The sequence below is a fragment of the Octopus bimaculoides genome, chromosome 8 (genome assembly GCF_046866305.1).
Source record: "Octopus bimaculoides isolate indiv1 chromosome 8, ASM4686630v1, whole genome shotgun sequence".
NCBI classification, from domain to species: Eukaryota; Metazoa; Mollusca; class Cephalopoda; order Octopoda; family Octopodidae; genus Octopus; species Octopus bimaculoides.
In genome coordinates, this window is record NC_142935.1 from 14,153,212 (window position 1) to 14,297,390 (window position 144,179).

The 144,179-nt window shown below is 33.7% G+C and overlaps 2 protein-coding genes across 8 annotated transcripts in view; both read right to left on the reverse strand.

Annotated features, from left to right (window-relative positions):
- Positions 1 to 17,134: 17,134 nt before the first annotated feature.
- Positions 17,135 to 107,831, reverse strand: LOC106874988 (WW domain-containing adapter protein with coiled-coil). Of its 3 annotated transcripts, none has more exons than XM_014922940.3 (13): positions 107,632 to 107,831; positions 107,399 to 107,432; positions 75,608 to 75,767; positions 60,075 to 60,226; positions 47,243 to 47,370; positions 44,396 to 44,472; positions 39,023 to 39,361; positions 24,452 to 24,487; positions 20,891 to 20,959; positions 19,688 to 19,862; positions 19,363 to 19,540; positions 18,690 to 18,817; positions 17,135 to 17,739 (listed from the first exon to the last, which is right to left on the reverse strand). In XM_014922940.3, exons 1-13 carry the CDS (start codon positions 107,670 to 107,672, stop codon positions 17,661 to 17,663), a joined length of 1,596 nt encoding a protein of 531 aa, XP_014778426.1. In that variant the 5' UTR covers positions 107,673 to 107,831; the 3' UTR covers positions 17,135 to 17,660. The 3 variants fall into 3 exon arrangements, with proteins under 3 accessions (XP_014778426.1, XP_014778412.1, XP_014778442.1); XM_014922926.3 differs by having other exon boundaries at positions 19,688 to 19,865; positions 107,632 to 107,815; XM_014922956.3 differs by lacking the exon at positions 24,452 to 24,487 and having other exon boundaries at positions 107,632 to 107,815.
- A 24,473-nt stretch (positions 107,832 to 132,304) lies between these two features.
- LOC106874979 (inositol monophosphatase 3) overlaps positions 132,305 to 144,179 on the reverse strand; it is a 26,538-nt gene continuing 14,663 nt past the window's right edge. For 3 of the 5 annotated variants that reach the window (XM_089356089.1, XM_089356088.1, XM_089356090.1), the window contains exons 4-6: positions 143,122 to 143,217; positions 142,831 to 143,007; positions 140,272 to 142,045 (exon numbers count right to left, since the gene is read on the reverse strand). In XM_089356089.1, the coding sequence (XP_089212215.1) occupies positions 141,783 to 142,045; positions 142,831 to 143,007; positions 143,122 to 143,217 (536 nt within the window). In that variant the 3' untranslated portion in view covers positions 140,272 to 141,782. Of the gene's footprint in view, positions 134,450 to 140,271; positions 142,046 to 142,830; positions 143,008 to 143,121; positions 143,218 to 144,179 lie in introns of those variants that run through there. The other 2 variants (XM_014922914.3, XM_089356091.1) reach the window with 2 other exon arrangements.

Consider the following 144,179-nt stretch of genomic DNA (forward strand, 5'->3'; position numbering starts at 1 on the left):
TGTTGAAGCAGAATTCTATGGCTGGATACCCTTCCTGTACCCAGCCTTCTTTCCAAGCAAGATAATATTTCTAGGGGAAATATTTCCCATGGCCAGACGTACATATTCTGTCTACATTTTATGTATGCTTATAAATAGTTACTGACATGGGGGGGAGGGTCAACATATGCCTATCTCTATACCCATACATATACAAAATTATCTAAATCTATGTATGTCTGTGAGTGGCTTTTATCCTTCAGACTTTATACCATATTTATTACAATTCTTTTTTGTTTTCTGAAATACAAATGCTTTCTCAATTAAAATTGCACTTTATTTTTGGAGCTCTTGGAAAAGGATGCATGGCATTCGATCAAAAACTACCTCAACAAATTCCATCCGAGTCATGCAAGTGGACATAAAAACGATGATCATGATGCACAATAACACCAGCAGACCACGCTTGCTTTATTGCTTTCTAACTTAAGCATTCAATGCCTGTATTTTGCTATCATGCAATGCAGCACTTCATACATAAGCATCACCAAATCAGTCCTTTGTTCACAGAGAGAGAGAGAGGAAGTCTTCATTTGCTGCCAGCAGAATTAATAGATTCCTGGACTTTTTTTCGATCCTTGTGATTATTCTGGCAACTACACTTTTGAAATATTCAAAACTACTGTTCATTCTTTTATTTCTTTCAGTCATTTGACTGTGGCCATGTTGGAGCACCGCCTTTAGTCGAGCAAATCGACCCCAGGACTTATTTTTTTGTAAGCCTAGTACTTATTCTATCGGTCTCTTTTGCTGAACCGCTAAGTGCCGCAGACGTAAACACACCAGCATCAGTTGTCAAGCAATGTTGAAGGGACAAACACAGACACAAACACAAACACAAACACACACATATATATACATATATACATATATATATATATATATACACGACAAGCTTACTTCAGTTTCCGTCTACCAAATCCACTCACAAGGCTTTGGTCGGCCCGAGGCTATGGTAGAAGACACTTGCCCAAGGTACCAGGCAGTGGGACTGAACCCAGAACCATGTGGTTGGTAAGCAAGCTACTTACCACACAGCCACTCCTGTGCCTATTGGTAAAAGAAACTATCAACTACTTCTAATATATAAATTTGTGTTGTGTCTATCTGGTCTCATTGGAAGTTAACTGAAAAGGTCTATAATGTGCAACTGCTGAGATGAGAGAGAAGTTAAAGAGAAAGATAAAGAAAGTGTGTGCTTTATTGGAAGAGGAAGTTAGAGAGTGGCAGAGAATATGTACGAGTGACAGAGAGTATGCATGAGGGGAAAAACGAGTGGGAAGTCAAGAGATTACATTTAACACACAAACACATTGATATTCACACTGATATCAATAGATTAGCTACAACACAAACTCTTATATATACACACACACACACACACACAGACTGGACCGGGCGACGCGTTGTGCTCTTGAGCAAAACACTTCATTTCACGTTGCTCCAGTCCACTCAGTTGGCAAAAATGAGTAACACTGTGATGGACTGGCGTCCCGTCCAGCTGGGGAACACATACACCATTGAAACTGGCAAACCGGGCCCATGAGCCTGGCTAGGCTTTAAAAGGGTGCATTTATTTTTTTATATATATATATATATATATACAAACATATATATGTACATTAGATAAGTCGTTAATGCTGAAACAATGCAAAATGAAACACAAAACTCAAAACAGAACAACAGTGGAAGTTTTACCTGTATTTCTTTGATATTTTGGGTGAGGACCTCTTCATCTGGACACATGGAGAAATTAATGATGGAATAAAGCTATTAACATTACCCAGATATGTGGGATAAGGTAGTGACATTCATAGACTGCAGCTGTTATAGTAGTCAGTCTGCTTCAAGTACTTCTTTTCTGTTGTTTATTTACTGGTTTTAGCTTCTTGATTAGGATAACCTCCTTGATTTGAAGGTTGACTTCCTTGCATTCTGTGGCTCTAATGGATACAGTAAAGTCCTGAATCTGACACTTCAGCAAGTATTTAAGGACTGAAGTGTTATACATATATAAATATATACACAATGAAAAAGTCCTAAGAATAACAGTTAAGACCAAGGGAGCTTTATCTATAGCTGATTTATTTTGTTTTATCTTAAATACTAGAAACTTTTCTCCTCTTTATTACTAATAAAGAGGTCATATGTCACACACTTTTCTGTCCTTATCTGCTCTTCCTCCTTTATCTAAGAGAATGAGATAGGGTAATAAAGAAACAGAAAGTGAGAAAAAAAAAAAGACAGTGTGTGAGAATAAAGAAAAGAGAAGGCAAGGATGAGAAAAGTGGGGTACTTTTTTACTTTCTCACGAGGTTTTCAATTTGTATGATGTTATAGACATAAATACAATATTTTGCTTGATTTGTAATGATACACACACATATATATATATTTACATTATATATATTTGCATATGTGTAAAAATGCACATGCATATGTACATACGCACAATAAAACCTATATAGATTTCAAAATATAAATCATTGAAATTTCAATAACGCAACGTAAGTCATCCGAATATCAGCTGAAACATAAAATGAGAATTTCTGTTCATATTTTTCTTCATCTACTGATCAGGTAGTAAGTGAATGTACACACATATATATATATACATGGGTATACATATATATGCATGCATATATATATATATATATATATATATATATATATATATATAGAGCCATTTAGTTACATCATCTTACATACATTTCCTTAACAAAATAATTAGTTTCACAATGTAAATTACTATCAAAATGTATAGACAAATCTTCAGAGATGTGTAACCTTTATATGCTACATTGCTGAATTGTCAAATTGTTGATAGAAATAACCACCATATGCATAGCATCCATTTGTTCCCATCCCTATGAGGGTTAATTCAGTCAACAATTCAACAATCTAGTAATGTTACACATCTCTGAAGATTTTATAATGTAAATTATCTAATCAAAAATGTATTATGTAACCATTTTTTGTTACTGAAATGTATGTAAGGTGATGTAATTAATCACAGATATTTTGTTCTTATATATTAAAATAAAGTACATCTATTATCTTATGTCATCAAATAGATTACTTACAATATATATATATATATATATATATATATATATATATATATATATATATATACACGAACTTGTGATACACTTCAATTTCTAAACATAAACATATTCTAATCTAAAGTTTGCTTATACCTACACACTACTGTAATTATATATATATATGAGAACTTGCGATATATTCAACTTCTAAACACAAACGTATTCTAACTTAAAGTTTCTTATACCTAAACACTGCTGTAATTTATTATTTTATATTATATAAGTAAATAATAAAGACATCATTGCATGGTTAAGAAGTTCAGTTTGCAGTTCAAACACACTACCTTGGACAAGGGTCTTCTACCATAGACGCAGATTGATTTTCATCAATAACTTGGGAGTGGCATGTGGAAAACAGAAACTGTAAAAGGATGTAAACATCAGGAACAAAACAAAATGAAAAAAAAACTGTTCTTCAAACAAAGACCTTTGCACCAAATTATGTTACCTGTCACTGTCGGAAATGCAGTGATTGGTCTGTTTACTAAACTGTAAACTAACACTATTGTTCAGTTATATTATAAAATCAATTCAAATTGAAAGTTTAAGACCTTTCATATTTACATCAAACACTCCTTAACCATTTAAAAAGACCAATAATTTTTTTTTTTCCCTGCATACAGGTAATTTGGGACATTAAAGGACTGAAATAAGTTACAGGTTATGTCATGTTGAAGATATGAAATAGTGCTATACAAGATTACCATCGACAAAAAATATTAAGAATTTCACAGCAGACAAAATAAAATATGGGAACTATGCATCTTCATCCTCAGTTTTAAACTTTAATGCCATTTCATATTGAGGGAACGGTTATCTCCCTTGTATTAATGGCCTTGTCAGGGAGAACCAGTCAATTGGCAGAACCAAATACATCATAATTGTCAAGTTCATTACAAAACATTACATAATTCAGGCTCCTGTGAACTGGCATAGAGCTTTAAAAAACCTGCCGATATTCATTGCTAAAAAAATTTTTAAATCATTTGAAAGTCAATTTATGTCCGTGGCTACCATGCTGCATCACAAAAGCCTTGATCTTCAACACAGCAAAAAAATATTTCAATTCCTAACTTATTGATTTTTGGCTATTACCCAAATTACAACAATAAAGTCGTACGCCTCTTTTTAATTTACCACGAGAAAGCCAAAGATTTCATTGACACATTTAAATTTCTAGTGGTAAATACAGTCTTTATCTGCATTAAAACTTTCCACTAGTCTTTCATCATATGGATTCTGCTCAGGCAACCTTACTGGTTTCACTCCACTAGTTCATCTACCTCTTCTTGCTAACCTACACCTAGTTTCTCTTCTCACAATCTGCAACATTCATTACGTACAGACCTTCATTTTATCGATAGAGCTCTTCTACTTAGTTGCTACATCCGATAATAGCTGCCAAATTCCAAACCATATTAACAAATAAAAGAGCTTATTGGACAAAGTACTTCCTCTATGTATGGTATTGTTTGTTTTTGGTAGAATCAGTAAAATGTACTCAATCTGGTGAGAGGTTAAGTATCATTTAATGAATACAGGAGTTAAACATGAACTACTTCAGTTCTTATGCTAAGATAGCACAGAAAATGGACAGAGTACTGTGCACAATCTGGTGATTGTCCATGTTCAGTATTTAACCCTTTTGATACCAACCCACCTGAAATTGCTACTGGCTCTTGTAGTACAAATGTTTTGTTTCCAAAAGTTCTGAATTAAAATCTTCCACCAAATTTTAGTTACAATTGATGTTCCTAGCTCAATGATAAATAATTTATTTTACTAAATTCTAAGAAACAGAGTATCTCAACAGAAATATGGTACCAAAAGGGTTAAGTAACCAACAAGATTTTGTAAATTACAAATTTCAGATTATTAGATTTGAATTTTAATATTATCTTGAATCTAGGGGCAGTGAGCTGGCAGGATCGTTACTACACCAGCTTGAATGCTTAGCAGCATTTCTTCAGACTTAATGTTGCAAGTTCAAATTCCATCAGGGTCAACTTCGCCTTTTATCCTTTCAGGCATCAATAGAATAAGCATCAGTTGAGCACTGGGAGTGATGTAATTGACTTCCTTCTCCCACAAAATTGCTGGCCTTGTGCCAAAATCTGAAACGTGGAGTAGTGGCAACATGTAATATTGAATGCATTACGTTATTTCGTTCTGTTCACATCCTTGTTGCTAACAGACCTTCACTCAAAAACTGATGAAATAAGTACTGGTCATGAATTGGAGCTGAAATTAATTATCCATCTTCTGTAAAAAAAAAAATTGCAGTCTTGAACTAATCTAAGAAAAATCAATATTGATTATCTTTCCATAACAGCAGTGACAATTACAAAATAGTCTTTTACTTACTTTGTTTGTTGACAGCTAAAGCGAAAAGAGAAAACCTTCTGAAGAGAGAAGAGGTTGGGAAATAATCAGGAAGAGAAAACTTAATAAGTGTCAAGGAAAGAGATCCAAGCTGCAACACCTCCTGACTTAGCAGTTTACAGGTTCCTTCTGTACAAATTAACTCAATGACAAACATAAATTGTAACAGTTTAAATCTTTAAGCACAGACAAGATATCCTACGTACTAAACAAATTTTAGCACTTAAAACAGTTCAACATTAAACTGAACTTGATACTTTTTGCAAAGTATATATTTATTTTACTTGTACAAAAAGAGAGTTGATAGTGACTGAAGTTTCAGCTAGTTTTCATCATACTGTGGTGAAGTCCAACAAAATTTAGCAGACCAAAAGTTTGAAGACACTGTCACCAGGTTTCTTGTAAAAGTACTATATATCACATACATGCATGTTGATAAGGTTTCAACTGGTTTTATTAGAAAGACTTGTCTTTAGGGTTGACAACACTATTGTTTCAATTGACATACTGTGAATTCATTAAAATACTTCCAGTGATGAGTAAACAAGCAATTTAACATTTGCTTTGTGTGTTTTAACTATGTAGATACATAAGATTGTATAATTGGATTAAATTAAATTAATTTTCTTTGCATGTTCCGACTATCCAAAAATCCATTTTATATGTATCAGGGAGAAAACATCGGTTAAAAAAAAAAACACATTTTAATTACAAAAGCTTTCTTTCAAGTTAAAACAATATTAAAAGAATTCAATGTGAAAGAAAAATAAATTCATAAACACACAAAATAAAAGAAAACAAGGATTTCATTTACGGGTTTATTGGAAACCAGTCTCTAAGATATACAAAGAAAAAAACAGGCTAACTACATACACTCCTTACATAAGGGAGACAACTGAGAGCACTTGTAAACTGGTGGTCAGTTACTTTGCTGGCTTTCTTTCTCAGCAGAGATACACAGAACCAAGTCCAGGTTGGCTGCCACTCAAGAGACAGCTGTCACTTTTTTTTCTTTTTCCTTCTGTGGATAATTTGCCCGGCACCAACGGTCAAATTGCAAGGTTTTATTACTTTTTTTCTTCAAATTTTCTCATAATTGTTTTTTTTTCTTGTTAAAAATGGTGGCGTGTGCCTCTTGTTAAGTGAATAGACATTTAGAATTACACAGCAAAGCAGCTTACAAATGGCCAACTATCAATTTTATATCAAGTTTTTGGGTTTTTTTCTTTTTAAAAATTTATTTACATAAATGTCTTGCATTATATATATATGTGTGTATGTGTGTGTGTATATATCTATACACACATTTATACATACAAATGTATATATACACATATATACATTTATATACACATACACATGCACACGCAGTCATTACTGACCATGTATGTGTGTATATATATATATATACATACACACACATTATTTCCACCAGCTGTTTTTTTTTTTTTGCTCCCACCAATTTTTTTTTTAAATTTTTTTTTTGCGCGCTAAATGTTATTCCTTGTGAAAGCGACCACGTGTCGCAAAGCCAGCAAAACACAGTTTACTCTTCTTCCCTAGGACTGTCAACTTATTTCAATATATATATTTATATTTACAATATTATTGTGAACACCAATCAGTCAAACCATTTGGTCAAGTACTTCTGTTTCATTACTCCACTTAGCTTTTCCCTTTCTTTCTCCAAGTGTTTATTATTATTATTTATTATTATTATTATTAACATCTGATTAGAACATGGCAAAAATTATGAGAAAGACACGCAACATACATACATACATACACATAAGTTTCTAAGCAGTTCTTGCTCCCCCATTTCATATTTATTTTTTCATTTTGTTTTTGTTTTTTGTTTCTTTTTTTGGCTTTTTATTAATGAAATAGACCCCAAAATAGTGTCTGCTAACTCAGCAATAGAAAATAAAATAAAATTAAAGGTTTAAAAAAAAAACAAACAATAAAACAATAGAGAGATAAAGAAGAGAGTGGGCAATTTAAAGCTTTTTTTTTTCAATATGTAAGTCGGTAAAAGGAGACATTTAATGGATAACAAAGAGAGCTACAGCAAATGAGACTGCCTTGTAAATTGTAGTAATGTAACTGACTAAAACTGGTTAGAAATGGGGTTTTTTTTTTTTTTTTACTGGGTGGGTAGGGTGATAGGGAGTAGAAGGGTGGAGAAATAACAGATCTGATAAGTCAGGGGAAGTAACCCAGGAGTAAAAAAAAATAAAGACAAAAGAATTTTTCATCATGCATATTAATTGAGGCATCATCATCATTTTATAGAGACAGAAATGAGATGAGCAAAGTAGTTTACATAGGGAACCAAGGATGATGCAAGCCAACTAGAATAGAATATTAATTTTTTCAATAGAAAGAGAAAGTTTTTTTTTTTTCCATTTCGCCTTTTTTTTAAAAGCATTTTCAAATGAACTTTAGCTTTTTTTTTTAACCATGTAACAAAGATTATTTAAGACATTGATATAATATTGAATATTTTTTTTGAAAAAAAAAAAAAATGGTTTTAACTGCATACAAAATGTATTCAATGAGTAGCAGTCGACTATTTTCTCCAATTTTTAGGGTATATTTATTTTTGCCGTTTTGTATACACCTCCAAATGCCAATGAAGATATTAATTATAAAGTCATACCATTACTTTTATCACAGGAATTTTGTTTATTTTATGTAATTCTTTGTATGTTATTTTGTTTAAAAAGAAAAAAAAAAGAAAAAAAAAGGAAAAAATCCATTTCCCTATCAATCCAATGATTTCATTTCATATTTTCCAAATATTCTCCTTTCTCTTTAAAAATAAACTTTCTGAGATAAAGGGTAAGAATAGGGAATGGAACAAATTTAAAAAGGCCGGAGAGGGGAAATTTTAAGTGGACTGGAAACTGACAGTGATGAAGATATTGGCTACCTCCCACCCCCACTCTTTGTAGGCAATGCATTAGTCCTCTGCAAGGCATCTCCCAGTAAGTTTAAATAGGAGAGGTCAACATTCAACCAGCTAGACAATGTTTTAAGAGCACCAAATCTTCAAAAATGTTCATGTGGCAGGTAGTTCCTCTATTTGATACTTTTATTATTTCTTCAAGGAGAAAAAAAAATATACAAAGAGAAAAAGAAAAAAATATAATGAAACTTTAAAGATAAGAGCTTATCAAGGTATTTGATAGAAGACTAAAATATACCTACACACATCAAATGATTAATTTAAACATTTACATCCTAAGAATGTTTAAGAGTTTCAGAAATAGATTCAATAAAAAGTATCTATAAAACAATAAATTCTACCTGTAATCTTTGGTTAAGTTGGACATCAGCAGTTATTATAGGCAATTTTTCTGTAGATATATTTTTCTTCTCTTTTTTTTAAAGTTTTTTTTTTCCTTGTTTTTTTATAAAATACTAAGCAAAGGTAGCAATATTAATAAAGGAACAATTCCAGTTTGTACTGTTTTAAAATATTTAACACCCTGCTTCCAAACACCGTCTACTTTTACAACTAAAGTGCATCATGCTATCCTTTCACACCAACACAGAAATTGGGTGAGGCCTTGAATTAGAAATCTGATTTTCATCAAATAGATTGGTTTTGATATAAAAAGGGACTAACCATGTAGAAAATGAATTTAAAGTTACCAGTCACAAAGTTTTTTTATGACTACTGAGACATGTAGATATAGACCTAGCATAAAAATAGAAAGATTAAGAGGAGATTTATAAATGAGTAGTAAGCCTTATTACCAAACACAGATTTGGGTAATCAGGTTTGAAGGTATTGGTAATTAATCAAATATTTTTTTACTTTTTGTTGCACAAAATAGAATTTAACTACCTTTTTACTCATATGGGAGATGAATGAAATATAAAGGATATAAATCAATCAATTCATTTAAGAACCAGGTGAAGATGTGTGAGCTTCAAACATTGACTTAGAGAGAGAAAATAAAAGATAAAGCAAAATGAAATTAAAAAACAAAACACTTATTTGTTTCTTAGAATATCAAAAAAAAAAAAAAAACCCTGCTGATAGAAACAGAATTAGCACAAAACATTGCCTATGATAGATTAAATAAAGGAATTAATTTAAAGAAATAATAGTATAAGAAAGAGTAATAAAATTATTGCTTAGTTTGAGAAAATGGTTTTTACGTAGAAGTTATGACGTGAAAATATTAAAAATATGAGGGGTGGGTGGTGGAAAGAAAGAAATGTTGGCAAAGGGACAAAAGATTAAAATAAAAAGTAAATCATTTCAGAAAGGTTATATAAAATTTCTGAATGAATAGTTATTCAAAATTGCAACATACAAAGTAGGTAGATGTGAAAGGGATGGGGGAAGAAACCCAAAAGATGGGTATTAAATAAATAAGCTTAAAGAAACACTAACGTTTAATAGATTTGAATAATAGAGAGATGGGGATAAATGCCAAATATCTAAATTTATATTAGTTGAAACTTCTAAAAACTGTTTCTGGATGTTAATGTAAGCATACACAGATATACAATTCACATAGATGCAAGTGCATGTACACTCATACACACAGACACAAAATTAATTTTGTAGGTTGTTGCTTCTGAAGCATTATTGCCAACTTGAGAAAAGAAATATTTAGGTAATCCCTTTTATTCTAATAATTCTAATTTATAGAACCAGACAAAAATTTTTTATTCTTGAAAACAAACTGAATTTACTAACCTACATTTAAAATCCTAAACCAAATAAATTTCTTTTGAGTAGATGCAACAATTTCTGTTATTGTCAACACACTGGTTTCAAACTGAAAATAATGTGGCATGAAACAATACTATTAAGCATGAATTTTAGTTTTTTTTATTATATATCTTTATATCTACCATCTAGTAATAATAACTGTTTCATACACACACAGACAAGAAACCTGAGGGCTTCAAGAAATTGTAATATTCATGCTTTTCCAAGGATATTAGTTATATAAAGAGATGATCCTGACCAGTGTTCAAGACAAGACTGAGAAATATGGTACTGCTGTAATACCATTCAAGACTGGATTGACACACTGTGATATTGATACTATTATAAGATTAACAATAAGAACTTTTGGCAGCAGCAACAAAGCTGACCCCAAAAAGGATGAAAAATAAATTGGATTTAATTAAGAATTTAAATACATATAAGTAAATTTTATCCCATGCTCTACCATTTCTGCTATTCCCCATCCTCAATACTAGCTTCAAATTTTGACACAAGGCCAGCAATTTTGGAGTGAGAGTAAGTTGATTACATCAATCCCAATGCTCAACTGGTACTTATTCTGTAGAACCCCAAAAATTGGAAGGCAAAATCAACCTCAACAGAATGCAAACTGAGAATGTGAAGATGAACAAAATGCCACTAAGCACTATTCCCAGCGTGCTAACAATTCTGCCAGCTGGCTGTCTTAATCCTCAGTATTAATACAGATTTTCAGCATAGGCTCAAATTTGGGAGAGAGAAAGGCACTGTTGCCTCCAGTGGGATTTGAATTCAGAATGTAAGCAGTCAGAATAAAACACCACAAGGCACTGTGTTTAACACAATACCAATTCTCCTATCTACCCTTGATAATAGCAAGAAAGCAGACAGAAGCAGTAAAATGCTATGCTAGTTCAACATCTCAGAAGTTTCTTAGCAACAATTTTCCTAATTTGAAGATCAAATTCATAACATGTACAAGATATGACTGAACTGCATTGATTATCAACTGACTGGTTTGAGTCTCTTATTGCTTACAGAGTTCAAATCTTGCTCCCTGTTAAGGTACTGTCTTTATACCAGATCCATTACAGTTTTTGCTTCAGTCAACAAAACTACAAAATCAATTTTACCAATCTCACTTGACAGACATCTAATGTTACACACATCCAACTTGTCCGACAATAAAAGATCGACATTCCCACCTCAAGACCTTTTAAAATTTGCAAATTCTTGACCTGTCATAAAATCCAATAAGATTTTATGATGTTTCTATTTTTTTATACTATTCTACTGTTGGCATACAGGAAACACTTTGAGAGCAAAGATTTTTTAATTAATCAGTAATAATTTGTCCTGATGACTGGTTAATAAAAACTTCTATTAGACAGGCTGTGATTGGTTCTATGCTTGAAGGACTGAGGAAGCCTACAGCAGCATTTTGTTCATGTAAATCATATCATTTAACATGTTAATATTTACATAACTGTAGAAATGCACTTTAATCTCATAGCTATCAGGATACATACACTCATCCAGTTTTAACATATTGTGTAAACCACCCCCATCTTTTCAAGTAAAAAAAAAATCTCTGTGTTTGGTAATGAGTATACCAGCTGTTTAATCAACTGAAATGCTTACTCATCAACATTTAGTAGAAGTGGCTGGGTATACCATAGGCACTTGTACTCTTCAAGAAGTTCTCAGGCAGAATCAGCATGACTTTGTTTGACAAGGCTGGATCTTTGAAGTAGGTACAGTCCATTCAACAGGCTTCTGCACAGCTTCTGTCTACCCAATTTCAGTTACAAAGCTTGTGAACGAAAATGGGTAGACATAATAAAAGACACTTACCCATGATGCAATACCTCTTGAATGTGAAACAAACTTCATAACCACTCAGTGATGCATGCATCCACACACACACACACTTTCATGTGTACATCTAGAGAGAATGAGAGAGAGAGAGGTTTACACCATGCATAGAAGTGAAGATTTCGTTTAATCAGAGCAATCAGAACCAGACAGAAATAAAATTGAGGAGTGTGGAATTTTATTTCTTTAAATAAATATTTGGTTTTCTATGGAAAACCTAAATGTATAAATGGAGAAGACAGATGACATAACTAACTGTTAATGCACTCTGAAATGTTTTCCATGTAAATTACAACTTCTTTTTATCCTATTTTCTATCACTGTGCTAACTGAGCATCATTTTAATAATTTAGTATAAGTGGTGTTCCTTAATATATCATGTCTGATTGAGTACGAGGTAACGATCCTAATACTGGCTAATATCTTACATGCCTTATATGGCAGTAACTTGTTTTGTAACCCTGGTGATGTCAATCCATTTCAGTTGGAATATAGTTCTGAGATTCAGAAATTTCCAAATTGTTTCTACTATAATATTCCACAAACTTGAACTCATTATCAAATTGCATTTAAAAAGTGTCACAAAGAAGGAAATCTTTCATGGAGAAAGATTACTTCTATTATTATTATTTTTATTCCAGTGTTTCCTATTAAATAGTGATATTAAACTAAAACTAGTGATGGATTTGTTATGAAGAACAAGATGGGTTTTTGTATTAAAAACCCTGATGAGTAGATCTTTACACGCAAACAAATTTTAGACAAAGCCGACTCATTTATATTGAACTAAACTGACTTCAGAGTGCATTCACTGCTAATCATACTCAAATATATTAACTTTCGAGTTTCAATTTATTTTGAAAATAATCGAGAGTCTGAAATAGTTTAATAAAATAATTTTGGTTTTATTAATCTTGTATCTGAAGAACTTAAAAAATCCTTACATAAATCTATTATGAGAGGTTTTGATATAAATATGAACGCTTAAAATAAGAGATTTTGCATTATAGAACCAGAAGCAGTCTCAGGTGGATTAATATCAAAAAGAGTTGAGCTATCTTATGACAAGAAACGCTGTTCTACTACTAAGAGTGATAAGAGATTCACTAAAGTTTTGAAAATTGCATTTGATATTTCTCAAGTGTATGTAATATATTTTTAACGGACTTATCACTGACTAAACTGATTACATTGACTTAGATTTCCTTAATATTAGCTGAAATAGGCATAAATGCAGAAATTAGAAATTATGCAAGATTATCAAAATGTATTTACAGATATAACTAATTTGTCAAAACTATCATCCATTTATTTAAGCAGTAAGCTTGCAGACAACAGTGACTTAAATATTAACATTCAAGGAAAACTTTACTGCAAGCAACAGAAAATGTAGAAATCCAACTTCAGGATTTAAATTTAATAATTACTACCCACAGGTCTTCATCATCATGTTTATCTGAAAACAGATGTTAAAGGATGATGATGAAGACCTGTGAGTAGTACCATGTGAATAAAAGTAAAAAAAAAAAAAAGTAAACAGCAACTAAAACCTTCTTCCATCTTGGGTGCTAAAGAGAATTAATGATTTTGATCTTAACGACACTGAAGTTTTGTGTAGAAGTTAAATTGGTAACCTGCAGCCTAAAATCATTATTGCATGATTTGAAAGTCAAAAGCAAAAATAAATGTATACATGAAATACTGGGTGATCAGCTTAATCTGGATAAAATGAGTTACAATAATTAACTCCTTTTATCAACCATTAGGGTCTGTACCTAAACATCATCCATAAAACCACAGATGTACTGATGGCAGTTGATATGAAGGGGTTGCTGTATGTGACATTTGTTCTTGAATGAAAACCCAGTGGAGTTAATATAACTCATTTTAAGTATTTAGGAGTAGGGCATTCACAATCTGTTGTAATTAGTGGGGTTGGACATAGATTTTACTGCCTTTGATACAATCAACACAAGACAGCAACAATTCATGCTGTTTGTAGTAGGGCTTTAGAACAAAACTGCTGATAGATTTGAAAAGTAAATTACAATAGTACAATTTACAGTTTAATTTGACATACATAATTCTGAAAAAAGAAAATCAGTATATTTCCCATTTAAAATAACTTAAAAATAGCTCAACTGAATTAGCAAGGGAAGTAATCACAACATTTCAACATGAACAGCTGCTTCCATAGCAAAAACACTGAGACAAAAGAATTAACTTCTGATTATTCACTTTCAGTAGTAATATTAGTCAATATTTATATATTGGGAAATAGCAAGCTGGTGCATAACATTTTAAACCATTAACATTGAAATGGTACAGAATCAAATTTTAGATTAACAACCAAATCATTGAGTAAGATTTTATGATGGCGTTTTTTGGGGGGAAATACATGTCAATTTATATATTTGAACTCATATTCCACTTGGAAGAAGAAATGATAACAAAAGAAAAATCTAGAACAACAACACAATTCTTGTGCTTCATTTTAAAGTTTTATTGATGTCATAGAAAGAAACGAGAAGAGAGTTAAGAGAGATTTGAGCATACAATAGTTTTTGAATAGAAAATGAAAGAGAAAGGCAGAATTGCATTAGAAAACTTAAACTATCTCTGAACAGGACCAAATAACCATGAACAGAATAACACAATTCCTGTACTTCATTTCTTGAAGTTTCATAGAGGTCATAGAGAGAAGAAGATAGTCTAGAGGGGTTTGGAGCATACAATAGTTTGCAATGGAGAATGGAAGAGGATGGCAGAACTGAATTAGAAAACTGAAACTAACCCTGAACAGGACCAAATAACCATGAACAGAGGAACGTCTTTAGTAATTTAAACAAAATGACTCTTGAAGAATATATATATATATATATATATATATATTAGAGAAAGAGAGAGAGATTAACCTACATTGTTGCATACTCTTTCCTAATTTTTTTTTAATTTTGAAAATGTAATCAATACAGCCTTATTTAGCTTTGATTAAATCTGCTAAATTTAGGCTTTAGTTTCGAAGAGGTTTAAGGTAATCAAGAGAAAAAGCATACTCAAAATAAATCAATTTCTCTTTAAGATACTTAAAATAGATCACCACATCTTACAACCTCAAACAAATTCGATAGGAAAAGTTACAAAGGATACCTACTAAATTCTTAAAATAGTTGTAAACTAAATAAAAATAATTTTTGAAAGATTTCAGCATTTTAAGTATATATGTGTGTTCTTTATTAAAATCCATTCATAAAATAACTAATTTGTTGACCACAACCTGTATATTAATTAGCAACTGGAATTTTCCTGGCCATTTATTATTTTTTTAAATTCATTTTTGAAGACTTGGTAAGAAGGCCACTTATGCCATGCATTATCAACTAAACATAAAAGAATGTCAACAAAATAGTTTTACTGAAATGGCAGCTTTTGATGTAGATTTAAGTAAAATTGTGAAGAGTCAACATAAATATCTCAAATCTTAACTGACTGATAACAGAAAACACAAAGCTTTACTCATTAATAATTTAGTGTTTGTTTAATGTAACATACTTTTTAAAGAAATATATAAATACGTAACTGAGAATTTGGCCACAAGCAACACCATGAAAAACAAGTTTAATTATAGCGTTAAAAGAAACCATTTACTCTAACTCACTGTGTATTGCATCAACAAAATAGAACATTTTGATGTAGTTTAAAGAAATCTGATGCCAAATTCTATAAAGTACTTAGATGAAGATGGTGATGGAAGAGGGTGGTGGTGGTGGTGATAATAATCCTTTCTACTATTGGCACAAGGCCTGAAATTTGGGAGGAGGGGAATAGTTGAATACATCAACCCCCAGTATTTCACTGGTACTTAATTTATCAACCCCGAAAGGATGAAAGGCAAAGTTGATCTCAGAACGTAGCGACAGACGAAATACCACGAAGCATTTCACCCAGCACGCTAACAATTCTGCCAGCTCACCGCCCTTGGCGATAATAATAATAATAGATTGTAGCAGCTGAACAGAAGTTTCTCAAGCTTCACAATCTGACATCTTTCAAGGACAAGAGCAACATAAGTATCTTTCTTAGTAAATTAATCAAACCAAAATTAACAAATGAACCAATCTTGCCAAACAGAAGTAGCTTTAACCTTTAATTCTAGAATAAGAGGCATTACCACTAACTACAACTTAAAAAATTATTTAGTCAAAAGTTCTCTAAAGATTACTAGTATATATATGTATACAATTCAAATGATATACAAGTGATACTAGCATAAAAAAGACAAACTTTAACAAAAACAGATCAAAAGGAGAAAAACGCAAGAATTACAAGAACAAGTATTTCAATGAAAGATATTCTGAGTAATCTTCAGCAATAAAAGATAGGAAATGAATATGGAATTACACACAGTTTACCTAAAAAAAAATAATCCTAAAATAAAATTCTTAAAATAAATAAAATTCTCAAATGAATTTCTATAAAGTACTTAAATAAAGATCATCTACCAAATTAAAACAATATGGTTGTAAGCAAGAACCTCCAGAAACCTAACAGAACACATTAACAGCAGTTTCTGTCATCTGTCTATCTGAGTCCTGTACTTGAGACCACCAAAGACAGTGGTGCAGTCTCCATTCATTATTATGTAATAAAATAATTTATAGCAGATAGGTGTCAGCCTAAAGGAAAAGAAGGGCAATTAGAAATAAACACAGACAAGAACTTCTTTCACCTTCTCTATTATTTCCCAACAGTTGACTTACTACATTGTTATCCTGCCAGCTGACATTTTAAGCCTTCACATTATAGTAATACATGCACATACACTCATTATCATCATGCACATAAAACTGTAATAATGGTATTGCTTACTCTATGTATATATATATATATATATATATATATATATATACATACATATACACACACAAACATATATATATATATACATACATACATGTATGTATATATGGTTTTAAATGCAAAGAAACATACAAGCTAGTTTGTTTTTTTTTTTCTTTACGTTTACCTTACTGCAACACTTCTATAAGAAGGTTACAGAAATATTTTAAAAGCAAGTAAATTGGTTTGTGGGGGAGAGAGAAAGATTTAGCTACTACTGAGAGGGAAATGGGAGGAATAGTTGGGTAAAAATAGGAGGTGGTGGTGGTGGTGGTGGTGGTGGTAGGGAGGAGGTTGGTTGAGAAATAGAAATTATTCAAGATAAATGGACATTTGGAAGGTAGGAAAATGATTCCAGTTTCACTAACAGTGGCTTAAGGGCCACTGGTTACAATGATGATAATAATGAAGATGATGACGATGATGATGGTGATGATGATGATGAAGTGTACAAAGTAAGCTTACAGCCAGAATGCATCTTGCAAGAGTCTCACTTCCAATAACTGACAGATTTCAGAAGACAAAGTCAAACTCGTGTAGTTTTTGATTTGATGAGAAATTGAATGCTCATGAAATACAGGCACACAATGAAAGACAAGTACAACCAAAAGCCTGTTCCCACTTGGCTAATCTGAGGACAAATAGGAGGGAGGCTGACTTTTTAAGTTCTCTAATTCTTTTATCTGTTGTGCTAAAAACAAAATCCTGAAATGAAAGAAAACAAAAATGATAAATAACACATGTCAAATTCCAAGGAACATATAAAGCTTATATTGAAATTTAAAAATTCAGCTATTAAGACATCAAGGCTATCGACCTAGAATCCGAGAGAAATTTTACCACCAGCATTATGTTCTGTTTACCAAGACTATTTTAATGGACATGTTGGACAACACCATAATGGTTATTCTAGAGTTATACACATAATATGACCAGTAAGTTTGGAAGTATATTTTTACCACCATGGGGAAAGATGGCATACATGCACTTATTATAATTGGACTTTTACAACATTTCTTGATGCTTATACAAAACGATGAAATGTATTCTAATTCTCAAAAGAAAATTACTTGAAAATAAAATTCAATAAAACAAATTTCTCATTTGTATTATTTGCAATTCTACTCCATTGAGTATCTTGGATAGGCTTTCATGCTTTTTATTTTCTTATGGTTGCTAAGAAAACTAGGTTTAGTTAAATGAATGGATTGCGAGAGCTGTACATCCCATGTACAGAGATACTCTTGGCAAGGAAATAGCTGACAAGTTTAGCGAGGAATTTAGTATGGAAGTAGATAACCAACTTACGAATCATTAAAATTTCAAGGTTATTTTGCAAGTTTTAGTGTTGCAAAGAATATAGCTTGCAAAGGATGTAAATAGGTAAAGTGTTAACTAAATGTACAAGCACAAACTTCCTTTCCATAAAATACCAGGACAGGTAATCATTAATATATAAGAGTTCATTTTACAAACAACCAAATATATAAGATCCACCCAACAATTCATGCTCTTAAAATACATTTAAAGAAAAGCAAATTTTTTTTTTTTAAAGATACAATTTAGAAACACTGAGAAGTATTTCTAAATATTTCCCATATATCCAGGTTAGTTGTGCAGCAAAAAAGATATTAGATAAATTATAAACAATTTACCTTTGTTCATGTAGAGTGGACTGTATTTCAGCTATCCTAACTAATGATCTAGCTCGTTTTAATTCAACTGACACTTGGCTACATTCCAGGCTGCCAACCGTTAGACCTTCTTCCCAATAGCGTTTGGCCTGCAACAAAATATGATTACTCCATTATTAAATGGTCTACTTGTTCATGCACATACACAGCAAATGTAAAAAAAACTATCTATACAATATATTAGCAACTTTACTTAAATTGAAACCATGTCTTTCTTTGTGAGTCAAAAGCACTAGACCACTTTGTTACTCTAAATTATTGATAGACATTTTACAGCAATTATTACAATTTCAATTTATTCTAGTCACTACAACAATGGATAAAAGCTATGTACAGTTGAAGCATCAGAAAAAGAAAAAAAAATCAATGTAGATTTAACCTTTTAGCATTTAAACTGGCCATATCCAGCCTCTCACACCCACCCTACCATGCCGTTCTAAAAGTAAGCAAGCCCATCATTAAAATCTCAAAGCTATGAAATAATGCATCATTAATTTAAAACAATGATTAAATAAGCATTATGTTTGACAGGGAAATCTGAATGCTAAAAGGTTAACTAACATAATGACATTTAAGCAGCAATCAGTATTTGAATAATATAAAATGTTAAGCAGAATTGCTCTAGATAACATACCTGTCTCTCTGCATGTTCTGTCTGCCAGCCTTGTACATGACCAATTAATTTGTCATTACAGTAATTGCTAAGTGAAGGTGGGAGTTCTACTGACAAGTCTTTCTTTTCAGAAACAGCTGAGAGTGCACTTGGTCCTACAGGTAGCTCTTTTGAACTGCTGGTACTTGGAGTAGGACTTCTGTTAAAATAAATGCAATAAAAGTAAGAACTTCCAGGCATAGTTCTTCATTAAAGTCTTAAAAGTACTATATTTACACATTATAAGTTTCACACTTATTAAGAAAATTACAAAATTCTTGGATGATAAAAATGGTGGAATACTGACTCAGTTTTCTCACTTCTTTCTGACCGTGGACTTTCCTTCCCCGATTCTTCTTCATGTGGTGGTGGATTCACATTCACTGGAGGGAGATGTGAGCTATCTGTACTCAGTGTTGGTGATTTCAGAGACTGTTGAGGTGAGGTATCAGCATGAGGAATTACTATTTTGGGAGATAAAACTGCTGAAGAAAATTGGAAAAATACATATCAATAACACTGCTTCAGTTATATTATCGAAAAAATATATTATTTTCAGGAACTTTTTTACAACAAAGACTATCTAAGCCAATAACCTGCTTCATACGATATCCACAATATCGTTGTCCAGAGCAAAACTCGTCTGTCTTTACATTCTGAGTTCAAACTCTACTGAGATCGACCTTACCTTTCATCCTTTCGGGGTCAATAAAATACATACTAGCACACACACACACCTTTCAATTTCTGTGTACCAAATTTATTGACCTAGGGTTATAATAGATGACACATGCTCAAGGTGCCACACAGTGGGACAGAACTTAAAACCATGTGATTGGGAAGCAAAATCCTAACCATACATCTACACCTCTGCCTATTCATTAGCATATTATCATTTTTGGTTCACCTTTCTTTCAGTACAAAAGGATTATGCCTTTCATCTCTCCAGAGTTGATTTCTTTAGTTTACCTTCTGGCAACAATGCCAGTGACAACATTGGCACCAAGTTCTATCTGCCTTGTTTTTCCCTTGGACATCAATGACATGGAGGGGAGAAGTTTGCATGCATTGGCCACTGCCAATCTTTCTCTATGTCTCTCATTTTATCTTAGTAATATTTTGCAAAACTCGTCACTTTTTTTACAAGTTAAAACAATTTACCCAGTCCTAAATGTTTGATGTTCAAAACATGAAAACCTCCTCACAATCTTAACATTATATACACCAAATTGGATTTTACACAGGTAAAGTTCAAAGATGACTTTCAAGATAGCTTTTAGCTTTGCTCAGGATTTATTATAATGCATTATAACAAATTTAGCGAAACCCTTTTTTCCATATATTACTTGATACATGTCACACTTGAATATATTTATATATAAATATATGGATATAAAAAGTATTCAAATGTTTTGCAAATTCTAAGAGTTATTTCCCTTGGAATAACATCTCATACGTTCCCAACTCTGAAGACTGATTTTTAAGATTACCAGTGAAAAAATATACTTACTGGTATGCTGTGTACTCATGGACAGCTGCCTAGATATGGCCTCTTGTAATTTCTGTAAAGTTTGTAATGCTATAATGGGAAAAAGAAAAAATATATGAAATAAAATATCCAAAAATACAGGGGAAAGAGGTGCCTGAAAGAAAGAAAAATTAGTATTAAAGCAGCAGGGAGGTAGGTAGAAAGAGAGGCGCTGTTTTTGCCGTAAAGCTTTGCAAATAACACACTTAACAGCAGGAACATAAACTGGTTATTATCAATTAAATTTCCTCCTTTAACTTGTAGACCACTGTTGGTTACTTAAGGCCTACAACCATCTGCCAATATTACAATGCCCATGATAAATATCTCCATATAATTCAATCCCAAAACCAAGGCCATAGCACTCTCATCCAACTACTGGCATCCATCCCCCACCCTACAATTTTCTATATTGGACAAATGCATCCTACTACTGCCCACTTAAATGATACAGTGTTAATAAAGTCCCCTAGCTTGAGAAAACATTTACTGCTAATGAATTGATATATACTTTAGTATTTGGATGCAAACTAATGTTGTACTATGTAGAAGATTGCAACAAAATTAATTACACTAAAAATCTGACGGTAAGCTTGTCTAATAAACAATATTAAAATTTAAATATTTATCAAAGAAAAGGCTGTGTGCTGACATTTGTATTTAGTATGCACATATATAGTTTTTGATAATATGCCTATGTTGTTTCAATATGCATTTCTATGGACTATGACTGCAAATTAATTTGTAATGTTTGTCTTTTTGATGCTTCATGCTTGTAACCAGATTTGCAAACTCTCTTTATTCAGCAATATCTGCTGTATATAGCAAACTTGTGTCTGTTATTAACTAAATAGGTGTGAAACAACTGTCAACAATACTGCCTTCCATCTGCTCAGTAATTCTCCCAGGCCCACAGATTGTCAAATACAACTTGAAGGCTAGATTGACTAGCCTAACAAACTATATGGAAGAGGTTGTAGAAGACAGCCACCAAGTTCTTCAACTCAAAACACACACAAATTATCAATAGTTGTTGGTGATTAGACAACTGAATGAAGCCATGAATGCAACATTGGGCAAATCTGCTGTTGACAGCACATTCAACAGTATGAAATGGTATCAAAAAGTTCCCAGACTAATTCTGCAACACACAATTGCATGCGAAGTGAGAGCTAGCAGTGACATTGCTGTGTTTTCCTCACAAGTTGTGAAATTTGTATTTTTGTGATCTCGTGTATGCTGTAGGCTGTGATTTCGTCATGAACAGGATGTTGGAACAAAGAGCCAACATGAAACTTTGTGTTAAACTTAGGAAGTCTGCTACAGAGACATTGGTAAGCTTATGGCAATGAGGCAATGGGTCGTACGCAATGTTTCAAGTGGGACAGGCACTTCAAAAGCGCAAGAACATCCTTGGAAAACGATGAGCAATCTGGAAGACCTGCCATGATCATCAAGAATTTGTCTCTCAGGACTAGACTGTCAATGGAGAGTTTTTTAAAGACATTTTGAAGCATTTGAGGGAGGACATTCGGCAAAAGTGACTGGATCTATGGAGCATGAAGAATTCCATTCTTCATGACAATGCACCCTGTCACCAAGCTCTCCTCATTCATGAGTTCCTTGCCAAAAATAACATGGTATCACTTCCACACCCATCCTATTCGCCAAATTTAGCATCTGCTAAAGATGAAAATGCAGCTCAAAAGTCACCGTTTTAATATTGTCAAGATCCAGAGTGAATCATGGAAGGTCCTCAACTTGCTTATGGAAAACAACTTTCAGGCCAGATTCCAAAAGTGGTGAGAACACTGGGACCAGTGTATAGCTGCACAAGGCGACTATTTTGAAAGAGATGATGTTAAAACTTACGTAAATAAGTTTTTATTAACCATAGTCTGAGAACCACCTCATATTATGGTTATAAATAGTTCTGACAACTTTTTCATCATTTAACCACAAACTAATTAAATGATGGCAGTCTCTGCACTAATTGGGAAAACTAGTAGTCATTGGGTATTCTCACTATCTGAGAGTTGATTATACCATGAGTATTAAAAGCACGCTATTAAGCTGTTAAAAAATGTGCAAAACTTTGCCAATAGTAGAACCTAACTTTTGCAAAATGCAATTCATCTTTTTATACCTACCAAATAAATAAGTGGTAGGTGTAATAAGTATTTAAACATTAAGTTTGTGAGCAATGCTGTGAAGATGCAGATTGATACAACAGCAGTCACGGGTCAAATATTTACAATATTTATCACTTGGCCAGTGACAGAACTCAGTGGGTTGCAAATGTCTGAGATAAGATTGAACAAGAGGTACTGGCAAAACATATTTGCATTGATAATAAACTTTACAGGTAAACAGAACTATAAAAACAGTTTCAAGAAATACTTTCCAAATGGTTTTGCTTTGAAAATGCAAAATAGGCAAAAGGCTTGAATGCCTAATAATTAGATATAAGGATATAATAGAGAGTGCAGCTTATTAAGTTAAAATTGCAATAGTCAGCTAGTCAGAAGGAGGTGGAGGAGAAGATACATAGAAAGAGATGTAGTCTGGCAGACAGGCAGGCGAAGTGCACAACTTTTTGTTTTTTTATTAATATTAATTGGAAGTGAGCAAAACATTAATGATTTTTGAAAAACTAGTGGTTTAGTACTTTTATTAGTCTAGAAAGAATTAAAATACATTTGCAATTTCCAATATCAACAAACTTTTATGGTGCAGCCAGAGATGGAATATACGTAGCATGCATTTACTACAATTGTTGGTAGCTTAACTTTAATCCAATTCCAGTTTATTCTGTTTATATTTTCTAAAGGTATATATCAATGCTAGTGTAACCATCTACCCATAAGATTACAAGCAACAGTTCATTATCAATCTGTATCTCACTTCATCATTTACTTCACATTGAATATTTGTTTCATTTCTTCCTAGCTAATTACTTCATGAGAACTTGTTTCAGAAGCGTTCCAGTTAGGACCATCCAGTTTTCCCTTCTCTCACCAAACTATATCCAGAATCACATTACCCAGATTGCCCTTTCGTTTTTGAAAACGGCATTGTGTGATTTGAAAGTCTAGCTGCAATTTCTAGAAAGTTAAATGGCCATACATCTCCCTTGCTGGCTCAACAGATTAATGTTTAGACACAAAAATGTAATTTAATGTATTACTGTATTATATTATGACTCCTGTTAAATTGTCAGATGGATTATCTGATTAGGCTTTTTTTTTTTAGTGACAGACCAATAATAGATAAATTTAAATTTGTGCTTTCTAATGGGGTACCAATGGTAAATAATTATCGTATATCTTAAGTAGTAGTAAAAAATAAGTTCAAGGAGTTATATATATAATAGAAGTATGGTGCTATGGAGCAGCAAAGAAAGATGCACTGTGAATGTTTAGTTGAGGTAGTAGCCAAAAAGTTCATTGATTACAGGGCGTATGAGAAATCTTACACATGCATGTGTGATTTATAAGTGCTAAAGTGAACACTGTATTAAGATATTTGAAGATATGACTTTACCTTTTACTTTTGTTATTGAGGTTTCTCTGTTAAGTTCTACAATTAAATTTAATAAACCGTTTAAAAATTGCCAAAAATTTGGAGAACACAAAATACACAATGTTGAACAGTGTTCAACAATTGTTTATTAAGTGAAATCTCATGTTATCACTAATGTAATAATGAAGTTAACATTTTGATTTAAATATAAGTTTTAAAAAAAGGCAAGTAAATATAAAAAAAAAATTAAGAAACATAATTTGCACAGGAACTGACAATTTAATTCATGGACTATTATTTGAACGAAAATTTCTTACTTGAAAAGAAAAGAAAAAAGAAAATTGAAGTCTTACATCCATTTTTCTCTACTGCTATCAGGACAATTTTGCAAATTTGAATATTATTTACATATTAAAGCAGTGAATACTTTATACGTAGTTTTGAAGAATGTACATTGCCCTCATTCATAACACAATAGATATTTAAACTTGTAACTTTGCACTCACTTATAACTTCCTTAGATTTTAAACATCATGCAATAACTCAATTTTTCAAATGTGTATTTGTGAGCAATACTATGAATGAATGTATGCCTCTCTCCTTATATGACAATATTTTTAATTGATAGCTGCACTTTTTAAGTACTGTTCACCACCTTAAAAAATGAAATAATTTTCTGAATTAAAATGTTTGAAGAATAACGTTCTTCAAATAAAAGCTGTCTAAATTGTGCACTTACTCTTTGCCATGTTACCAAGATGATGTAGAATGGCTAAATGCATTTCAAACTGAATTCTTATCTCTGTCAACTTTTGCAATTTCTTTTCTTCAGTACATATAGTCTTTATTATTAATTACTAATTATTTAACAAGCACAGTTGTCCAAAATAGAAAAGTGCCAAGTATGTTGGTTCTGAATTCAAATCCCAAATATCAACTCAAAAGAGGATTAAATAATTGGAGTGTTTTTGCCCAGTTTACAGAAGCAAGAACATTGTTGTCATATGATGTTTTTACACAGCTTCAATCTTATTACAAGTGAGACAAAAGTTAAAATTGTAATATTTTTTCACCTATTTCAGAGACATTAGCAACCTTAGGGAATCAGTTCCAGTCGCTTACCAAAACACAACACCATATTTTGCACCTGTCTTTCTTGTAAACAACATCACATTTATTTCTTACAAGAGAAATAGGATTGAGGGAAAAAGAAAAGAAACAGCTTCTAACTGAAGCATTTTGATAATGTTTAGACATTAAACCAAATATTTATAGACATGGCTCCACCACTCATGAGAAGATGCAGGTCATCTGTCCACACTGAGAATGTTTTCTATAAATGGTTTTTGGTTTCCTATAATCTTACATGGATGAAAATTATTTAAATCAAACTTCATATTCTTTACACATTATGATCAGAAATACCTTGTGCAGTGCCATGCTTCAATGCAGAACATCAAAGACTGTTCATTACAGCCTGCTTAACAGTGGTATTCTGATACTTTGCATACCCATTGATGGGTTAAAAAAAAATTTTAATGAAGCTGAGCTGTAAGTTCCTACTCAATATGTTTTATTCGAATAAGACACTTTTCTATGATGGTTCACACTAAAATACAAACAAAAATTTTAAGCATTTGAGTAATTGAGTCATCAACAACTCAATCATGAAAAAAAAATACAATAAAGGTCCCATGTTCCAATGCTTTACAGTTAATGAATTCATACCATGATGCCCAACACTACTGAGCACATGAATCCATACCCATCAATCAAATTACTACCATTTTCAAAACCTTTCATTTTTGTCTACCAAATTTCTTCCACAATAGAAAACAACTGCAAAAGACTCAGTATAATGACATTCTGGGTTTGATGCTATTGTACTGGACTTTGGAGAATTTGGGAAGTGAAGAAAGAACTCATATTCAGTGACCATTGGGCAGCAAAATGCTAATTCAACAGTCATGAAGCAGTGGAGCACGTAACCATGTTTTTATCATTAAGATGTTGGTGGTTGTTATTTAACCCCTCATCTTTTAAATCAGCCATATATTCTACCTGCTTTACATTCAAACCTCCCTCTCACCTACTCTACAATGTCATTCCAAAAATAAAAGAACACATCATTGAAATCTTAAAGCCCTGTGATAATGCATCATTAATTCAAAACTATGTGAATAAAACATCTGACAGAATACTCAGAATGCTAAAGGGTTACATGCATAAAATTTCTACTTGAATTTTAATGTAGGCTATTATGGAGAAGTGTCTTGTTGGACTACAGTACCGTGGATAGAAAACTTCAGACTATCAGTAGATGTACAAACTTTCAGAACACTATTGTTAGACATTCTGTTAAGAACCAGTTTTCATTATTCAATATTAAAGTATGACACTGCACAAGGCATTTCAGACCAAAGTGTGCAAAGAATATTGGTTCATCCTCATCTTGTGATTGCAACAAACTTCTCATGAATGATGAAACATATTTCCATGAATGAACAAAGCTTCCACTATTGGTCAGTCAACAATGCACATAACCTTCACTGAGAACATAAGTGTGGTGTTACAAAGAAAACTTTGGTATAACAGAAACAGAACCGTTTTTCTTTGAAGAAGGCTGACATGTAGTAAAACTGAATTGTGATCATCATGTGATCAAGTTGCACAACTTCCTTTTCCTAGAAATAGACAGGCTATATGATGGTATTAAAGAAATATTCACTGAACATGTTTCCTAGAGCCTACTTGATATTTTATTATCTCTTTTGGAGCTACCTTGAAAGAAAAATGTTTGTCCCATAATACACCAAATGAACTGAAAGTTGCTATTTATCAAGGAATTACATCCAATATCTCCAAACACGATGTGATGTGCAATGTAGAACTTTTAGGTTACAAATACATGTAAAAATCAACAGAAAGTATTTGGGATATGTTATTTTCAAGATTAAAGGAATAATTATCAATATTTGATAAATGATACATTGTTCTTTACATTTAAACAGTAAAGGATGCTAATAGCTTATATTTACCAACATTGTATTCATTCAAAAAAAAGAGAAAAAAATATTTCCCTGTAAAAGTTTGTATGTGTGTGTATGTGCATGTAAAAGAAACACTGACTAAACCATCTCCCAATTTTGTTTTTTAAACCCATTACAGTGTCATGAAAAAAAAACTTTAAAATCTATCTTAACTGTTCCGATATTGTATTCCTATCAAAATACGCTGCCTTTATTTCAATTAATTTTGATAAAAAGTTCAGGTCACTTTAAAACAGAAAATTCATATAGGAACATGGACAGCACAAACACTTCTCCCATGCCTCACCTGCTGGATGAAATTCTTTTTGAAACGATATAAAGATTCAATGCTTTCAATTCAGCAAGTTTGATTAAGTGCATTGAAACTGTAGCTTCTCAGCTAATATAGAATATACTTTTTTTTTCTTTTGTATTCAATTTTACTTCTCTCACTGTAAGAGTAAACTCTGTGTGTGTGTGTGTGTGTGTGTGTGTGTGTGTGTGTGTGTGTGTGTGTGTGTGTGTGTGTGTGTGTGTGTGTGTGTGTGTGTGTGTGTGTGTGTGTGCGCACAAGAGAACAAAGGATATATGCTGACAAAGAAATCAATAATAGTGTATCAAACAAAAATACTCATATTCTGCATGAAGCACTCACTTGTTATTCACATCAGAAATGCAGTGAAGTAGTAACATGCCATACAAAACCTAACTAATGACACTATTGTTCATAAAATGTTTGATGTTAAATACATGAAATAAGGAAAAGGAAAGCTGAATCCTTAAAATTCATGTTTTTTAGGCCAACCAAAGCCTTATAAATGAATTTGGTAGACAGAATTTGAATGAAGCATGTCAAAGTTGTAAACAAGTGTCACCATTTAGCAGTCATTTGTTTCTACTTTTCTGTGGAAACATGTCTGGCCCTGTCAGAGTATTACCTTGCTTGAAAACAGGTGACGGTTGGTGACAAGAAGGGCACCTGACCAAAGAACATCTTCCTCAATGAGTTATGTCTAACCTATGCAAGCATGGAGAAGTGAAAGTTGTGATAATGATGAAGAATACACAATTTTTTTCTACATTTTTAACCCCCAAATTATAGATGTGCTGAATAGGTGAAGACTGTTACCCATTTTCTAGTTGTATGAGCAAGGTCGTCGTACTCAGGAAGGTATAAGTTATAACTGCTGTTCAAGCTAGATGATGTGTAATGAGTTTAAATGACTATAATGCTATATTTTTCTATAATAGTGAAAATACATTAAATGTTCTTTAGATTTCATAAGTATGCTCATAAAATTGTATTGCTAAAGGCTGCTAACTATTTTACAAACACAAACGATTCAAAAATAAAATATAAAACCATAATGGAAACAGCAAAATGACAATATGTACTTCGTTTCTGTTAATATGATGCCCGTACTTTTCCTCAGACTGTATTGTACATGGCTATAAGAGCATAAACCTTTTAAAATTTCGTTTGTGATTCAGTAACACATAAGAGCACAAATGTGTTTCAACCAGAATTCACACATACACACACTTTAAATGTTTCTTTCTATACTATTAAATAATTTTAATATCAAGTAATATATATTGTATTTTTTATAATTAAAACAATTGCCAGATCATAAACACCTGATGTTTAAAATACAAAAAATCCAGAGATTGCTTTTAAAAATGTGTAATAGAAAAATCATGCTAAACATTTGTTCTGTGACAATACACAGTAAAAGTGAATATATTCAGCATTATCAAAATGGTTTTCTAGTTAAAATTATTAATTTTAAAGTTTTATAAAACAGAAATTCACAATAGTCCATGTCAGTTAGTAGTACCATCTGAGGTGAATACACCTAAGTGGTATTAAAATGTTTATAGAGTCACTATGAGTGTAAAAAAATGTGATAACTCTTTCAGCTCAGTAGCTTTGCAGATTTAGAAAATTTCACCAATACTCATACTGAAGTACTTCTGCTCATAACTACAACACGACATCATTCACGCATCTAGCAAAACATTAGAACTCCATTTCGTTTCCAATGATCAGAACAAGCTCCTTGTATACCCAGACAGTCTTTCCATGGATGAGCTTGTCAAAAAACACCACAGACTGGAACATGAGCTGTGAGAATTAAAGACAATTGACGACACACATTCTCCATGAAGGAGTCTAGAGTCATTGTATTGATGTTGTCTTTGACATTTACAAAGAAACATCCATAAAATATGCAGAAAAGATTAACAGGGGATCAGAAACAGGAATCCAGTTCAGAAGCATAGCACCTGGACACACTATCCAGCAGTGGCATAAGTTGCTCAGCAGCCCTCCTAACAAAGCAAGTCTGATAAAGTTCCTGGTGGATGAATGGAAGGGACCAACTTACAGAGCGAAACTGGGGGACAAAGATCTTTTTGTAACATGTGATGACCCCTGCTTCGAAATCACGACAGAAAGGTGGGAGGAGGTCTCTGAGTTAAAGGCATCACAAGAAAAAGCTGACATGCAACTCCTGTTCCACACACTTCATGCAGCTGAGTCAGGCAGTACAGCTGTTGAGGATACTGATGTTCTGATTTTGTGCCTGGGGTTCTGTAGCAAAATCCTGTGCTCTCTGTGCCAGAAGTGTGGTACAAAGAACAGAACAAGCTTCCTTGAAATTATGAAAATGAGTCATCATGCACTGGGAAGTGGCATCTCTGATGCTTAAATTGACATGCATGCCTTCACAGGCTGTGATACAGAAGGTACCTTTGCAGACCGTGGAAAGCTGACAACGTACAAACAGATGAAATCCAACAAGACCTTCCAAGAAGCCTTCAGTGAACTAGGGTGGTCTTGGGATGTATCGCCTGAACTGTTTCAAAGACTACAGATGATAACCTGCCAAATGTACATACCTTCTGCTTCAACAACTGAAGTAAATTAACTTTGATACCAGCTGTTTTGCACTCGATGTGGAGAAATTGAGTCGAGTCAACTACCTCCATGGTAGTTCATGCATGCTCTTCATGCAAACTACCAAGCAGCCATCTGGAGAAGATGTCTATAGGCTCAACCCTTCATTCCAAGCCCCATCAACTGTGGCTGGACATTAGACAAAGAGAGTGATCTTGCCATTGCTTGGATGCACAACTCACCTGCACTGGATGCTGTTCTTCAGCTTTTGTCTTGCAAATGTATGCATTCCTGAAACTACCAGCAATAGCTGCCTCAGCAATGGCTTGAGGTGCACATACAGGTGCAAGCTACGAACATGCGACAACCAAGCTCCCTGGATTCGGCGACAGAGAACCAGAATTAGAACTGATGGATTCTGAGGAAGACCACGATGATTAGCTTCATGGTATGCTGGGTAGCCATGGCAGATCCAGAACCTGACTAACCTGCAGCTGCTATACTACCAGAAACCTTTGTTGGCTTGAAAACAATTGACACAAACTTTCCCAGTGGCACGACTTGTGTGCACATAAGAAAACTGAACAGTCTTGATGCATCATGTTTGGTTTTATGTTTAAGACATACTCATGCATATGAAATAAGCAATTCAATTTTATAATAAGTATAAAAACACATATTGATTCAATTCTGATCTGTGGATCATTTCTTTACCCTTGCAATAGTCAAAATAAAAGATGTTTGTGAAATTTTTATTTCCAGTTTCTTATGGAAGGTATGTCTATTTATGAAGTGATAACTACTGAGCTACCATTCTGACAAGGCTATCATATAAATAGAAACTAGAGACATATAACAAGTCAAAAATTACCAAAAGAATTATTCACCTCATGGGGTACAGATACAGAAATTTTGAGGTCTGGGCTCAAGGACTATAAAAGGAGATGACTGTCTCATGACAAGACAGAATCAAAACAAATCGAGATATATTACAAAATGTAATGACATATAACATAGAATTTCTGTATTTTGAAAAGAATATAAATCACTGAGGGTGGTACATGATTCACATATCTTAAAGCAGTTACAAGGCCCAAGAAGGCCAAAATGCATCTGGCAGTCTCGCTAGTCACTGCCAAAATGATTTCCCCCCTCTCCCTCTGATATATATCCTGGTTTTAGTACACCACATCCACGAAGAGATTTTATCTCAGATGAAAACCACATTATCTTGCTTATCAATGATGCATATGTGTTAAGTATGATACATAGATGACTATTTTGGTAATTTAGGAAAACCAAGTTATTTTAGAGTCACTATTATTACTAGTTTCATTTTTACCACTTTTCCCAAAGACACACACACACACAAAAGTCAGTGCATATTTTCTGATTTCCCACCATTTTATGGTTTATATATTAGTGGTGCACATCATATACGAGTCTGCATTATAACTGAATAAATGTGGTATTTATTGAACTTTTTAAATGATTGGACCAGCTACTACCAGTAGCTATAATAGCTTTGATATAGCTGTTTGAATTCACTGTAACCTACAAATTTAAAGAAATAAAAACAAAAGATTTGAGATTTCTCTTTAAAACAATTTTTTTAAAAACCTAAATCTTGATACTTTTGCTAAGAAAGATATAAAGATCTAGCACCGATTAAAATTGAAAAGTATCTGAATCTATCTTAAAGGTCCTAAGTGATATCAAATTATTACAATCAACCAGAAAAGAGAAAGAGGATCATTAACAGGACACAAACCATACATCAATTGCTTGCCAAGAAGCAGTATAACCAGTTACATTACCCTCGAGGTAATACTTTTTATGTATTAACAAAAATTCATTTGTTTTGTTTCTCTAAGTCTCCAAATCGTTAAAAAATAATAAATTGCAGTCATTTCATAGTTTCAATCTTATGAAATTAAGAAACATTTAATGATAAAACACTTTGGCAGTAATAATTAATGAGAAAATATATGCCAGGTAATTTCTTTGATGATGACTTTTTTTATTTGTTTATTAATTAAAAACTGTGATACAAATCAATTAAAATAATTCTAGCATAGTGTTTCAGAGACCAGGCAGTTTATGGCTTGACTAATGATGAAAATACCACAAACTGAAGTTTATACTTTCAATTAAAGTGCCTGATACTATGTACACACTCAGGAATGAACAACTATCAGAGACCAAAGCAACTGAAACCGTATGCAGAATCACCATTATCATTTAACGTCTCTTTTCCATGCTGGCATGGATTCTACAGTTTGACTGGAACTGGTAAGCCAGAGAGCTACACCAGGCTCCAGTCTCATTTGGTATGATTTCTACAGCTGGATGCACTTCCTAACACCAATATTGTAAGAAAAATTTCATTTCTATTATGATGTAAATTATAATCTTAAAAACGGCTTTTTTTTTTGTTTTTTTTTTTTGAGTACTTTGAATCAATAAAGAATAGAAATATTTTAGGACTCAACTGTATTTTCAATAATTCTAAAACGGGTTATACCTAAATAAAAAATGATTTGGGGTATTGCCTTCATTTTATAACTACAACCATGACTGTTTTTATTTGAACAAGGTTTGGATTATATCAATTTTCTGACTGGTCTTCAGGTGCCATATTAGACATTAAATGAAAAGAAATAAGAAGAAAAAAAACACTGACAGAAAAATCTGGTATCAGGAAGTTGTCTTGCTGACACACTGATATAAGCTGGAAGGGCATCCAGCTGTAGAAACTCTGCCAAATTAGATTGGAGCCTGGTGTTGCCATCCGGTTTCACCAGTCCTCAGTCAAATCGTCCAACCCATGCTAGCATGGAAAGCGGACGTTAAACGATGATGATGATGATGATGATGAAAACAAGCACCTGTCTACATTTACCAAATGAATTTAACTTTATATAGTTTGCCACAGAAATAAAAAGCCCGTTTGCAGAAATGAATGTAAGTGATGTTTCAGTCCATTCCAGCTTCAAACTATGTAAATTACTTAATGTTATACTTCATTAAAAAAAAATCAGAACACACTTGTGTCTTAGAACCATAACAGATTACTTATGAAACAAAACTTAGTCATTCTTGTATTTTTACCCTCCCTATGGGTTATTAGTAGTGACAAACCTTCTTACTCCATTATCTTTCATCTCTCTTTCCTTTCATTTTCACTCCTGATAACTAATTAAAATTGCATTTTACTTCTTCAAACTCTCATACAACTGTCAATCATTGAACAGTAGCTATGCCGGCCACCACATTCTACAAGTTAGTCAATTGCATCAACTCCTACCTCCCAGTGCACGTTTATCAAGACAATGAAGAGAACAACAACAAAAAGGACGATGAAAAGAACAGTGGAGCCAGAGAAGGGTTTTAATTCAAAATATAAAGGGACACAACCAAATGCCCAAAAGTATTTTAGCATCCACCTGCATGTGATAGATTCTAACCAATTATATTTGACATGCATTGTTTCATGGATGTAAAATAATGCATGCACTCATTGGATGAAGAAGAAAAAAAACTGTACACACTAAGATGTGCATAATTGAGTGGTATCAATCTCCAAGTATCATTAAATAATCCATTTGAGAGAGAGAGATTCCATAGCAGAAAATGGGATTTTCCAGATAGTTTAAGGAACAGGCACAACAAACTGGTAATGCTTCAAGGGATCTCTACAATATTTCAGATTGTGACATTATTATCCTTCAATTTCCTGTATAGCAGAGATAGTCTTTATCCATTCATAGTTGTCAATTGTCAATAGTTTAACTGAGTCCATTTGAAAAAGTTAAAAGACAAAAGCCATTTTGCATTGTGCCTTATCTCTGTTTAGCAGACAATTATGGAAGTCACAAAAATATATGTGAATGGCCCTTGAATTAGTATTAGGCCCAGTCTCAATAAATTGCCTGCGCACTATTATAAGGAACAATAACAGATCTGCTATTAGATTAACCTGGAAACAGAAGGATGCAACAAAGTTCTCATCAGAACTTTGTTGCCAATCTATCTTGTGAAATGTTTGATCATGACAATTTCTTCAATAGAATTGTACAAATGTGAACAAGTTCTGATGTGTTTGTTGTGAATACCTTAACCCTTTTGATACCAACCTGGCTGAAACCAGCTCTGAGTACAAATGTCTTGTTTTCATAAATTTTAAATTAAAATCTTCCTGCAAACCTTAGTCACAATTTATGTTCCTCACACTAGCTTAATGATAACTCAGTTATTTTACTGAATTCTTTGTTATATTTAAAATAATTGAAAGAAACACAGAGCATCTCAAAACAAATACAGTAACAAAAAGGTTAAAAGTAAAATTGTTGAAATGCCTGAAGAATTGACAGAGGTACTTCTTGAACTATGCTCCAACAGTGATGCACTCACAAGACTTCAGAACAAAGCAGGTGTTAGAAGTTATCACTGTATTCTTATACAAGACTTAAAAATTAATCCCAACTGTGGTAATACCTTACGACTAGATATCTGTCTAACAAGTTGAGTTTTTTTGTTCTTGTTTTTTTTTGTTTTTTTTTTTCATTTGACTGTATCATCATCATCGTTTAACGTCCGCTTTCCATGCTAGCATGGGTTGGACGACTTGACTGAGGACTGGTGAAACCGGATGGCAACACCAGGCTCCAATCTACATTTGGCAGAGTTTCTACAGCTGGATGCCCTTCCTAACGCCAACCACTCAGAGAGTGTAGTAGGTGCTTTTACGTGTCACCTGCACGAAGGCCAGTCAGGCGATACTGGCAACGGCCACGCTCGAAATGGTGTCTTTTATGTGCCACCCGCACAAGCCAGTCCAGGGGCACTGGCAACGATCTCGCTCGAAAATCCTACGGAGGCCAGTCAGGCAGTACTGGCAACGGCCACGCTCAAAATGGTGCATCTTATGTGCCACCTGCACAAGAGCCAGTCCAGGGGGGTTATTTATATAATGGTCAATTTTATAAGAATAGGTGTGAAGTAAATTAAAATTGTCCAGTATACTACTGATATTCATGCATGATTTAATTATGAAACAAGACGTCAAATAACTAATGCAGGTTGTCGACACAGTTGGCATCACATAGTTATGATTATAAGAAAAAAGAACAACAACAAATAACAGATGTTAGAATATCTGTACAGCAAAAGTCTACTACCACTAGATTCCATCAATTATGACTATCCGTCCAAACAGTATTAAGAAAGGAAATGGTTACAATATCAGGAAAAAAAAACTACCTGAAATAATGTAGCAGCTCATACAGAAGAAATTATCTGAAAACTACATTCTTGAATAGCAGATATAAATATGAAGGAGATGATGGATTTTCTATTAGTGTTGATAATTAGTATTTAATTGCTCAGTCACTGGAACTACCTACTTAAATTACCATGTAAGTGGTTGGGTATACCATAGATATGTATCTTAATGTCATTCTCAGGACAAATTAGTGACAATACATAGGACTAGATCTTTGAATTACAGATACAATCCACCTGGTGGGCTTCTGCATAGTTTCCACTTCAATTTCACTCACAATGCTTGGGTCAATTTATACAAAATGCTATGCAACTCAGGATCTCACGATTGCAAAGTGAACTTCTTAACCATTTGGTTATGCCTCATCCAAAACAAACTCATCATATAAGACTCACAGTCACTCTGAAGCACAAAGTAGGGGAATAAACCAAATTTCAATGTGTCCATCTTACTACAAGAGATAATTACTGTAAGAGATAATTCAAAGGATCAGAATTGTATTCAAAAGGTCCCTTTATTCAGTTTGCAGATTTCTCACAAAGTTAAACTGACCCAGAAATGGCTAGAACATTAGAACTGCATCTATAACATACCATACATTAGCAGAAAGTCTTATAAAAGAGAAATTGAGAGACCTCTAAACACCATAACAGAAGAACATGCGAAAGCTTCTTTAATCAGAGGGAAAAGCACCTAACTCAGGAATGGCTGAACATGGAAAATGAAATCACATAGCAAATGTGGAGTAATATTTTAATAACTCACGGAGCACCACAATAGAAACTTAAAGAATTCAAGAAGCAGTACATACAGCACTCACTGATATCAGCTTGATATGACTGTCTTTACTGAAAAATGAATTTAAATAACCTAGAAATGTAGAATTAATTGTACAGGCATCAGTGAGCCAACAGATAAGAGCATTACTACACTGTTTAGAAATAAAAGTTCTTAACCTGAATCCAGTGCAGTAATTGGTACATATACAGGAATAAGACATCTGATGACAATCAGGAATCAAACTACTATTTACATCTGCTAGTGTAGATGTAGATATTAAACATTTTTCATCCCTTAAAGATTAGGTTAATAGGCTAAATAATTCTAATTATACAACTAATAACTCAGTTTAAACACCTACAAATGTACTCAAGTTTAAATCTCTGAAGATGCCTTTATTATTTGCTGTGTACATCAAGGCAAATGAATGCTCAATATATAAACATCTGATGTGGGTATCTTGCTTATGATTAACAATGCAAAATGAAAATGGCATCAGAAAATATTTCAATAGTTCTTAAGGAAATATGAGAATTCATTCATAAGAAATTTTATTTTAAAAATAACTTTTCTCACTGCAGAAAACACATTTCTAAGAATTTTTGTTTTCTACAAAGCAATTTCTGAAAATCTAAACATTTACATTAAGCTGCCCAAAGTAAGGGGAGTAATATGTTGAATTATATGTAATGCTCATTTGTTATGTAAAATGCCATTGTTCTACTTTCTTTTTTAAATTTCTGAAATAATATTTTTAAGAAAATTATTCCAGCATGTTAAACGATGTTTGTTTTTGTCCTTATTGAAAATGTAAAATTTTAAAAAACAAAACTTATGCTGTAAAAACCACTTATAAGCTATTTTAAGTAGTAAATGTATAGACATTTAGTTCTTAGATTGGAGCTAATGAAGATGAGGAAAAATAAGTCACGGGGTTTTAAACAGTAGCCTGTTTTAAGAAAGAATGAGGACTTTCTGCAGATTGATATGCTAGCTTCATCCAAAGCACATAACAAAATGCAAACGATTTTATCTCAAAATATGTTTCACAGTAAAATAAGGCTCAATGAGGTGAAGAAGGTACATGAAGATCTTTTTTTTTTTTGGTTTGGCCTGGAGGAATGAAGCATAATTATCAGCATCAGTTTAATTCTTTCAAAACCAACTTGCTCCCAATCACCTATGATCCCATATTACCAACAAGTCTAAAACTTGCACTGTATATTTATACTGGTTTCAAATTTTGGCATAAGGCCAGCAATTTCAGGAAGCAGTTAAGTCAATGTGTGTGAAAGGGTTAAAACCTACTCTATCCACAATAGTCACAGCTGAACATTTTCCCCAAGGTAAGTCAGTTCTTATTACATAGTGGCTTTTAGTAATTGAGAGAATACCTAATCAAAACAATTGTTTATAGCATATCATTAGTAGCAGAATAAAACAAAAGCCAGGATTTCTCCATTGAAGTAATTGTACACTTTTATTTTAAGCCACTCAGAATCAGTGATCACACACAAAAACACTGCTGACAAGAAAGTCAGTCACAAACTTTTATGACATCTATGACAAAAATCAAAATGTAGAACCTTTACACTTGATTCTTCCTTCATCACACAAGAAAAAAAAAGACTGAATATGAGCAGCACCAAACAAAGAAACTGACAAAAAGCTTAACTTTTACAATTCAACGTCTCTTAAATTCTTCTACACTATCAAACCAAGATATCTGAGTGACATCTAGAGGATAAAAAGCATTGAATCTTGCTTATTCTAATAACTATGGAGAAAAGATTTCCAGTGAGCCTAGTCAAAATAATCTTGGGTTACAATCATGTAACAAATGCAGTGAAATATACACGCAGCAAATACAACTATATAGTCCAGTCCATAACCATGAATAGGTACCAAATGGAGATAGGCTTCATTAATATAAAGAATGAAGTAAATGCATGACCAGTATTTTTATATGAAATCTAGTGTAGCGATTAGATTTAACAGACAGAAATTAAAAAAAAAAGGAGTTTGTACAAATAAGTACAGCCTTTTACTCAAACTTTACTAAGCAAATCATTGCAAAAGGGGGAAAAAAAAAAAAAAAAAAAAAAAAAAAAAAAATCAACATCACCAAATGACATTAGGATTGTGTTCAAATCAGGTGCAAGATATATCACCTGTAGATTTGTAGTTAGTGTGACAGCTAACCCCTTTGTAGTTTCACCTAGCTACAGTTTTTATACCGATATTTGCGTTTTCAAATATGACCAAAGCAGCAATGTACTGAGAATACAATTAGTATCCCAGAGTATCTTTTGGTTTTATTTTACTGACTACATAGCATTTTAAAACTGATATTCAACAATATCCTAACATCCACCATCCTTTCTTCAATCATTATTCATAACCTTTGATTGATCAAAGTATCTATTTTTGCATGTTTAAACACAGTTATTTACAAATGAATGTAGAAAAATTCAAATTTCTTAATATATATGGATGTATTTGAGCATGCATGTGTGTGTTTCACAATAAACATAGTGGATACATTAAATTCTGTGTTGTCTGTGTGCAATATAGAAAGAATATATGTTTTAAATATTTACCTTCCAGTTTCCTTGGTGTGCTAGGTCCAAGAGATCTACTACCTTCACTGTCCCGTCGTTGTCTCTTAACTCCTGTATTATCGAAATTATGAACATGAGTATTATCCTTGCGAAAATTATCCTTGATTGATGTCTCTTGCAACTGTCCGCCTTTTTGAACCCACTGGCTAGTCCTCTGTGCAACAACATCTTGCAAATCTTTAGGCGGTCCAGTTTTAATTTTCTCAGATAATGATCTGTCTGATGTTTTTGATGATTGGTGTAAACTGACCTTATGGTGTTTATCAAATTTTTCTCCAACACTGGAATGTTTGATTCTGTCATCTGAGGCTGGAAATGCTGCATGGGGCAGAATAAATAAATAACTTTAATAAAGAAAACAAAAGTTAATTTATCATTATATTTAAAGGTCTTATAGTCATGCACTCCAGTTATTTTATAAATAGATTAACATAAAATAAAGAGAGGCCAGCTTAGTACTGGCAGTCTACAAACGCCTTCTTAGAGTGTGATCAGCGTTAAGAAGAGTTAAATGTTAGCAGTTAGTGTGTAGAAATACATGGATAGGAACAGAGTTCTGGAGTTAAGACAACTTGGAATGTGACAATCTGATTTCTGTAGACATGTCTTTAACTATAAGAAATTTATTTACATGAGGGCCTATCTACAGAAGGGTAGAAGATTACATGTTCTCTCACAAAGCATAAGCTAAAGTAAAATACACACTGGAAAAGTAAAATTAAAATTATGAATCTTAAAAACCAATTGATTAACTGATTAAAGTTAGAAGAAAACATACAAATCTGAAATGAAACAAAAAATGCATCAATAGAATACAGAAAAGATAAAATCAACACAAAAATCAATGTGTTTGAAGATTACATCCAAAATTATTGTTTTGATGATTGTCCTAATCAGCTGGCACTTCTTGACAAAGCTATCTAAATTAAGCCTAAATTTTATCTTGCTTGTTTGTCATTGGACAGCAGCCATGATGGGGAACCGCCTTGAAGCATTTTAGTTGAATGAATCAACCCCAGAAGTTATTTCTTCAGCTTGGCATTTACTCTATCACTCTCTTATGTCACAATGCTACGTTGCTGGAACATAAATAAACCAACACCAGTTAAGTGGTGACAAGGGACAAACACAAAGACACACACACACATATATACAATGGGCCTCTTCTAGTTTCCATCTACCAAATCCATTCACAAGGATTTGGTTGGCCTGGTGCTATAGTAAAAGATACTTACCCAAAGTGCCACACAGTGGAACCGAACCCAAAACCACATGGTTGGAAAGCAAACAACTTAACACATAGCCATGCTTTAATCTATATGCACTAAATATTTCAAAAGGCTCAAAACAAAGACTAAACATGTGCATGCAAATATCTTTCTCTCTCTCTAACTTCTGTAAATACCAAATTTTTAACTGCTCACACTTATACTTTTTACTGAGGAAAGCGGTAAATTATGACAAGTTTGAACATCATTATCACCTAACGTCAGTATTCCATGCAAGCATGGGTTAGACTAACTTAACTGGAATTAAACTGTCTTGATTGAGTCTCTAAAATAAATTTTAAAAAACCACAAGCCCAGTGTCACAATTAAATCATGTATCTGTCTCACGCTGGATGGCTGTGATACCAGTTATGCTACATACTGTCCACTTGTTTTTCAAATCCGGTATAAATATTTATTTGCATTTATTTCACTCTTTTAACATTTAATAAAGCAAGGTATCCTATCATTTAGTGCTTCAAGTGAATCAATCTTCAAACCTCAAACTGCATGAATTAAAAACCTGAGAAATTACATATGAAATAGGTAAAGGCATGGTGGTGGTGGTGGGGATATGGTTAAAAGCAGATACCTAATTTGAGAAAAGCCAACAAGTGAGCAATTGTTATTAACATGGTCACTTGACAAACAATATAGTGATTGAAATCCAAACAATGGATTTGTTGTATTTGTGTCTGACAGTGGTGCTGTCAAAGGAACAGTGTATGACAGTGCTTACGTTATAAATCTTAGCCAACCAAGTGAAATCGTAGTTGTGGCCGATACCAGTGCTGTCTGACTGGCACATAAAAAGCACCATTCGAGCATTGGGCCTCGTGGTGGCAGTGACAGGTGACCAAGACACTTGGCAATATACCAAACTTATGTTGACCTGTCAAGCCAAGTGAGACCATAGTCGTGGCTGATGCTGGTGTCAGGTCAATGGTGCCCATACTGGTGGCACGTAAAAAGCACCCACTACACTCTCGGAGTGGTTGGCATTAGGAAGGGCATCCAGCTGTAGAAACCTTGCCAAATCAGAGTGGAACCAGGTGCAGCCCCCTGGCTTACCAGCTTTCACTCAAACCATCCAACCCATCCCAGCATGGAAAACGGACGTTAAACGATGTTTTTATTGAAACTGAAGTTGAGAATTTCTCACAACTTGAGTTTCAATTATAAAAAAAAAATTTTTTAATCACAACATGAGCATTCCTTTTTCATTCGCTTGACAAAGCTGCGTGTATGCACACACACACACACACAAGAGGTGTTCATTGAAGATTTCCCCAAACCCACTTCTGCTTATTGCAGGAAACGAAACTTGTACAGGTATAATCATACATGTCGCATTGTAAACTGCAGCTTTCCCCAGCTCTTTTCCAACCATGAAGTCTCTTTTTAAGGGGAAGCACTTTTCAAATGATGGACTTATTTCCGAGGTAAAGTCTTGGCTCCAGATGCGACCTACCAACTTCTACAGACGAGGTCTTCACAGCTGCATAAAGCGATGGGAGAAGGACTAATAATTATGCCAAGTTTCGTTTATTCCAGTCCTTGAGAAGTGGATCAGGAGTAATCTTTAATGAGCACCCTTCGTACACACACATTCTGCAAATTTGGATATTTTTCTGCATCGCTTTTAATAGTTGATTAACCACACTACTAGCATCCATTTGTCAGTAGAGTAAAAAGGAAAACCAGCAGTTATGTTGTTTAGCTTCTCACTCAGCATTGATCAAAGGCATTCAAGTCATTACTATACTACAAAAGTGCACCCCAGACTACATTACTCAAAGTGCTTTATTTTGAGATAAATAGCAAAGCAACCGTCTAGAGGCTCTCTCATTGGTTTATGCAGAGTTATGTACCTTCCTCAGTATATTAACACAATAATTGATTAGTTATTGAACTATATATATCTCCTTAATTACCAGCTAGTTAAATTTAATACCAACTTCCTATCCTTGGACTTTAAATTTTTTTCCTAATTTTATTAACTGAAATCTCTCTTGAGGTCACAATATCGTTAACTCATTTCTTATATTCATTTCCTTTTCCACTGCTTATATATCTTTTGTCAAAACTGGAAAATAAATTGTTAGTCCCAAATCAGCAGTGGCCAAGCAGACCTGTGATCAAAGACATTCCAGTCATGATCACCTTATCTTTTTCCAAGAGTGGATTCCTTGCTGGTTTGAGGAAGAATGCAATTTTTATTTATAACTGCAACAAAATCTGAGAGAAACACACAGACCAATTTTTAAATTTTACACTAAAAAAAGATTATAAAAGACTATTGTGTCCCCTTGCTATTTCAACTTAGACTAATTGATAATCAATTATCTACCAGATCCTTTTTTAGTTAAAATGGAAGGTAGTGTTCATAACTCCTTACTGGGACTCCAAACAAAGGTGGACAGCAAGGCTAACTCCAGTGGAATTTGATTTCAGAGCATAGAATTGTAACTAACACTGCAAGATATTCGAACACTTATAACTCTGCCAATTCTTCACCCTAATGGTTTAGTTTTACACATCTTGTACTACCAAAACCCTTAGATAAACATCTGTTCACTAAGTGCTGAGCAGCTCATTGTACAACTAAGAACACATCATTAATAGGATCAGAGATGACGTGGAGCTAAACAACATTCACCTCACCCAACACACAGCCACTGTCCATCAAGTGAGATACTTTCAGCCATTAAAAGGTAACAAAGTCTAAACATAAATAAAGCAGCTTATTACCCTGAAACAGAAGATCCCCAAGCAGGTCCAAACTTCTCTTTAAGTACCACAATATACACATATAATTGCACTTCTCATGACAACATTCACCTATGACCTGGCAATCACTAACTTCTTCAACAACTGTAGAGTAATTGTTAGCAATTACTCAATCATGAGTATCTTTGCTGTAAACCAGCAGTGTTGGATACTGATTTCACTTTCACACACCAATCTTCTCAAACTTTTGATAAATTCAGTGCAGACAAAGTTGTTGCTCTTGAAGCAAACACAATCTTAAATGTATAGGCAATGTGTAAGTAGTAAATGGCTAGGAGTTTCATTATTTTTCCAGCCTTCAACCTTCCAATCATGAAAACATGAAAAATCAATTGACTCAAAACTCTAACACATTGATTGTGTAAGAAACCAATAAGCTATTGGTTCAGTGTTTAGTGAAATATTTGATACACTGCAATACACAGGAGCAATATGAATAACATGTCAAATATCACTACTTGAAAAACTTACTGCAAAATTCTATTTCAGAAAAGCATTTTAAATTGTAATTTGTATTCAAGGTTTTATAGTTTAGATAGAACCCAAAACCGATTTATATAGGTGGCACATAAATTGCACCATTTTGAGCGTGGCCGTTGCCAGTACCGCCTGACTGGCCTTCGTGCGGGTGACACGTAAAAGCACCCACTACACTCTCTGAGTGGTTGGCGTTAGGAAGGGCATCCAGCTGTAGAAACTCTGCCAAATCAGATTGGAGCCTGGTGTAGCCATCTGGTTTCACCAGTACTCAGTCAAATCGTCCAACCCATGCTAGCATGGAAAGCGGACGTTAAACGAAGATGATGATGATGGGCTTAGTCAAGAAGCTGTATTTTCTATATGAATATCATAATGGAATATACATACATGTCTTATAAAAAATAGATGCTTAGGCAAACACTAGCTATTTATGCAAACTTTATAAGGGATATAGCTGCGCCACTAGTCATCTAGCATAATCTGGATCATTTCGACTTAATTTTCTTACAAAACTTTTCAAGGATAATTTCTAGTTTCAAAATAAGTGAATATTATTTTGCAGTCTAACAGCTCCAAACATGACGGCAGAGAAAGAACTTGAAGAAATTATGACACTTTAAAAAAGAAGACCAATATGTTATTAGCTGATTAGCAGGCTCAATTTGAAATACTATCTCTAAAACCTCTCCACTTTTTTTTTAGGTGGAGTGAGAGGTGCTAAGAAATAGACAAATGCCATTTTAGAAATAGAAGGTAAGTACAATTCGCATAATATACATTTCCAAAAGAAATTTATACTCAAAGCATAACTTACATTTACTATGTAAATTGGCATTGTGCTTGCTTGGAGCTTTATTTTCTTGTAACTTGTTATCTGTTCCCTTGTTCGGCCTGGAAGATACAAGAACATGTTTGAATACAACATTTATTTTTTGATATTATTTTGATGAATGAATGAAGAGAAAGAGGGAGATTAAGCAACCGAAACAAGTCATTCAAATATCTCAAAACATATAGAGAAAAATATATCTGAACATTGGTGCACTTGCTCTAACTATTTGGGGAAAGAAAACATAAACACATGAAAGTGCAATAGTGAGAAGCCACCCCCAAAGTGAAACTGATAGCACTTTCTAAACAGATTAGTTTTAATACGGTTAGTACAATCGAGATAGAGGTAGAAAAAACAGTAGGACTATCACTAATACTTGCTCAGACGTTAAGATCATCAGGCCAAGTTGGTATTGCGCTTTTTTCTTAGTTAAGTGCATTGTGCAAGACAGTGTTATCGCCAACAGTTGATGTATTGGCTTCAATGTAAACTAACACATCAATTGCAATGGGTCACTAGTCTAGTAGATAAGAACATTACTGTTAGTCTGGTATTATGTACACACACATTCAGAATAAAACACCTGATGATGATTACAGATTAATTTGATTTTAAACACATTGTGGAAGCAGATATTAGTCTTCAATGCAGTATAGATATTTTGAATATTTGATGTTAATAACCCAAAAACTCCAATCAAAAGGACAATTCTCACCCCACCCACCCTTTTTGCCCATTCTTGTTTTCCACTTTTCCTTATTTCTCCTCATTTTTATTTTTCTATTTTCATGAATACATAAAAATATTATTATTGTCAACTTCAACACTGATAATTTTTGCAGAGTGAAACAAAATAATGGTTTCAAATTTTGGTGCAAGGCCAGCAATTTCAGGGAAGGACCTAAATTGATTACATCGTCCCCAGTGCTTTACTGGTACTTATTTTATCAACCTCAAAAGGACGGCAGATAAAGTTGACCTCGGCAGAATTTGAATGCAGAATGAGAAGACTGATGAAATGTTGCTAAGAATTCTGCCTGCTCATCGCCTTAAAGCTAATCCTTTCTACTATAGGCACAAGGCTTGAAATTTTTGGGGAAGGGGCTAGTCAATTAGATCAACCTCAGTATGCAACTGGTACTTAATTTATCGACCCTGAAAGGATGAAAGGCAAAGTCAACCTCAGTGGAATTTGAACTCAGAACGTAAAGACAGATGAAATACTGCTAGGCATTTCGCTCAGCGTGCTAACAATTCTGCCAGCTCACCACCTTAAACAAAGCTAATAATAGTTTCATTTATACTAGACATAAGATACCTTCAGGACTCATGTCTGGGAATTGGATTCCCTAGTGAGATTTAAACATTTAACAATATATATACATTCTCAATATAGAATTTCTACACAGTTGCTCGACCTACTACAAACAGAAGACAAACTTTTAACTTTGCAACCTATCATTTGAGAAAAGACATTGATAATAGGGTCCTAGATGCTTTATGCCTAATAAAAGGACAAGGATAGTAATGACCAGAATGTCTTAACCAGACCAGAATGTCTTAACCAGACCAGAATGTCTTAACCAGACCAGAATGTCTTAACCAGGACTGATGTAGGTTTGAACAGTAACAACTATTTTATGCAGAAATGTTACCATTTTAAAAGTAATATTATAAAGATGATATCAATTTTATCATTTCTAGTGATAGAAGTTATGATCAGTTGTAAGGAAAATTTTGAATATAAACACTAGTAATGCTTTCTATATTAGTGACAACATTATGCTTAAATTGTTTCAAAACAAACCACATTTCCAAAGTTTTAGAGATATTTTCTTTGTCTTCATTTTAATTTTCTCTTTCACCCTAAGTACTTTTATGTTTTTCACTTCAATTTAAGACCTACTTCATGAGACACTTTTATATGACATTCCTTAAACAATGATGATGCAATAGGTTTTTACCACCCTACAGCTCTCAGGCACCTCCTCCAAAAAGTACTGTCAAAAATAATTATCACTACACTTTCCTGATGGATCCTTGAGCATGACCATCAGAGACTATAGATGTTATCCACCCATCTCCCTCTTGGTCTACATCTCCTGCCAGTTGGTTTAGCTTGATGAATTACTCTTAGAATCTTTTTCTGCAGCATTCAAATCACATGCCTGTAGTTCCAGAGCTGTCATCTCTCAATGCAGAGAAGTAGCAGCTCAACTTGGAGAGACTCCCTGATCTCCAAGTGACACACTCTGCAGACTATTATCATCAGTGGTCACATGGATAACAGTGTTATTTCAACTTTAGGTTATATCCAAGAACAGAACATTTGATGATGACTGGAGATCAAACCAATCAAGAAGTGCAGATGAAATTATCAAAATATATTTCATTTAAGAGGGTGAGTTTGTCATAAATATATTATCAAATGTTCATAGTAAGATAATTACATTTGCAGAATTACTTTCTTAGTTAATGCTGAATTCTTGTAAGAAACAAATCAGAGTTGAGAAAAAGATTTGAATATCTATGATATGCTCCATATAAGATAATTTTAGCATAAGGCAAGAGAATATTATGTTGGATTTGTAATGTTACAAGGGGGAAACAACTTATAATGCCTAGACAGATTTAAGTAATTGAAAGGAAGATATATATGCCAAAGAACAAACCTTTTAATTTACCTCCTTATTTTTAAAGATCTATTATGAAGTTAACGAGTGAGGACAATATTCAAGTTTCGTTTCTCTGATGAGGTCAATTACTAAATTTGTAAAATGTGATATGGAGGATCAACTGTTGGGAATATAAAACCAAATTTATACTTACATATCATGCCATTCTTTAGGTTTTTCCCACTGTGATACTTCTGTCTTACAATTATAATAGTACTTTTTACCCGAAGAGCTAATGTGTTCTGACCAATCACCAAACACCCGCACTGCGGACTTTTGTACCTATTAGAAAAGATAAATATTAAACAAACATAAGTTACAATAAAGATAAAAGGCTTTGCTGAAAAGACAATATTAGTGTTTCCATTAAAGAATAAATAAAGCATCTCTGATTATTGCTGCTGCATTCATTTGATTTACCTTCGTTCACATGTAAACTATCAGCTACAAGGAACTGGTTATGAAATCCATTGGAATATTCAGGACATACATAAAATACCTTGTTCTATGTATAGAGGAATATAATGTAAATCTTATTTGTGCTATACTAATCCTAAGGACTGATATTGAGAATTCAACTTAGCAAGCAGTTATTGGATAACAAAAAGAAATATATTGCAATATCAAAAAAATAAGATACTTTACTGGGTAGCATAGTGATACTAGAAATATACTGTTCAGTGAAATGAGGAGATAGGGATGTCCCTTTAAAAGGGAAAGAATTTCAAATTATGATTAATCACCATTTAATTTGAAAGCAAAAAGCTTATAATGCTGTAGCTGTAATGATGATTTGATTATTTCAATGACACTGTGTATTGTCTTGACAAAGACAACACTCAAAAGCTCAATATACCTAGTTGTAAATTGGTGGAACACTTCATATTTGAGATGCATTTCATTACTTTGGTATATCTCAGCATTTCATGCGTACTCATTTTAGATGCACATAGGTTAAACTGAAAATCCAATGACATGCACAAATCTATACCACTGTTTTATTATTTATCCAAAATGAATGTAGATTAATAACTAATTTTATATTTCATTAAAGATCACTGAATAAACATGAGACACTCAAATCTTATTCCAACAAATATTTATCAACAAACAAACTAGCAATCATAGAAAAATAGTATATAAACAATCTAGTACCAACCCATGCTAGCATGGAAAGCGGACGTTAAACGATGATGATGATGGTGAACGAGTACCAGAATCAAAATATTGCTCAATTATCAAAAATACACCTATCAAAGCTGACTTGCCAATCACACATAGACAAGCCTCTCATACTGCAAATCCCACAGTCACACACATTATGCACAAACATGAGAACTATTAAGACATTACCAAAAAGATGTGACTGACCTAATTGATGAGGTCAAGGAGGCTGGAACTCCAGCGCCAGTTGATATTATGAGAGTGGAGTCAGTAAATGAACTGAATCATATTTTCAAAACCAACCCCGTTTTTCTCATTACATTCTTAAATGATATTAAAATAGATTTAATGAAGATTTAAAAAAAAATTTTTTATTAGCAATATTAGACTAAATACTTATAAAAATTTAGTTTTATGTTCTGACTTCAAACCCCACCAAAGAAATTAGTGAAACCTCCTATTCACAATTTGCGGCCTCATGCAAATAAAAGAAATCATTATCATTATTATTATTAACTGTTTGTATGAGGAACAAGCTCAAAGCTGTATATAGTCAGGCAGGATTAGTTAGTGAATATCTAGTTTAAATTGTGGATTAATGCATTGTGACAAGGTATTGACAAGCAGTGAACTGAGAAGAACAGTTTTAAGGATATAAGATTCAACAGAATGCTGACTACAGACCAGAGGAATAGGGTTGCAACAAGATGGGCAAGACAACAAAAACCCGATAGACTATATACAAGATAGAGAACAAAGGAGTGAATGTAGAGCCAGAAACTTGTAAGGATAGGTTTATTCTTGTAAATAGGCTTGCCTGGAAAAAAGATCTTGGAGTTCAATGAAATGAGGAAGTAAAACCCCACCGTGGTGGAGAATATCTAAGCCAGTAAATATTCACAACTGAAGTATTTTTTGACAGTGAAATTTGTACAATATTGCTGATGTGTATTTTCCAATAGATATCAATAAAATTTTAAAAATCAAAAATATGTTCTATCATTTTAATGAAGTTGTCATCACAACTAAGAATTTAATGATATTTGTTCTTAAGTTACTAAGATTACTTGTTTGAAGTACGTTGAGACACGTTTAAGCTGTTAAAAAGTTGATACACATCAGGGAAGTAGAGAGCTGCATATTAAATAAGAGAGAGAGAGTATTTTTGCTAAAAAGTGAACAGTATAAAAGGTTATCAAAACAAGACAGCTAAATATGCCCTACACACAGAGCGTAACATAAGTCACTAAGTCACCAGTGGAACTGACTATACTACTAAAGAGAAAAAGGCAAAGTGATGAGCTTTATGATGGTTTCCAAAGCCTTGGCTGCATTTGAGATAAGACTGGTCGATCAAAGAAGTTGGCCCTCTTATGGTTGAGTCTCACAATTGAATGCTTCTGTAATCTGGAGTAACAATTGCAACATATTCCAAGGCAATTTGTTTTACAGTAAGGAGTTATCATCATCATCGTTTAACGTCCGCTTTCCATGCTAGCATGGGTTGGACGATTTGACTGAGGACTGGTGAAACCGGATGGCAACACCAGGCTCCAATCTAAATTTGGCAGAGTTTCTACAGCTGGATGCCCTTCCTAACGCCAACCACTCAGAGAGTGTAGTAGGTGCTTTTACGTGTCACCTGCACGAAGGCCAGTCAGGCGATACTGGCAACGGCCATGCTCAAAATGGTGTCTTTTATGTGCCACCCGCACAAGCCAGTCCAGGGGCACTGGCAACGATCTCGCTCGAAAATCCTACAGAAGCCAGTCAGGCGGTACTGGCAACGGCCACGCTCAAAATGGTGCATCTTATGTGCCACCCGCACAAGAGCCAGTCCAGGGGCACTGGCAACGATCTTACTTGTCTTGCCGGGTCTTCTCACGCACAGCACATTTCCAAAGGTCTCTGTCAGTAGTCATCGCCTCGGTGAGGCCCAATGTACGAAGGTCTTGCCTCACCACCTCAGCCCAGGTCTTCCTGGGCCTACCTCTTCCACGGGTTCCCTCAACTGTTAGGGTGTGGCACTTTTTCAGGCAGCTATCCTCATCCATTCTCACCACATGTCCATACCAGCGCAATCGTCTCTCTTGCACACCACAACTGATGCTTCTAATGTTCAGCTTTTCTCTCAAGATACTTACACTCTGACGGGTATTCACATTGACATTACACATCCAACGGAGCATACTGGCTTCATTCCTTGCGAGCTTACGTATGTCCTCAGCAGTTACAGCCCATGTTTCACTGCCATGTAGCATGGCTGTTCGTACACATGCGTCATACAGTCTGCCTTTTACTCTGAGTGAGAGTCCTTTGTCACCAGCAGGGGTAAGAGCTCTCTAAACTTTGCCCAGGCTATTCTTATTCTAGCAGTTACACTTTCAGCGCACCCACCCCCACTACTAACTTGGTCGCCCAGATAGCGGAAGCTATCGACTACCTCTAGTTTTTCACCCTGGAATGAGATAGAAGTTGTTTCCTGTTTGTTTACAGTTTTTATTGCACCTGAACATCTGCCACAAACAAAAAACTAACTTCCTAGTTAACCTGCCTTTGATGTTGCTGCACCTCTTGTGTCCATAGCTTGCACCGGGTACATATAGAGTTACTACCTACTCCTTTTCTACATACTGAGCAGGGCCATCTACCTGAAGGGGTTTGTGTTTTATCTACCTTCCTACTTATTAGGATTTTGGTTTTAGCTAGGTTGACTCTAAGGCCCTTCAATTCTAGACCTTGCTTCCACACCTGAAACTTCTCTAGTTCTGATAGTGACTCCGCAATTAGGGCAAGGTCATCAGCATAGAGGAGCTCCCAGGAGCAACTTGTCTTGAACTCCTCTGTGATTGCCTGGAGGACTATGATAAATAAGAGGGGGCTGAGGACGGAACCTTGGTGGACCCCTACCTTTACCCGGAATTCATTGCTGTACTCATTTCCAACCCTCACCTTACTGGCAGCATCTTTGTACATGGCTCACACAGCTCTCACTAACCATTCTTCTATCCCAAGTTTCCTCATTGACCACCAGATAAGGGATCGGGGGACCCTGTCAAAGGCTTTCTCCATGCCAACGAAAGTCAGGTACAGAGGTTTATCCTTGGCTAGGTATTTCTCCTGCAGCTGTCTTACTAGAAATAAGGCATCAGTAGTGCTTTTACCTGGCACGAACCCAAACTGCATCTCATCTAAATTGATTCGCTCCCTAATTAGTTGGGCTATGACCCTCTCTGTAACTTTCATAACCTGATCTAACAGCTTGATGCCTCTGCTATTTAAATAAGTTATTTATGTAATCTAACTAGCCATGCTTAAATTTTGAAACATGATCGAGATGATTATCATGACAATTACTATTTTCAATTTTATCATACCATACTTAACACTATGACCACAGTAAGATGGAAGCTAGTTGCCAGGATTCTGAATACCAGAGACAATCATGAAATCATATACCACTACCCAAGTAGTCAAAAAAGAAAAAGAAAAAAACAAAAGGAAGAATTTAGGAAACATTCACAGAGCTTTTGACTTGATAATTTGCCTAAATAATAGCCATATTTTATAAGATTTCTTCTCATTAACATTTCTTGTTCAAGTATACCAACAGTTGTTCCTAGAATCACACAAACTTCTAAGAGGAGAAGATATATGCGATGAGATAAAAACCACATATATGCAAGTCAATTATTGTATACCTATAGACTGAGTGAAGGAGACTAAGTAACAAGAGGTTTCTAAAATGGAAATATGGAGGGAGGTGTTTAAGAAAAGCTGTTTGGAAAGGGATTACAGGTAGCAATATAAGCAGGTAGACATTTCAGTTACTACCCAGCTGATGTACAACTATCAAAACACCCTAAGAAAGTTACATGTGAGTATCCAGTTCAGGAGTTTTGTCTGATCTGTTTGACAATGTAGTTGTGTAAAGAATTAGTAAATAACTCGCTATAACAATATGCCATCATAACATTAAATTCTGGAAAATGATTTCAGACATAATTTTTATATGCCTGAAATAGTTGATTGTATTATTTAACCAATGTTTAAAAGCTAAAGTTTTAGGAAAACATTAGATGCTAATTCATAATATATTAAAGGGTTATATATGGCCCTAGCATTTCAAGATGAAATTTTAAAAAATTTATAGTGATGTACAGAGAGATAGCAATGAAATCCCTCTCAAATCTCACCATATCATCCTACATGGAACAATGTAGCCCAAGGCTCTGCAACAAGAGGGTCAGAAGTATATAGAGTTCCAGATTGCAAAGCCCTGTCACAGCATATCAGGACATTGAAGAACAATATGTAAGTAATGATAGCAGTGCACTTGCACTTACTGATGCCAAGAAGAAAGAGGCAAAGAAATATTACAAGAGGTCGCTGAATTAGAAGAATGCAAACAGAATTCCGCACATTGTACTTATGTAAACAGTGTGTGCAGAAGAGATGTAGTGGGATCATAAGAAACTGACAGAGAACTTCATATATGCAGATGCACAAGAGTAGTTAGCAGTCAGAGCACCATGTTAAATTCTCTCAATGCATAAAAGACTCCCTTGAGCTGATAGTAAGCTGTCCTAGTAGTTAATAGATTCTGTTATCTAGGTGACTTAATTAGCAGTGGAGATTGGTATTTCAAAAGCATAAGAGAAAGAAAGGGTTGGGGAAAGTTCAGGAAGCTATTAATTTTGGAAGTAACATAGAAAAGAATAGATTGTATGATGCTTGAGTATGAAGCGTAAAGTTGCATGGTAGAGAAACAAGGCCAAGGGCATGAAATGCAGAGGCATGAAATAAATGAACATTTTTCTGCTGGATGTGTAATGCTAGTGTGCATAAATGACAAGGCACAAATGAGTAGAGAGAAAATCTGGAATCAGTGTGCAGAAAAGAAAAGTGTGCTGGTATAAGCATTATACATGAAGGGCAGTTGAAAAAAAGGAGGTCCAAACATTCCAAATACAAGAACTTGTAAAAAGGAAGACACCAAGAAAGACAGGGAAACAAGTGGCAAAGATGAATGTTAAGAGGCTGGACCTATGAAGGAAATGATAAAGATTCACAAATAACAAGATGCTGTGCCAGAGAAGATTCATCAATGCATGCCAGCAGGGAAAACAGAGAGACAAAAATGATGCTTGAAATTTCCCAGATATATAGCACTAAAAACTGTAAAATTCCAAGCTAGTCAAGGTCAACACAGTGTCGGTCAGAAGGCCAAAGTATTAACAATAACCCACGAAATGCACAACACAGTAACCAAAGAGATTCACTAGTTGACATGTAATAGCAATAAAATGAAGTATGATGATTTACTTTCAAGTAGATTATACATACACACACTTTTTAAATAGAACAAAATTTACTAAAAGCCAGTTCTAACTGGATTTTAATCAGCAAATATATATATTAAAAAAGTTTAATTTAGTATTGATATATTTTAGTGAACTTTTTTTCTATTTATGTTCCTGATATTGAAGGTGACTTATGTAATAAATTTACTTAAGTTGCTGTAGTTTAACTACTGACCAAGAATTTAGCTTATCTAATTTTAGAATCTTCTGAGTTGAGATAAACAGAGAGAGAGAGAGAGAGAGAGAGAGAGAGAGAAAGAGCAATGTGTGTGGAGAGGGGTTAAAACCAACCATAACAGAAGAATTGAGTATTAATGAGAGCTAGCTGAAACAAATCAAACTTAAACATGAGACTATCTTTCTATGTGCCATCAAAGATATATTAACTAATAAAAGCAAAGACTTCTAATCCATTTTGATTGTGATATTTATAAATCTAACAATGATTCCTTTCTATAAATAGGTGCTCTATATAAATTACATGCCAATCCTTGGTTTAATTTGAGGGCAAGTAGTTGAAAGAATACAAATAGAGTAGAAGAGAGTAAAGTTGTTGTTTTAATTAATTATATAAAAGCAGTCCAAACATGTGGCCAAAAATCAAAAGCAATTTATGAATAGTAATTTTCAGAGAAATAGGAGGACAAGTTGTAAAAGTGTTCTATTCCACCATGGCAGTCCATCTATTGCCAAAATACCTGACTAGTTTAAATAGCTGCAAACAGTTGGATGGAATAGAAGAATATGTTGTTCTAAAAAGCAAGAACACTGTATGCATGGCTTGGTAATTAAGTTTATTTCACAGATAGATGGTTCAGGGTTGGATCCCACTGTGCAACACCTTGGGTAAGTGTTTTCTACTCTAGCTTCAGGTTGACCAAAGTCTTCCAGGTGATATCTCATAGACAGAAACTAGAAACCTTTTGGAGAGACTGTCCCTTTTACTTGAGTGGCACATTTGATCCATTGCCTTGTGCATTGAGAGAGGTGCATGGCAGGAAGAAGATATAGAAGCACCACTTATTCCAATTCAGTTGATTGCAAAGAATATGGCTAAATCATTGGCATTTACAGCAGAAGTTCCATAGATCCAATGATCCTAATTGTGAATGTAAATAAAAATCCCAAGATGATGTTCTGTAATTATGAAATAACTTTGGTCAAGTTCTTCATTTCTGCAGCATATACTGATGAACTAGACTGAAATAGATAGTGCTTCTCTTCCTGCCAGAATCCCCCTTTGCACTACTGTTTATCAAAATAGCAGTCAATGTTATTTGTGGCAAGTATGTACTGTACAACATATTCTGATATATTCCCAAATGCATTTCTCTTCAAATGTTTAATGTATATACATACAGTACTGTGTGTGTTTAAAAATTAATATTTTCGTGCATAAGTGATGGAATAATGGTTTTGTGAAATTGACAAAACCATAAAAGAGACAGGCATGGAAAGATTGGAAGAATGGAGGTAGTAGAGAAATATAATAGGTGGCTAGAAGAGAAGATAGACAGCAGATTTATCTCGCAAGGTGAGAAACAGAAAGGAAGAAGTTTGCCAATGTTCTACAGCGTAAAGATCAGAAGCGTGAGGTTTTCTGGATAGCATGATAGAGAAAAATTATGATGTGGGAAAGAAGTATATATGGACGGATGATGGAACACTTGCACTTCATGATTCTGAAAGAAAATAGACAACTACAAAAAGCTAACAGAGGAGAATGCATAGGAGAAAGAGAGAGGGACCAGCTATCCTTTAACAGCAATATAACAGATAAAGCAGTTAAGAATATGAAGACAGAGAAAGCTCCTGATCTATCAGGAAGTATAAGCGAGATGCTTAAAATATATGGTGGATGGGATAGTGCCTAGTCACCTGTGCAGTTAATCAGACTGAACAGGAAGATATCATACCCAATGACTAGTGTAGCAGCATTATAGTCAACTGTTACAAGAGAAAAGGAAATGCCTTAGACAGAAGTAATTTAATAGGTATCAAATTACTGGACCCAGTCATGAAAGTTATGGAAAGGGTTATAGCCCAACCATGAGGGTACAGTCCGACATACTTTCACCACCATCTTCTCTCTCCCAGATGGGAGAACTATTTTTCTTCTCTACAGTATTTTTTCTTAAAGTCCGGTACTTATTCTATTGGTCTCCTTGGCCAGACTACTAAGTCACGGGGACATAAACAAGCCAACACTGGTTGTCAGAAAATGAATAAACATACTGGGCTTTCATACAATTTTTGTCTATGAAATTCACTCACAAGATATTGGTTAACTTGGGAGTTATAGTTGAAGATACTTGCCCAAGGCCTCACACAGAGTGACATGGTTGCAAAGCAAGTGTCTTAACCACACAGCCATTAGTTTTTAACCTCTGATCAACTTGCACAAGACCACCTCCCCCGATATTATTTTATCCCGAGATAAGGGGCTTTTGTCTTGCAAGCTACTTGGTGATCTCACCAGTGCTGGTGCCATACAAAAAGAACCAAATACACTCGGTAAAGTGGTTGATGTTAAGAAGGGTATCCAACCATAGAAACCATGCCAAGCCAGACAATAGAGCCTGGCACAATCCTCTGACTTGCCAACTCCTATCAAACTGTCCAATCCACGCCAACGTGAAAGGAGGACATTAAATGGTGATAATGATAGGATATTTGTAATAAAATGATGGAAGCAGTCATTATCTAAGTGACAACTTCTGGTGAGAAAAAACAAGGGAAATAACAGGTGTGCAAACACACCTACACAGAATATATGATGTAATTTCACATCATCTACTGCTCAATTGTGAAAATACAACCATAAATGCATATATTAGTAGAATTCTTTGCATACCAAATGATTTCTTCTAAAAATGTTGTGCAAGGGGTAGAAGCAGTGGAGAAAGATATAAAGAAACATAAGGGGCTATAGTGAGTCACGATTTGTATGTTTAGCTATTTGATGAAGTAATTTAATTAAACCAATAGGTGCAGGTGTGGCTGTGTAGTTGAGAATCATGCCTCCCAACCATGCAGTCTCCAGTTCAGTTCTACTGCACAACACTTAGGCAAATATCTTCTGCTAAAACCCCAAGCCAATCGAAGCCTGTGTGGATTTGGTAGAGTGGAAGAAATTGGGGAGGTGGGTACGTACATGTGTGTACTCTTATTTTGATATAACATGGTGGTTGTAAGCGAGGAGAGTTATACAAGCCAGGTTGTTCGTTTCCAGTCTTCTGTGAAAAACATGTCCGGCGGTGGGGAAATATTACCTTACTTAGAAACAGGTGACAATAGGAAGGGCATCCAGCTGTAGAAAAGCTGCCTCAACAAATTCCATCTGACCCAAGTAAGCATGAATAAGTGGAAGTTAAAACAACAATGATATATCCATATCATCATCGTTTAACATCCACCTTCCATGTGGAATAGATTGGACAAATTTTCTGAGGTTGTGTTTTACAGCTGGATGCTTAATAAAGAGATTGCTTAATAAAGAGAATGAATGGGAGAAAGAGAGCCTGCCTTATGTCGACCCAATAGAGGGACCAGCTATCCGAGTTGATAGTACCAGGGTAGATAAAGCAATTAAGAGTATGAAGACCGGGAAAGCCCCCGGCCCATCAGGAATCACTGCAGAGATGCTCAAAATATCTGGCAGTGTTGGCTATAGCCTAGTCACCCGTATTACGAACCAGGTGATACACGAAGGAGTCATACCCTATGACTGGTGTAGCAGCATCATAGTCAACTGCTACAAAGGTAAAGGGGACGCTTTAGATACAAATAATTACAGAGGCATCAAGCTGTTAGATCAGGTTATGAAAGTTACAGAGAGGGTCATAGCCCAACTAATTAGGGAGCGAATCAATTTAGATGAGATGCAGTTTGGGTTCGTGCCAGGTAAAAGCACTACTGATGCCTTATTTCTAGTGAGACAGTTGCAAGAGAAATACCTAGCCAAGGATAAACCTCTGTACCTGGCTTTCGTTGACATGGAGAAAGCCTTTGACAGGGTCCCCCGATCCCTTATCTGGTGGTCAATGAGGAAACTTGGGATAGAAGAATGGCTAGTGAGAGCTGTGCGAGCCATGTACAGAGATGCGGCCAGTAAGGTGAGGGTTGGAAATGAGTACAGCAATGAATTCCGGGTAGAGGTAGGGGTCCACCAAGGTTCCGTCCTCAGCCCCCTATTATTTACCATAGTCCTCCAGGCAATCACAGAGGAGTTCAAGACAGGTTGCCCCTGGGAGCTCCTCTATGCTGATGACCTTGCCCTAATTGCGGAGTCACTATCAGAACTAGAGGAGAAGTTTCAGGTGTGGAAGCAAGGTCTAGAATTGAAGGGCCTTAGAGTCAACCTAGCTAAAACCAAAATCCTAATAAGTAGGAAGGTAGATAAAACACAAACCCCTTCAGGTAGATGGCCCTGCTCAGTATGTAGAAAAGGAGTAGGTAGTAACTCTATAAGATGTACCCGGTGCAAGCTATGGACACATAAGAGGTGCAGCAACATCAAAGGCAGGTTAACTAGCAAGTTAGTTTTTGTTTGTGGCAGATGTTCAGGTGCAATAAAGACTGCAAACAAACAGGAAACAACTTCTATCTCATTCCAGGGTGAAAAACTAGAGGTAGTCGATAGCTTCCGCTATCTGGGCGACCAAGTTAGTAGTGGGGGTGGGTGCGCTGAAAGTGTAGCTGCTAGAATAAGAATAGCCTGGGCAAAGTTTAGAGAGCTCTTACCCCTGCTGGCGACAAAGGGACTCTCACTCAGAGTAAAAGGCAGACTGTATGACGCATGCGTACGAACAACCATGCTACATGGCAGTGAAACATGGGCTGTAACTGCTGAGGACATACGTAAGCTCGCAAGGAATGAAGCCAGTATGCTCCGTTGGATGTGTAATGTCAATGTGAATACCCGTCAGAGTGTAAGTATCTTGAGAGAAAAGCTGAACATTAGAAGCATCAGTTGTGGCGTGCAAGAGAGACGATTGCGCTGGTATGGACATGTGGTGAGAATGGAGGAGGATAGCTGCGTGAAAAAGTGCCACACCCTAACAGTTGAGGGAACCCGTGGAAGAGGTAGGCCCAGGAAGACCTGGGCTGAGGTGGTGAGGCAAGACCTTCGTACATTGGGCCTCACCGAGGCGATGACTACGGACCGAGACCTTTGGAAATGGGCTGTGCGTGAGAAGACCCGGCAAGCCAAGTAAGATCGTTGCCAGTGCCCCTGGACTGGTTCTTGTGCGGGTGGCACATGAGATGCACCATTTTGAGCGTGGCCGTTGCCAGTACCGCCTGACTGGCTCCTGTAGGATTTTCGAGCGAGATCGTTGCCAGTGCCCCTGGACTGGCTTGTGCGGGTGGCACATAAAAGACACCATTTCGAGCGTGGCCGTTTTCGTGCAGGTGACACGTAAAAGCACCCACTACACTCTCTGAGTGGTTGGCGTTAGGAAGGGCATCCAGCTGTAGAAACTCTGCCAAATCAGACTGGAGCCTGGTGTTGCCATCCGGTTTCACCAGTCCTCAGTCAAATCGTCCAACCCATGCTAGCATGGAAAGCGGACGTTAAACGATGATGATGATGATGATGATGATGATGCCTTTCCTGTAGCCAAACCTAGTTATTTCTTATGACATGCAGGGACACAGTGACCTGTTCTAAAACCAAGATGCACACAGTCAAACAGCACACAGACAACTTCACATGCATGTACTGACATGCAAAATCACACTACTACCTGACAGTATGTGGAGTTTACTAATTCCTATTAAGCATGTCAAACAAATACTCTTAAATGAATTTAAAATGTCCATAAAAACACAGTACCAGAATTCTAGACAGCAGAAACATCAGGTTTTCTTGATAATAAAAACAATATACTGAGCAAATGTAATTTTTTTTTGGGGGGGAGGGGAATCATTTAAGCATGTGAACTATCTATCCATTATAGGCACAAGTATGGCTGTGTGGTTAAGACACTTGCTTTGCAACCATGTCACTCTGTGTGAGGCCTTGGGCAAGTATCTTCAACTATAACCCCAAGTTGACCAATATCTTGTGAGTGAATTTCATAGACAAAAATTGTATGAATGCCCAGCATGTTTATTCACTTTCTGACAACCAGTGTTGGCTTGTTTACATCTCCATGACTTAGCAGTCTGGCAAAGGAGACCAATAGTATCAGACTTTAAAAAAAAATTAAATAAGTACTGGGGTCAATTTACTTGACTAAACCCTTCAAGGTAGAACCCTAGCATTGTTGCTCTCCAATGACTGAAACAAGATAAACTTAGGCAACTGAAGATTTATCATATATGGTAAGTTATATGCTAAATATACTATTTCAGATGTAACAAAAACAATTGGGGATGGATTATTTTTTTATATATTACCAAAAACATTAAAAGCAGAAATAGTAACACAGACAGAAGACAGATTCATATATTTACCTCTGCTTTATGGTCTTTTTCTTTCTGTTCTTTAATATCCTTATCATTTTTATGATTTTTATCATGATTTTGGTGATTACTGCTATTTTTATTGTTACTGGTATATGAATAATGGTTGAGTCTCCTATCTGATGTAGGTGAGTCAGTGGAGCCTGATAAAAGAGAAAATACATAAAGATTACATTACATTGTGTAAAATAAATAGAATTTAAGATATAACTGCAAAGAAAAATTAGACATATGAGGTTATATTTATATTCAATGACAATACATATTTCTTGAAAAATAAATGGAAAAAAGTAAAAAAGAGTGGGAGAGATTTAAAACACAGTACAATAATGAAAAATTAGTGAAGGAGTAGAAAGGTGAGAAAGAGATGGAAACAATTTTTTATTATTATTCAGTTTAAATACCTGAAAATCAAATGTTAATTAAGGAGGTGAAATTACTAAATGCTTAAAAGAAAATGGGATTTTAGAATTTAGAAATGAAAAATGAAAACTGAAAATTAAAAAAATCAAATCTTTCCATTAATTGAAACCAACATTTCCCAAGATCTCATGTTTACATTAACAAGATATCGTATACATTTCAAACTTGAAGATAAACATAAAACATAACTGAATTTAAATAGCTCTTCAATTCATTTTAGCCACTGTGCCTAAGGCCATGCTGGACTTTCTAAAATAAAATAGAATAATTAATTCTTATTCAAATGAAAAAAAAGTTCACCCAATTATGAAATAAAATACAATTTAACCTTTTTTATATACACCAACGCTTTTAAGTATTCATCGTTAAACTAATCATCATAATTTTATGTAAGAATTTTTTGTTATGCTTCAACCAACAGCTTATCTTACTTAATTCTGCCAAATTCTAATTAGTTTTGTAAATTAACTGCAACACAGAGTATTTTATTAGAAATATGATATATATAATCAGAAAATTCTCAAAGAGAATAGTAACATTTTGTTTGTGTGTGTATTCAATTCTGGCTATTTATTTAAATTCACATCAAATAAGAAAATCAGATTTCAATAAACTTATTGAGTTCAAATTTATATATTTCTCATTTTAATGAGTGATATATAAAATTTAAAATGTGTTTGTAGCCATCTTTACATAAATATTTTAAAATCTAGTCAAAATATTGGTTAAGTTTTTGAATAATTTACTTTTCACCCACAGCTGTGCTAAAGACATTAACACAAACAGCATAATTATCACCAAAACATTAATTACAATTCAAAACACGACAAACAATAACATAGATGGCTGATATCAGATGACGAAGGGCCACAACCAGGGGCAAGATGATACAATACTCATCTAATCCATACAAAGAAAAATTATTATAAAATGACACTAATTATGAAGATGACTCGGATTTTACCACCTAGCATTAATGTTGATGAAATCAATTCTCTAGGCACATTTAAAAATTTATGAATTACAATAACATTCACTTGAAAAGTGATATTTAAATTATCAACCAATTTCATTTCAAATAATTACAAAAACAAAAATCATTTAATTTTAGAATTTTATGGATATTAACCTACATTAATCTACACAGTATTTCATCTGGTTTTGATCTCCAATATTGTACCAGACTTGATTTGAACTAGGGTCTTGTATTTCTAATCTAAAGACATTACTTTGATTTTTTTAAAATTAGTTCAGGAAAAAAAGTTCTAAATTCAAACTCAGTCAAGGACCATGCACAGAAGTAATCCACTAATGAGAATGAAAACACTTTACATATAAACTATAAAAAGTGATTAATTGTACAATCTCAACTCATTGAAGCATTTAAGATTACCGTAAAGTAGAAAATAAACTTCATATTTAATATCCTGTTATAGATGTTAATCAAACTTATCAGAAATACTTGTATGTCAGTAAATATTTGAAGTATGATAGAAAAACATTTTTATTTATGAGACAAGCAAACGAAATGGCAACAAAATAACAAACCTATTAAAAACATGTTCAATCTAAACAAAAAAACTACAGACCGAAAATATTTGAAGACAGTGGAATAAAATCTATTTTTCCTTTCTTCATTGAGTAAAGAAAGATATTCTAAGTGGTTACAATTTTGATGTAGAGAAATTCCCCCCCCCCCCCCCCGCCTCATCAAAACCACTTTAATAACTATTTGTTATCAATTTCAAAATATCAAATAACCTTTTAAAAAATCTGAACAAGAATTTTGGCCAGTGAATTAAATAAGAAACTGTCTCAATAAGATCTAACAAAGAACTGAATTTATTCCAAACTATCAGTAATTCATTACACGAATAAGGTGGACGTCAAACAATGATGATAATGATAAGGGGCTAAATTAAAAGGTCTCTATTGATAACCTTACAGAATTAATGCAATGAAATATATAACTAAAAAAAATTAGTAAACAATAAATATAACATGCTGAAACAAACTGTGCCCATTAAGAATGCACTTCTAATATGAAAACTATGATTTAATTTATAAATTTACAATTACTTGGAATTTGTTAATGTAAAAAGCATTTAGGTGTAAAGATACTCATGCGTTTTCATTTAGGTAAGGGGTAATGTAGTAAGGAGGTGGTGGGAAATTATTTCCAAGAGTTGAATAAAGATCAACAATGCTCAGCTATGTACAAATCTAAACAAAAATTTTCATGTTTGCAACCTCATTACAGCTAACCAAATCTATTCTTAAGAACTAGAAGAGTCAAGTTCTTCAAGTTCTTCCACAGAGTTTTTTTTTTTTTTTTTAATACTTATTTGAAAATTTCAGAAGAGTTCCTTCATTATTTTTTTTAATGAATAGTTTTGAACATGTTCCTTCACAAGTTATTTTGAAATAAAAACATTTTCAGAATTAACTGACATTTCATATTTTATTGAGGCTCTATCAGTATCTGTGGCAGTACTACAGTTTCAAGAGTGATTGAAGGAAAGAGAAGAATAAACCAGAATCCATAAGCTATCTTGAAAATGGAAATCTTGGTCTGAATGTTTGCAACAGAGTGGATTGTTAAAGGCACACAAGGGCAAGGTGGCAGTATTAAACTGAAAAATAGATTAAATCTAAACCGAAGCCGAGGTCTGTGTCTTTAGATTATTCATTCTTTACACACTCTTTTTTAGAACTATTCAATATATAACAAAGACAATTATACCATTGCTATGGGACACATCTCAAATCTAATTAAAGCCACTTCAGATGTTGGAGCAATTTCAAAATGTAACAGAACAGTCACTAAAGATTTAAGACACAAAAATCAAACAATTCGAGTGACACAAGTTCATTTGCTTCCCTTCCTTACTTTGGTTTTGCTGTAGGTTGTCAGTTATTATGCATTATGGATATATCTGGGTATACACTAATTTTACTAACGATTCTGAACAGACTGTTATTGTTGTCCCTGCATGCATGTGTGCACATGCATGCACAAAAGAATAACTATTGTTTTACATCCATTTTCCCATACTTACATGAGTAAGATGGGAATTTGACAATGTCACATGATGCAATCCTTTGTCACCTACTTTGTGAGGTTCAAAATTCCAAAATTAGCCTCAACCATTTCAAATATCTTCCTCTTCTGGCATCAATTCATACACCTTTACACATCTGTCACATTTTATATAGATCATATATCTATTCCAACAGTTTCCGCTCTTTCACACAACAGCTTATTTCTTTCATACACATCACCATCACTTGTACATCTGTTGTCTACATAGGATGGTATAGGTTTGATCAAACTTACTTAGCATTTTACAACTGAATGCAGGGACACATGATACCCTCTCTGAAAAACAGAATCACATTCTGCAAATACACAAACATACATATGCACACATACACATACATCCATTTACTAAACTTTTTTAAATCTATTGGCACACTGTAGTTAACAGTATCATTGTTAATATGTTGAAACCACAGAATTTCATTCAACAGCTGATAAGGGGAAAGCTGTGTCCTCATTTGTTTTTGCTAAGTTCCACTCATTTTATATTCTCTATGCTTTATTCCTTTCTAATGCAATGCAGATTTCTTCATTTAACATTATAGTTTACATTCACTCTCTTGCTATCTTTGTCCACTCTTATTTTCTTTTTCGTTCTTTCTCTCAATTTTCTCTCTCTCTCTCTCTGAAGCTAGTGTGGTCCTGTTGTTAATGTGCTAAAACCACCCAAGTTCAGTCAACAGTTGATGAGAGAATATTTGTATCCTTGTTTGTGTTTTTCCATATCCCATTCATCTGACTGACCTCTCCCACTTCTCTATATATGTAAGTATACACAAATACATATGCTGACATACATATAAATGTATATTCACATCTATACATTCACAAACATCCCCAAATGCATACATATGCATACACATCTCAATCTTATCTGTTTTCTTTGCTTGCTCTCAGTATCTTCTGAGAGTAAGTACTTTCATAGGTCATATGTTTCACTTTTGACTGTATCACTAATCAGAATGAACAGGATACATTTTATTGTGGTGCTAGCAATAAAGAGGTTGCTATGTACTTGACATGAAAAGAGTGTATACACAGAAATGCACATACATCTGTACACACACAGACATGTATGTATATATATCATCATCATTTAACATCCGCTTTCCATGTTGATGCATAAAAAATATCATGCAGACTCAGATCTTACACCAGCTGAGATGTATAAGCAGCTCAGAGAACAAGAATATCTCCAAATCTCTTTGGGATGCCATTCTACTGCATGGTTAATTCTAACCATTTTTTCCATGCTAGCATGAGTTAGATGGGTCATCATATTTGTTCTTTTCAGAAGTTACTACTCTTGTAGACAGTTTGGAAGACCATGTCTCAGCCAAACATTTCATATTTAGCTTATTTATTTTCTATAGCTGTACACCATTCCTATCACCAACCACTTTACAGAATGTACTGGCTGCATTTCAGTACACTCTGTCACCATGTCCTTGACAAGACTGAAGAGTCATCTCAACTCTACATTGTCTGCTCATTGGCCTGCTACTTTACAGAGTGTAGTGGGCATTATTTTATTAAGACTTAAGTGCTCACAAGGTTGTCTAAAAACTGCAGATTTATCACTATTCTGTGTGATCATGTCCTCAATGAGCCAGACTAAGATGAATAAAAGAGTTTGATGACAGAAGAGGGGATGGACAAATGAAAGGAACAAACATATGATGGTAGAAACAGAGTGAAGTTCAGAGAAGAGGAGTCTGTGCCAACTTTATTTATGCTGGCGCATAGTAGTGGAGAGCATACAGAGAGATAACCAAGTGAAAAGAGAATAAGAAACCCAAATATACATATCTCCCATCTTCCATTACAACTGCCAGCTTTAATGTTTTTACATTTGCTATGTTTCACAAGCTTTCATCATATGCACTATATCTTTGCTGTTCATAGTCTGCTTATCTTTGCTGTCCATAGTCTTCTTCCAACATTGCTAGATCTTACATCTTGCTTCACCAGAGAAAATGAGTAAGACAAACACCCAGTATCCCTACTCTGTAACACGAAATTGTTTCTTACTGTGGATTACTATCATCATCTGAATGAAAAAGGATATTAGTCTCTTTAATACTGATGCTACAATAAAATGTATTTAGAATGCCCTGTGTTAGAAAAAGCAGCCAAATGTAGAAACCATGCCAAAAATGGAAGGTTTTGTTTGATTGAGACATCATTAGCCAATGTTTTTTAGAAAGGCAGAAACTCCAAATAATAATTCTGATCAGAATGATCCATCCAACCTGTACTTAGCATGGAAAATATACATAAAATTATGAATATTTTATTAACTGTGATGCTTTACACTCATACAACTTTGTGAATACATTCTTGCATAATAACTGTGCTGTTATAAAGCATCACCTGATTAAGAAAAGTAATATCAACTTTGCATCAATAATATAGCACATACTATGTTCAGTTAAAACTGCCCAGGTAGGTGTGTATGTATCGTTTTAATGTTTACTTTTCCCATGCTGGCATAAGAACTTAAGACAGTTTTCCTACACCAGGAGGCCCTTCTCGTCAAGTGTTTCCACAAAAAGTACTATTTCCCCTAAGTCTTTTGAACAACCCATTTGACAGCTAGGAAGATATCAACAAAGACACTGCCTAAATGGTAAAATTACTACAGTGAATACACAGCTAGGGATATTTCTGCAGCAAGTGTAAACAATGACACTGTCTACACAGTGACAGTATTTACAGAACACATACACAATGGGATCCCTAAAGCATTGGTCAGCCTGAAGCTATAATAGAAGCTAGTTGCCCAGTGCCAGACAGTGTGAACAAACATGAAATTATAAATGATGTGAAGCAAAATTCTTAACCACACCAACATGCCAGCACATACATACAGCAATATAATCATACAATACACACACTCACACAGAGAAGGATGGACACAAATATACCCATATACCAATGCAGGCATGATTGTGTGGATACAGAGTTTGCTTCGTTACTGCATGGTTTTGAATTCTATCTCACCACATAGTACCTTGGGCAAGTGTCCTTTCCTACAGCTTTGGCCAACCAATGCTTTGTTGAAATGGTAGACAAAAACAGTATGAAAGCTCATAATGTGTGTGCATGTGCGGACGTTGATATTCTCCATCTTCACATGACACTAGCTGAGAAAAACAGGGACGTCTAGTTCCTGTAACTAATACATCCCATTGCTCTGTACTTTTAAAAACCAGTAGACTAAAAAAAATATTACTTTAAAAACAGCTTGAGATTTTGTGGCAGGAGAGGCAGCCAGTCTAAAAATACTTCCTCAAACATGTCTGTCTAACCTATACCGGTATGGAAAAACGGATGTAAAGTGAACAAACATAAAATTGCACAAGTGCATGCAAAGGTGGGGACTTAATGATTTGTGATTCGAGTGTTGGACTTAAGATAATTAGGTTGTAGTTTTGATTTCCTGATCAGGTGATCAATTGTGGCCTTGAGCAAGGAACTTCATTTTACTTAGCTCCAATCCACTCTGTGATGGACTGGCATCCTGTCCAGTGACATATCTTGTATTCTCAGTAACTTAAATAGCACAAGACCAAGTTAAACTGTCCTAATGAACCTGTAAACTCAAATAGTCCTTATGTAAAGAAACATGTATGCCATATATACAAGCCTATATTCTTCAAACAGTTACAACTACAACAGGTTTCACCAAGCTGGACCAGAAATCTATTTCCCATTAACTTTGACAAGCCTCAATTTCATGTTTCTCTGTCGATAACATTAACGTAGTTGAGCAAACCTTGACCTCTACTTGTGTGCACGAAGTTGCCAAGATATAACATCCAATATGGCCTGGTATTCAGCACAATAGCAGTAGCTAGCGAGATATACTCTGCATTGTTCAACAACAGTGGAAATAGATGGAATATATACTTAAATCTCCTCTTTCGTTTTATACTTACACCATGAGATATTTTGAGACATCAAGGGTTCTCCATAGTCTAGCTTTTAGCTCCATACAGAAGAATATTATCTACACACACATCCTAAAGGAGGCCAGCCTTGTTTATTTTGAAACAAGACCGCAAAATGTGAAGCTTGTTACTAGCACTCCTGGTTTACCTCTTTCATTTCAGAAAGTCTTTCTGCCAGCCACCAACACAGGACCCAAGGTACTTGAAGTCACGAACCTTCTTGCACTATGTACCATTGTTACAATAAATTGCCAAGGAATTTTTGTCCTTGATATGTACATTGAGAAACAGGTCAATCTTAGCAACAGCATCCACAATGGATGTTAAGAAATCTTGTGCACCATACAGTTGATGAGCTGTGTAAGCTCATCATACTGAAGCTCAGATAGATATATCTCAGACACAAAGAAGCATATATATGCGCGCACGCGCACACGCACACACACAGTGACTACTCTGGCATGGAGCCACTTAAATAACTCAATAATACCATTAAGCAGAGGATATGCACATGTTTGGGGCCCACTAATTTTGATAACATTATCCACGATTATAATATACAGCTTCGTGAGTGTGTGTGTGTGTGTGTGTGTGCATGTGGTGACTGATGCTTACACATGCATTTCGGTTTATTCCTGTGCTAGGCACAGAATAGAACTTTTGCTTTTACTGTTTTCTTTTTATTAGCTTTCTAAATGTTTAATAAATCCGACTTCAATTTTGATACTTATATTTTTTTCATCTTAGCTAAAGTTACACCACATCATCCAACCAGTCGATTGATACCAAATTATCTGGAATTTCATTCTCATATACAAAATATAGCCATGATACTACAATAGTAACTTCCAATTATATAAGTGGCAAACTTGCTTTGATTGGTAACAACTGCTTCAGTTAATTCACCAATAATTTGGGTTAATACATGAATGTAATAAATTCTTTTTCTTGCCACTACTGTAGAATTTTTTCAACTATCACTATTTAGTTTGAAGTGTTTAGCTCATTATTTTGCAATTAACAATCTTAGGTTTCTGACACCAGAATCAGGACCCGACCCACAGCTAAAGGAAGTAGTGGGATGTTGTTCACATGTGTTGTGTGTGTCAATTATCGCTTAATTCTTAAAACAGATTTTTATATATGTCAGGGTGGTAACACTGAAAAAAGCTTCTAAGGTTTACATGATTAACTCTACAGAAAAAAAAAAAAAAAACTAGTGTTAGTTAATAAAAATTGTTACTAATCAGAAATAATATAACTTTTTACTAACAGGGCCAAATTTCATTTGACAACTGAGATTTATAACACATGAAGTTAACTTCTAGAATAAATACACATCAACGAAACTGATATAATAGATAAATAGTCAAATTATTTTAATTTAAAATAACACATTTTCAAGTTTGAGTGTTCATATGTCTATTTCCTAATGAGCACTTAACATTTTGTTTTAGATGTTGAAAGGATTCTATTTAATGATTGGTATTTGAAGAACAAATCAATGAATACAAGGACTAATTAAGAAAACAACTTACTGTAAAGATGAAATAGCAGGAAAGTACTATAAAACAGCAAACCCATACTTTCAATTTGGATAGTTTAACATACACATTTTATCACAATTCTGAAACACTTATCCAATATAGAAATTGATACACATATACCAATAAATAAAACCATTTTCCCTCCCTCTCTACAGTTGCCTACTATCGAAAATATTATAGCATGAAGTTAGAGTTCAATTTAGTATACAACTTTGATAATTCCAGTTAATGAACTTAATGACTAATGTGTATTTTGCAGAATAAATAATTGATCGAATATAACAAATATGTACATGTAAAGTTAGGAAGATCATCCAGCTATAAGAACTGCCAAAGGAGACACTGAAACATGAAAACAGTCCTTGGACCCATCAGATCTTGTCAAACCATCCAACTCATGCCAGCATGGAACATGGACATTAAATGACAATTCCATTTCATTGTTTGTTTGCTTTTAACTAAGCAGGAGTTTTTTTTTAATGTTTTAAGTCTTGTAAACTGGTATCCTTAGGACAAATTTTTTTAAAATGGATTAGCTTTTTTTCAAATGGTAATATGCACTAAAAAAAAACAAAACATATATTTGTAGATTCTACTTAATCTGTTAGCATTATTAAACCTGAAGTCACATGCATGTTTTAAGAAAATAATTTCGTTAGATTTTAATGTTTCTAAACTACAACACATTATCAACCTTTTCTACTTCACTAAGTAAATAAAGCTGTTTATATACAACAAAAAAGGAAAGAAGAAAAAAGGATTTATATTTAACCTTTATAAGCTGTTTAACAAATTTTCTAGAATAAACTTTATCAAATTGTATAAAATTGATACAAGTTTGGAAATAAAAAGATTAAAACAAAAAATTAAAATAAAATGTAGAGATGATATCTATCTATCAATTTGTGTTAACATTAACACAAAGTATGTATTACTCTATGAAAAGAAACTATATGGGACAGCATCAGTGTTTAAAGCAAGCTAAGATAAGACTCAAATGACTGGTTCATTAATATGTTAATATCAAATTAAAGGGAGTTTTGGGTTCAGTCAAAACAAAGTGTTTTAGTCAGAAATTCTTGGTACCAATTACTTTTGTAAACTGCATTTAATTTAAATTCCTTTATTCAATCTCCACCACATTCAGCCTTTACAAAGATATGTTTTTAAAACTTTATCAATAAATTTCACCAACATATGTTATTTAGAATATGTAAATATATTTTCATACTCTAAACTAAATTCTTACAATAAACTTTGAAAAATTATTTGCTATTTTAATGTATTTACGATAGCAAGAAAATGAGAGTTGCACTATTCCTGTATTTTCTCCATCTGTACAATTTTGTTTCTTAACTTTGTGAACTGCAATTCATTAGGAAACATCAAACTGTCATATCTGACATTATATAACCACAACAATAAGAAATGTCTTTTTTAAAAAGCTTAGGCAGGAAGATAATACATACTCATGAATTTTTCAGGGCTGAGGTGACTGATGAGAAGTTAAGCTAGACTAAATATCCGACCCATATGCTTGCAAAGGAGTGGACTCTGCTAAAAGCATCCAAAGATTACTTGGTCGTGTTAAAACAATCAATAGATTGAGTCTCTCACCCCAAAAAATAAGAACAGTCTTTCTGACACTCTTCCAGTTTCCAGCTGCCAAATTTCACTCAAATTTTGACCCAAGGCTATAGAAGTCATTTGCCCAAAGTGCTGTATACTGGAATCAATCATAGAATCACATAATTGCAAGGTAAAATTCTTAATCTCACAGCCATGCCTAAAGTTTAAACTTTAGTCTCTGCCCAATCTTTGATAAGATAATACAAGCAATTTATTAACTGGGGACCACAAAAATAATTATACATATTGAAGTGAATGAAATCTACAAATACAACCAAGTTTACAAAATAAGCTATCTAAAAAGAATTCAAAATTACAAACTGTAAAAGATTATAATTTTTAAAAAATTCTTAATGTAGAAATTGATACCAGCAGAAAATAGCAGACAGACAATTTACTACATAACAAAAAGCTTAGAGATAATTATCACAATCTTTAACCAAACTATTACCAAATATCTGACCCAAATGCCTGCTAAAGTGCAGACACTGCTAAAGGAATCCATTGAAGCCAAACTTTTTTTTTTTTTTTTACACAGTCTAACAATCAAAATGTATGCAACACAAACTCTGCAGAATGAATTTTATTCAATTCAGACATAGGGAAAATATTATTTTGAAGATTATTTTATGTAATCACTCTAACAGTACTTTTCAACAGAAAATCATGAAATTACTATTGTCAAATATATTGAAGTTTGTGCTTTCCATAAATACTGGTGAAACCTATCTTGGGACATTATAACTTTATCATAATTTCAAATTTTATAAATAAATCTAACAATCAGCAGTGGATTTGTTAATGAGCTGTCTTGTTATTAAAGATGAAATTTATGTACTTTCTGAACAAGCTCTATGATTACAAATGCACCTAACACCTCAACTTCAATGAAATCAAGCCAATGCTGGAGCCTCTATGCAATCTTTCAACCTGCTAGCCATAGCAGTCAAGCCTAATTCTAGACCTAGTCTTTTGGCTGACTAATTACACACTATTGATTTACACCCTCAAAACTAACCTGGAGCTACACAGCAAATTCAATAAAATTCAATATTTCAAGAAATCACTTTATCTATAAGTTTCTTGAATTAGAAATTAAGTCAAAATTTAGCAAAATAGAGGGGGGGGGGGGGGGTTGAAAATAAGAAACAAAAATAAGTTTCTTGGGCATATTTCAAAATAAATTCCAGTCACTTATACACATATATTTGACAGCTTTTGAACTACCATGCTAGTCTTGATAAATCATTAACTCATAAAAAGAACAGCCAATAAGTCTTAAACAGAAACAACTGATTGAGGCAAAATGACATTTTAAACTAATAAAACCTGCTGTATTTATAACTGTTCCTTACATAGGCAGAAGGTCAGAAATGCTTTGTGAGAAAAAATATTAACATTAAGTTTAGTACCAATGTGTTATGGGTTCATTTGAGATGGGAAAGTGAAGTTCATTAGTAAAACAGCTTTAAATTTCTGAAAAATATTAGAAATGTATGGATTTTTAAACATAATTTTACAGGATTTCCCTCACTCAAATTTGTCATCATCCTCAATCTCTAAAATGTCCATCTCAAATTCATCATCATCATCAACCTCAATTTTCATTACATTATCTGTTTTAATTTTATCATCAGCTTAAATGTCATCACTTTAGGTAGGAGGGAGGTTTTTTTTGGTTTTTTTATATGTACCGACATTGTCACATAATTACAAAAAAAAATATAAACATTAAGAATGTTTTGTGAAGGATTAGAAGGTTTGCATTATAAAAATTGCCACAGCTTACATTACTGTAAATATACATATATTCAATACAAATGTGCTGATGCTACATAAAAAGCATCCAGTCCACATTGTAAAATGGTTGGCATTTGGGAGGGCATCCAGCTATAAAAACTTGGCCAAAACTGACCTCACCTGTGTTTGTGACACATAAAAAGCAGTTAGTCCGCTCTGCTGGGTGGTTGATGTTATGAAGGGCAACCAGCCGTAAAAACCCTGCCAAAACAGACACAGAAGTTTGGTGCAGGCTCCTGCTTGGCCAGCTCCTGTCAAACTGTCCAACCCATGCCAGCATGGAAAGGCGGACGTTAAATGATATGTAATATACATACTATATACATATATACAACACAAAATATCAAATGAATTAACCTTACATTCATTCTTCCCATTTCTGAACTATTAAATCAACCACAACTTTGGTCTCAGCTTGTAGTCGATATATTTATGTATATAAATTACACTGAATGGCACAGGGCTGACCTTGATTACCAAAGATGATTGTGCTGGATTTATGAGAGTTTAATGGGAATAACGCATAAACAGTTATTTATTTTTCTCTGATGTATTGTGTATATGTATATACTACATAGTTTTATATACATCTAATGTACTAACTGTATTGTATATTTTTGATAATATAAGGTGTGGTAATTTTTATTACACAAACCTTGTAATCCATCACAAAACTTTTTCATGTTTACATTACAATTATGTGATAAGAAATCACTGATATCAATGTTTGTACATGAAAATAAATGGTCCATCCTTCAGAGAAAACATTTAAGATGATGACAACAACATTAAAGTTGATGATGACAATGTAATCAAGACTAATAATGAAATGATGCTAATGATGACATGTTGACGGTAACAAGACTATGGTCAATAAAAGAAAATTTGCAGGGAAAACCCTGTAATAGTGAATTTCAATGTCATAAAATTGCATCACAATGAGAGAATACATATAAAATGTATGAACAAAATTCTTATGAAAAAAAATCTTGGTGGAATAAAATTAACCAAATATTAAATAAAATTCAAATCAATACTAATTAAGTAACCTAAGAATAATAATGTAACAGATTTGATAGCAAGTAAATTATAAAATGATTAAAATGTGTGTGTGCATATATATATATATATAATATACATGCACACAGAATATAGGCAACAATATTCATGATATAAAAATTCATTTTTTAAATAATTTTTCATAGAGAATATAGGATATAATAATCTGCAATGATAATTGTACATTCAAAGTAATTTATATTAAAAATTTGACAAGACATTACTATTTGGAAAAAAAAAAAAGACTTTGTAATTTATATGTGAAAAATAAACTAAGAAAATCATATGAAAATTTTGTTTTAAGAAAAGAACTATTCAAATGAAAGAAATGATAGTCTCAGCCAGAAACAATTCATAAAAATCTACAGGACAATTTGATCTCCACTTCCAATTCCACCAATTTTATATTCAGTAATAGACATAGATGCAAATTATGTCTGAAAATGGTGGGTACACAACAATGCAAAGATTTGAAAAACAAAATTTGTTATAACGATGAGAAAGAATAAACCCAAAGAAATGTAAAAATTAAATTATACATTAATATTTGCAATTTTAAAATGATTCCTGTTCAAAAAGTAATTAATATGTATAAACACAAGTGAATTAATAGAAGAGAACTCACTTCCTTAACACAATCCCAATTCTTATTCCAATTATATGGACAATGTCATTTACTATTGTAACTAATTTAAATGGAGATAAAATATCTTACGAGTTCTTAAATTTATGCATGGATCTCAAATTTATAAACTCATTTCTTGAATTCGAATGTTGAATTTTATTCCAGCAATAACTATAGAAAAATATAAACCTCAACAACAAAAACTTGTCAAGAATTAAAATCATTTTCTATACCATATGAAAAATGACAACTCATTATAGAAGTAACTTATTTCAAAATACTAATTCTATGATTTTGTCTCAAAGATTTAGTTTTCAAACTATGAATTACTGAGCCAAACCTTTATGCCATGATTATGCAAAGCCAAAAAACTGTATAAGCAGTTAGCTTAATCACAAATTTAATGTTAATTAATAATGTAGCCAGCCTTTAATATATTCAAAGGCAATATCACCTTTAACTTACTAATATCATTATTTGCCAAATTCAGTTAATATATGCAACTTTAGTCTAGATCAAACATAAGTTTGGTTAAAATCGCCTTCTTTATCCATGATAAATAAGCTTTAAAAATTCACCAAAACAGATTGGTTAGTCTGAATAACAAATATTAAAAAAATTATAGTATCAACTAGCATAACATGAACAATTATTCAGCAATTTGTGATAGAACATTATGGTACAGGATTTGCTGTGTGCTTTATACGTTGAGTTTGTAAATATAATAGCTTTTAGGTTCAATCCCACAGTACAGCACCCACAATAGTATCTTTGAATGGAATTTGGTAGTCATGGTCCATCATGTGTGTATATGTGTGTGTGTTCTGGTGGTGGTGTTTATGTCATGTCCCTAAACTGAAATAAATACTGGAATCAATATGACTGACTAAACCCTTGAAGGCAGTGCCCCAGCATGGCCACAGTTCGATGACTAAAACCAGTTAAAGAATAAAAGAAGAGTTAGATAATTATGTTGATTTAACATGTGAAGCAACCAGAAGTAAATCAAAACAGCTGCTGTATATTTTCAACAGGAGATATACAATGAAATAAGATTTAAGAAAATCTTAACAGTCACAAGAATCTAAAAAAAAAAATTCTTTTTAATTAAAAAAAAAAGTAGAAACAAAATTTAACAAAAATAATATAAACAGCAGCTTTGCAATACTAAAATTTCTCACTTGTTTTTGGTAATCAGTGGCTATTGTACTCCAGGGGGGGGCCAGTCATTAGAATAAAGAGATCACACTTACCTGCCTGTACTAATTTCTACATAATAATAATCCATGTATTAATCCAATGTATATAAAGTGAATACAATAAACAATCCTATAGGTGACCAATTCTGACCTGCCACACACAAGTAATAGTAATATGAAATAGCGCACCTCTTTCCAGTTTTTCCTTAGTTCTTTCAATATAAGTGGTCTTGTTCTGATATCGGGGACTATGACGACTTCTGGGGCTGTCATCTCTTGTCCTGTCGTCATCGGGGGAGCTTCGCAGCTTTTCACAGCGACTGGTGATTGTATATGGGTACTGCATGCCCTAAAATTTAAAAAGAAAAAAATAGCAAAAATCCAGAAATGGGATTATATTAAAGGAAAGAAGATATATAATCATATATTTAATTCTACATGTCATGTACTTAATTACCAAAACTGAAATAAGACTGATCAATTTTACAACAGAATCTAATTATTCAGTTTTTTTTAAAAATATTGTATATGAGAAGGTAAGTAGAAAATTTTGTTCCTTTCTAATTAAAAAAAAAAAAAACTGAACCTGTCAAATATACTACAAATACTGATGGTTTCCACATCACCCCAGTGGCAATCTCATATTCTTAACATAATAAAATAAATTATGATAAAAGTTAGAAAATATTTCAACTGATCTATTGATTCTCCACAAAGTTCAAAGTGCACAATGGAAGCTTTCTCCAACATTTGCAGCAGTATACATGCACATAACAAACTGAATAAAAATTTTTTTTAATAAAATAAAGCCAACAGACTGATTTGCAAAGATTCATTCACCAACACATTACAAACACCCCCAGGTCAACAAGCAGACTCCTTGGACCCCCTGGCTACATAACACTGAAGCTAAGTATCTTGTCCCATATGTTTAGATCAACTGAAGTCTACCAAGTGAAATATGGTGGACAGAAAGTGCATGAAAATCAATTAGGTGGATATGTGTTTGTTCTAAATGACAATCAGGGCTTCACAAAAATACCTTCAAATATTTATCATATTTGGGTTACACTCAGGCTGACTTTGCTGGTTCCAGCTTACAAGGTTGATAAATTTGTAACATGCACAATCAACTAAAACTCTGAACACAAGTAATCCAATGAAACCAGTAAATAAAAGATCTATTTTCCAAAAGATTTATTCTGCCAAGACTAGGATTTAAATTTCAGATATACTCACAAATGAAGTCGAACATTTATTAGAAAATTTTAATTTTTCCCACACTAAAAAGTAAATATTTTTAAGCTTTGGTATATTTTTTCTTTTCTCTTTCTTTTTATCTCTATGCTTAATACAGTTTTTTTTTTTTTGTTTTAAATTTTTTTAATTATTTAACTATTAGTACTCCACAAATTTCATGCCCTTTTTTCTTACAGCCACACATTTTGCACCTGCCAATATCAAAGACTGAATTTAGTATGGATCTTTTTTGAATTCAAATTCTTCACAATTTCTTTGACATTGTCCTTCAAACAATATTGATTAGTTATAAATAGATCACCCACTGTACCAAAATAAAGCTTAATAGGTATCTGTACATGATAAACAAATCTTTAAAAACTGCTGTGATGGTTGTATATGAAAAATTGTAAATTTAGATTTCTTACAGAAATTTTTTTTTATTTTAAAAATACGAACATAGATTATAAAAAAGTGGCATTTTAATTATTTATTAATGATTTATTGAAATAGCTGAAGTAAAAAGATGAAAATAATCAAATTAAATTAATGTACATTAAATAAAATTTGTGTCAAAACAAAAAATAATTTGAATAGTAAAGAATTGCCATTTAGATGTGATTTGAGATTGAATACAAATAACATTGTATGTTGTGGCTTATACAGAGTGTTATTTTAATAAACTAAGCTCCATAAACTTTAAGAGTCACAAATAAAAAATAATTCATTATGGCAATTTAAAATTTTGCTGTATTTGAGTCTAATAACAGTATATATAACTCTTTAAACTGCCAATACAAAACATTTTTATACACTGTATCCACCAAGTACTGTAAAAACTGACTATGAAAATCTTTCTTGTTATGTAGATTTTTTTGGAAGTCGCTTTTAGCAATAAGTATACAAATTTTGTACAAAATAAGAAGTATAACAAGTAAGAAATTATAAAATATTAGATTTCAATAATTATTTACACTAAGGGAAAAAATTACAACTTTCCAGTGCTATCAGACAAGTAGCACAATTTGTCTTGTTAACTATTTATTCCTGCCTTAAAGTGGTTCTTTGAAATCATAAATTCTTGTAATTTTTTTCTTTGACATTTTCTCTATCATTTTTTAAAAATATGACCTATGTATTTCCATTACTAAATAAAGATACCATGGGTTGTTCAGACAAGTCTAACTTTTCAGTTGCTTTTGAATTAGTTATAATCTATATAAAATACTCCCAGAGTAAGTTTTCTTTCTATATTTCCTATAACTTCCTCTATGTTTCAAAACTACATTTCCTTAATATAAAATTCTCCTTCATATTATTTTCATTACATTTGTTATTCAAAAGTATTTTTAGCAAAGCTGATCCATGATAGAACTATCTTGCATAAGATACAATTTGAGTGTAAAGTTGTTTCTATTGACATAATTTAACTTTTTAGTCAAAAACAAACAAATTTACTTTGCATTTATTAATGTCTGACAGGATTCACACTTTGCAGTCTGAGGATTATAAAAGAAAAAAAAAAAGAAAAAAAACAGATGTAGACAAATGGCTTGTGAAAGCTGTATTAAATGCTACTGTTAACAAGTTCAGGATTAGCAATAAGCCTAATGAGAACTTGGTGTACAAGTAAATGTTGACCATACTATCATAAACCCCCTTATATTCATTATAGACACTGAAGCTATTAGAGTTCCAGCCTAACTGTCCTTGCAAGCATTTATCAAGTTCTCAGAGGAATCCGTCTCAAAGAATTGCAGAAAAAGTTCTAAAATTAGAAGCATGGCATCGAGCTTAAAAGTCAACATGATGAATGCTTAAATATTAAACACTAACATTAAATAGTGTACATAAAATCCGGCTGTCAAATGGGAAGTCGATTGATATGTAGAAAGGAAGTTGGTAGGAACTTGATATTGCATATTTAGTGCAGGCAATGGGTACAAAAGGGGTGCCACGGGATTTCTGGCACATTAACAAAGATCCAAGACTTTACATGTGATACAAACAGTAGTAAGAATAAGAAGCATCCAACAGTTGAATTTCATAAATTGCTGACAGACAGACAACTAAGATATAGTTGAAAACTTGTTGCCACAATAATCTAGTGGTAGTTGCAGCAAAATTTGGAGCTTTAGTGCATCTGTTGGCAAAAAATGGTTTCTCTCCTCATGTAGACTGTAAAAAGTATGCACAAGTGTGATACAGCAGAGTAAGATATGGTTACTACAATGAAACACATGCACTGAAAGAAATGATCTGTTGGATGTGAACAGTTAACCAGCATAGAAAACGGAACGAAAGTGTAAAAGAGAGAGGGGAAAATATGTGCTATCAATGGAAAGAACCAATGGAAAAGGCAAGATGTAAGAATACGGTCAGACCTCACAGAAATTATGAAAACCCAAAATGCTTGTTAATTATGCCTTACATCAAACCCATACAACTATGAAGGGGGGAAATGTTAAAACAATTACTACACAAATTATATGCAAGAAATATTCCTTCTTTGAACATTAAATGAAAAAAATCCTTCCACATTATTATTTTACTGTGTCGTGAGGATCAAAGACTTGAGGTATTTCGTGTTGCAAGACAGTGTGTGAGAGAGAATCGTGATGTCGTAGGAGAGAAATGTGTTCGCATGGATGATGGTATGCTTGCACTAAACGAGGCTGCAAAGAAAGAGGTTTGGAGACACCACTACGGAAGATTGCTCAATAAAGAGAATGAATGGGAGAAAGAGAGTCTGCCGAATGTCGACCCAACAGAGGAACCAGCTATCCGAGTTGACAGTACCATAGTAGATAAAACAATTAAGAGTATTAAGACAGGGAAAGTCCCCGGCCCATCAGGAATCACTGCAGAGATGCTCAAAATATCTGTCAGTGTCGGCTATAGCCTAGTCACCCGTATTGCTAACTAGGTGATACACGAAGGAGTCATACCCAATGACTGGTATAGCAGCACCTTAGTCAACTGCTACAAAGGTAAAGGTGACGCTTTAGATACAAATAATTACAGAGGTATCAAGCTGTTAGATCAGGTAATGAAAGTCACAGAGAGGGTCATAGCTCAACTAATTAGGGAGCGAGTCAGTTTAGATGAGATGCAGTTTGGATTCATGCCAGGGAAAAGCACCACTGATGCTATATTTCTGGTAAGACTGCTGCAGGAGAAATACCTAGCCAAGGATAAACCTCTGTACCTGGCTTTCGTTGACATGGAGAAGACCTTTGACAGAGTCCCCCCGATCCCTTATCTGGTGGTCAATGAGGAAACTCGGGATAGAAGAATGGTTAGTGAGAGCTATGCGAGCCATGTACAGAAACGCTGTCAGTAAGGTGAGGGTTGGCAACTAGTACAGTGAAGAATTCCGAGTAGAGGTAGGGGTCCACCAAGGTTCTGTCCTCAGCCCCCTCCTACTTATCATAGTCCTCCAGGCGATAACAGGAATTCAAGACAGGATGCCCCTCGGAGCTCCTCTATGCTGATGACCTTGCACTAATTGTTGAGTCACTATCAGAACTAGAGAAGTTTCAGGTGTGGAAGAAGGGACTAGAATCAAAGGGCCTTAGAGTCAACCTAGCTAAAATCAAAGTACAAAATGCCTAACTGTGATTCAGTGATAAGTTACTTGAGCAACAACAAATCAGTACATGAAAATAAACAGGAATAAAATGTATGTAATACTTTGGGAATTTAACGTGATTAAATATAGGTTTGTACAGCAATTTTTACCCCTGACATAAGGAAAATCAAAACACTACACTGAGAAACAAAAAATATGGAATAATATTTTACTGTACACTTAGTAAAAATACATGAACATAAAAAACAACCATTAAAATTAAAAGAATAAAGAATAAAAACAATACAAATATTACCTGTACATTATAAGGAACGCTTTTAACCTTCAAATTCTGAAAATTGTCTCTTGTTATCAATATCCTTAAATAAAAATATCTTTAAAAAAAAAAAACAACCAAAATTCACTGATGTTATCTATATCACTAATACTATCAAGGTTATCAATGTTGCCCACCATCCAAAGCCACAATTTTAAAGAAATTTTGCAACTATTTTGGTTTTTACAGCATTCCATGATTTTAGGACCTACTCACAGACCTGAGTGATTAACTGTTGGCCTTTTTGGGCCATCTGTTGGTATCAGTCACGATTTATGGTGCTCATCTAGTGATTCCACTCTTCTTAAATGTCTTAAAAAGCTAGATAATGGCCACATCAGTCATAACTGATTTGTTACTGTACCATGGACCTTTGCCATTTTCATCTCGACTCTGTGCACCCTTTCTTTGATACTCATGCTTTATTAAAAACAAAACTGAGGCAGCATGAGTAAGGATACTTTTTAAGGAGGACACTAGAAAACGCAGGTCAGATTTTATCCAGAGCTTAATCCCCTTTTTATCCATTCGCTCCTTTAGATGGATGTAAACAAATTCCACATGGAATTTTGTCCTTTGGTAAAGTTATTCTCTTAAATATCAGCAGTGGTAGCAATTTTGTTCCATCAGCACATCATGACAGCACCACAGTATATAATGGGGTTTCTCCAAATCCAGATGTCTTAGCAGTTAGTTTTGGTCCCTTCAAGATCCATGTCCAATTTGAAATAAAATCAAACATTAATGGCACATCAGCCATGATTCGATCTTACCCAGTTCATAGTCTTCTTTCTTGCACTGTGAAATTAAATTACTACTTTGTTCTTACAACACTATGGTATTTGTTGTACTATTCTCAAAAATAACCATGTCTTTTCATAAAACTGTAGCATCAACTTGGCATGTCATGAAAATCATTCAGACCTCATGCTACTGTTTTCAGTTTAGATTAATAGTTTTTGTTGATGTTGAATTTTCTCCCAACACTATCCAATCCATTTTTGCCTCCAATTCTTGCAGTTTAGCTACAGGCTTATGCAAGTTATGTATACTTCTTCATACTGGCTTCAACAGATTCTTTTACTTCCTCCAGTAGCATATCATTTTCTCAGTTGGAGGTGGTCCAAAATACCTCTTCAGCTCAGTCGCCATGCTGTTTGGCATATTTAAATTTTTTGCAGCTTATAGCCAATGGTGTATGAGTGCCTTTTAATTCCAGATGCTATAATATAAGTGTTAGAAATTTCAAGTCAAAAGTTTTTTGAAGCTGTAGAACAAACCTAACTAGAACATATTTGAATTTAAACTGATCAAAGGCAATACTTTTTAGACATTGAAGAGAAAGCCCATATTGATAAATTTTTTAAAGTATTATCTACATGTTATTAATCTTAGTATTATCTACATGTTATTAATCTTAGTGCAGCATGCACAGCTAACAACTGAACATTTTTAGATTGAGAAACATTTTCAAGTAGTTTTTAACATACATTAATCTACAACTGCAGTTGTCTGCTAAATTCAAGATTCTCATAGCTTGAGTGAGCCTGCCCTGAGACTGGCTGTTATGTTATGACAAGTCAGCAACACCACATGTACAATGAAATAGTGCAATAGTATCGTTACATATACAGAGATACAAGAAATAAATCTTAAACTTTTCCAGAAAGATGCAAAGCATTTTTAAACAACTAAAAACAGCAACACTGTATAACAGTATTCCACAAGTGCACTCCATGTATCCTTTCAAGTTGAAACTTTTTCAAATACAAATCACAAGTTTTTGTTTTATGATCTAAGCTGTTTCTTTAATATGAAGTTCTATATTTAAAACTTCTTCAAACCATTTGCCAAGCACTGCTGACTGAATACATTTCATCACAGAATAACAAAATACTAACAGATGAGTGTCTGGTTATTATGGTTTTAATAAGATTTACTAAATAACACAGTACAATTTTACATTTTTTTTTTTTTGTCACCTGATATTACCCCACTTAAAGTCAGGGTTCATAGATGTAAACAAAATTGATTAATTTTTAGTATAATTTACACACTTCATTCAGAGGTCATATACAAGAGTTCAAATTACTAACACAAATCTTCCTCTAGGGTTAAAATAGATTATGAAAAATATAACCATCTTCTAGAAATTCACGGTATATCTTGAAGACTTATTTCAGGGGTAAAGAATAGCATCCTCACTGCCAGAAAATATGGTACATAAAACTAGGAAGGTAACAAAAACCTAATCTGCCAAATGTAAAAGAAAGGTCTTTGGTTCAATGGCATCATCAGAAATGTATAAATGATACATGGTTAGTTCTGGGTTTTAATCTAATTAGAATTAATTTAGCCTTTTTAATACACCAGAATCATTAAATATCAGTAACACATTCTTTTTTTAACTACTACTATGCATTTAGTTAATTGGGCTTATGTGATTGCTTCATTTCATTTGAATTGCATAGTCAAGTGGTGTTCTTAGCCCTCAAGGAGTTTAGCTGAGGTTCTCCTCCATCTTACTTCTTGTACACAGTATACATCTACTTGCCCTCTTCTAGCATCTCTAGAATCTACAATCTCAAGAAAGAAGCAACTGTAGAAATATCAAACTGATAGATCAAGTTATAAAAGTAACAAGTGTTTTAGAATAAATGTTCTGGCATCTCTAGAAATGATAATGAGATGCAGGTTGGAGCACTACTGATATAGATGAGAAGTTCTTAAGAATAAGCTATTCTTCTTAGCATATACAGAGTTCAAGAAGACCTTTGACATAATAGCATACTCTATAATCTGGTGGACATTAAGACAACTTGATATAAATGAAAAGTGTGCAAGTCATATACAAAAATGCTTTCAACATCAAGAGAGTTGCCAATGAGTTGAGAATTTAGTGGGAGGTTAGATGTCCACCAAGGATTAGTTCTCACTAGGCTCATGTTTACTAAAGTTCTCCAGGCCATAAAAGAGGAGTTGATGATCCAGTACTTATAACTGAATCTGTGAAATATTCAGATGAAATCCAAGATATGGAAACAAAACCTCCAATTGAGAGAAGTCGAGTAAACTTTGCAAGGATTAAAATCTTAGTAAATAAGAATAAAGACAGGCACTCCAATCATTAGAGAAATGGTTGTAATCAATATGGAGAAAAAGAACAGATAGAAACTGCATACATATTACTAAGGGTGTACATTCAGGTCTGCCAGGCTGCCAGAGAAAAGAGTCTCTGCATGTGACATGTATAAGAGTTACTAGCAGTTAGAGTACCAACAAAATAAATACTTTCCACGCCTCAAAATGGCTCCAGAGAAGTAACTGAGTTTCTGTGACCTAAACAGCCATGGAGAAATGTGCTGACAGACAGTAGTAGCCAAAATAAGAAGAGGGTGCGAGGTAAATTCAGAGAGCTATTAGCAAAGGGATTGTTTCTTCAAGCAAAGAACATTAAATAATACCTGTATATAAAGTGCAATGTTGCAATTTTGTGACACCAGTCGTGAGTGTAGATGAGCAAAGGCTGGAAAGAAAGGAAGTATGCTCTACTGGCTATGTAATGAGAGTGGATATGGTAGATAGAAACTGTGCGGAAACCTGCAGTATGTGTGTGCATGTTTGCCTTCCGTCACCACTTGAGAATTGGTGTTGGTTTGTTTATGCTCCCTTAACTTAGCAGTGCAACATAAAGAGACCAATTGAATAAGTACCAAGCTTGAAAACAAACAATGGTGTCCATTTGTTTGACTAAACTTCTACAAGATGGTGCCCCAGAATGAATGAACAAGTAAAATATAAAAAGATAAAAAAGAGAAGATTGCATTAGTACAGTCTTGTAATGCATGTGGATTTTTGATAGTTGAGTAAAGGAGTCCCAGGTGATCCAAGTGAAAGGAAGGTGTGGAAGAGAAGGGTCAAAGAAGACAAGGGCAGGAGTAGTGAATAAAGAAAAAGAAAAGCAATAAGAGGTAAAATGTTATGGTAGCGAAGACCAGTCCAATCCACAACCATATGGAAAAAGACAATTATGATGAAAGCCATTTATGTTAATAACAAATGTTTCAAATGAAATATTCAAGTATAACTGAGTTTTCAATAGTTTAAGTATAAAACATATCATATTTATGGAGCAATACTGATACAAGGAATAATTTTCAAAATCAGAAATGTTTACAATATGCAACCCCACAATTTGTTTTTGATAGTAAATCCACAGAATTTGCTAGGCATATTAAGTCAGAAAAAATTTTTAACAATAACAAATGAGTAGGAAAAAAAATTTGACAATAACAAATGAGAAGTAGACAAAAAATGATATTTTGGATTTAATAGGCTGCTTGATGGAGTGTAGTTCAGAGTCTGTTAGCTTGATGCTTCACTTTTTTTTTTTCCTACTCATCACCATCAGCCATGCTGACACCACAAATTTACAATTACTATTGTTGCCAACTTTTACCAAACATACCATTTCATTCTCACCAGTACTTGTTAACCTACCTATCGTTCAATATAATATTTATTCCTTTGGTGGAATGCATTAGAAAACAATACTCTTGCATTAAATCTCAACATCGCATTTAATAGATCATATATTAAATCATAAATTTGTAACAGAGAATGGTACCCAGATCTAAAGTAATAACCTCTTTTCATTTCAATAACATAGTTTCGTATTTTATTATTCAAGGTATTCATAATAATCTAAATGTGAATTAACTCTCATCAGAATTGTCATTTCAAATTTAATTACGAAATGCTTTGTAGATTATTTACTCCATTATTTACATTTTTACATTTAGATTTTACTCAATTAGCAGGTACAAATTTCTGATAATTGGAAGGAAAAATTTTATGAAGATCTAATGTCCTAATCAGCAACACTTGTGTTTATGTATTTAAAGTGAAACATGCTAATATAAAGACAACTCACATAAGAACCTGATAGGAACCTACATTTTACCAAAACTACAGTACAATGACCACTTATAACATGTTATGTTCAAATATCTAAAATGGCCCCAAAATTCTATGGTACCTGGTATAGGGATGATGGTGTAAATAATTTATTCCTGCTGAAGCATCAATGAGGTGTCCCACAAATTAGTCACATATTCTTTATTTGTATTATCCTAGGTTTTGTTTTTAAAAATACCAATATTTATATGTCCTTTCAATCACAATTAACCAACAAATTTGCGTATTTGTTAAATAGTTCATTTTAAATTTGTGTTGAAACATCAAAAGAACTAGTTATCAGACCTGATAAAATGAACAGTTAAAATCTGAATTAATAGATATAGCTACACCAACATATTTAAATTAAAAATTTTGAAGCTGATAAATGAAATTAATCTCATGAAATTTCTTTTTTCTGATAAATGGATACAAATATGAATGTAGTATGACTGACAAGTCAAATGCCAAACAGAAAAATCTTCAGAACAGCTGTTGTGATAACAATGATTAAAAAGTATGAAATAGTTCATGTAAGTACTGAGACTAATGCACTTTAAAGGAGGGAAAAAGAGGGGGGGAAATGAAAATCATTGATAACGCACATGGAATTTATAGAAATTAAGATAAACTACTCTTGCTTTGATCTAAAAGTGGAATTAGTAAATGGTATAAGATAATTTATAGGTAGATGAGGCTTTAATAAATTACTGAGAGAACCCTATTAATAACACCTTCAAAAATACAGGACATTTTATAAGGAACTTTATAATCCTCAAAAAAATATAAAACTAATCAATAAATTCTTTTTGTAAACATGTACTATCTATTATCAAATCCTTTATATTCTAACAATTATTTTGGTAACCTGTGTGCAAGAATGAAGATAATTTGAACAATTCACAGCTAAGAGGAATGTAGAATAAAACTGGCAGCTTTTCTTGTCAAGGCCAACTAAACACAAACTTAGACATGAAAAATATACCACTTATCAACTTCTGATGACATTGAAAAATAAATACAAAACTATACTAGTTTCAGGCACTGGACAGTGCTCATGCTGGAATAATGTCTTGTAAGGTATAGTCAATTTCAATGACTCCATCAAATATTTTATGGACTGGCCTAGTATGGCTGTGTGGTTAAGAGGTTTCCTTCCAAACCACATGGTTTCAAGTTCAGTCCCTACTGTATGGCACCTTGGGCAAGTGTCTTCTATAATTACCTTGGGCCAACCAAAGACCTGAGTGGATTTGGCAGATGGGAACTGAAAGAAGCCCATCATATGCGATTGTGTGTTTCCACATCTTGACATACCACAATAGTTGCAAACAAGTTTCATCATCAAATAAGCAGTGTTGTTGTCAATCTTCAGTGTAAATATGTCTGGCTATAGAAAGGAAATTCTTTGCTTGGAAACAGGTGAGGGTTGGCGACAAGAGCATCTGGCGATAGAAAAATCTAACTCAATAAATTCAATCTGACCTATGCAAGCATGGAAAAGTGAACATTAAAACAATGATGTACGTATTTTATTGACAATAGAAGGATGGAAAGCAACGCAGACCTGCGCAAGACAACCAATTACCACAAGATGTTTTGTCCAACATTTTACTGACTCATTCATCCACTCGCAATTTTTGAAGATAAACCTGTAATATTTCTAAGAAAGCGATAAGCTGGGAAAAAATTCTTTAGAAAATATTGGTATTTATAATTACAGCAGCAAAATAAGAACATTTACCAAGCCACAATATACTGGTCACAGCTTGAACACAGCTAAAGGAATAGTAATGTGTATAAAGCACCTTTATAACTGGGTGATATGATGTGTAAAACAATAAAGCAGAGCAGTCAATTTTAATTTGTTAGAATGAATTCTATATTTATTATTTATTTATAAAATGAAACAATGACAGAAAGTGCTCGGGATGGGCTTCAATTCCCAAAATTGTTTAATAAAAACAACAGAAGCAGTATTAGACTAATAAAGTAAACATCTGTATATCATACTTCAACCAATTACATCACGAAAAGGCAAATTAACTATGGTATTCATCCAGAGACGATATCGCTTCTGGACAGACTGCATTTAAAAACACATATATATATCAACAGATGAAAATTATCCAGCAGCATGTACTCACTGTTAAATGTACCACATGCTAAGACAAAATCTGTTGTCACTGATATAGGAAAACAGTGACTGAAAAACCACTGGTCTGACAATTAGCTGCCTGGCCAAATAAAAAAACCTTTTATATACAACAGCAATATTAGATTAAAATAGCCTTAAGAGAAAATACATAAAGAGAGACAAAGCACAAATAACCAAGGAACATGTGCATGTTACATTTTAGATTGGCTGCAGTACAGAAGGCTCAAACAAGTGCAAAGACATGGAACAGTTGGCAACACATCCAGCTGTATTTATCCAAGAGGAACTCGGGGATATGTCTAGTACCATAATATCAGTCTTACTTGAATACCACTCTCTTCAATGATTTATAAACAGGAGAAATGAAAGTATTGAAAGAACAAAAGTATTCAATACAAGTAAATCAATAAGGACTATTTTGTATAGTAGTGCCAAAAATTATTACACATGAAATAAAAATTAGTAGTAATACACTTAATTTTCAAAAATTAAAATCTGGGTAGCAGCAAAAATTTTCAATAAAAAATTTGAAATTTGTCTAAAGACTTCTCATACGAATGGGACTGTCCTGGGACTTCAACCTTGTTGATAAGATGATAAAAATTTATATTCTGAACGGTTGTCACCTAATTTTCAAATAAGTCATAGTGCTGACAATTTCAATATTTTAATACTACTCTCCCTTAACGAAAAAATATTTTTAATACTCGAAATGAATACTAATAGTTTTAAATAAATGAAAACTCTAAACTGATTTATTGCTAAACATGTTATGATACAGTCAATGGAGTCTCGCCAAATTTATTGCCCAACTTTATCTTAAAGCAGATTGTCGAACATCTGTTTATGTTAACAGTGAAAACCACATAAACCAATTGATTGAAGTACTGGAGTGCTTATTGTTTGTGAATTACTGAGTTTTTATAAATATTGCATAATCAAAGTAGTTTCACTTACCAGCTAGTGAAAGGACTATCAAGAGTGCAAAATGTACGAAATAACATGCTCTACTTGCTGCTGTATCAAGGAGATTTTCTCCAGTTCCTCCATCCAGCTTTGCCTCATCTGCTTCCCCATCATTTCCTAACAAACTCAGACACTTGTTTCTAACGTTCATGCATATAAATCTTATGGGGCATCCTATTGCCAAACTGCTCTTTTCAACACGTTTATAAATGTCAAAGGAAACAAAGGTCTCATTGTTCCTTGTTCAACACTAAGCATAAGTTAATACAAAATACATCAAACATCATAAAATAGTGCCAATTCTTGCTAAGCTCTTCCATACTCTTCTCTATACAATATACACATGTACCCTCATTTTCAAAGAGAACAGCTCCTTGAACCCAATTCACTTTTGCTCTTACAAAAATGATCATGATTGATAACCACCAGTATAGGTTCCAAAAAGCCCATTAGACAGCTCATGTCCATCATAATGAGTTCTCTTGAATCAACAACCACACACTCTTATGTTGACATGCTCCCTAAATTCCTTCAAATCATCAAAAGCTATTATTGGACATAAACTTCTTCCATTAATAACCCTTTCTAAATATGTTGCAATAATGATATTGTGGAAAATAGTTCATTCAATACCACCAAATAACAGGCAATACACAAAAGATCCCAACTCCTTTATCTCCTCTACAAATAATGCAAAAACTAGTAATCTGAACCCCTCATAGTGGTTACTCTTCAGCAAAATTACACTGTAAAAGTTGGATTTTCTTTTCATGGTCAAAAAACACTTCAACCACAAGCCTTGCATAATCAAAAATCCATTTCACACTAGAACCATTAATATATCAGCAATAATGCAATAAAATACATTCTATACCACAAATTAAAAATTTCCTGCATCTTCTACACTAACAATAAATACTGGGCATTGAACTTTAATTTGCAAAGTAAACACCACCTAAATCTACTTTTGCTTCATTATATTTTGTTTCTTATTCTCTGTACTAAAATACTCCAATCCTTTCACATGCTCTCTTTTCAAGCACTAACCAACAATAATCCAAATTAGTTTGTTAATCTCAAATTGTTCTAATTTACCAAATTAGGTGAACCTAGAAAAGCTCTATTATAAAAATGTAAACTCAGTTTAACAAAGGAAAAGTTTCTAAACCTAAAACTCTATACTTTAAAAAATCATTAGTCATTTAACACAACCATGGAGTGCATAACTCAGCCAACTAGATCAGGAGTTAAAAAAAACTACCAAAAATTCATACATCTTAAAACGAACACCAAGTGCACTGTAATGAAGATGAACTTAGGATATCATACTATAAAATATCAAATGTTTTGTCCATCCTCTAAGTTACTAAAAATTCTCCAGAATCAGATGAGTTTTATCCCACTATTTCCAAAACTTCAATAAAATGTTTTAAAAATCTGGAATCAAATGATTAATTTGTTTAGCAGATGTTAGTCTTCTATTGAATTACAGCAAGGAACCTGCTTCAAGCAAGGATTAGTGACCTTGTTCAGCATAAAAGTAGACAACTTTCTATTACCTGATTGACTTTAAAGTATTTCAGCAAACAAGACTTACAGAGTGAGTAAATAAACTGTCCAGTCAGTTTACTCAGTACTAATGGTAAATGTAGTAACAATTGCTTTTAATAGAGACACAAGGCCAGAAATTTTAAAAGTGAAGCTAATAAAATTGATTAGTGCATGACTGGTATTTTATTTTATTGACTTCTAAGGGACAAAAGGCCAAGCTGACCTCAATGGAGATTTGAACTCCGTACAGTTCTGCCAATCCACCACCCTTATAAAAGCAATTGCTATTATCACACCCATTTTTCCATGCTTGCAAGGGACAAATGGTTTTCTCCAGTACAGTGTTATGCCACTTGTTGCTGTCCTTTGTCATTTCCTTCATGGCGTCCAACCTCTTGAGATCAGTCCTCACCATTTCTTCTCTTCTGCAGCTTCTTTCCATTTGGATCACTTGGCATTTTTGTACACCTCATGTGTATACCAGCAGTCTTCTCTCTTGCACAATGCATTTTATTCCTCTTATATTTAGCTTTTCTATCAACTTATTTGTACATACTGTTGCCCAGTAGAGTATGCTCTTATTTCTTTCCAGCCTTCATACATCCTCCACATTCAATGTCCATGTTTTGCTACTATTCAACATCACACAATATGCCTTTCACTTGGAGAGATAATTCCTTTGTTATTAGAAGATGCAATAAATTCTCAACCATTTCCACTCCATTCTTACTCTGGCTACCATGATTTTGGAACACTGCTAATTAGATCACATAGGTAAGAGACGCTACAAATTACTCCTACTGAAACTTCCAAGCATTTTAAAGAATATATTTCACAGGTGCTCCCACAGACAACTATTCCCATGCAACTACACAGCTTTCTTCTCTCTCAGCCTGCTTGTAATTCCACTTCACAGCTGAAGCACCCATAGTTTACGTTAGGAAGTGCATACCTACTTCTTTTCTGCATTCTAAGTATGGCCACAACTCAGATGACAATGGAGCAGTCTTCTAACAGAAATTGAGAAAGAATACCAGTAGTATCCATCACAGTACAAACCTAAATTGCATCCCATCTTTGCTAATTCCTCATCAGTGGTTCAATAACCATTTTTGTTACTTTCACAACTTGGTCCATCAATCTGATGCTTTTATGGAGGCTTCATTCTTTTGTTTTGTAGCTGTTGATTACACTACATTACTAATTATGCATGTTGCTAGCATGTGTTGTATTTTATTATGTATCTTCAGCTACTTTCCCTGCCTTAAATCTTTAATCATGCCACCAAATATATAGTTGTCACCTTCAATAGCTGATGTCTATTCAGGTTGTTTTGAGGTAGTCTCTTCCATGCGTTCCCCGAGTACCCTCTCGTAATAACATTTTCAGACCCTTTCTTTTAGCTTCCTGTGAGGGCAAGTGTGCTACTATCATTCCATACAAACTTTTCCCACGACATCTGCACTACCACACAGCTTTGTAATCTGGAACATTTTGTGCCTTTGATCATCAATAACAATTCAATAATTATAGTAATCTCTCAACTATCGCAGGTGTTACATTCCAAAACCACCTCCCACAATAGGTGAAAATCCACCAAATAGAAACAGTTCTGTATATTTTTTATCATTTTTATAATTTGTATACATTGATATGGTGTGATATGGTGAGGGGTTATTGTATATCATTTGCAAAGCAAGAAATTGAGATTTTCTTTGTGATGATCTAATGTTATGAAAAGACAATTAGAGACACAAACACAAATATATATTTGAAATTTGAGAATTACTTCATAGTTTTTGAAGTGTAAAGGTGATTTTGTTTTTCTAGTATGTACACACACACAAAGAAAAAATCTTTTTATCACTGTTTTAATTTGAAATTACTTGGCATAAAATAACAAAAGTATGTTACTAATTGCCAGAAATAATAAAAATTGTGTCTCCTATTTTGCTATGTGATAATAGTCTGCAAGTTCATTGCTCTGACAAAGATTTTATCTGAATAAATTATCTAGACACAATAATAATGAACACCATTCTCAGGCTTCAACATGTATATTTCGTTTAATGCTTAGATTTAAAGAACTCTTTATTTTTCTATATTGAAACTTTTAACCAGTTTTCCTAAAATCACACATCTCCTGACCAAATCGTAAGCCCTCTTGCTTGCCAGCTCCTGTCAGACCATCCAATCCATGCCAGTATGGAAAACGGACGTTAGATGATGATGATTGTCAAAAGGCCTTCTATAAGTAAACATATGATGTGTATAGGAGCACACTACAAGCTAAGTACTTTACCTACAGTTGTCTCCTGCTGACAGCACCAATAATAGCTCTTCCTGAAACAAAGCTGAACTGCATTTTATCTAAGCTAATTCTGTTCCTAATCAGTTGTGCTATGACTAAAAGAAACTTTCATAACCTGATCAATCAACTTAATGCCTTCATAATTTCCTCTCCCTAGTTCATTTTTACTCTTGTAACAGTTAATGAAGACACTGTTACCTTAGTGACTGTATGATGATTAACTATGCATGTGATGAGTACATGAACTAACCCTGCCAGATATTTTCAGCATTTCTGCAACTAAACCCGACAGTCCAACCACCTTCTCTACCTCATATTCTTAATCATTCTATCTACCATTCAGCAATCAACCTGGATAGTTGATCCTTCTGTTGGGTCCACTAAGAATAGGCCCCTCTCTGTGTGCATTTACCTCATTTATCAGTATCTTATATTAGAAGTACGATACACACTTAGAAAGACTGGACAAAAGGATATAGCAAAGAGCATTACCAAACAGCGAGATACAAGGCATACTTAGCTAGAAGAGAAAAGAAACTAAAGAGTTCACTACATGAGGAGTTCAAGATTGAAGCACTTAGCTTATAGTATGCTATGTACCTAGCATATGTTTATATATATAAGGCCTTTGACAATATTGCACTTCGAAAATGTTATATGTGGGTTTATCATCATTTAACGTCTGCTTTCCATGCTGGCATGGGTTGGACAATTTGACTGACTGGCAAACCAGATGGCTGCACCAGGCTCCAATCTGATCTGGCAGAGTTTCTATAGCTGGATGCCCTTCCTAACACCAACCACTCCGAGAGTGTAGTGGGTGCTTTTACATGTCACCGGCACAAGGACCAGTCAGGCAGTACTGGCAATGGCCACACTCAAATGGTGTTTTTTATGTGCTACCTGCACAGAAGCCAGTCTGGTGGCATTGGCAACGACCTCGCTCAAATTTTTTTTTTTTCGGGCCACCAGCACAAGTGCCAGTAAGGCAACACTGGTAATGATCACGCTCAAACGGTGCTTTTTATGTGCCACCAGCATGGAAGCCTCAGACGGTGCTGTTGGCGCTCCACTGGCACAGGTGCCAGTCATCAAATTTGATTCAATTTCACAGGTGATATATAAGAGTGACAAATTCACCAACTTCTAGGCCCCTTTATTTTCAGTATCAGTGAGAAAAAATGTGCTACAATCATTTTAAATACATTTCTCCTCTACAATGTCCCCAGGACACTATTTTTCAATAATGAACTCCTTACTTTCTGTTTCTCCTCTAAGTATACCTTGTATCCAGCTTCTGTTCTAGCTACTTGGTCAATGCCCTCTATTACATCCTTTCTTCTAATCTTTCCAAGTGTGTATCATATATAAGTTCTGTAATGTAAATGACCTAACCAGGAAATAGAGGTCAGTCATCTGATCTACCTACCAATTAAGCAAACACACAAGATAAACTTTAGTAACCAGGAAACAGAATATGCAACTAGTTGTGAACATTATAAACTTCCCTTGCAAAAAAATGGATAACTCAACATTAACTAGTGATCAACAAACTCAGAATCAGAGGTAGACAAGATATGGAAGCTGAAAGATTCCTCAACCAGATATTGCTCCAAAGAAGTTCTGGTTGATATGCAAGACTTAGAACGTACGAGATAATCGGAAGTTTTTACAAAACAACCAATTGTAAGCATCAGATCAGATAAAGGATAGAACAAGCATCATGCAGACAGGTGATATGGTTGAGTAGATTAATCCTAAACACAAAAAGACAGTCAGGGCGAGAAGGCTGGCATCTACCACATTCAGATGGTGCTTTTTACATGCCACCAGCATGGTTAGCCAGTCAAGGGGACACTGGCAATGGCCCACGCATGCATGGTGCTTATTGCGTGCCACCAGCATGGGAGCTAGTCAGGCGGCACTGGCATCGGCCACAACTACAATTTCCATTTGCTTGTGATTAGATTTTACTTGACACAATAGGTCTCCTCAAACATGGAATGTCGCCTAACGATTCAAAGGTATTTTTCAAATGGGCTGATTATGTGACACTGGTGCAGGCTACAGCTGTGATCCCACTTTACTTGCCGGGTCTTCTCAATCACAGCATATCTCCAGAGGTCTCCGTCTTTTCAATAATGCATATTGGCAAAGTATATATATCAGTAAGAAAACTTAAATAGTGATTTATGAACAGAGTCCCATAATGTATTATTTTCCAACTGAGCTAGAAGTTCCCTTATCTTGCATCAGAAATTCAATGAAATAGTCACTATAATATAAAATTTACATAGCTTTTGTGTAGGAAAGTAAAGAAACGCTAAATATTTTATGAAATTTTAAACCTGATTACCTTACAAAATTTCATAGTTAAAATTTATCTATAACAGAAGGGGAAAATTTCCTTCAAAATCAAATCATTCAGTCTTAAAACCATAAGCTATTCTATATGAAAGTAAACACACACATACATACAAAACTACTGACCCGAAGAGAAATTATTTTTTATATTTTAAACACAGAGAACATTTTTTTTTTAAATATTATGAAGGTCATAGGCAAGGTGACATAACTATTAAAACATTAAACAGGTTAATAAAATATATGTAACACTTAAGGAAAAAAAAAAGCCAATTTGAAACATAACCCAGTTTTACAATGGATGGAGGTTATATAAATAAATTCATACTCACTCTTTTTACACACACAGGTAGGGGCAGGGTTGTGTAGTGAAGTTTGTTTCCTAACCATGTGGTTTCAAGTTCAGTCCTACTGCATGGCATCTTTGGCATGTGACTTCAACTGTAACCACAGGTCAGCCAAAGCCCTGTGAATGGATTTGGCAGATGGAAACTCAAAGCCCAACATGTATGTACATAGATACGCATGTGTGTGCGTGCGTGCAAGAGTTCATATTTCTTGCGTCTTTACACAAAGTTGTAAAGAATGGCACCACTGACTACACTGTTGTTTACTTGCAGTCCACTGCCAAAGCATGTCTGGACTTTTTGACATATTTCATGATCTCCCTGTAAACATGTCCAGGTTGTTTGTTATTCAAAAAACAGATTATCTCATTTGGAAACAAGTAGAGGTTGGCAACAGAAAGGGCATCCACCCATAAAAAAAAACTACCTTGACATATTCGCATCAGACCCATGCAATGCACTAATAGATGTTAAAACAATGATGATACACACACAAACACATTTGCAGTTACTTCAAAGTTTAGTTTTCATTCACCTACATTTCTCAGGTTAGAAAAAGATAATAGAAGTTTAGGTGCAAGAAGATAAATTTAACTGTACATGTTTTTAAACTTCAAGTGAGGATAATTTTAATTATTGAATTTTACAAATCAATAGTAATACCTGATTAGAAATCAGTGCTAATCATATCGAAAATTAATTACAGAATTTTTTTTTTTAAATTGTTTTCAATTCTTTTTGTACTTCAGTCCTATACTTTCCAAATATAATTTCTATAAAACAATATTACACTATTATCAGTGCTTTTAGGCACATGACATTAACAAAATTTTGTTTGTTGTATTGTTTTTCTCTAAAATACCTACCTGGCTGCACTGGTTTAGCTGGTTAATTATTCTCCCTAGAAAACTACTTTTATTTCTCCAAACATGAAATATTTCTGAGGATAACATCTTGTTTTAAATAACGAAAAAATAGTGAACATAATATATATTTATTGAACCATTTCATATATTTCTCCCTTTTGCCCAATGAGCCAATTATCCATCTTGCTCCCACCCTTACAAAAAGATTATGAGAAACAGCATCTTAGATCAACTATGGCCAAGAAAATGAACCCTGACATATCACTTGGAGCATAGATTATATCAGCTTTCTGAAACTGCCTCCTCTTCCCCAGTAATATATGCCTTTTTTCTTCATTTTTATATCTTCTTCCATGTTCTAACATCTTAGTAACAAAACTCCAAATTGTAAGATATAGATACAGTATACATTTAGAACTACTTGAAGCTTTTCAACTACAGCCCCTTATACAAGAGAAATATGTTTCCAGGTAGTACCTTGATGTAAGTGACTGCTTATCATGGCACCTCTCATCTATAAACAAATGTTTGATGCATCACCATTTAATCTTAGTTACTGACCAAATCTTTAGCATGTAACTTTTGCCAAACCCAGGCTCTTGTTCTTTATGCTTCCTATATACCAGTTGAAATTTATCAATCAGATTTATAATTGTATTTTCTGTATCAGTGCTGCTGAAACATCTAACTGTTGCCCTTTTTCTTTTACCAGCACATTTTTCAATGTCCCCTTTGCAACAATTAAATGTCCTCCGTCCCCCTTTTTAATGACCATACTACACCAGACCAGTAGTTGAGTTCCAGGTACTATCTTGATGTGGCTCAGTACTTACAATACCACCTTACTATAATTAAGTCATTGTTTGAGGCATCAGTTCTTTGACCTTAGTTATTGGTACAACCTTTAGCACATGGCTCTGGGGTCACATGCTAAAGGGATGCATCCTTTGTGCTTAATTTATGTATATACACAGGTATGTACCCATATAAGCTACCAGGTATAGTTATATTTTTTGTTTATACACACATGCTGATTGTTTATGTGAGGGCAGAGACCTATTTGTATGTATGTATGTATGTGTATATATATGACAGTCTGTTAAAGTCTGTCATACCGGCCATGACGAAGGGAAATAGCCCTGAAACTCGAGTCGCCTTTATATATTTGATCCTTTATATTGAACACTCAATATTTCATCTACATTCAATACTTTCTTTCATGGTGCCATTGATTTTTATTTTATTTTATTTTATATATTGTATATTCCATATTCTATACCCCACATTGGTTCTGCAGGAATATAAATAAAACATAAAAAACAGACAGTGTTGAAACTCTTTTAAACTAAATAATATATTCCTCTATACACAATCATACAAAAAAAACCACCTTTTTTGTATTTATTTTTACTCGCATATATATATATATATATATATATATATACACACACACACACACATATATACATAGGCACATTAAGATTAAAAGACACTCAGCTAGAATCAACACTCAAGCATTATCTATGCATACTCAAGCACACACAATCAGGATGTTACCTAATTTTACAGATACAGTGACCATCTTTAATACCTGTAAATATTGTCAATGTCTTTCAAATTCATCACTTATAATTTGGATGTAGAAGTGGTATATATGTATTCAATTTTGTTTATCTAATTATTTATATTTCTAAGTCTATTATCATTAATGATGGTATTATTATTGTTGTGATTAATAAGCAGTTTATGATATTACATTTAAAATTTTCTTTTAATATTCAAATTGGAGACAAAGACTATAAAAAAACTTTACAGATGCCTCTATTCTCCTCCTCTCCACTATTTTACAGTCCCTGTTGTACTTGATACTTTATAAAATTTTTCACTGCCTTTTTTTCCCAGGGAATGGTGCCACCCAGAAGTACTGATTCAGAATATCACAATGTTGCAAATTAAATATAATGTATTTAATTTAACCCTTTTGTTACCAAATTTTTGTGGAAATAGTCTTTGTTTCAATTAATATAGAAAATAATGAAGAATTTAGTAAAATAACTGTCATTATTAAGCTGAAGTCTGGAACAAATTAACATGGAATATTTTAATTTAAATAACTTTAAAACAGGAGCTTTATATTGCAGAGCCTGGCAGTTTGGGCCAAGTTGGTATTAAAAAGTTAAATTTAGTTTCAACATGAAAAAAATTTTTTTTTAATTAAATATTACCAAGTGAAATTTTTACTGTAGGAATTGTAGATAAACAATTCCAATCAGAATCTGACTTGAAATTATATATTCCTTTTCCAATAACCTTGAAATTACATAATGATACGCCAATAAGAAAAATCAGAACTCTACTCAATAAAAAATTATTTTTTGCTTGACCTAATAAGCACTTTCATTCAGATATACCATAAAAGATTTACAAAATAGTAGCACCCATTTCTCAATCAAAAATAAAAGTAATTATACTATAACCACTTTTTATTAAAGTACATTTCAAACAAGGTTTTTTAAAATATAAATTTCTCATTAAATATAACTCCAACTAATGAATAACTATGATTTTTATAAGTAATGGCTGTTACCACAATGTGTTTATTCCGTAAAGAACAATGTTACTACTCTTTTTAACTCCAGGAGGTGTCCTCCAGGGGATAAAAATAGTAATATTGTTCTTTATGGAAAAATCACTTTGAGGTGGTAACAGTCATTACTTTTTAGTAGAGTCACTACTTGCATCTCATATAGATTTTAGAACTAGCTACTTTGGTTATGATTTCATAAATAATTCAAGTTAAATTAGATGGAACTGTGTGAGGGATTCTTCATTTGACAAATGAAATTATGAAATAATGGAAGAATATGAAATTATAGCAACTATACAATCAGTTGGTCTAAAAATCACAAACCAAATAATTTTTTTAACACCAACTGATAGGTGTGTGTGTGTGTGTGTGTGTAGACTTTAATATCAATTATTACTTTATTGTAAGACATAATAATCAAACTGGCATAAATGGAATCACATAAAATAAACTCCTTTAAGAGACACAAAAATAAAATCTAGGTTATATTTTACTATTTAAAGAACATGGAAATAATACTGATAAACAACCACACAAAATTAAGACCACCAACTGACTAAAATATCTTACCTAACAGGCATCTTTCTAAAAAGAAATTCTCAAAATATACAGAAAAATTATCAAAACCAAGCTGGACATATGATCAACAAACTAAGAACCTAGGAGAAAGGTGAAAATTATGTGCAGAACATAGCATGTTCACAGAGAACAGGATAACAGTTACATTTTAAATAAGGGAATAAATAAAGTTGATTTGCAGAAGCAGTCGTATTTACAGCTAATTCTCATTGTGTTTGAGGAGGAAATATATAGACTCTGTATTGACTGATCTTGAGGTACATAAAGTCTTAATTTTAAATTAAAACAAGAACTTATCATGTATTACAGTTTATGTGCTGGTGGCATGTAAAAGACACCCAACAAATTTAAGTGGTTGGCATTAGGAAGGGCATCCAGCTGTAGAAACCATGCCATAACAAACAATTGTAGTCTGGACAACTCCATGTCAAACCACCCAACCCATGCCAGCATGGAAAGTGGACATTAAATGATGATGATGACAGATTTTGTGAGCCTCTTTCAGTCACACATTTCTTCAAGTACCATCAATAAAATCCCTGCAAAATTTTCAAGGGTTGAGCATTTTTTTTTTTTTGTGAGAATAAGTGCAAAGCTTCAAAGAGCTAAGCATCATTTTTGTTACATCAGAATAAGGTCATAACAAATGAGAAATGTCAACTATCTCAACCAATTAATGTGTAAAAACAAATTAATGCATTAAATTTATGACTTCTTTCAATCTAATTCCTCATTGCTCAAACTAAATGATTACAAATTAATTCTAGCAGAAAAAAAAGCATTGAGTAACATGAAACTGGTATGAATAATCTCCTCTACTAATAAGACTGTTGGTAGTTGTCAAAGTTCCCTTTAATCTGCAGCAGTCGAGAGATTTTTGGTGTTCCTTGTCAAACTATTGATATATCCTTGTGAATTATACTCTTCCTAACAAATGGTGTTGCCAGCAGGGTCTAAATTAGTGCTGACTGAGATTGACATTGTTGAAGCATAATTAAGATAATTTGCAGCCACACTAAGAACAAAGATATTGAAAGATAATGATGAATGTTATAGCCCAAAGGAGATCATGGATGATTTTTTATAAAAGGCCAACAGTGAAACTATACTATAGATGACATTAATAGTTCACTGAAAGCAACTGGAAGATGTATATCAATGAGGTAAATGGATAATGTAAAGTATAAAATATTGGTCATTGGCAAACCAATTTTGTTTTATATCACATCAAGAGTAGTTCGAGCCTATAGCAAAATTCTTGCATCCTCTCGGCAATGAATCTCAGTATTGTGAGCTTGATAAGGTTGATCAAGGTGACTACAGTATCAAAGATTAACTAATATAAATGAGACTCATTGAAAGCATATATCAGATATTCTTTAGATCAGTGGTTCTCAAAAGTTTTATTTCAACGTACCCCTTCGTCATGTCCAGCAGTGTTGGCATACTCCATGCAAAGAATATAATGTAAAATGGTTCAATATCACAGAACAGACAATATAAAGAGATCAAATTCCACTATAGTCAACTTTGCCTTTCTTCCTTCCAGGATAAATAAAAGCAGTAATCAAGTACTGAGGTCAATATAATCAAAATCTCAAAATTTCTGACCCTATACCTATGAAAGAAATCCATTTCATTTAATTTTATCTTACATTTTTACTAAGAAGGATGCACTTGACACTTTCTAATGATTAAATTGCAGACACCCTCACATATTCTATAACTGACAACCTGTAAGGAATTTGTTTTTGGTTATAAACTATGTTGAAAACCTTTCATAACAATAAGTGGATGGGAACAGCAAAAGACTATCTACACATTTTCTAGATACACAATTTGTGTTTAGTTGGTAGTGATTACTTGAGAATTCCAGTATTTTGTTACCATGGTTTGAAAACTCCTTGCTATAGACCAAAGATGTTTGGATGCAGTTTGTAAATACATCACTTGATGCACACATGAATTTCATAGAACAGGAAATGACATTTCTTATGAAATAAATCCTAAAATAGCTGATGTGCACATGTATGATGAAAATATTTTCTCAAAATTTTAGTTATGTTTATTAAAAATAAATGCCATACAATTGGAAAGCTAGAGAAATTGTTTAACAAAAAGAACCACTTCCAACTATTAATTTTAAAAAGAAAAATGTAGAACATGCTGAATAACTTCATAAACTAATGATGAAAGGCCTGACACAGAAGGCAAGAAAAGAACTACTTTACCTAAAATTAAAACTGAATGTCAGTTGGGGTATGCAAATCAATCCCAGCAGTGAGGTTACCCTAATTTCAAAAACTTTTGGATACTCATTGGTCAATTCTAACTTGTCAAAAGTCACTTTTGCTTTTGCCAATTAAACAGAACAATGAAGCCCTTTTAAGGTACTCTAGAGACAGACATTCGATTTAAAACAAGTAGTCAGAGACTGTGATAAAAGTACTAGTGTTGTTAGAACTAATATACTAAACATTGACAGAAGATTAATTAACCATCAAGCCTAACGAAGATACAGATATGCTGAAAAAAAAAAAGGCCAGTATTAATCACCATCACTTTTCCATGGTGACATAAGTTGGACAAGTTTTCTGAGACTGTTTTATGGCTGGATGCTATGAAGCCAGTATTAAATTAAAAGAAAATGAACAGCCTTTATATTTTGTAACTGGTAGACTAATTTATATTTTCCCAATAGTAATTGTAATGGTTGAACAAGGCATATCAGAGGATGGTTCACTTGAAAATAGCAGCTAGGTATTACCTATTCTAGTGGTGACTACAAGGCAGTGTTAATCACAATGAACTCTCAGACATTACTTGGGATGGAATCTTTCGCAAAATTACATCACCAAAGTGCATTAATACCCTTTTAGTTTGATGAGACGGACAACAATATGTTAAGGCATAAAAATACAAAGTCTATTTTTCCATGTATAATAGAAAAGCCCTTGAGGGACAACATAAATACTCTATTATGAAAAGTTTTCAGACAACTACCATGAAAGAAATTAAATCTGATGTGGATGGATGAAAGACGGCTGTAATCATTAAATCAGAAGAATATGCCATTCACAAGATATCACTTGTAGGACATTCCATTTCAAAGGAAGCTGTTTCTCCATACTGACAGTTGATCAAGAAGCTATTAGGTTTCTCTAGTCTCTAATAAGAAAGACTTTGAATCTGTTTTTGTATTAGTTATTTTTTTTATGGATGACATTTGACAAAATATTCTGAAATGGTCAAACCTTTTGTGAAATTGTGCAAACAAGCTGAATTTGGTTGGACAAAATGTTCAGTAAAAGCTATTTAATAATTTAAAAAGTGCTCCTGCTGAGATCTTGATGTGAGGACGTTTGATGTTAATAAAGACATCACGTTTACAGCAAATGCTACTGAGTAGTCTATAACAGGAATTTGTTTGTGGATAACTACTCAGGTATGTTTTTTTAACTAAGTTAATCACTGCTGCACCTAATTATTCAAATATTGAGAGAAAAGGCAATTGAGTGGACCACAAACTGCTCATTTTTAACTGGTAGGAAATTTCTGCTTACATCTTAATCATAGACCTATCCTATCTTAAATAATGCAAGACCACTCACAGGTTACACTTTCAAAGATACTGAGGTGCACTATACATGTGAGGAAAATTCAATTCCTCCACACCGACATGTTCTCAGTTACATTTTAGAGTGCAATTGTAGGATACTAACTTGGATAATAATAGTTACAGACACTGGATAGGAACTAATGCGTTGCATTGTGATAGCCTGCATGATCTGATTAGGCAAAATCATTTTTAGAATTAAAAATGTCAGAAGTAACTGTTCTGATACTGAAGGACCTTATAAGATGTCAAATATTAACTCTAGAATATAGCATTCTTCACAATAATAGTTTGTTCTACCTCAAGGGTCCAAAAAGCAAATCAAAGTGTTCATGACAATGTCCACAGTTAGCACTACTAAATACAATTACCTGAGCATGGTAGCTTGGCTTTCATATATCAAGGACTACATGCACAGATGTCCTAAATTTACAAAGACAAAACTTCTTCCAAAGAACAAGCTTCATTTATGGCCCAAAATAATGGAAACCTGACCTCATATACCTATGTATTATTCTCTTGTTAATGGTATCAGATTAATGTTTATCACAGTGTATTCCTTTTCAGTTACCAGAGGCTACTCATGTTCCTGATAGAAAGAGTTCCACCATAAAATATGTCTTACAAGTATTTTTTCTGAAAATGGTAAACCAAACATTTTGATGGCAAGCATCACCCTCGAATATTTCATAGCAATAACCTGTTCCTGGCAACAGAAAATCGGATGCATTTCTTAAATCCAATCCCTTATATCATCTGCAATCAAAAGGATTGCAGAATGAATGGTGGTTAAAGCCCTCACTTTTGCACCCCCCGCCCTCATCCCACCAGACAGTTAAATGTATTATTCTTCATGCTAATAGGCTACCTAGTCCTGCACTGGTGGGTGGGTGGTAATTTGAACACCCTCAACTATTTCCTATTCTACAGATTAGCAGGTGTGGTTAAAAAAAGTATTGGTTCAACACCAAAAATTGCAAACTTGGCAATGTTAGCAACTGAGCAGAGACAACATAGGGTCAAGAAGACATTTTGGCTTGTCAAGGACATGACAACCTCTCTGCTACAATACACCCAATACACTCTGTAAAGAGGCTGGTTATAGAACTAAAACCCAAAACAAACTTAGAAGGAAGACATTGTCCCTCTGACCCCCTTTAGGAAGGTACTAAATCCATATAAGAACCAAAATGGACTGTGATGACCATCTAGCCTACACTAGTTTGGAAAACCAACTTATAACAATGATGATGACAATGGAATCAATCTACATAAGTCAGAGTGACAATTCAGTCCATGTTTATAACTGAGGATTTGAAACCAGTATACTAAACAAATATTCATCAATTAAAAAGGCCCTTATTACAAATACAGGGATGATACCTAGTTTGTTGACATGGGCCATTTGAGAGTTAAATTTCTTAGCTCAGGACAAAAAGTGGCAACAAAATAAGACAATACAAACCATTCACCCTTTTATCAGAGGTCTGATATTACTGACTTGGTCATATGATTCTTCAGAAAAATATAAATTTATGGTGTATTATATATTATCAAGTACTTCTAAATTAAAATGGTCAGCAACACACAATGTATAAATTACAAAAAATTCAACATGTCAAATTCACTGGCAGGACAATTTAAATCTAGAACATGAAAATGTGACACACCCATTATAATTTTCAAAGAGGGCAAAATCTGTTTGACAATTCAACTTCCAAATATTGTTTTAACATATACTGAAATAATTTTTTGAAAAATACTGAAATGAATTCCAATCCTATTGCAATTACTACAATTATACACATATAAAACCTAACAGTAATAACAACCATTTGCATTATGATAAAATGTACAAAAAAATTCTATGTAAGTTTATTTCATAACTACATTAGTATATTTACCAATTAAATCACAATATACACACACACATGCCTGTTCTCTATAAATCCTATATTAATTCACAGGATATTTACATATTCTTGTACCAGTAACTAAAATGCCATCCAGTTATTTCTTGTATTTATAAATTAAATACTAAACTTAGTATGTTTTATCCTTATTCTTCCAACTGATGCAGTGATATGTGAGAATATATATATATATATATATATATATATATATATATATATATATATATATACATACATACACACCCATTTATCTTTATACATATATATTTGTGTATAGATCATCCATCATCAGCTATTTGAGTACATAACATATACTTATTCTGACACAGGTAAAACATGCACTGTTATTTAGAATATGAGAATGTGATTTTCATGTAAATTCCTCTATTTCTGCACTATAGCTTCTGAGGAGTGTGTGTGTTTGCTTATACACACATGGGACTATATTAGCAACACAGACAGACATATATGCATGTAAATGCACCTGAGATAGATGGTAGCATCGATAAATACACACGTGACATAAACGGGTGTTAGCTCTTTAATATAGATATAAGCTTTGCACCTTACTACTTCCCCCCACAAAAACCAAAATTTCCAACATCAATGCACATACATGCATGAAATGATATGACACTCGAATACAGAATGCATACTAACGCAATTACATATATAATAAGCTTAAATTTTTCTTCTGTCAAAACAAAGGCACCACACAAAGTATGTAGAATATTTGTTAATTCAAATTAAGATACATTTAAGAAATTTATTTTTAAATACATTCCAAACAGGTTTTTTATATATAACCAAATGAATTTTTATTATAAGAATGTAAAAAAAAAAAACTGCTTAAATGGCTGTTATGAGAGCTTCTACAGCAAGAGATACAGTTTAAAATGGTACCCATCCATCCATAGTGGATGATAAGAATTGGGGTATCGAAGTTATTCTTAGATTTTAATTGCGTTTGTATAGAGACAAAAACAGGAAATATATATCCTATTGAATAGGATCTGCAGGATTATCGTGGTGTATAATTTGAATAGATAGACAAGGAGTTTGAATAGCATTAGAATATGACCAAAAAAAAAAATCTATGCAGAGATTATATATATATATATATATATATTATATATAATATACTCGATCAAATAAAAGAGAGACGTAGTAACGATATAAAGGGGAGGGGTCCCAGACCTTCCATCAATAAAGACGACTACTTCTGATAGCTTTTTTAAATGAGATATCGGCACGTCCCAGTAGTCTACATAGACCGGTAATACAGCGATAACAGGAGCCGGACTTAAATTACATATATATTGATACATTCACTTCAGGATAAAGCATACAGACAATTTTTTCGCCGTTATTTAAACTATTTAATAACAGGCATAGTATAAATTTAAACACTTTAAGAATAATCGGAATGAATTTTTATGCCGTCTGATCATTGTAAATATTTTATTAATTAAAAATTCAGGAAAAGAAAACAAATTACTAATTTCATTATAGTTACGTATATATATATATATATATATATATACACACACAAATATTTTTTCAATTTTTACTCAAAATATAAATGATCATAAATTAAAACAGGCAAACGGAGGATTTATTCAATCAAACGGAAGGAACATTTGTCACATTTTTTTTAAAATTAAAATTAAATGCAGTAAAATAGAGATTGACTGATTAAACAAACTAAAAAAAAGAGGGGGGGGACACAGTAAAGCGGGACACTGATGGGAGGGGAGATTAAAAAAAAAAAGCGAGCAAAGAAAAAAAGAGGCGAGGCAAGCTGGCAAAAAGTAAGAGATATGATGACTATTATAGACAGACATATATCATGAGAGCGGCCACGTAGTGAGGGATCAGTCTGCTGCATTCTTTAGTAAAAAGCTTTTAAGAAAAAGCTTTCTAAAAACGACAACAAAAGACCACAGCACCGGCCATTTTTCCCCCACTACTTATTCATATTATTAAATAGTTGAAATATAAACCATTGACAACTAAACTGAACTTGGAGTTATCATTTCAGGAACTCCAAAGCTAGACAAGGCGGTGAGCTGTAATCTACAGAACATTATTATAGTCGATCCCTCTGTTCTAAACCATAAAGTATTTTGTCAGGAACTGAGGAGGGAGCAAACCCATGTGTAGGCTTGACAGTTTGTGTCTATATTATATATAGATATCAATGTGCATAGCTATATATACATATATATACATTATACGTTGTTTATATATGAATATATATATATGTGTGCGTGTATGTACACATAGGTAAAATACTGATATGCATACATATATACATATACGCGTATATATGCATAGATGTATATATATATATATATATATATATACATAAATACGTGTATAATTTAGGATACATATATGTGCATGTATGTATATATATATTATATATATATATATATATACACACACACATATATGTACATATAAATGTGCGAGTATATATATCTTATAATACAAAAGCGTATAAAAAGGATAAAGGCAGTAACAGCATATATATATATATATAACATATATATATTATATATACATATATATACACATATATATATATATACACACACAGACGAGACAGACATTTACCTGATACAGATGGGTTTCCTTTTTATCACCATACCTAAAAGAAAAGAAAATAAGAAGAGAAAATATTATTAAAAGAATTATTGTAAAGAAGTCTTTTCTAAGTTTTTGTGTTTTTAGAGCAGACTGCGGAAATGGACGCATTTTTGGGGGAAAAAAACGTTTTGACAACAAAGATGGCGGAATATGGGAGAAGAAACAATTGAATTGAGAGGAAATTATAAACAATATTGTACCCATCATTGAGTCTTGGAAGTTTCCTTGCATGCATTACCATTAAAACTGGCGTCAGGTAAGTGCAGCTGGCAGCACAGGTTGCTAAATTATGACGCTTTCTTCATTCACGGTCATCTACATAGATTTCACATAGAAAACAGCAGCCGCCATCTTACATCCGGGCCACAATGCATTTCGTGTATGGTTTAGTCATGACGTCACGGATCATATGACAGATCACTTCCGGATCCATATCGTTCTCTCATCATCAACATCATAAGCACCATCGTCGTGGTCGCTATCACGCAATGAGTTGATGCCGACATGGTCGGCGGACATAGAATCCGACTTCTCCTGCTACTGTATATTTAATTCACACTAATCTCGGTTTGCTACCATAGACGGATATTTTTTTATATTACTATTATAACCGACTTTTATATCAAACCTATTACTTCAATACTTACACATACAACATATACATGTGTGTGTATATATATATATATATATATATATATATATATACACATATATACACACACAGTTTGCTTACTACAATATTTTTTTCCAGCTAAGATTGACATAAAAGAATTTTACCAAGAACAATAATATCATTATTACTATTATTATTGCTATTCAGCCGATGTGTCCCAGTGCAAGTCTTATATAATTTCATTAATTTTTTTTTATTCATTAAGACATAATTTCTAAATTTAAAGGGATTTTTTAAAAATTCAACAACATAACAAGATAAGCTACATTTGAACTTGTTAATAGAGTAGGTAATTTCCAACAACAATACGTATCTAGTTAGACATTAAGCTAGTATTGGTGTTACATGTATTCTTACAGTTGGTTTAAGACAATATATTTCAGAACTTCGCTCGGTTTCTTAAATTTTAGTCTTAAACTCTCTCTCTCTCTCTCTCTCTCTCTCTATTGCTATAGTAGTGAAATCTACGTACAGCTGATTTCGAAATGGCAAAAACAGGAAGTAGTAATTTTATTATTTCAATAAGGGAATATATAATGTTATAAAACAGCCAGTAATCTTGCACACGCGTACACAAGACGTTTCCACTTTACCATCATTTAATATTAGTGAAGATACAAATATAATACGGGCTTTACTTACAAATACACTTCAACAATACTAAATATACATATAAATAAATGAACATAGATATGGATACGCTAAAATACATGTTTAGCATTACTATAAAAATATAAATACACACATTTTGATGCATATGCATAAGTGCTTACTTCAATATTCATGTATAGTTACATATGCATTGAATATATATATATATATATATATATATATATATATATATAAATTTCATACATGCATATATAAATTTCATAGCTTTTTTTTTCATGAATATTTTAAATATCTTCCTATTAACACTCCCCCCTCACTCTAGTGTGTGTCTGTGAAGTGTACACGTGTAGATTCTTTTCATGTGTCTACATGTAACACATATATAACATACACATTATTATTAATATTTCGACATCTCATTTCATATCTATTGTTCGTACATACATTAATCTGATGGTATATGTGTGTGTGTGTGAATTTTTTCATGGAAAAGGTCGAAAGTGATTTTTCGAAGTTTCGGCTTACTAGGAATATTTTCATTCTAAACATTTATAGTGTACTCTACTAAAAAGTATTGAGCAATTCTTCGCTTTGCTGTTCAACTGTTTTTATATATAAGCTTGACGTAAACAAATACACACACACACACACATATATATATATAGATATACTGGAATGTGCTGTGGGACATTACAGTTGATATGGCTCAATCTCTCACTGACACCAATATCTCTCCTCCCTCTCAGTTTCTTTCTCATTCTCCTCCCCCTCTCATTCTCTCACTCTCTATCTCTCTCTCTCTCTCTCCCTTTCTACAATTAATCCGAATAAGACGACCCAACACCGATTATAGAGTCCTTCCCCGTTTTGTGTTGCGAGGAAAAGAAGACCACGTCTAAAAGCGTTTTAATCGATATTAAAATTCGTTGGCGTTTAATCGACAGTAAAGGTTTTATATATATGTGAGTCATATATATATATATATGTATGTATATATATATATGGATAGATAGATAGATATTGTGCGCGCATAAATAAAAGCGTGTATATGTATATCACATATATATGCATATATGTGCGCGTGTATACATACAAACATCTATACGTTATTGTGTATATATCTCCATGTTCTAAACCAAATAATACAGTGAGGTGTCATTATTAATGACAAGCGTGGCCGATTAATCATCAACTACTACAAAAGCAAAGGAGATGCTTGAGAAAGAACATCTACACAAAGTGTCAAACTGATGAACTAAGAAATTAAAGGAATACTGTCTTCAATTGATTTGCAAGAGAATCCAGCTAGAGGCAGTTTGGATTTGTGTCGGGTCGGAGTGCAACCGATGCTCTCTTCATAGTAAAACAACTACTAGACAAGTTTTTAGTTAAGTCTTTCTATCCCAGCATTTAATATTCTGTAGTCTACTGGTCATTAAGGAAACTTATCTCTTTATTGCCCACAAGGGGCTAAACATAGAGGGGACAGACAAAGGGATTAAGTCGATTACATCGACTCCAGTGCGTAACTGGTACTTAATCGACTCCGAAAGGATGAAAGGCAAAGTCGACCTCGGCGGAATTTGAACTCGGAACGTAGCGGCAAACGATTCTGCCAGCTCGGTCATTAAGAAGACTAGTGGATGAGTACAGAGAAAATTGACAATGGGTACAGTGAGGAAGTTAAGGTGTAAGTGTATCCCAAAGCTCAGATCTCAGCCTACTTTAATTGTTATAGATCACCAAACAATAACAGGAATTTGAGACTGGTTGCTTATGGTGTCACAATGTGTGTTCATGTCCACAAACTGTAGCTGCTGTCTAGGTTGAGTAAAGACTCATGAGAATGACTCAAAAGCACCAAAATGAGCATGTGGTTAGCTTAGCTGCAGGTGGCCACAAACTGAACTTTGGTGCTCAAAACATGCCCATTTAAAAGCTTTGCAAAGGGACATTCTTGCAGTTTCTAGAAAGATGCATCATGTCATGTCTCAATGCTGATTGTTCCATAACTTGGCTGATCAGATGAAAAGGCTGTGATTTTTACTTGGCAATTTGTTAATTCAGTTTCAAATTTTGCTGCAACAGAAATCATTTATCCTGATAACCCAGTCCTCATAGTAAAGATTATTTAGGATTGAGAGAAATTTTTGACAAACTCTTGAATAAAGAGGATGCCTCAGTGTAAACATAGCAAAGTAGGGAAAGACGGCAGAACTCTGATGCCATTAGGGAAATTATAGTGCTCAGTATGCAGAAAAAGGATTGGGTAGTAATTCCATACAATGATCTGTGGATGAACAAGAGGTGTAGTGGAACCAAAGATAGGTTGACAGTGAATAAAATATTTTTGTAGAAGCACAAGAGTTGTTTGTAATACAAAACTCTTTATAATATTTACAAGAATGTATGGAAGTAGTTGATAACTTCTATAACCTAGGAAACCTCTTTAGCAATAGAAAGTGTTCTGAAAGTATGCCAGTAGACAGAATAAAAAGAGGATGGAAAATGTTCAGGGAACTATTACCACTGTTAACATGAGGATACTCTCTCTTTTCCTCCTCTCTCTGAGCAAAGGGTAAATTTTATATTGTGTATAAAGTGCAATGTTGCATGGTAGTGAGATATGGGGGCTGAATGTAGAGGATGTGTAAAAGTTGGAAAGTAATGAACCAAGCATGCTCTGTCGCATGTGTAGTGTGAGCATGTGGTACAGAGTGGCTGAGAGAAAACACTGATGCAAGAGAGACGAATGTGCTGGCAAGGAGATCCATTTGGAAGGAACAAGTAGAAGAAGGAGACTAAGGAAGATATGAGCAGAAGGGGTGAAAGCTGATCTTAAGATATTAAACCTCAGAAATATATATATATAGTAATATGTAAAGGTAAGATCCTAGGATCAAGGTGTAGGAAGTTAGTCAGCTTCAAGCAGCCCGTAGTAGGTATAAAAACCAACTTTCAGGAACAATAGTGGTTTATTGACATAGAAGGTTGTAGATTTTTCTCGTATCAAAGTTTGATAAGCCGAAAAAAGTTATTTTATAGTTCACAGTTAGCAACTGAGGTTGCTGTGTAATGCAACTAAAAATCCAAATTTAGGGAACAGAGTGAATAAGATCGAGGCTACATAAGTTTCCTAATTAGCAGAGGTAGCAATTACCCAGATCAGGGGTACTCCGCTAGCTACTCATCAGGTCAAAGATACCTTAGTCAAATGAAGGTACATTGACTGAGGTATCTTTGGCCTGATGAATAGGTAGCAGAGTACCCCTCATTTGGGTAATTACTACTTCCAAGGTCTGCTAGCTAGGAAACATAAATACTCTATTCCTTAACTTTGGATTTTTATTCACACACACACAGCAACCCCAGGTGCTAACCATGAAATATATATATATATATATATATATATATATATATATATATATATATATATATACATACATATATAAGTCTGGACAGCTCCATGTCAAACTATCTGACCCATGCCAGCATGGAAAGCTGGTGATTTTCTTTTTGAGGAGATTCATTTGGTTCAGGCTCCCTGGTATACTTGTGCCACAAGAAGACTTCACCTTCATCCTCTTGTCATACTTCGACAGGGACCATGACATATTCATTGCTTTTTATATATACGTATGTGTACACACACATATATATAATCTTTTGTTTCAGTCATTAGACTGAGGACATGCTGGGGCAGAATTTTTAGTCGAATGAATCGAACCCGGTACTTAATTTCTTTTTAAGCAAGGTACTTATTCCATCAGTCTTTTGTGCCGAACAGCTAAGTTACTGGGATGTAAATACAACACCGGCTGTCAAGCGGCGGTGGGGGACATCCTAAGACGCAAGGGGACACACACACACACACGACGGACTTCTTTCAGTTTCCGTCTCCTAAATCCACTCACAAAGCTTTGTTCGGCCCGAGGGGTGATAGTTGAAGACACTTGTCCAAAGAGCCACGCATATATGTGTGTGTGTGTGTTCTATAGTGTATTACAAGCTTGCTGGACAAAATGTCTTTTGACCTGACTTTCATCACACTATGCAACATGTACCTAATTCAATCACAAACTTATTTTATATATTTTCTTCACTCTAGCAAGGCGGCAAGCATGTTTGCAAATGAATTTGTTCTATGCATGTATAACTGTGTCTCAATATTTTTGCTTGTGACTATTTTACGGTGTTATGTATAACGTGTTATATGAAATTTTTCTATTGACTTTTTAATACGTATATTTTTCTCTGTGCATGCATTGTTACTCTCCCTATCACTCACACTCTTTGTGTTTTACGGTTGACCTCTTATTCGGTTTACCGCTTACTCTGTCTACCTCTTACTTTTTCTCTCATATGTTGATGACATGCTCTTTTCTCTCTCCCTCCCCCATTTTCTTTCTCATTCACTCATCCTTTCTTTCTCTTAATATTTTCGACTCACGCTTTTTTTTCTCCCCTTCATTCTCTCTCTTTCTTTCTAACCTCTCTCTCACCCTATCTTCCTGTTACTCATACCCTCTCACCTCTTTCCCCCACACCTTTTCTTCCACCGGTTTGTTATGTGGTTAGTTTTTAACAAAAGAGTTAAAAATAAAATTAGAGAAAAATATTACATCTGTAACCTAAAATAAATATGTTACTCCTCCACACCCACAAAACCCACTAAATCAGCCGCTACGTGGTCGCCTGGTCTGCTAGAAATAATAGTCACATTCCTCTGAAATTACACTTTGTTATAAATGAACGATACATAGAAAGAGAAAGAATATAAGTGAGAAAAAACCTGCTAGAAATAACAGTCACGTTATTCTGAAACTACACTCAACCATATCATAAGAGAAAGGATACGTTGGATAATGTAAGACTTGATACTTTGTCCGAAAATAAAATAGGATTACCATGGCCGGATGCTTTGATAATATATTTGTGTTAGATCAGAACGGACCTAGGTTGGAATTAATAAAACAACCACCACTCAGTTATTGGGGAGAGGAGTGGGGAAGAAATGGAAAGTTTTGACGTTTGCCTTTGTCAAGGCCATAAAGTCAAATGCACCAAGAAGCGAACCACTGAAAAATCTACTTGCACTCAGTTCTTTCAACCTCAATCTCTCCCTTCTTTCTCTCTAACAGATGTATACACACACACGTGTGTGTGTGTGTGTCTTTGAATTACAAGCATTTTTCTTTCATTTCTTTTAGTTAGATCATGTTTAAATGTTATATACAATATCTATTCACTAATCAACTCTTTCTTTTGCTAGTCTATATTTTCCTTCCATGTTCTATTTTCTTTTCACTTCTTTGCACTGACGTAAAAACAGGTCTAACAACGATTTGAAAGCCAGGTTCATTTGGAGCAACTCTTGTTATATATTTCTTGATAATCGTCATGATGACGATAGTCGTAGTGCGGGTGGGGTGATGATATGCAAAGAAACAAACATTGCGATAACAATGATTGCAGAAAATTAAACCGTCCATCTTGTAGGTACTCACTTAAAACAAAGATCGTTTTTATTTCAGTACTTCTTTACAAAGTCATCGTGAATTTAGCTGCAGGTCAACCCTGGATCGAGCAGATCTATAATCAAAAACATTCCACTCATGATCGTACTCTATTTTTGTTTATCAGGAACAACTATATTACCCTATGCGTCCCTTTATTTTTAAGACGGCATGGTGGGTGTGATTTGAGTTAGATTTAGCTGCTATTTTTAGCATTTTCGGCGACTACGTAGAGGCTGTGTTGTTGGCTAGTTCTTTACAAAGTCTAAGTCTTCAGGAGGAGCACTTATAATGTCAGCGCCAAAAAGAGTGGCGGGATGAGCAATTATTAAGACGGACATGCCGACTTAAATTAGTTCAACACATAGGTACGCACCACAGCAATTATACAAAAAAAACCCCCACTTCATATTCACACAAGCATACGCCTCTATTTTCTTAATTACATATATACACTCACGTGTACTTTCTCCTCGTTTGTTACTAAAAGAAAAAAAATTGGGCGACTTCTTTGCTTGCTAAAACAATTAAGTAATTTCCTAGTATAGAGTTGTACTGTGTCTGTATGTTTGACTATAATGTAACTCAACAACAGAAAAGTATATATACACACAATTCCAATGACAATTATGGCAATTATTTTCTTCCTGGGAATTACATGTTTTACAAACAGGCATCGTCAACTATCATTATATTTACAAGTAAATCCAAGCCTTAAAATTAACGCTTATTTTAAATACAATTTATTACATTTCCTTTCCTTTAAAACTATGGGGAATAGGTCGAATGTAATTTCATTTGAGATTACAGACAAAAGAGAAAAAACACTTCCTTTTCAGAAAAAAAAAAAAATGAAGAGTTATCTCCCGAGGTTGTTTTTATGGTACACTGACAGCCTTTCAAATTTGATTTTATATATATATATATATATAAGGCATAACTACAGATTGCTGCCCCACGACTTTGTTTCTGTATAACTTTTTGAAAAACGCATATTTTTTAACGAAACTCTGCAGAGGTACGTTTTTGATGGTGTAGATTACGATTGTTCTATTGACAAAAAAAAATTCTCCGAAGGAATTTCGAGCCACTTTCTCCCAATTTGTTTGAAAATAACTTTCTTTAAAATCTGTTTTCAAATTACATTATACAGAAATACGCTTTCGTGAGGTGTAGATTACATATTATTGATGTTTAAACCATATATAAAAATGCTTGAGTTACGAAAATTAGTGGTAACAAAGTTGGGGCAGGAGAAGGGAAGAACGCACCGAAATTCTTCCAAAGAAATTTTTTTTTAAATAAATTTTACCAGCATGATTGTAATCCACACTCTGGAAAACGTATCGCTGCAAAATCTTAAAGAATAATGTATTTTACAGACAGTTATAAGGAAACAAAATCGGTGAAGTGAGGGCACCACCAGTCTGCAGATCTATCTGTCTCTCTGTCTTTATATAAACACACACATACATATATATACACAGATAAGTACGTATATACACATACGTGTGTATATACGTATTTTACATATATGTATATTCATATATCTATGTACATATATATGTATGCAAATACACACACACACACATATATATATGTGTGTGTTTGTGTATTCACTTGTGGTTTTTAGTCGAAACAAAACAGCACTCAACTATATGAATATCATCTTTTACTTCATTCATTGGATTGTGGCCATGCTGGGGCACCACCGAAAAGGATTTAGGCAAATAAATCAACCCTAGTATTTATATTTCCTTAAAGTTTGGTACTTTTTCTGTCAGTCACTTTCGCCAAATCGCTACGTTACAGAGATGTAAACAAACCAACACCAGTTATCAAGCGGTGGGAAGGAAAAATACAAGCAAAATATACACGCCCACACACACTTACGCATGATCGGCTTCTTTTAGTTTCTGTTAACCAATTTCGTTCACAAGGCTTTGGTTGGTCTAAGGTTATAGAAGACACTTGCCCAAAGTAACAGACAGTGGTACTAAACCCAAAACTACGTTTTCACTACCATCTTTATCTCTCCAGCCCCCCACCCCCACCCCCGATTACTCCTACCCACTCTTGTAAATGTGACTAGCCATGCAGCCACCCTACAGCCCCTGCTTTTATCTCTAACCTATTATCACCTGCCATAAAATTACCTCCCACTTTATTGTAGCTCCACTTGTTCAAAGTCGAAAGGGATCTTAATCTTGCAAGCTACAGGTTGACATGTTGGTGCCACAATAAAAGCACCCAGTACACTTTGTAAAGAAGTGGATGTTAGGAAGGGTATCCAGCTGTAGATAGCAGGTCAAAGCAGACTTTGGAGTATGATGCAGGCCTTCAGTCCATCAGATCCTGTTAAACTGTCCAATCCATGCCAGTGGCATGTAAAAAGCATCAAGTACACTGTTAAGTGGTTAGCGCTAGGAAGGGCATCCAGCTGTAGAAACCATGCTAGCTCCATGTCAAACTATCTAACCCCTGCTAGCATGGAAAACAAATGTTAAAAGATGAAGATAATAAATATATCATCATATATATGCTTATATACGTTATATAAGTTTTATTTATATATCATCATCATTTAACGTCTGTTTTTCATGCTGGCAGGGGTTAGACAGTGTACTGGAACTGGATGCTTTTTACTTGCCACTGTCATGTATATATATATTCATATATCATGTCAAGCTAAGTAAAATCTTGGTCCCTGCATCCCTCTTCAGCTGACCAATCCTAATCTTTTGGGCTCATGGATGCTGGTGCCATGTCAAAAGCAACCATGCTGGTGTTGCATAAAGGCATCCAGTACATTCTGTGAAGTGGCTGGTGTTAGGAAGGACATCCAGCTGTAGAAATCATGCCAAACAGACATGGAATCCAGACATCTCTTCAACTGGCCAGTTCTTGCCAAACCATCCAATGCATGCCAGCATGGAAAACGGAGGTAAAATGGTGATAATATACATGTATATATATATATATATATCATCATCAACATTTGATAGCTGTTTTCTATGCTGGCATGTATATACATACATACCTTTATTTGTGAATTAAGGTTACCATTGGTTTCATGTCAAGAAAAATAGAAAACTATCTGAATATCGTAACAATTTTTCAAAGCAATCACATGGAGGAATGGTGTTTGTCCCCATTTTGGATAAAAGCACATATACACACACACACACAAATAAGCATATGCATACAATTGCATGCACGTACAAATTTTCATTCCTCATGCTCTAACAATAAATATGTAACTATGCATATCTCTATATCTTGTGTGTGTTTATGTATGTATGTTTGTATATATATATATATATATATATCATCATCATCATCATCATCATTTAACGTCCATGCATGCACACACACACACACAAACACGTATGTGTGTGAAAGCAAGAGGAAGGTGGGGAGAGAGAGAAAACAAAAAGAAAAGGAAGTGTGTTTTAAGGAGATTTTCTCCTGATAAATATGAGCTGCTGTCATGTTACAGGTGCTGAACATTCTTTTAACAACCATATTCCCTGCAGTTGACTGGTTGAAAACAAAGCTCTTCCTTGTGCTGTCAAACATAGCAGTGAATGGGGTGAAAGAAAAGAAGTCAGTATTCATGACTTCATTTATTTGCTTGTTGTTTTTTCCACTTTTATTTTTGGTTGTATTTATGTTAAAAAATATATATTCCAGAGACTGAGTTGAAATGAGCCAACAAGAAACGTTCTATATAGTCACTTGACCTGGAAAAGCAGTTGAATCTCCCCCCAAATCCAATACAAGTAAGGGTTCTAATAGCTGAAATGGTTTTACCATATTTTCTATCGGTGCTGATCTAACTCTAAATAGTAACAACATGATTTGAAAGAAATTTTGCTTACCTCTCCCCTTTACCATTTTCTTAACACTTCTTTTACTCTGTAAAATTTTTGGTCTTTAAAGATAATATAAGCAGTGTGGAAATGCTCAAAGACTAATATTGTTTTATGCTTCACAGAAGAATATAAGACTATTAAAATTATACATTAGTTATTGGGCTTTTGTTGTCTTCTATCAATACATAAGTATTTCAGTAATTTTAATTAGATTTTTGATGCTCACTGCATTAAATATGTTAACATGTTGTCTTCAAGCATATGGCCATATCTAACCTCAGTGATGTATTCTTAATTAAAAAAAAAACTATGCTTAGCTTACAATTCAATGAATAAAATATATATATTTATTAGTGTACCTTTATCATTAAATATGAATGGCAGTCTGATTAATTATAGGAAGTGTTTTACAATAGAAAAATCAAATTTTCTTTATATTGTGATGTTTACAAATATACATACACTATATTGGTATACTTTCAGAAGGACAAACGAAACAAAGAATGGCATGCAAAATATAAGGGAGATAACTCCTGCTATCCTGTTTTAATCTTATAAATTACACGACAGCAATTTTTTCGCAATGAAAGTACAGTTGTCAATTAGCTGCCCCCTTCTTGTTGCGTATCTTATTCTAATTTGCTCTTATTTCAATTATCTCACTTATTGTTTCTCTGTTTGCTTTTCTGCACTGGCATAATAAACACATCATCCTTCCACTCATACTCATTTTACTTCTCTGATCGTTCCCTCTCCATTTGTGCTCTAACAGTGTCCTACTTACACATTATCTCTTTAGCTCAACAGTGGATAAAATACACAAAGCTAATAAATATATGTGGATTAATAGCTCGATGCTTATGCAGTTATTCACCCTCCTCTACATTTACTCGCATATTTATTGGTATTTTGCAGTATATTATAAGTTTCTCATGGGGTTGACGTTTATTCCAACTTATATTCTCTGAAGAGTGGCGGTAAAGTAGGGACTGATAAATTTCTTTGTAGTATTTAGTTAAATTCTGAAATACAGGAATGCAACTTTTCTTTTCAGTTAACAAGTCAGATTAAAAGGCTGTAGAAAAATTGATGTTGTTAGCCCTTCGTCAGCTCTGATTTAGTAGATCTCTGTAAAACAGATAAACACATCGACTCATCCTTCTACTCACATTCATTTTACTTCTATGACTATTTGTTGTGACAGTCTCTTTCTTACACACTATCTCTTTAGTATGTCAGTGGATGAACACACAAAGCTAATTATTATATGTAAATAAATGGTATTGTGCTTTTTTCTGTTCTTCATTGCCTCGCTTATGTTCAAAGGTGTTCAAATCATAACCTTCTAGTTCTTCTCTAAAACCATGCTCGACATTATCTAATGTATCCTTTCTCTAGGATATAATTTGAGAGCAATTTGGTTATTATTTCTAACAGTTCGTGCGACCAAATGGAGCAGCGTTCCCAACATTTGAATTAAGAAATTGTCTAAAGCTGCAATTATTTTTCCGATCAGATTTTTTGGTTTGCAGATTAAAATAAAATGCCGATTGAAATTATACATCAATTACCTTTTTTTTTTTTTTGGCTGTATATATTTTACTCTCAGTCGTGGGGTGTAATATTTAATAGCAACCCTATGTTTCAATTTTAAAAAAAAATTATCAATTATAGGATTATTATTGTCATTCAAGTGTTAAGATTTAAAAAACCTTAACAAGAAAATGAAATTAGAGACACAATCGAAATCTATAACTAAATGAAATATGTTATAGAGTTACGCTTTCAACAGCCTTTCAAAAATTACAACTGAGCAAAGCAAACACTATCGCCTCCTCGTCGTCGGTGTTTTCGTCATTATCGCCGTCAGCGTCTTCGTCACCATCACCACGAACACCACCAATAACAGTATAACCATCATCGTCATCACCATTACCGTCAATGCCAACGTTCTCTTCACCTTTCAGCTTCTATTTGTCCCGAAATGTTTTCTGTCAAATCTGATTGCAGACGGTTATTTTGGTTTTGTTTATTGACTGTAAACATATACAGAACTAAATGTTCCCATTTTGTGACAAGAGTCACCACATCAGAGTAAAAGAATGAAACAATGGAGAAGATGTGAAAGAAAGTAACAGAGAGAGGGAAAGAGAAGGCATGAAAAAATGGCAAGAAAGAGGAAGAGAGAAAGGGAATGAGACAGAGAGATGGAGAGAGAAAACGACAACAAGTCTAAGTGAGGGAGAAATAGAGTATGAGACAAATGAACTGGGCCAGAAAAATGAGAGACGCAAATACAAATATAAATTCGCTAAGAGACTAAACTGACACACAATACATCACATAGAACTAAGAGAAATTATTTCATTACAATAGTTTCTCCATTTTTATCTCTTATAAACGCACTGAAGTTAACTTTTAGCACACGTTTTAGTAGACATTTGTCAGTGTGGGAAACAGAGAGTGAGAGATAGACAGCGAAAAGGAGAGGAGAGAGCGCAGTAGTGTGTGTGAGAGAGATTTGTTGAGAGAAAGTGGGGGGGGGATAAGTGATAGACGTGTTTGTGAGAGAGAGAGAAAGCATGTTTTGTAAGCGAAAGACGAGAGTGTATAAGAGAGGGTGAGTGTGAATGTAAGTGTACATACATGCGTGTGTATGGGAGTTTGAGAGATGAAGTGTGTGTATGAGAGAGGGGGATAGAATTATATATTAGAATGAGAGGGAGACTGTAAGTGCGCATGCAGTGGTGTGTTAATGATACAAGAATTCTGTTGTTTTTTTTTCTCCGACGAACTTGCCAGTTCTGTTAAAAAGCTCTTTTTCAACTTGTTCATATTCACACGAGGAGTTATGTTCTTTTTTGCATAATAGTCTTACAATTTCTTTGGCAATTTTTTAAAAATTCTCTTTTACATTCATTTTTATGGTTTACATTACTTCTTTGAACTCCCATAGAGAAATTTCAATACTCGAATGGCTTCTCATATTATAAAATTGCAACAGTTGAAGTTGGTCCATTGCGAATGTTATTTCGTTCACCTTTTTTTAATTATTGATAATTTATTTGTTAAAATACGTCACTATAAAACCCTTTCAATGTATATATATATATATATATATATATATATATATATATATATATATATATATATATATATATATATATATATATATACCGGAGTAAGCACATGAAATGTACAACAAGGTTGAAAAAAGAGTACTCGAATACCAGAGGTAGAGTAATATGCCTTATTTAAAAGCAGCAGAAATATAACAAAAAAAACCGTTACTCTGAGTTTCACGTTCCCGTTCATCGGACTGTTTTCTAACAAAACTGTCCGATGAACGGGAACGTGAAACTCAGAGTAACGGTTTTTTTTTGTTATATTTCTGCTGCTTTTAAATAAAGTATATATATATATATATATATATATATATATATATACGTACAGCTTCTATATCCGGATTACAAGTTTACATTTATACCAATAAATAATTGGAGCATTTGGTTTTGTAAGTAAATGCTTTACTGTCAATCTGGATAAGCTTGAATTTCCAGAAAAAAGAGATCAACTGATTCGCACATTGCAAATACAATCTGTAAGCGGAACAGTAAAATTATGCAAGACTTTTCTCAGTTTTAATATGTAGCATTGTTTTCGTTGTCTACATTCCAAAGATTGAGCTTTGTGTCTTTGTTAGAAACCAGCTCCTTCTTCTTCAGAAGAATTTAAATGGTTAAGTACAGAACACACACACACACACACACATACATACATATAAACAGACACGTGTGTGTGCGCGCACGCATCCTGCAGAGGCACAGAAACGAAATCACGTTCAGTTTCAGACGACCAATACTACACGGATCATGTGTTTTCTCACAATATATTAAATATTTAAGCACGAGTTAATAATTCAAATAGTAAAAAAAATAAAAGAAAGAGAGATAAGAACAGCTTCTTCCCCGTATATTTCGGTAATGATTTATTCAATACTTCTCTAGTGAATGATATTTTCCCTTCCTTATTCAGTTTAGTGTTTTGATAATTTAATGCATAGCTATTAAAAAAAGTCAACAAGAAATAAATTTTTGAAGAGTAAAGTCAAGGAAAACAAAATTAAGCAGTGACGATTATTATTTTCAAGGGAGACATCTTCGGACATGTTTCGGGCATTTACGACCTCCTCAGTGAAGCATGACGTTCACCGTGAATGCCGAGGTGGTATTGAAAGAATTATTAAATGTACACGATAGTACATTTAATTGGTGAAGGAAAAGATAGTTGTTCAAGCAGTTACTAGTCTGAAGATACCGTTCACATAAAAAAAAGCAATGCTTATGTTAATATTAATATATGTAATGCTTGGACCATTAAATTGCTAACTAGAAATATTGAATCTCTTTTAATCGAAGGATTAAACTAAACGGGTATAAAATTAAAACCTATTTCTATAATTCAACATGACACTAAACATAAACTTAGCTAAATTGAAAAAATATTGAACAAAAGAAAGTTACAAGTTGCATTTCAATTTGAAAAAGTATCGTTTGGAAAGAAGTTTAGTGTCGAATCAGAGTAATCTCCCTTAATATACAGTTGACCCTTTTTCGGTTATTACTAGAATTCACGATCGTACAGCTACGCTGGATGTGACCTGTAAAATGAACTTTTGCATTCGACTTTCTACTCTACTTGTTTTGACAGATACAACCGAAACCTAAAGCCAGGATAATATTCTCCATATGTGCCAGTGTGTGACTTCTGTAGACTAATGGGCGAATAAGAATGCTGAGAATGAAAACGATACATAGAAACATGCGCACGCACATACATGCCAACATTCACATATGTATGTAAGCAGGTATGTATGATGCATATAAGTGTGTATGTACGAGATTAATCCGTTAGTGTGTGTATATGTGTATGAGAATGTGTGGAGAGGGAGGGAGAGAGAGAGATACATACAGAAGACGAGGGAAGGAGAAAGTTCAAGCATAAGTTATATAATGTGTCATACTGGCTATGTGACTTCTTTATAAGATGCAGTTGACTTCTATTACATTCTGAACGAATGCTATGTTCACACATTTTTTTAAACACAAATATGTAAGTGTATTAAGACTGTGATTTACAAGCCGGACTGTAAGCGCATTAGGTTGTAAGGTTAGCACTACGAATGTAGAAAAATGATTGAAATTTTATTGCATATACTGCCCTTGTTTATACACGGGGCACAAATGCATAAGCATGCAAAAATATATGTGTTTGGAAGTATACATACACATGGGTGTGTATAAAATAATTAACTTTCTGTGCATTTTTTTTTTTTTGTAACGCATGTGCACAAGCGAAATTATATCATATAGCTCAGGAAAATGATACAATCCAAAACTAACCCTAACTCTAAAACCCGAACCCTAACCCTAAAGCTAAAACCAGTACAAACGCACGAACGATGTCATAAATAAGAGTAACACGGGTAGTTGTTGACAAACGATGGCAATAATTTTATTCAAGGGAAAAGATCCCATGACACCGTTGTTTACATTCCACGGCATTAATTGTTTTCACCTCAATAGACGTCAGTGATTGGTTGAAATTACCGAAATACGACAACTTTTTACATGAAATAACTTCGAATACAAAATTTTTTATCTGTTCTATAATACAAAATATGCAAGTATACGAAGTTTGAAAGTGTTTCGGTACAAAAAACACTACATAAAACATTAATGAAAAATGTTGCCCGTCAAACCAAAAAGATCCGCGGACGCCTATTAGAGTGACACTGTTTTTCATGTTTTCAAGCTATCAGTGTACGCAATTGTCTAGTTGCTGTTATTTACATATATTTTTATTGTCTCGAAGGACGTTCTATATTTGGTAACAAGGTTTTTTTTTTCTTTGATAATTGGATATTTAGCTTGATTTCAGGGTTCACTCAAGACAGATCTTGCAAAGATCTGTTTATTTGAATGTGTTATTCAGTTTTCAAACCAGCGCATAATAACCCCCCCCCCCCACTTTCTAACTTTGTCTTTCTCTCCATTCCAGTATTCCAGATACAGAGAGAGAGAGAGAGAGAGAGACTGAAGGCTGAGAAAACATAGGGATGTCATCACATAAATATATTTGTGAATCTTTCGTGAATTCATACTACCACTCTTTCTCAACTTTATGCGTTTCTACTATTCTTTTGGTAACATTTAACGTTTTTCTTATTTCACAGAAAGTATAAGACTTGAAGGAGATTTGGTTGCTAGCTATCGAACTAAATGTTATGCAATTTTTCCAGGTGAAGAGATAAATAATAATATATACGGTTTTCGTGGGTCTTCATTTGTAGTTTCTCGTTACAAGGCAGACATACATAGAGGCAACTCAAGCTGCAGCACGTCTCATCAGTGGTGTAGTTTGTGAGTGTGTGCCGCCCAGAGCAATCCTTCTACAGGCTTCTATATCAGACCCAACTATCCCGTCCCTTTAAAAATGTCGCCCGGGGTGGATACCCTCCTACCTACCCCCTTAGCCATACTCTACGCCTAGCCTTTCGTCACCTCGGCCTTGCGATCAGATGTTCTCCTTCCCCCTCTCACATAGATCCTCGAAGACAGAAATTTGTGTCTTGGAGGATCTATGTGAGAGGTCCACAGCTTCGGTGATCTCCCACGTAGTCTGGAGCGACGGACGTCTTGGCAGAATGCCAACGCTCTATAAGTTAAAGGATGGTATTCTAATTACATAGTCGAACAACTTCAATCTGTATTACTTGTGTTACCGAAATCTCTTCATACAGAGATTTCTAAGCTTCTCTCATGATATCCTCGTATAGAGCTTAAAAGAAGGCATTTCAAAAACTAGTCTGGATGCTTCAAGCAGAATTCACTCTATCACAGACATTCAAATCAAACCTCCAGTTTGAGGATATTTTACTTCCTTCTCACCAGTATCGGAGGCCCGGAAAAAGAGCATTCTTCTCTCTTTCTGTCATTGACTAATTCACTCCCATATATATTACTGACATGAATAAACATTTATCAACATGTATGCGCTCATATGTATCTACATACACAGACATAGCATTAATATTAACGCACTCAGACCAACACCGATATCTACATATGCGCCCATATGTGAATGCGACCGATATATGTATGTGTGTATATACGCGCGCGCGCGCACACACACACACAACTTTCACACTTCCTATTAAGTTCCTATAAATAGGTTTGACTACAAAAACACTACACTGGCGCTCAAATACACGACCTGATTATCATCGGAGTATGCTGTGTTTCAACGTGTCTATCTATCTATCTATCTATCTATCTATCCATGCAACATACAGAATGAATTAGAAGAGAAGTTTCTTTGTCATTTAAATATATTGTTACAATTTGATTTTAAAAACTTTATATTTCAAATACTACATTTGCTTTTTCTGTGAATATCTTTTACCCCCTCCCTACATAATATATATACAATAATCCCTCGACTATCGCGGGTGGGCAAGACTTCCGCCCGTGCCCCCACCCCAAAAACCACCCGTTAAAAAATGTTTTTTCCCGACACAAACCTCCCTCCTTTTCGGCTACGGGGAATACGAATCTGCAAAGAAATTGGCAAAAATCGGCATTTTAAAATTACCCACCACCCTTTCATTTTTTTACTTCTTTCAGAATTTTTTTTTTTTTTTTTCAAAATATGCAGAAAAATACGGACATTATGATTCGGACAAAAATTTCAAAACATTTCTGTAGTTACGGTTAGGGTTAGGGTTGGGGGGAAAATACCGTTCAATTCTGGATAGTCTGGACAGCTGGCAGGATGAATGACAGGGACGCATATTAGCTACCCTGAAATCCCGGAGCTGTGACAGTCATCGAAAAGCCGTAGAGTCGGGGTGAGTCGGTTAATGATTGCAGTAGAGAGGGTGAGAAGGAGGTTAGAAAGAGGGGATGATGAGGTGTACATTACGAAGTTGAACCGTGCTCAGTTGACCTTGGTTTTAAACACTTTATGATTGACAAAGGAACTGTTGAGTCACTGCTTATTCTCACATCCAGCTATATATATATAAATACACACACACACACATGTACATATATACATTATATATATCCATATCTCCCCCCCCTCTCTCTCTCTATATATATATGTGCGTAAGTCAGGAAAAAGGTGCACTCGTATATTTGTCAATAGAATGGGTCTAAGGGTGGCGAGCTTGCAGAATCGTTAGCACGCCGGGCGAAATGCTTAGCGGCATTTCGTCAGCCGTTACGTTCTGAGTTCAAGCTCCGCCGAGGTCTATATATATATATATATATATATATATATATATATGTATGTATTGAAACAAAGAACTATATTATACATACAATTACACGTACACACACACACACACACACACAGTTACATTCAACACGAATACAGTAACATAATACATGTATACACACGCACAGTTACATTTAATACATACATGCATACAAAAACAGCTACATTTCATACGTACATACATGCACATAGCACCCTTCCACCGTATACACCCACAATACTAACACACGAACAGTTAGATTTAATACATACACACCCAAAACTGACACACGTACACAATTGCATTAATACATGTACACATACATGACAGTAGCACACACACACACACACGACACCAACACGCGCACATAAAGTTATATTTAATATATGGGCGCGCACGCACTCACACACACACATCCACAGTTACATTCCACACGTACCCACATACACAAACTCACACAACACTAACACGCAAGCACAAAGTTACATTCCCTACAATCACACACACCACAATACATTACACACATACATTCGACCCAAAGATACGGTCCATTTAACTCATGCTTGCGTATTAATATTACAAAAAGAAAATAAGACAGAACATAATACTCCTATATATTCATCTTCTTACATAGCTATATATAGCTTAAATATACAATGCTAAACCATTGGAACTAAATAAATGCATATTCTTCGCGCGGTACACAAACTATGACAACTTTATTAGACTCATGTTAGACGATGGAAAGTTCCTCAGTTAGTTTCTATCCTGGTATTACTCGTCATGTTATTATTGTATTCATGATGGCAAAGCTAACGTTGGGCTAGGTGACATATTTTATTGTTTGTGGTGTGACGACGACATTATTCCCCGTTAAAGAGGATCTGGTTACTGTTTGAATACGTGCAATATGTTCAAGTGTGTTGGGCTGTGTGGGCGCGACCATGTTTCTTTCATTGTGTCGTTACGTGGTTACATGTTTGATATTGATGATACTGAGAATTATCTATCTATCTATCTATATACATATATATATATAGATACAGATATATATATATATATATATATATATATATATATATATATATATATATATATATATCTATATATATATATATATATATATATATAGAGAGAGAGAGAGAGAGAGAGAGAGAGACATGTATATGTATTATATATTATCCTTTGTATATATTACATAGATATATATTTCATATAGATGATTGATATATATGTATGTATGTATGTACGTATGTATGTATGCATACATGTTCTATGTATATATAAATATATATGCAACAGTGTATATAAGCATAATTTATTCTGATGTATATAATTTTAGAGTTTAGTCAAGTAGTCTTAGAGACTATATACATATGTATATACACACATATATGCATACGTGCACTCACATTGACATATATACATGCATATATGTATGTAATGCATTTGTGCTAATATACGTCTTTGCACAAACTTAACAGTACTGCATATGCCTACACACATACACACGTGCACATACACACGTGCACATACACACGCACATACACACACACACGCACATACACACGTGTTGATATATACTAATGAGTATGTGGTCTGCAAGTACGTTTTGATTATAAAATGAGTGCTCAGCACATACTTATCTGGTTTTGGACTATGTTGGGTTCGTCGTTATGAGAAGTTGCTACATTGAGCACCTTCCATTCATCGGAATTTTGATAAATTGAGTTTTGCTAATAGATTATTTAATCAGTTAATTTGTTTCTAAGAACGGAAATAACAAGAAACAACCCTTCTGACGAGTGCTAGGACTGGGTTTTTCCCAAAATCTTGTGTGCAAAAGCGATTGGGAAAATTGGCTGAAATGGATCTATAATACAATAATTGTATAAATATCAATATACACACTCTGTTGACAAATATACAAGTGGTTGCCCGTTTTTTTCTGACTCATGGATTCTTAGACTAACACATACGCACACACACCACACACAATAAAATAAGAGTGGCTTATTCGGAATTTAACAATGGAAAGGCAGAAATATATATATATATATATATATATATATATATATATATATATATATATATATAATTTAGAATATTATATAGAATTCGTAATATATATGAACAGGAGAAAAATAAGGTGTTCTTACTGAACAATTACTGCTTTTTTTTTAATGAAATGTATAATTAATTAATTTTGACTTGCAGAAGTGCGCAGATTGTTCACATGTAGATGCTTTTATCTAAATCGCGCGTAAACTTTTAAGTCCACCAAACTGGTTTCTTGTACAAAGAGTATATTATTTTATTCTCAAGGGTTGGTTTGAGAGTTGCCTCCCAAATTAGAAATTTCACTCGTGATACAATATCTTGAATTTATACTTGTTACTTTTCTTGGGAACAATACAATTAGGAAAGCAAATATAACAAAATTAACAAGACGATATTTCTATATAAATCACAATCTTGAAGTGTTTCAGTCATAAATTCTGTCACCGATTGAAGGGAAACTACTCTTTCATCTTAACATTCAAGTAAAAATTATAAATTCTATCATTGGTTTTGTTCACATTTTTCATATCAGTCTCTTAGCCTTTATTTTAACTATTATCGATTAATTATTATTATCATTGCAGTATTTCGTCCGTCTTTACGTTTTAAGTCGAAATTCTGCCGCGGTCGATTTTGCCTTTCATCCTTTCGAAATCGATGAAATAAACAGTAGTTGAACACTGGGGTCGATCTAATCGACTTCACCCCTCCCTTAAACTTGCTTGCCTTGTGCCAAAATTTGAAACCGCTATTAAATATCAGAGTAAACGGCAAGCCGGCAGAAACATTATTGCGTCGGAGAAAATGCTTAGTAGTGTTTCTTTAGGTTTTGAGTTCAAATGTCATCAGGATCGACTTTGCCTTACATCAGTTAGAAGTCAGTAAAATAAATTCCAGTTAGTACTAAGGTCGAATGCGATCGACTTTCCCCTCCTCTCCAATATCGTTGGCCTTGTGGCAAAAATTGAATATGGAACTAAATATATTGCTGTATCCTGTTATATTCTGCAATTTAAGTCATGCTATGAGTAATTTAATAAATTTGCTTCTATTCACAGAAGGAGGTGATCTGGCAGAATTGTTAGCACGCTAAGCGAAAAGCTTACCGGTATTTCGTCCATCTTCACATTCTGCTGAGGTCGACTTTGCCTTTCATATTATCAAGGTCGATAAAATAAGTACCAGTTGAGCACTGGGGTCGATGTAATCGACTTAACTACTGCTGGGTAAAAGTAGAAAAAACTGCACCCTTTTCCCAAGCCAGTGTGGCAGAGAAGGCTCGCTCATCAAACCAGTATGACCTGAAACACGAATTCATGGTCTCCTCATCAGACCGTGGTTGGTAGAGAGAACATGCAGAGACCTTCGTCCTGCAGTGGACTGAACATAGGCAATCCAATCCACTCCAATGGATTAAATACACCTTTCTTTGTTCCAGGATTAATGTAAAAAAACTTTTTTAATCACTCAAACATTGGGGATAATTTAATTAACTCTACTTTTGCCCAAAATTTATCATTTTGAGATAATATTCACAAGTCAAGATAAATTATTAAGTAGTTTTTATTTTCACCTGCTAATTAAAAAATTCTAACATGGAGTTGGGGTGGGTGGTATGGCTATGCATTATTTGACGGGAAGAAAATACTAAATACGTGATTGGCACCCATATATCAACTTTGGATGGTACCAATTTAAGACAGAGAAAGGGGACATGCCCTGCTAGTGTTTTCTTTCCTTTATTATTGCGGAAAGTGCCCAATATAATTCAAATTGAAATCAAGGCAAAATGTTCATAATAAATCTGATTGATTTAAGTTTCTTAATAATGAAAACTCACGCAAGCTTTTACACATAATAAAGTTCACGTAAGCTTTTACACGTAATGAAACTCACGTAAGCTTTTACACGTAACAAAAATCAATATAATTTTATGGCAAACAAAATCGTTGTTTGAGCAAGTTGTTTGCCTCAAGTGAGTTTACGATTAAGGGGAGAGAATCACTTCTAAGTTAAATTAAGTTGAAAAACGATATCTGTACAAATCAGCGAGAACAGAATATATAATATTGTTTCCTGTAAACGTTGCAGAATTTTCCTTTCAGACAATAATTTAATAAACATTATTGAATCGCTCGTTCTTTCGGAGAATTGGCTAATAAACAAAGCAGAACTCTTCTTTCAGTCAGCGAATTGTTCAGGTATAGCTGTGTAAGTTTTCCTTGTGAAGTGGTGGAATGAAAATAGACGCGAGATATATCTCACGTTTTATTTTCATTCCTCCACTTCATTCTCTATTTCATATCGTATCTAGAATAACTATTGCTTAACCATTTTCTCACACCATCTCCGATGAAGGGATATACAAAAATATCCCGGAAACAGCTGTAAGACCTTCTATTTATAAATGTTCTGAAATCTTTCAGTCTTGGATTTTTATCTCATTCTGTTAATTTATATATATATATATATAAGTATAGATATATATATATGTAGATATATATGATGGACCTCTTTCAGTTTCTGTTTGCCAAATTAACTCACAAGGCTTTGTTTGGCCAAGGGCTATAATAAAAGACACTTTTCCAAGGTACTGTACAGTGGGACTGAACCCAAGGTCAAGTAGTTGGGAATGAAAGCATAATTCTCTAGAAAGAAAAAACTGCTAATTGGTTTATCTTGTTCCTTTTACTTGTTTCAGTCATTAGACTGAAGCCATACTGGGGCACAGCCTTGAAGAATTTTTTAGCCAAATGAACTGACCCCAGTACTTTATTTTTTAAAGCTTTGTATTTATTCTATTGGTCTCTTTTTACCAAACTGCTAAGTTATGGGGATGTAAACACACCAACACCAGTTATTGATCAGTGGTGGGGTAGACAAACACACACACATATATATCTGACAGGCTTCTTTCAGTTTATGTCTACCAAATCCACTTACAAGGCTTTGGTCGGCCTGAGGCTATAGTAGAAGACACTTGCCCAAGGTGCCATGCAGTGGGACTGAACTCGGAACCATGTGGTTGGAAAGTAAACTTCTTACCACACAGCCATGTCAAGAACCATCATTTTTACATCCACTTTTTTCATGTTGACATGGGTTGGCAGAGATTTCTTGAGGCAACACTCTACAGTTGGATGCCCTCCTTGATGCCAGCATTTGGTTTTATTCCATGTCTTTGCACATTTAACCTTTAGTATTCCAATTCCTCTATCAACTGTAATGCTTATTTAATGAAACTGTTTTCAATTAATCATACATTATCTTGTAGCTTTGATATTTTGATGATGCGATTGCTTATTTTTAAAATGACATTGTAGGATAGGTGTGAGTGGCTGGATCTGTTCAGGAGTCAAACCCACACTCTTGTGATTGTAACACCCTAACCACTAGGTTATGCACCCTCATTTGATAAAAGTAAAACATTAAGATAAGCATAATTAGAAATAAAAACATATGAAGATGTAATATTGAGATATACTTGATGCTGAAAATTTAAGCTAAATTTTGATTGGAAAGTATAATTAAGACTTTTATAAACAACAGACCTGGAGTAGAGAGGGCATGTCATTGATGAGGTTGGGAATGATGACGTAAGCACTTCAATAAGCCTAGTTGATTGACTGAATGATTAATTAAACAATTGATTGGTTAATTGGTCAACTAACTGACAAATAATAATAATAAAAAGTGAAATGGAATCAATGTGTGTATTCACTGTTGGCATAATGACCCTCCCAAGATACAACAAAATCTGTTTCAACACATGAGTTCATAACAAGAATCTTGCAAACTAAATACAAAAACAACACATTTTTTATTCTTCGTTGATCTAATCACTTTATTTACACTGGAAAACACAAATAACAGAAGTTTGAAAAACCAAAAAAATTGTAAGAAATATTTCGTTAAAATTAGAGTTAACAGAATTCAATCGGAAATTTGTAATGAAACGTTTTTTTAAACAATAGCAAGGAAAAAAAAATATCGAGTTTGTGAAAAACAACCCAAAATTTACAATAGCATGACCCTACTGTAGAAATTCACAACGGGATCAGGAAGTGGAGCATTTTAGAACAAATGGTTAAAAAAAAAATCTTAGCATTTTGGCTCCTCAGCAATAATAAAGTCGTATACACACACCAAGGCGAACCCAATACAATTAAACATACAGAAGACGGAAGGAGGCAAAAATACTTGGTGTTAACATTTTCTACTATGAAAAATGATTTGTTATATATTGTATATAATTTTAAAATACCACATTTTGATTTTTAAAAAATAAAACTGAAGTGAATCAAAATATTTATGGAATGAAAAAAAAAAAAAAAAGAAAATACTGGAACGACTAAGAAATATAAATTTTGATAAACAATACATTTTAATGAATGCATATTCATTTAATGAGCCTCTTAATTTAATGGTTACAAGTTGTTTTCTGGCTCTTCTACCGGCCCTCCAGCTTTACCCCTTCAATTGTATATTCGCCATACTGAATTTCTAGTTTTTCCCAAGCTAATACCAAAATTTTAGCCACTGGAATAACTTATTTCCAACACATTACAAACAAACTGTTACAGAAGAAAATATATATATATGTATATATATATATATATGTATATATATATATATATATATATGTGGATATTATGTATATTTTTCATAGAAAAACACATTTCAGTTTCTTTTTGATATTAAAACAGATATATTATTTTCACAACACTCACTCAATCAATCAATCAATCAATCAATCATAGAACCAATATTATTTATATGCTCAACACAACATCACATGATTGTGAGAAAGGTCGTTTAGTTTTCACAGAGAAGAAATAGAATATCACCAATGTTTGGATATATTTGATATTACGCTGCAGATTAAAAAAATATATCCTCCCCTAGTGGATTATACATGTTAGAGGAAGAAAATGGAGTCACAACTAAAAAAAAAAACAAATCTAAAAGAATAAAAGAAACCAAAGACGAAAACAAATCAATCCTGAAGTTATAGAATGATATTTTCATGCATTTTAGTACTTTATTTCAGTTTCCTAATTGGCAATGCTGAGACACTGTTGCAAAATACGCTTGGAAAATCCATCCAGTTATCAGATTCGTGTAACTGCATATGCCTGTTCTCATGAAAACAGATATATATATATATATATATATATACATACATACACACACAAATGGATATTGTATTGATGGTAGATACATTTTACACCCAACAAAATATATCTCGAGTGATTCTGTTGACAGGTGCATACACACACAAATAATGCAATAACATGTTTACATACAGGTGCTCAAGTCTTAGTTGCACACTTGATCACTGCAGGATGCAATAATTTATAAAGGTTCTAAGTTGTTGTTTAACCCTAGGTCAGTCCTAATTGAGCAGACTTATGATCAAAGAATTTCCAGCCATGACCATACCACCTAGGACTGCCATAATCCAATATGTCCCCCTTTTTTTTTTTGAAATGGTGTTTTCTGACAAGATAAGCAACTACATAGAGGCTCACCTAATCACAGGTTCACTTAACACTAATCATTCAAAGAGGGGCAACAACATACATATTTTTGTGTGTTTCTGTGTATGAGTGTGTAGAAAAATAAACACAAATACGGCTGTGTGGTTAAGAAGCTTCTTTTGCAACCATGTGGTTTTGGGTTCAGTCCCACTGCAAGAGCCTTCTACTATAGCCCTAGGCCAACTAATGTGTTGTAGAAGGAAACTGTGTGGAAACCTGTCATGTGTGTGTGTGTGTGTCTTTGTGTCTGTTCCAATCCCTTACTACTTGATAACTGGTGTCAGTTTGTTTACATCCTTATAACTAAGCAAAAGAGACCAGTTGAATAAACACCAAGCTTAAAAATAAATACTGGGGTCGATTTGTTTAACTTAAACCTTTCAAGGTGGTGCTCCTGCATGGCTGCAGTCCAATGACAAATCTAGAAAATAGAAAAGATTTTTGCATTGATTTCTAAAACAAAGTTTAATTACAAACTAATTCTTTGGTTAACATGAACACTCTACACCCAAAGTAATTCTTTCATAAATGCTATCTCTGAAAAAACCTAAATAGCATAGCAAGTTTCTTCTTACTTCATATATGCTTCATGTAATAAACCCACACATGAAGAGATGTAGTTTCCTAACCATCTAGGAAGTTGGATCCTCCAATAAATCCAACAGTACATAAAAGGGGTCTCTGTGAGTTGCAGTGAAGGCAAACTATTGAGGAGTGCAGTAACTCAGAATGAAAATCTGATACAAGATAGAAGATCTATTTTAGTCCTGGCGAGGAGCATTGCTTAGTACTAGTGACACTGTGAAATACACTTAATCCATGCTGTATAAAGGTTGGTGATAGACTAGAATATAGTTGTAAATCCATGCCAGCATGGAATGGCAAATGTAAAATGATCATGATCATACATTTTTTATAGATACATAAATACATATATCATCATCATCATCATCGTCATCGTTTAACGTCCGCTTTCCATGCTAGCATGGGTTGGACGATTTGACTGAGGACTGGTGAAACAGGATGGCAACACTAGGCTCCAATCTAATTTGGCAGAGTTTCTACAGCTGGATGCCCTTCCTAATATGTATATATATATATATATATATATATATATATATATATATACTGAGGGTGTCATGTGTTTGTATGTTATGTATGTATATATATGTGTGTGTGTGTGTGTGTAAATACTGAACAATAAGAATGAATGTTCAAACCGCATTGGTGAATAAAGATTCTTTATTTGTGCCTAAAGGTTACCATTGGTTTCATGTTAAAGACGACCTCAACAATAATCAAGCTTATCACATGGAACATCAATGTTTGTCTCCATTTGGGATATGGACAATGATGTTCCATGGGATATAATTGTTGAGGCCTTCTTTAATATGAAACCAATGGTAGCCTTAATACACAAAGTATGTATATATATATATATATATATATATATATATATATATATATATATATAAAGTATGACAAATGCAAGATGCAGTTTACATTATTTGTTTCCTACATATGTTTCACCATTGTGGTTATTTACTTTTCTGCAGTGGGTATTACAAGTTCAATTGAACACTAAAGTAAAACAGTTCTTCAGGGAAACACTTTATTGCATAATGCTTACACAAATTAAATTCTCTGTATAACATAAGTAGTAATACTAATAAGCACATTAGTAACCACATTACTTTACCTAGAAGTAGACCAAATGACGATACTCTGTATGGCGCTCTAAACTTACAAGTAGCAGTCATACATGTAACTGTATACACAAAAATTGCGATATATATATATATATATATATATATATATATATATATATATATATATATATATATATTATATATATATATAGTCAATTCAAATAAATGAATGAAAAAAATGGAAAATATGAGGATGTGAACAAGAAATGTATTAGCTTGATGCTCAGTGAAAGAGAGTTTGACTTTTTGAGCATAGCTTTTCATCGGAAAGGAGAAAGGGAAAAGTCCGAAGAAGGAAAAGAAATTGCCAATGACACACATGTAGTTACATGGTGTCCCAGAATTAACTATCTATTTCAGTGAAATCAGATGATTTTTTTTTTTTTTAAACTCACTTTTGTCTATGTATAAATTTTTAATTTTGCTTATGATTTAAAAAATTTTTTTCATTATTTTATTTTCATTCCTGTTGGATCCCCCTTATTTGTCCACAACAGCTGTTTTTCAATTTGGCTGCAATCATTTTCTCTACCCCATCCCCAGAATGGAGCAACGGTTTAGCTAAACTTGAAGAATGCATTCGGTTAGCAGTGCAGGAGATAACTACTGAAATGCTTCAAAATGTGGTCAGTGCTGAGGATAGAGCTGAAATTTTCAGAAATATAGATGGAGCACATGTTGAAGAATTTTCAATAAAATTTTGACATAAGATTTATAAATCTATTTGTTTTGGTACCATAATTAAGTAATAAACAAAATTGTGTCACTTTCTTTTTAATTTACCCAATTTCATTGAAATAGTTAATTCTGGGACACCCTGTTTATATAAATTTCTACATATAATATGCACAGACACACACACATATATACAGTAACAGTCAGTTTAATGAAATGATTAAATGGCTTTCAGATAACAATAATAATATTGGCTTATCAGAATGGTCTTAGCCAAATATTCAACGTACTTGTAATAAAGGGAGGTAATAATTACATATTCACTATTATAATTTATTTATTTATTATATTGGACAGTAGTGTATATTGTATTAAAGCTCTTTTTTCTAATATTAGGTTCAATTTAATGCGGTTTTAGGGTTTAATATGTATCTATATAAACACATGAGTACATGGGTACAAAACAAGGTGAAGAAAATAGTACTTAAATTCCAAAGGTGGAGTAAAATTATTTTATATATCATTTCATTTACATAAGATTTAAAACTGAGCTACTATAAATTTCATTACTGTAAACTTACAATAGTAGTACAGTCTAGTGAACTTGTATAGTGTGCCATGTACAGTCATGCAATCTTTCAGAGTTTTGAGTCTGAAAGATTGCCCAATAGTACACAGCACACTATACTAGCTTGCTGAATTAAGTATGAAATTTATAGTAGCTTAATTTTAAATCCTCTGTACATTAAATGATATTTCTTTTGCTGGATGCAGTACATTCTTGTTGATACTATTAATTAGCATAACATTACGTTTTATGTATATATATATATATATATATATATAGGCTATGCAGTAAGGAGTTTACTTTCCAACCACATGGTTCTGGGTTTAGCCCCACCTTGGGCAAGTGTTGACCAAAGCCTTGTGAGTAGTTTTGGTAGACAAGAACTGAAGAAATCCTATCTATGTATGTGTCTTTGTGTCTGTCTTTTGTCCCCCACCACTGCTTGACAATTGGTGTTGGTGTGATTATGTCCTCATAACTTAGTGGTTTGGCAAAAGAGACCAAAAAAAGTACCAGGTTAAAAAAAAAAAATGAGTGTTAATTCATTCGACTAAAAATTCTTCAAGATGGTTCCCCAGGATGGCCACAGTCAAATGACTGAAACAAGTAAAAAATATATATACAAATTTATACAATCATATATGTAGTTGTGTAAACCAAACAAAAGAATCATATATAACACTACAACAGCAATTTACTAATGCAATCCCATAATCATATGCAACAATCTAGAACAGTAATTCTTAACAGGGGTCCATATAAGATTTTTCGGGGTCCACAAAACAAAATAGTAAATAGGGGATCCACAATAGTATTTTAAGGGCCCTTGAAAAGATTCTGCTTTAAGGGCATGCATTGGTATAATTTGCAAGAAACAGCTAGGCTTCTTTCTTTAACATTTTACATAGTACAACCTACACAAGTTAATGTGTGAAAAACAAAATAGGAATTTTGAAAGACGTTTCTATAAGACTATTTTTTAAATATTGAATGACTAGGAGGGTCCACCAGAATAAAATAATAATCAAAGGGGTCTATAGGTAAAAAATGGTTGAGAAACCCTGTTTTAGAACACCATATATATATATATATATATATATATATATATATAAGTCAGTAAATAGTGGGGTTGTGTTAACTACACGTGGAGAAATAATAGGAAAATGAAAAATAATAAGGCAGAATGCTAAACTGGAAGTATATTTTAATAAAGATTTCTAACCGGCTTTCATTGCATAGCAAATTTCAAGAAGAGGGAGAATGAAAATGTTTTTTACAAAGAAGTACAAAATGAAGAAAATAATATATTAAAAAAATAATATATAAAAAAATAAATATACCAATACATTATATTGACTTTGAGCTTTTAAAGTTCAATGGTAATTCATGTATATAATGGTTGGTAAAATAAGGATGCATGAGAATTGAGAGTTGTGTTAGGTTTAAAAAAAGAGAAAAGAGGCTAAAAGTTTGTGTTAAGCAGGAAGTGTGGTGTCAAAACAGGAAGTGTGTGTAAGGGGAGACAAATGTTTTTAGTTGGAGTTATGAAGAAAAAGAGTTCATAACTCCAACTAAAAAGATTTGTCTCCCCTTACACACACTTCCTGTTTTGACACCACACTTCCTGCTTAACACAAACTTTTAGCCTCTTTTCTCTTTTTTTAAACCTAACACAACTCTCAATTCTCATGCATCCTTATTTTTCCAACCATTATATACATGAATTACCATTGAACTTTAAAAGCTCAAAGACAATATAATGTATTGGTATATTTATTTTTTTATATATCATTTTTTTAATATATTATTTTCTTCATTTTGTACTTCTTTGTAAAAAACATTTTCATTCTCCCTCTTCTTGAAAATTTGCTATGCAATGAAAGCCGGTTAGAAATCTTTATTAAAATATGCTTCCAGTTTAGCATTCTGCCTTATTATTATTTTTCATTTTCCTATATATATATATATATATATATATATACAGAGTGGATAGCAAATTAGATGCTACACTGCCCTGCAGTGCAGCTAATCACTGCATATCAGAGTTCTAGAACAGACTGTAATGTTACATAACTGGAAAAGAATAGCATGCAGGTGGATTATGGGTTTGTCTTGAACATTCAGCTTATTACCTCCTGACCATACCTCAGCTTAAACATAACTGACTAGGGGTTACAGCAGCAATATTTTAAAACAGAATCACTCAGGAAAATGTATCAAAGCAAATATTTGTGTTTTTAAAAACACATTTGATCAGTTCAATCTCCAATCATCTTTATTCACACTCACTCTCTCTCTCTCTCTCATATATATATATATATATATATATGTATATATATATATGTATATATATATATATATATATATATATATATATATATATATACACACACACAGCTATATAAATGTGTGTTTGTATACATACATCTCTCTCTATGTATACACACACACATGTGTGTGTGTGTGTGTGTGTAGTAGGCTGGATCTGAACTCAGAACAATTACTTCTAATGGTATCAGAAAATTGCAACCAGCCCCATGCTTGAACAATGATGTTAGCAGCATTTAAAAACAGGTTCTGAGTTCAAATCTACCCAAGAAAAATATAAGAAGTACATTCACCTCAAGACAGACAGAGGTCGGTTTCATCGATCACAATACCTCAGATATTATGAAATATAAATACAATTATAATTCATTCTCTAATATAAATGGCAACACTTTGCCCATCAACAAAGTCTTTTTATAGATCTCATGTCATATAATCATTATCATTGGGGTTATTGATGACATCCTTTTTAAAAAAAAAAAGGTTTTGCTCTGTGCCAACATCAGAAATAATTTTGAATTTCTGAGACAAGGAATTATAGTGTCTTCACAGTCTTTTGGCCATGGTACCTTCTGGTTTTCTTCAGATGCCTGTCACATTTGGTAATATCCTCAGATGTCGACTCAAAAATTAACCTGTGCCACCATGAGAAACATTTCATAATCACACACACACACGTTTATGGCATAAGAATTCAGAAACTTCGAGAGATGTGAAATAATTTGTTTTTAATGGTGAAACTTAAAGGAGATAAAACTATAAATAATGATGCGTAAATACCAAGTTAAAAACCCCTTCCTATCCAAAGGGATTTTTAACCCAATTTACAAGCTATTATTTATAGCTTCATCTACTTCAAGTTTCACTGTTAAAAACAAATTATAAATATGTATATATCTGTATATAGTTTGGAACTTGCATTTTTTTGGCTTTTTATTCTAATAGTTGATAGTATACAGGACCTTTCTTTTTAGATGGGAGGAATAACATGAGAGAAACAAGTGTTCATATTCACAAACACAATATGACACATGAAATAGGATGCATACAAAGTGTAATTAATATTGATATAAATACTCTGAGGCATTTAATAACAGAAGCCATGGGCTCACATATGATATAATGGTAGTCAATATTAAAAACATTTTAACAGTTGTAGGCTTAAGAAGTTATCAGTTATACACACATGTTGAGTACATCTATGATTAACATTCTAGCTAAGACCATCACATCAATTTTTAGACACAGTGTATCTAGAACTACATTATCCTATGTGTCCTTCCCTTTTCTAACAGGGAGGTTTGACTGCTATTTCAAGTAGGCTTAGTCAATGGCTTGTCACAGATGTGTGCATACAGTTTATGTTCTCAAATGGAAGTACATAGGTGGTGTTTAGCTTTGTAACTCAGTTGACTTGTTAAACTGTACATGATCTCAACTACCTGTAGAGATTTAAGGGAAGAAAGGCTTGCTCTTGTTCCTCTTGAGTACAAAGATGGAATTAAAGCTGAGCACAGTTTAACAAAACAATCAGCCACTGCTCAGCACAATGAATCATGCTTCACAACCTTTAACACAATCTACTTAGAGCCACTGACAGTCCAGAGTAAGGGCTATAGATACAACACAGTCAGTTATGGTGACAAGATACAAACAGATAATATCTTGACTAGGTGTCCATTTCTTAATCAACAGGGCCATCTCAATTTCTACAAGTATATTGAATCAGTTAACATATTTGTAGGTACTAGATAACCAATTACAAGCCATAGCCATACCGTCGTACTGACTATGTGATACTTGTATGCTATCTTCACCTTAGGATAAAGGAATGCATTGAAATCATAGTATGGATTGATACACAAAATTTATTATAGCAAATGCTGCACTCAGAGTACTAAAGAAGGAAAAATTGTTTTTTTTACTCATGTGGAATTTTCTAAAACGTTAAATATGATATTTCAAAATCTTTTCTAAGCATAGTTTTCTATACAGTTTTGTTTTTCAACAGAATCATCATCATCATCATCGTTTAACGTCCGCTTTCCATGCTAGCATGGGTTGGACGATTTGACTGAGGACTGGTGAAACCGGATGGCAACACCAGGCTCCAATCTATTAAACTATAATTTTTTTCAAAGTCTCTTTCTTTCTCCATTTCTTCTACTCTCTATAATACATACATATGTACATCCACACACTCACTTACATGTCTGGCAAACCAATGGAGTATTTTCAAACAATAAATAAATTGAGATAAAAATGAAAAATACTGAATAAAAATAAACTACTATAATCATTTTCTCAGATCAATTTCTTCCAATAGGAACTTTTTTTTTGTTTTACCGAACTATCCAAGTCTATCGCACTTTTCCTCACACTCAATTAAAAAATAATAAATAAAATAAGACAGAAATATAAACCTCATTTTTACGTAGGAAGATTTTGTTTACCAAACCTATATATGATGTGGTCTAGGTTTTCTTTTCTAATTGCTTTGCTAATGGTTCCAGGTGTTCCAAATAATGGTAATGGTACTGCATCGTAGCTAAAAGGCCTTTATCATTTTGTACATTGTCTTTGCTGGAGTAATCAATATAATCTCCATTCAGGGTGGTCATTTTCCCGTTGAGTGCATTTAAAATTGCATTGCCAGCACAGATATCCCATTTCTTGATAGCTGTTGTGTGTACATATGCATTTGATAGCCCTTTAACAACATTTAAAGCTTTGTAACCTGGAAAAAAAAAAGAGAGAGAATACTGTAATACAATGTATGATAATACAAATGAATATTAATTATTTTCTGGAGAGGAATATAGTCAAGAATATGACCTCCAGAAGGATGAAAAGGCAAAATTGATCGTGGCTGTGTGATAAGTAGCTTGCTTACCAACCACATGATTCTGGGTTCAGTCCCACTGCGTGGCACCTTGGGCAAGTGTCTTCTACTATAGCCTCGAGCCGACCAAAGCCTTGTGAGTGGATTTCATAGACAGAAACTGAAAGAAGCCCGTTGTATATATGTGTGTGTATATATATATATATATATATATATGTATATATATATATATATGTCTGTGTATGTGTTTGTCCCCCCAACATCGCTTGACAACCAATGCTGGTGTGTTTACGTCCTTGTAACTTAGCGGTTTGGCAAAAGAGACCGATAGAATAAGCACTAGGCTTACAAAGAATAAGTCCTGGGGTCGATTTGCTCGACTAAAGGTGGTGCTCCAGAAGAAGAGTAAAAAGAGTACATGTTTTTTTTTTTAAACATTTATTCAAAGAACATTTATCAAATTCTAAACAAATAATTGTAATGCTATTAAGAATACATTGGTCTTGGGATGTTACAGCTAGTCCAATCATGCTTTTGTAGTATTTTCATACAGAAGAGTTAAAAGTCTTTATTTACTTGCAACATCTACCAGGTCAAAGTTTGTAGGGACATGATATCTCTGACACAAAATTTGTTGTAACTGTTACACATTTTAGACTAGAGACTGCGAATATGCTCACCTGCTCCACCAGCTTCGACCACAACAGTGTTTTCTCCAAATGCTTTTTTGATAACATCTACTACTTTTCCTGGATGAGAACGGGAAACAATGATTTGTGTAGGCTTCTCATTGGACAACTGGACTTTCTCCAAGGGTTTTAAATTTGATGAATGCCCATAACTCACCCATGCCCAATCTGAAAATAGGAGTCCAAAATTAAAGATGAAGAGAAGAACAAAGAAGAAAGAATGTAGGATAAAAGTGTGAAATATAACTATTTTAAAAAGCCGTGTCTAAGAAAAACACTTACAAGTTTGATCATCAAATGGACTATGAATAACACCAATTGTAGGATCACCATTCACAGCCACACAAACCATGGTTGTAACATATTGACGAAGGTCCTCTGTGAAAGAAAAAAGACAATACAAGGAAGAAAAATTATAAAATTATATTATTTCAGTTAATCCTTTAACATTCAGATTACTCTGTCAAAGGTAAAGCTTATTTTTTACTCATTGTTTTGAGTATACTCATTGTTTTCTTGCAGCTTAGAGATTTTGATGTGATTGTTTTACTTTTAGAATGACATTGTAAAGTGGGTGTGAGAGGCCAGATCTGGCTGGTTTAAACATAAAACAGGTAGAATAATTCAGCTAGATATGGCTGGTTTCAATGCTAAAGTGTTAACATACATTTTACAAGAATGCTTGGAGATTGGTTAGCCATATCAAGTGTTGTAACAATTAGTAACAAAATGTTTAATAAGGGTTAAGGCTTTACAGTTGGCTGACTTTCTTAAAGTCAACTACTGAGATGTATGGATAAAGAAAGTGGGGAAGAGTAAAAGGGAGAGAGATAAAGATATATTTTTTTCTACTCTAGGCACAAGGACCGAAATTTTTTGGGAGGGGGACAGTCGATTAGATCAATCCCAATATGCAACTGGTACTTAATTCACTGACCCCGAAAAGATGAAAGGCAAAGCCAACCTTGGCGGAATTTGAACTCAGAATGTAAAGGCAGACGAAATATCGCTAAGCATATTAGCTAATTTTCTAATGAGATGGATTAACGTTGCCCATTCAAAAAAGTAACTCAGTTCTAGGTACAGTTTCAGAGGGGCAACCTGCATCTCACATTCTCAGTTGATAGTTTTACATGAAATTTACTTTTCAGTTACAAACACTGTTGAAAACCTTGTACACAAAAACAAGCAGATGGGAATAGCAAACGGCTCTCCACACATTGCCGAAACATACTAAAATGTCCATTGAATGCATGGGAAAATACTCAGTACATGAACTTTTGAATCATCAACATTTTAACATCCATTTTTCCATGCTTGCATGGGTCAGACAGAATTTG

What these genes read in the sequence shown, in the direction of transcription:
- LOC106874988 (XM_014922926.3), bottom strand. Translation starts at nt 107,672, where the DNA reads ATGGTAATGCATGCAAGGAAACTTCCAAGACTCAATGATGG. An exon ending in CAGAACATGCAGAGAGACAG is followed by an intron (nt 18,818 to 19,362) that starts GTATGTTATCTA and finishes ATTTTGTTGCAG; the next exon opens with GCCAAACGCTATTGGGAAGA. An exon ending in TCCACTCTACATGAACAAAG is followed by an intron (nt 17,740 to 18,689) that starts GTAAATTGTTTA and finishes CTTTCATTTCAG; the next exon opens with GATTTTGTTTTTAGCACAAC.